The sequence below is a fragment of the Amphiura filiformis genome, chromosome 9 (assembly GCF_039555335.1).
Source record: "Amphiura filiformis chromosome 9, Afil_fr2py, whole genome shotgun sequence".
In the NCBI taxonomy this organism is placed as follows: domain Eukaryota; kingdom Metazoa; phylum Echinodermata; class Ophiuroidea; order Amphilepidida; family Amphiuridae; genus Amphiura; species Amphiura filiformis.
In genome coordinates this window covers 30,973,350-31,096,780 of record NC_092636.1, presented here as the reverse complement: position 1 = coordinate 31,096,780, position 123,431 = coordinate 30,973,350, and the positions used below count along the sequence as shown (strand labels likewise).

Sequence of the window (123,431 nt, the reverse complement as noted above, 5' to 3'; positions counted from 1 at the left end):
TATGGTTCAGTTTTGAAATTGTGATTATTTTTCCAAGTGTAAGGATACTTTTAGGCGCAGTATACTAGTATATGATTTGTTTAGTTTAGTTTAGTTTATTACCTTCATTGCACATAAAAATATCAAAATGCGTGGCGGTGTGTGGGCAATCCCGAACGGGCGCGCAGGCCCACTAGATGGGGTCCCTTATACACACACCAAATAAAAGAACTAAAATGACACAGTACATAATTATAAACACATTAAAAAACACCGTAAAATACATTAGAAATACAATATAATACTAAAATTGAGTTGCCAAATTTTGAAATTAGAGTCAAGACATCGCAGAATTCATATAAGCACTAGTGAAATTGCAATCAGGGTACACAGATTGTCTCATTGGGGGTGAAAAATGAAGTGTCTGGTGTGATGTGCCCTGAATAATTTAATTTGATTATTTATCTTTGTTTACAAATACCTGAGCGATGACATTTTGGGGGGACTAATATGGAATATTTGTAAACCCCCCTGAAATTGTAAAGTGAAGATGACATCATATGGGATTCCATTCAGGAAGTGATGTCATGGGATTCCCCTCAGGAGGTGATGTCATGTGAAAGGATAATGTTATAATTTCCCAGATTGCATCATATTGTGAAGGTAGTAATTGGCTATTAATAGAATGGTTTTTTTCCAACTTATTTGTTTTTGTGTTGTAGATGGGTCAAATAGGAAATCTGTAAAAAAATTTAGGCGTTAAGTGTTCAGATTTTCAAGTTATGCCAGAAATGTGTCTATGATGTACATGTTTCTGTATGTCCAATTTCTTGGAGAGGACACATTTTGACGGAACATTGACTTTCAACTTCAAGTCAAACATGTGATACATGGAAACTAAGCGTGAGTGGACTAGGTGTTTATTATGAGTTTGTATGATATATATTAGTGTTTTTTAAGAAAATATAATTTTAGTCTTGGGTCAATTTTAACTATGGATTACGAGCCTGAATTCAGAGAGGACATTTTTGACGGAATTTTCAACATAAATTTGAAGAAATGGTACAAAATTAATGAGACAATCGCCATTTTACATGATTCTCAATTTTGAACAACCATGTTTCAAACATTACTTATGAACTGTCAAAATATGTGTTTATGTGATTGCTGGCAGTGTTATATATTATTTGCAAAGTTCACAAAGGTCAAATGAGACAGCTATTTTGTCCCAAAATCATACAGAAATGTATATTTTCATCATTTGATTTGTAGAATAAACCTTTGCAAAACATTAAAGTGTTATTTTTCAATACTATATTGATTTACGCAAAAATCGATTTTATGGCTTCTTTGACCAACAATACCGCACTGCCATCCCTCTTAATTTGGCTAAGTTATGGCATCATGCAATAGCTGATGGTTATCGTTGGTGTGTGGAATCGAGCCACCTACCTACCCATAAACCAACTGTAATCAGAATATTGCATTCTGCTTGCAAAGCCTCACGCACTAGACTCGCACTCTACTAGACCCTCCCTCGGGTCTGTGGATAACGACTGGTAATGTAGACTATATAATAAACATCTCAAAAAAAAAGTAACTAACCCCCTTAAATAATGGCCATTATTCAAAAACGGGCTATTGTATTACAAATCTGTAAAATGCGTTGGAAGCGGAATTTATATCTGCGCATTTTGACATCTCATTTGATACGACAGTCCAGAAAACAATAAAACACCGGTAAATTGAATGTAGTGAGGTCCAGATTTGAAAGTTGCACTTACAACAATACAATAACACTCAGATATCATTACACAGATTTCCTTCCATTATACTGAATACAAATCAATATAATTTACTGCAACTTTCAAACTTTCAAATCTTGGGTTACAGTGATTTAAATGTACGCTGTGACGTCAATATTTAGTCAATTGCTACAAATGAGATGTCAAAATCTGCAGAAATAAATTCTGCTTCCAACGCATTTTACAGATTTGTAATAATCGGCCATTATTTAAGAGGGGTTAGTTACTTTTTTGAGATATTTATTACCAATACACGGACCATAGCAAGGCTTCCACTTCCCCAGCAGGGATTCACGCTATTCCATCGAGTGAGAATACGAAAATGACCTCTGTGGCCATAACTCACTCCCCAAAAGAGTCATTCACGTATAAAACCACTGAAAAAAAAGTGAAATGTGTTTTTTTTTTTTTTAAACCACATTTTTAGAGTTGTCCTTCATTTAACTCCTTGAAAGAGTTAAAATTCACTCTTTTAGAGCAGCTTTCACTCTTTTTAGAGTGGGTTTAAAGTTAAAAAAACCCACATTTCACTCTTTTGAGTGGTCTGATAAGTGAATCACTCACTCTTTTTCACTCTTTTACATTTAGAGAGTACATCATATTCAATATTCGCGGAAACTAGCCAGATGACCTGCATGAATAGTGAAAATCCTTACTACAAGCATAGGCCAGGCCCGTACGCAGGATTTATTTTGGGGGGGGGGTGCTGATTTTGAAAAAGTGAACTTTTTTTCCAGGAGGGGGGCGATTTTGTGAACAGTGGACTTTCTTCCCCAAATATGGACCTTTTTTGACAAAAAACATAAAAAACCTGATTTTTTTTGCTTGATTCTGACATTTTGGGACTTTTTGTATAATTTTGCAAATTTGGGGAGGTGCGGTCGCACCCCTCCTGCGTACGGGCCTGCCATAGGCACAGCGTGTATTTCAAAGAATGGACTAGTCTTAGGTAAAAATATACCTCTAGTAGGAACAAGATTTCTGAGGGAGAGCGAGTTGTCGCAACGGTTGTTCCCGCGCCTTGCACCACTGAGGTCCCGGGTTCAAGCCCCGATCGTGCCCAAGGACTGTATGTGCATTTCAGCTGGCATTTGGTTTATCCCGATCTATGCTCGCTCTCGCAGGTTTTCTCCGGTTTCCTCCTCCATTCAAAATCGGTGATTAGTTGTTTGGATATCAAAAAATTCCTTAACTCAATGGAATTTGGGGAGCTGTAGAGATAATTGGTAGATGCGCCGGGTTCGGCAGCAAATGGCCTAGTTGATGCGATCTAATTGTGATGATTCACCGCAGCAGCGAAATTACAGCGCTTTGAATCCTCTGGAAAAATGCGCAATATAAATCCAAAATTTAGTTGGATTGATAGTTTTTTAAATTTTATTTCATTAAGAACATAACTAGTTTTCGCAGGAAGTTTCGATGAAAGTCCCCCTTTAAAGACCTAGTGCATAAATACACCAATGACCATAAATGACCTTTGAAAGAAACAAAAAATCACATTTTGTGTTATTTTTTTGATCAAATAATCCATAAAATAAGATACATGGGTATGGAATCAGATAATTTGCTACCCCTTTGGAGCCTGATCTGAGGTGAATTTGATATCCTAGTGGGACCGAGGAACTAGAAGAGGCTAAAGCTATCAATAATTGATACCTCTTGTGAGAGTCCCGAGACTACTCTGCTAGTCTCCCCCATTTCGGATTGAGCACTGGCCAGAATTCAAGTACCCCAGGCTCGTATATTAATAGAATGGAAGAAAGTAAAATAATTAATTATGGCTTTTATTCCATTAAAGATATCCAAAGATATGGTGATTCAATTAAGTAGAGAAATATTTTGGTCCACTTTTCAGTCCGCAATTCCCGGTTCTTTTAGTGCGTGGTGTTATCAGCTGTTATCAATACCGCTTGAATTGCAAATGTATTGACCATAGGAAAATTGCTAGTAATTTTCAAACAAAAGCTCTAAATTACTCACAAAAAATCATGACTTTTGAGTGCCCGACATAACGCGACATGCACATGCATGGTACCAACTAAACAACATTTTCTATATCCCTTTTCTTCTAACCAAAAAAACCTTTTTTTACACATTGTTTTTTAGATACACCCTGTAAGCTATATTCTAGACTACATTATACTAATAACCTGCCTTGTATTGCACATCCCTGCTAACCGCTCATACGCTACATGAGACTACTTTAGTATTTAGTCGCAGCAGGGATACACGTGTATTCTGAAAAATAATGTTAGCTATACCTGGAAACATTGAAGCAAATCGAATGCTAAATGCAGTTTTTAATCTCCCAACTCATTCTTCATCAAAATGAAAACGAACTACTAGTGAAAACCTGCGAGATTTGGTGGTAAAATCAATTGAATCGTCTGCGTGAAAAATCCACAATCACCTATGGCTGCGCCCATGGATGGTCATGAAAAAAGGCGGAGCAACCTATCAATTTGATGGATTGTGGGAAATTCCAGGGCTTGCGCATGCGTACGTACGTGGAGCAATACATGTACATCTCATCAACCCACACACAAATAAACAGCGTGTGTGATGTTATATTCGCTACCGGCGTTTTCGTGGTGTTATTCAACAAAAGTGTTTGAATATTTATCAGATAACGTCACTATTAATAGTTAAATCTCAAATCTCAAAAAATTGTTCATCCTAAGAGAACTTACAGAACTATAATAATTTTCATTTTTATAATAGTTATAACTGTAAATTATCGAATCGTAAAGGATATTTCACACAAATTATTCGTTTGTTTGAAATCGACAAAAACCCAAATTAAAGGCTTTGATCAAAAGGTGATCAGTAGGCGATTAAATAATACAAGTATATTAAAATATTGATATTTACCGTAAAGGATTCTGGTTTTTTTGTTAGCAGTTACATTTAAACTACATTTTTACACAGAAATGAATAATAAATACATCGCAGTTATCATTTATTGTTTAGATTAATTACATATAAGTATGTGTCTTTCTTTAAATATACAAATTAAAATATTATTAAGGTTGTTTTAAAGCCCGTTTTAAAGTAATACTTAACGGAGGATTGTCCGATTATCAAGAGTTTCAAGCAATGTGGGTTAACCCGCAATATATCACACACACAGTATCTATAACATGGGATCTTTGAAAGCCCATTATTGGCTCAGCTCAGGGGGTTGAAATACTTATATGAATCTCCATATCATTATGTATGGGCCTGCAATGACCGGGATTATTTTCCACTTTGGTTGAGTGACATTTACCATTGACAAGCACTCTCACGCTCACGACTCGTGCAGATTGATGACGTCAGGTACTTTTTAACCGAAACGTGCTGCAAGTGCCTGGAATACTATCTCTTCGTGTGAGCAGGTAGACGAGCATGGTATCAGCTGTGTAGTTATCAGCTGGCTTGTCATTCCTCACGCTCAGGAATATATTACGTAACCCTTCATAACGCAAACGCGCTTGGATCAAACATATTCAAATAAGCGCTGGAATGTATTTTACAAAGTAAACATTTATAGAAAGTATAATATTTGTGAAATGACGGAATATAATCCTATTACCGCTTCGGCGGATCCGGAGATGTCACCTGCTGAAGATGATGTTGAGACTCGTGGTGCCGAGAAGCCATCATGGCGGCATGTGTTCTGGTTAAACCGCCGATTTCTTATTATTCTGCTGACACCTGTATTATGTTCACCGATAGCAATTATAGTTGCCAACCCTGTAAGTACCTTTTTCCAATAAAGGCTGCATTATATAGCAAGTGTGATTTATCTTAATTATCTTGGCGCATAAATATGATAAATATATTACACAAAAAAAATCAAATAAAAAAATCAAAATCAAAAAAGAGAATTTTTTAAAATTTTGTGTGTGTTTATTGTACAACATAATATTATTATTATGTTTTTAAGAATTGTTGCATTTTTAGTTATGATTATTAAAACGATTTTAAAACAATTAGTTCATACACCTTGGTTATCTTAAAAATATTAAATACATTAAAAGACCTCTATTATTCTTAGAGGGACCGCCTAATTAGATAAAACTGGGATAAAACACATTCGTTTTGAAACTTCAATATTGTATATTGAATCGGTGATTGTGTAATTATGTGGAGAGTACGGGAACATGATGTATTAAAACAGAGTTAACTCATCATGCTCATGCACGGTGAATATTTTGTCTTCCATAGTCGATATAAATTTATATTAGCTATATAGCATTAAATATTGTTTGCGCTTATAATTTAGAAGCATTCTTGTAAATTCGTCTTGAAAGGGGTGTGTGGTGTGTGTGTGTGTGTGTGTGGGGGGGGGGGGGGTGGGGGTGTGTGTGTGTGTGTGTGGGGGTGTCATTCTGTCTGAATTGTCAAAAATTGACTAAAAAACAAAACGTGGGTATTTACGTCCCCTTGCCCCCCCCCCCTACCCCCACCCCCAATTGACGCCCGGGATTGACGCTCATAAAGAAAACGAAATTTTTGATATTTGCTGCAGCTCTACCTATGATGGATATCGTTATAACCATTTGGATATCTGTAGTTGAACGTTAATGTATCTGCTTCTCAGCTTGCAAATATCGGACGTATTGTATACTTCTACATACCTATGATGTATACAATATCCGGTCACTGAAATGCTATAGCACTCACGTGTCTCACGTACCGAGAGTGTGTGTTGCTTTTGTTGCCATAGTTTTGAATGATATAAAACTTCCCTTTAAAAGGGAATATATCGATTTCGACAGCAAGTATAAACCCCATTCTTTTGTCTACGTGTAACACGGGTGATAGAATGCAGTTTAAAATACTCTTCAAGGCCACATCATTTCACATTTGAGGTGAGATAGCTAGGTCCCCGTCGCGGCTATGGCTGCAATTGAGGAGTAGGAATGCGTGAAATTGGATTCGTCTATAAACCCCGCTGGTTGGACCGTAATAATGTTTAAAACTAAAGGTAAATGATACAAGATCTTGCACAATTACCAAATGGACACTGCGTTACTACGTTTTTCAAATGTCTGCTTAAAACATTTGTCTAAGATATATAAATGTCATGGTGTTAAAAAACGTTGACAACTCTGTGCAATTTGCATTATTCATTAGTCATTTAAATGACAATGGTCACAGGGGTGAATATACACTCCATTGAGATTAACTATACACAAGTTAATTAACTACCAAACCACTTGAAATACAGATTTCAAAACACGGGACATATGGGAAGAATATTACTCGAAGTGTTTTTATTTTTGGAAAACCCCTCAGCTTTTAGCAGAAATACATCAGCTTTTTCATTTTGTCTTTTGGAAAATGAATAAACCATTACAACAAATTCATTTATTTCGGCTCGCTGTGAATGTAAGATAAACGAGCGACTAACATGCGCTACCATATCTCAACAAGACATCGATTATTTCTGATAATGGTCTGTTTCTACTTTCTCACCCTTTATATACTACATACTTAGCATCATCATCCAATGGGTTAACAAAAACGGCTTATCCATAACCCCGGGCCTCATGGGGCTAGTATAGCGTCGAAAGCTGTTGCTATTAAGGGATCTAAAATGAGCGTTTATTGCGTTTCGACAGTATTTTTTGAGGACATGAGAGCACCTCAGACCTATCGAATTGCATTCTGAATACGAAGCATGTCTTTCTGATATCAAATAATTTTCATTTTTGAAAATCACAATATAATACAAATTTTATGACAAATTATAAAAATTTGATATTTTTCAAATTTTGATATATAACAGTCCTCGAAGTAAATTATATAAATCTAATGATATATTTTAAAGTGTATGTAGCAGGAGGAAAAGCCGACGGTCAATTGAAAAATTTGACCTTTCATATTGAAGATATAGATTTTTTTCCCAAAAAGACCTAATTTTTGTTGGGTGTTTTAGGAAAAAATCCATATCTTCAATACGAAAGGTCAAAATTTTCAATTGATCGTCGGCATTTCATCCCACCTACATACACGTTAAGTATAAATCGTCAGATTTATAAAGTTTACTTCGAGTACTGTTAAATATCAAAAATATCAATTTTAATGATTTGCCATAAAATGTGTATTAAATTGCGAATTTCAAAAAACAAAATTATTTGATATCAGAATGACATTCTTCGTATTCAGAATGCAATTCGATATGTCTGATGTGCTCTAATGTCCCAAAATAAATACTGTCCAAACGTTCATACCCCAGCCCTTAATTTACCTGCAAAATGTCAATTGGAAAAAATTATAGATATGTTTAATGGGAAGACGTGACTTATTTAGCAAATAAATGACTCACTGTCAAAATATGGCCCCAACAAGCCCGAATTTCAGGTTGTAGCGTATCAAGCAAAATTGTGTGCTGTTTTTAGCATTGGCCTAATATTCAAGAATTGGAAATGTCAAATGGAGACGTAATATTTTCATAATAAATGGCTCCTTTAAGTAATCTACTGCCTATACTGTAACGGTACAAGACGACACACTTTAAAGACATTTTAATGAAAAAAGGAAGCCTTATACCAGTAAATTGCTCAACATCAATAAAGTATATTGATTATTGATAGGCGTATGAATGAAATAATAATATTTAGTCAACCCATGGAAGAAAGAGATAAGAAGGAACCACAACGAACGCATTCACTTTGTCCACTCCCTTTACCGACATTTAATTGACTTTGTTATTCATGAGGATTTACTTTGATCAATACCCCGCGTTAAATAGGTGATTGGTATTGTACTCCATGTATTTGCATGTCTTCTGGAGCGTGTCTGAAGGATGATTTGAACTAATGACCTTCCGTGCAAGCACTCTATAGGATTTTCTCTGGTGACGTGATCATCGGTCATTGATGGCCTACATCTTTTTCTTCCATTTCGCTCAATTTTCCCGAACTTTGATGACTTTTTTTCTCAGAGTTGGCAGTCTTTGGCACTGAAACGAGTTAGCTAGTTACGATTATACACATATAAACTATTAAATTAAACAGGTTTCATGTACCGGACTCAACCGGAACATTGTACATTATTTAAGAACATTTTGCATCTATTTTTCATCGAAAAGTCACCAAAATCTTACCTTATTTGCTAAAGATGAAACTCAGAAAAAAAACGGCCGATTTTGATGACCTTTTCGATGTTTTAAAGGACATTTTCTACACAACACGATCAAGAAAACAGTTTGACTGTAGATCCCAAAACAAAGCTACTATTCATGTTCAGAGCATCAGTGAAATTCCATAATCTTACTTCTGGGTAGCGTTTGTTTGTTCTTGGATGGGTTTGTTATAGTTTTTTTCCAGTAATGATTTCGCCAAGCATCGATCGCGGTAAATGGATTATACATGAAAGTAAGTACCATTGATAGCTTTTCTTTTCATGCGTCAATAGATAAGCGGATTAAAACTTGGCCGATCGAAGTCGTTGTGGTTCCTTCTCATCTCTTTCTTCCATGGTCAACCCGAAGATATTTGTCAACTACATAGAGCGTGTTTATAGTGAATATACCGCATTTTGAGCATACCGTATACGATAATCCTTGTATATATACCGATACCCTTGCTGTTTATAGTGAGACACAGTTACCGCACAAATTATATACCAACTAACATTATCGTACATTTGCAATGACCCCGAGGTCACACGGGGAGTGTGTAAATATTGTGGCGCGAGTTATAAACAGCCCATTCAACAATATGATCATGGCGGTGAACATGTAGCTTCTGTTTTGATAACTCTTAGGGGTGAGAATCGTTCCGAATGTCCTGCGCGCATCCTACGCATCATGAAGAAGCTCCTACTTCCGGTAATACCGCACACAATTTATACTGGTGTGTTTATAGTGGGAATATCTCGCCACAATATCCTTCGGTTTAGAAGGATATCGATGTACCGTACATACATATACTGCTAGTGTTTATAGTGGGCAAGTATCCGGATAATCTCTAACCGGGTAGAAATTGTACCGCAATGTACCGCACATCTGCTCCCACTATAAACACGCTCTATAGAGGCATAGAGCATTAATAATACTAACACAATAAAGACATTTAACATAGACGACCGGATTCGTTTGTCATGTTTGTCACACCAAATAACACGCTTGAAGCTTATTGTCACGTGCACATCCAGGTTCTCATTAAGATTACATCTTAAACATGATCAGATGTTAAAGAAATTTTACGATGAAATTGGAAGGGTATTTATAAGCTTTTATACATGTTATGCTATATGCTTTATTCATTCTCGTGTAGATGTCCCACCAAGAAATATATTATTATTCAACCTTTTACCAAAGTTATAATATTCCAATTATAAACCCGCTGTATATGAGCTCTGATAAGATAAGAAAACGTTGTCTCCTGCAAATTAATTTCAAAAAGCGGTAAATAATAGTTCTTTAGTTCGATAAAATGCTCATTATAGCATTTCGCCCGAAATGAAAAAAAAAAAAAGAAACCAAAAAAAAAAAAAAAAAAAAAGAAGATCGGTCAGATAATAGACAAGTGTTTGCGATGTGGTATAAAGTGACAATAATTAAGAATAATAAAAAGCAAAATAAATGGTTTCACGCGTGTAGTAAACAACAACTATTGTTTGCAATTTCAACACGACAGTGATTTTTAGCGCACTTTTTTAAATGCGTTTTAAGTTTAACTACCAAACCACTTGAAATACAGATTTCAAAATACAGGACATATGGTAAGAATACTATTCGAGGTGTTTATTTTGAAAACCCCTCAACTTTTAGCAGAAATACATCCACTTTTTCATTTTGTCTTTTGGAAAATGAATAAACCATTACAACAAATTCATTTATTTCGGCTCGCTGTGAATGTAAGATAAACGAGCGACTAACATGCGCTACCATATCTCAACAAGACATCGATTATTTCTGATAATGGTCTGTTACTACTTTCTCACCCTTTTCTAATATTTAGCATCATCCACATGCATGCATTTCAGCAATGGGTAAGCAAAAATGGCTTATCCATATCCCCGGGCCTCATGAGGCTAGTGTACCGTCGAAAGCTGTTGCTATTAATTTACCTGCAAAATGTCAATTGGAAAAAAATATAGATATGTTTAATGGGAAGACGTGACTTGTAGCAAATAAATGACTCACTGTCAAAATATTGCCCCAACAAGCCCGAATTTCAGGTTGTAGCGTATCAAGCAAAATTGTGTGCTGTTTTTAGCACTGGCCTAATATTCAAGAATTGGAAATGTCAAATGGAGACGTAATATTTTCATAATAAATGGCTCCTGTAAGTAATTTTCTATAAATCCCATTACCTAAATCAGATTCGCTGCGGCTTGAACAAGCACCCTTACTGTAATGGTACAAGACAACACAGTTTAAAGCCATTTTAATAAAAAAAGGAAGCCTTATACCAGTAAATTTCTCAACATCAATAAAGTATATTGATTATTGAAATAATAATATTTTGTCAACCCGAAGATATCGGTCAACTACGTTAGAGGCATAGAGCATGCATTAATAATACTAACACAATAAAGACATCTTAATAACATAGACGACCGGATTCGTGTCATGTTTGTCACAACAAATAACACGCTTGAAGCTTATTGTTATGTGCACATCCAGGTTCTCATTAAGATTACATCTTAAACATGATCAGATGTTAAGGAAATTTTACGATGAAATTGGAAGTGTATTTATAAGCTTTTATACATGTTATGCTATATGCTTTATTCATTCACGTGTAGATGTCCCGCCAAGAAATATATTATTATTCAACCTTTTACCAAAGTTATAATATTCCAATTATAAACCCGCTGTATATGAGCTCTGATAAGATAAGAAAACGTTGTCTCCTGCAAATTAATTTCAAAAAGCGGTAAATAATAGTTCTTTAGTTCGATAAAATGCTCATTATAGCATTTCGCCCGAAATGGAAAAAAAAAAGAAAAGAAAAAAAAAAAAAAAGAAAAAAAGAAGATCGGTCAGATAATAGACAAGTGTTTGCGATGTGGTATAAAGTGACAATAATTAAGAATAATAAAAAGCAAAATAAATGGTTTCACGCGTGTAGTAAACAACAACTATTGTTTGCAATTTCAACACGACAGTGATTTTAGCGCACTTTTTAAATGCGTTTTAAGTTTAACTACCAAACCACTTGAAATACAGATTTCAAAATACAGGACATATGGTAAGAATACTATTCGAGGTGTTTATTTTGGAAAACCCCTCAACTTTTAGCAGAAATACATCCACTTTTTCATTTTGTCTTTTGGAAAATGAATAAACAATTGCAACAAATTCATTTATTTCGGCTCGCTGTGAATGTAAGATAAACGAGTGACTAACATGCGCTACCATATCTCAACAAGACATCGATTATTTCTGATAATGGTCAGTTACTACTTTCTCACCCTTTTTTAATATTTAGCATCATCATCCACATGCATGCATTTCAGCAATGGGTAAGCAAAATGGCTTATCCATATCCCCGGACCTCATGAGGCTAGTGTACCGTCGAAAGCTGTTGCTATTAATTTACCTGCAAAATGTCAATTGGAAAAAAATATAGATATGTTTAATGGGAAGACGTGACTTATGTAGCAAATAAATGACTCACTGTCAAAATATGGCCCCAACAAGCCCGAATTTCAGGTTGTAGCGTATCAAGCAAAATTGTGTGCTGTTTTTAGCATTGGCCTAATATTCAAGAATTGGAAATGTCAAATGGAGACGTAATATTTTCATAATAAATGGCTCCTTTAAGTAATCTACTGCCTATACTGTAATGGTACAAGACGACACACTTTAAAGACATTTTAATGAAAAAAGGAAGCCTTATACCAGTAAATTGCTCAACATCAATAAAGTATATTGATTATTGATAGGCGTATGAATGAAATAATAATATTTAGTCAACCCATGGAAGAAAGAGATAAGAAGGAACCACAACGAACGCATTCACTTTGTCCACTCCCTTTACCGACATTTAATTGACATTGTTATTCATGAGGATTTACTTTGATCAATACCCCGCGTTAAATAGGTGATTGGTATTGTACTCCATGTATTTGCATGTCTTCTGGAGCGTGTCTGAAGGATGATTTGAACTAATGACCTTCCGTGCAAGCACTCATAGGATTTTCTCTGGTGACGTGATCATCGGTCATTGATGGCCTACATCTTTTTCTTCCATTTCGCTCAATTTTCCCGAACTTTGATGACTTTTTTCTCAGAGTTGGCAGTCTTTGGCACTGAAACGAGTTAGCTAGTTACGATTATACACATATAAACTATTAAATTAAACAGGTTTCATGTACCGGACTCAACCGGAACATTGTACATTATTTAAGAACATTTTGCATCTATTTTTCATCGAAAAAGTTACCAAAATCTTACCTTATTTGCTAAAGATGAAACTCAGCAAAAAAACGGCCGATTTTGATGACCTTTTCGATGTTTTAAAGGACATTTTCTACACAACACGATCAAGAAAACAGTTTGACTGTAGATCCCAAAACAAAGCTACTATTCATGTTCAGAGCATCAGTGAAATTCCATAATCTTACTTCTGGGTAGCGTTTGTTTGTTCTTGGATGGGTTTGTTATAGTTTTTTTCCAGTAATGATTTCGCCAAGCATCGATCGCGGTAAATGGATTATACATGAAAGTAAGTACCATTGATAGCTTTTCTTTTCATGCGTCAATAGATAAGCGGATTAAAACTTGGCCGATCGAAGTCGTTGTGGTTCCTTCTCATCTCTTTCTTCCATGGTCAACCCGAAGATATTTGTCAACTACATAGAGCGTGTTTATAGTGAATATACCGCATTTTGAGCATACCGTATACGATAATCCTTGTATATATACCGATACCCTTGCTGTTTATAGTGAGACACAGTTACCGCACAAATTATATACCAACTAACATTATCGTACATTTGCAATGACCCCGAGGTCACACGGGGAGTGTGTAAATATTGTGGCGCGAGTTATAAACAGCCCATTCAACAATATGATCATGGCGGTGAACATGTAGCTTCTGTTTTGATAACTCTTAGGGGTGAGAATCGTTCCGAATGTCCTGCGCGCATCCTACGCATCATGAAGAAGCTCCTACTTCCGGTAATACCGCACACAATTTATACTGGTGTGTTTATAGTGGGAATATCTCGCCACAATATCCTTCGGTTTAGAAGGATATCGATGTACCGTACATACATATACTGCTAGTGTTTATAGTGGGCAAGTATCCGGATAATCTCTAACCGGGTAGAAATTGTACCGCAATGTACCGCACATCTGCTCCCACTATAAACACGCTCTATAGAGGCATAGAGCATTAATAATACTAACACAATAAAGACATTTAACATAGACGACCGGATTCGTTTGTCATGTTTGTCACACCAAATAACACGCTTGAAGCTTATTGTCACGTGCACATCCAGGTTCTCATTAAGATTACATCTTAAACATGATCAGATGTTAAAGAAATTTTACGATGAAATTGGAAGGGTATTTATAAGATTTTATACATGTTATGCTATATGCTTTATTCATTCTCGTGTAGATGTCCCACCAAGAAATATATTATTATTCAACCTTTTACCAAAGTTATAATATTCCAATTATAAACCCGCTGTATATGAGCTCTGATAAGATAAGAAAACGTTGTCTCCTGCAAATTAATTTCAAAAAGCGGTAAATAATAGTTCTTTAGTTCGATAAAATGCTCATTATAGCATTTCGCCCGAAATGAAAAAAAAAAAAAAAAGAAACCAAAAAAAAAAAAAAAAAAAAGAAGATCGGTCAGATAATAGACAAGTGTTTGCGATGTGGTATAAAGTGACAATAATTAAGAATAATAAAAAGCAAAATAAATGGTTTCACGCGTGTAGTAAACAACAACTATTGTTTGCAATTTCAACACGACAGTGATTTTTAGCGCACTTTTTTAAATGCGTTTTAAGTTTAACTACCAAACCACTTGAAATACAGATTTCAAAATACAGGACATATGGTAAGAATACTATTCGAGGTGTTTATTTTTGGAAAACCCCTCAACTTTTAGCAGAAATACATCCACTTTTTCATTTTGTCTTTTGGAAAATGAATAAACCATTACAACAAATTCATTTATTTCGGCTCGCTGTGAATGTAAGATAAACGAGCGACTAACATGCGCTACCATATCTCAACAAGACATCGATTATTTCTGATAATGGTCTGTTACTACTTTCTCACCCTTTTCTAATATTTAGCATCATCCACATGCATGCATTTCAGCAATGGGTAAGCAAAAATGGCTTATCCATATCCCCGGGCCTCATGAGGCTAGTGTACCGTCGAAAGCTGTTGCTATTAATTTACCTGCAAAATGTCAATTGGAAAAAAATATAGATATGTTTAATGGGAAGACGTGACTTGTAGCAAATAAATGACTCACTGTCAAAATATTGCCCCAACAAGCCCGAATTTCAGGTTGTAGCGTATCAAGCAAAATTGTGTGCTGTTTTTAGCACTGGCCTAATATTCAAGAATTGGAAATGTCAAATGGAGACGTAATATTTTCATAATAAATGGCTCCTGTAAGTAATTTTCTATAAATCCCATTACCTAAATCAGATTCGCTGCGGCTTGAACAAGCACCCTTACTGTAATGGTACAAGACAACACAGTTTAAAGCCATTTTAATAAAAAAAGGAAGCCTTATACCAGTAAATTTCTCAACATCAATAAAGTATATTGATTATTGAAATAATAATATTTTGTCAACCCGAAGATATCGGTCAACTACGTTAGAGGCATAGAGCATGCATTAATAATACTAACACAATAAAGACATCTTAATAACATAGACGACCGGATTCGTGTCATGTTTGTCACAACAAATAACACGCTTGAAGCTTATTGTTATGTGCACATCCAGGTTCTCATTAAGATTACATCTTAAACATGATCAGATGTTAAGGAAATTTTACGATGAAATTGGAAGTGTATTTATAAGCTTTTATACATGTTATGCTATATGCTTTATTCATTCACGTGTAGATGTCCCGCCAAGAAATATATTATTATTCAACCTTTTACCAAAGTTATAATATTCCAATTATAAACCCGCTGTATATGAGCTCTGATAAGATAAGAAAACGTTGTCTCCTGCAAATTAATTTCAAAAAGCGGTAAATAATAGTTCTTTAGTTCGATAAAATGCTCATTATAGCATTTCGCCCGAAATGGAAAAAAAAAAGAAACCAAAAAAAAAAAAAAAAAAAAAAAGAAGATCGGTCAGATAATAGACAAGTGTTTGCGATGTGGTATAAAGTGACAATAATTAAGAATAATAAAAAGCAAAATAAATGGTTTCACGCGTGTAGTAAACAAAACTATTGTTTGCAATTTCAACACGACAGTGATTTTTAGCGCACTTTTTTAAATGCGTTTTAAGTTTAACTACCAAACCACTTGAAATACAGATTTCAAAATACAGGACATATGGTAAGAATACTATTCGAGGTGTTTATTTTTGGAAAACCCCTCAACTTTTAGCAGAAATACATCCACTTTTTCATTTTGTCTTTTGGAAAATGAATAAACAATTGCAACAAATTCATTTATTTCGGCTCGCTGTGAATGTAAGATAAACGAGTGACTAACATGCGCTACCATATCTCAACAAGACATCGATTATTTCTGATAATGGTCAGTTACTACTTTCTCACCCTTTTTTAATATTTAGCATCATCATCCACATGCATGCATTTCAGCAATGGGTAAGCAAAAATGGCTTATCCATATCCCCGGACCTCATGAGGCTAGTGTACCGTCGAAAGCTGTTGCTATTAATTTACCTGCAAAATGTCAATTGGAAAAAAATATAGATATGTTTAATGGGAAGACGTGACTTATGTAGCAAATAAATGACTCACTGTCAAAATATGGCCCCAACAAGCCCGAATTTCAGGTTGTAGCGTATCAAGCAAAATTGTGTGCTGTTTTTAGCATTGGCCTAATATTCAAGAATTGGAAATGTCAAATGGAGACGTAATATTTTCATAATAAATGGCTCCTTTAAGTAATCTACTGCCTATACTGTAATGGTACAAGACGACACACTTTAAAGACATTTTAATGAAAAAAGGAAGCCTTATACCAGTAAATTGCTCAACATCAATAAAGTATATTGATTATTGATAGGCGTATGAATGAAATAATAATATTTAGTCAACCCATGGAAGAAAGAGATAAGAAGGAACCACAACGAACGCATTCACTTTGTCCACTCCCTTTACCGACATTTAATTGACATTGTTATTCATGAGGATTTACTTTGATCAATACCCCGCGTTAAATAGGTGATTGGTATTGTACTCCATGTATTTGCATGTCTTCTGGAGCGTGTCTGAAGGATGATTTGAACTAATGACCTTCCGTGCAAGCACTCTATAGGATTTTCTCTGGTGACGTGATCATCGGTCATTGATGGCCTACATCTTTTTCTTCCATTTCGCTCAATTTTCCCGAACTTTGATGACTTTTTTCTCAGAGTTGGCAGTCTTTGGCACTGAAACGAGTTAGCTAGTTACGATTATACACATATAAACTATTAAATTAAACAGGTTTCATGTACCGGACTCAACCGGAACATTGTACATTATTTAAGAACATTTTGCATCTATTTTTCATCGAAAAAGTTACCAAAATCTTACCTTATTTGCTAAAGATGAAAAAAAAAAAAAAAAACGGCCGATTTTGATGACCTTTTCGATGTTTTAAAGGACATTTTCTACACAACACGATCAAGAAAACAGTTTGACTGTAGATCCCAAAACAAAGCTACTATTCATGTTCAGAGCATCAGTGAAATTCCATAATCTTACTTCTGGGTAGCGTTTGTTTGTTCTTGGATGGGTTTGTTATAGTTTTTTTCCAGTAATGATTTCGCCAAGCATCGATCGCGGTAAATGGATTATACATGAAAGTAAGTACCATTGATAGCTTTTCTTTTCATGCGTCAATAGATAAGCGGATTAAAACTTGGCCGATCGAAGTCGTTGTGGTTCCTTCTCATCTCTTTCTTCCATGGTCAACCCGAAGATATTTGTCAACTACATAGAGCGTGTTTATAGTGAATATACCGCATTTTGAGCATACCGTATACGATAATCCTTGTATATATACCGATACCCTTGCTGTTTATAGTGAGACACAGTTACCGCACAAATTATATACCAACTAACATTATCGTACATTTGCAATGACCCCGAGGTCACACGGGGAGTGTGTAAATATTGTGGCGCGAGTTATAAACAGCCCATTCAACAATATGATCATGGCGGTGAACATGTAGCTTCTGTTTTGATAACTCTTAGGGGTGAGAATCGTTCCGAATGTCCTGCGCGCATCCTACGCATCATGAAGAAGCTCCTACTTCCGGTAATACCGCACACAATTTATACTGGTGTGTTTATAGTGGGAATATCTCGCCACAATATCCTTCGGTTTAGAAGGATATCGATGTACCGTACATACATATACTGCTAGTGTTTATAGTGGGCAAGTATCCGGATAATCTCTAACCGGGTAGAAATTGTACCGCAATGTACCGCACATCTGCTCCACTATAAACACGCTCTATAGAGGCATAGAGCATTAATAATACTAACACAATAAAGACATTTAACATAGACGACCGGATTCGTTTGTCATGTTTGTCACACCAAATAACACGCTTGAAGCTTATTGTCACGTGCACATCCAGGTTCTCATTAAGATTACATCTTAAACATGATCAGATGTTAAAGAAATTTTACGATGAAATTGGAAGGGTATTTATAAGCTTTTATACATGTTATGCTATATGCTTTATTCATTCTCGTGTAGATGTCCCACCAAGAAATATATTATTATTCAACCTTTTACCAAAGTTATAATATTCCAATTATAAACCCGCTGTATATGAGCTCTGATAAGATAAGAAAACGTTGTCTCCTGCAAATTAATTTCAAAAAGCGGTAAATAATAGTTCTTTAGTTCGATAAAATGCTCATTATAGCATTTCGCCCGAAATGAAAAAAAAAAAAAAAAGAAACCAAAAAAAAAAAAAAAGAAGATCGGTCAGATAATAGACAAGTGTTTGCGATGTGGTATAAAGTGAATAATTAAGAATAATAAAAAGCAAAATAAATGGTTTCACGCGTGTAGTAAACAACAACTATTGTTTGCAATTTCAACACGACAGTGATTTTAGCGCACTTTTTAAATGCGTTTTAAGTTTAACTACCAAACCACTTGAAATACAGATTTCAAAATACAGGACATATGGTAAGAATACTATTCGAGGTGTTTATTTTGGAAAACCCCTCAACTTTTAGCAGAAATACATCCACTTTTTCATTTTGTCTTTTGGAAAATGAATAAACCATTACAACAAATTCATTTATTTCGGCTCGCTGTGAATGTAAGATAAACGAGCGACTAACATGCGCTACCATATCTCAACAAGACATCGATTATTTCTGATAATGGTCTGTTACTACTTTCTCACCCTTTTCTAATATTTAGCATCATCCACATGCATGCATTTCAGCAATGGGTAAGCAAAAATGGCTTATCCATATCCCCGGGCCTCATGAGGCTAGTGTACCGTCGAAAGCTGTTGCTATTAATTTACCTGCAAAATGTCAATTGGAAAAAATATAGATATGTTTAATGGGAAGACGTGACTTGTAGCAAATAAATGACTCACTGTCAAAATATTGCCCCAACAAGCCCGAATTTCAGGTTGTAGCGTATCAAGCAAAATTGTGTGCTGTTTTTAGCACTGGCCTAATATTCAAGAATTGGAAATGTCAAATGGAGACGTAATATTTTCATAATAAATGGCTCCTGTAAGTAATTTTCTATAAATCCCATTACCTAAATCAGATTCGCTGCGGCTTGAACAAGCACCCTTACTGTAATGGTACAAGACAACACAGTTTAAAGCCATTTTAATAAAAAAAGGAAGCCTTATACCAGTAAATTTCTCAACATCAATAAAGTATATTGATTATTGAAATAATAATATTTTGTCAACCCGAAGATATCGGTCAACTACGTTAGAGGCATAGAGCATGCATTAATAATACTAACACAATAAAGACATCTTAATAACATAGACGACCGGATTCGTGTCATGTTTGTCACAACAAATAACACGCTTGAAGCTTATTGTTATGTGCACATCCAGGTTCTCATTAAGATTACATCTTAAACATGATCAGATGTTAAGGAAATTTTACGATGAAATTGGAAGTGTATTTATAAGCTTTTATACATGTTATGCTATATGCTTTATTCATTCACGTGTAGATGTCCCGCCAAGAAATATATTATTATTCAACCTTTTACCAAAGTTATAATATTCCAATTATAAACCCGCTGTATATGAGCTCTGATAAGATAAGAAAACGTTGTCTCCTGCAAATTAATTTCAAAAAGCGGTAAATAATAGTTCTTTAGTTCGATAAAATGCTCATTATAGCATTTCGCCCGAAATGGAAAAAAAAAGAAACCAAAAAAAAAAAAAAAAAAAGAAAAAAGAAGATCGGTCAGATAATAGACAAGTGTTTGCGATGTGGTATAAAGTGACAATAATTAAGAATAATAAAAAGCAAAATAAATGGTTTCACGCGTGTAGTAAACAACAACTATTGTTTGCAATTTCAACACGACAGTGATTTTTAGCGCACTTTTTTAAATGCGTTTTAAGTTTAACTACCAAACCACTTGAAATACAGATTTCAAAATACAGGACATATGGTAAGAATACTATTCGAGGTGTTTATTTTTGGAAAACCCCTCAACTTTTAGCAGAAATACATCCACTTTTTCATTTTGTCTTTTGGAAAATGAATAAACAATTGCAACAAATTCATTTATTTCGGCTCGCTGTGAATGTAAGATAAACGAGTGACTAACATGCGCTACCATATCTCAACAAGACATCGATTATTTCTGATAATGGTCAGTTACTACTTTCTCACCCTTTTTTAATATTTAGCATCATCATCCACATGCATGCATTTCAGCAATGGGTAAGCAAAATGGCTTATCCATATCCCCGGACCTCATGAGGCTAGTGTACCGTCGAAAGCTGTTGCTATTAATTTACCTGCAAAATGTCAATTGGAAAAAATATAGATATGTTTAATGGGAAGACGTGACTTATGTAGCAAATAAATGACTCACTGTCAAAATATGGCCCCAACAAGCCCGAATTTCAGGTTGTAGCGTATCAAGCAAAATTGTGTGCTGTTTTTAGCATTGGCCTAATATTCAAGAATTGGAAATGTCAAATGGAGACGTAATATTTTCATAATAAATGGCTCCTTTAAGTAATCTACTGCCTATACTGTAATGGTACAAGACGACACACTTTAAAGACATTTTAATGAAAAAAGGAAGCCTTATACCAGTAAATTGCTCAACATCAATAAAGTATATTGATTATTGATAGGCGTATGAATGAAATAATAATATTTAGTCAACCCATGGAAGAAAGAGATAAGAAGGAACCACAACGAACGCATTCACTTTGTCCACTCCTTTACCGACATTTAATTGACATTGTTATTCATGAGGATTTACTTTGATCAATACCCCGCGTTAAATAGGTGATTGGTATTGTACTCCATGTATTTGCATGTCTTCTGGAGCGTGTCTGAAGGATGATTTGAACTAATGACCTTCCGTGCAAGCACTCTATAGGATTTTCTCTGGTGACGTGATCATCGGTCATTGATGGCCTACATCTTTTTCTTCCATTTCGCTCAATTTTCCCGAACTTTGATGACTTTTTTCTCAGAGTTGGCAGTCTTTGGCACTGAAACGAGTTAGCTAGTTACGATTATACACATATAAACTATTAAATTAAACAGGTTTCATGTACCGGACTCAACCGGAACATTGTACATTATTTAAGAACATTTTGCATCTATTTTTCATCGAAAAAGTTACCAAAATCTTACCTTATTTGCTAAAGATGAAACTCAGCAAAAAAACGGCCGATTTTGATGACCTTTTCGATGTTTTAAAGTCCATTTTCTACACAACACGATCAAGAAAACAGTTTGACTGTAGATCCCAAAACAAAGCTACTATTCATGTTCAGAGCATCAGTGAAATTCCATAATCTTACTTCTGGGTAGCGTTTGTTTGTTCTTGGATGGGTTTGTTATAGTTTTTTTTTCAGTAATGATTTCGCCAAGCATCGATCGCGGTAAATGGATTATACATGAAAGTAAGTACCATTGATAGCTTTTCTTTTCATGCGTCAATAGATAAGCGGATTAAAACTTGGCCGATCGAAGTCGTTGTGGTTCCTTCTCATCTCTTTCTTCCATGGTCAACCCGAAGATATTTGTCAACTACATAGAGCGTGTTTATAGTGAATATACCGCATTTTGAGCATACCGTATACGATAATCCTTGTATATATACCGATACCCTTGCTGTTTATAGTGAGACACAGTTACCGCACAAATTATATACCAACTAACATTATCGTACATTTGCAATGACCCCGAGGTCACACGGGGAGTGTGTAAATATTGTGGCGCGAGTTATAAACAGCCCATTCAACAATATGATCATGGCGGTGAACATGTAGCTTCTGTTTTGATAACTCTTAGGGGTGAGACACACCACTCTTCGCCATACATACATTCTCCCAGCCACATTTCCCTAACATATTAAATATGAAATTTAAAAAAAAGAAGGAAATTTAATTAGGCAGAGGCGGGGCTCGAACCCACGCTGCATTGCGCCGCTATCACGTATACCATGCATATGACCAGCGCCTTAGACCGCTCGACCACGAAGGACTTGATAGTGTCATTGTGAAAATTTAAACATATAATATTAATAAATCGCAACTTCATTACTACATCATATTTTGGAATTTCATCTGCATAAAACATTAATGTGTATTATAATAAAGCTACCATTATTTATATTGTTGAATTCTCAAGCGCATAGAGACAATTAATACGAGGGAGGGTCCTATGAATAGGCCTATATACACAATACATAAAATCGATTTTGATATCGGCCACGTGCTCTGCTGTGCATGTGGTTTCCCGCAGTGGCGGAAGTTGTATTACGAAGTGCTCCGAACTCCATTTTGAGGCAAATGCTTTTGACAAGGCATTGGATTGTTCCAGTTTGCATCCTAAATCCACATTAGACCCCTAATTTTATTTACGAAATCAAAAGATTAGATTATCATAACAACAAAACGGTAATCTTTTGTCGGGTCTAATGTGAAAATTACATAAAAAATTACAGTTTTACAGAATTAATTTTCACCTAATTCCAAAAAAAATGGCGTATATAAGCTTGAAATAAAGTACCTACCTTCTATACTAGATCAATTGTGACGCAAGTTGTTATCAAAATTGTTGTGATAGATGTACAGTTAATATTCATATATTCCATTACCTATCTGATGGTGCAGTTTTTACACAGAAAATATTTATTTGAAAAACCTACCACTCGGCTTTTTCCGGAAAGGTCACAGGGTCGCCGTGACCTGTGCAATAATTACAATTAAAATTTTTCTTATTCTAACAGCCAGCGTTTCTAAAATGCAGTATGGCGAATTGTGGTGTAGGGGTGAGAATAGTTCCGAATGTCCTGCGCGCATCCTACGCATCATGAAGAAGCTCCTACTTCCGGTAATTCCGCACACAATTTATACTGGTGTGTTTATAGTGGGAATATCTCGCCACAATATCCTTCGGTTTAGAAGGATATCGATGTACCGTACATACATATACTGCTAGTGTTTATAGTGGGCAAGTATCCGGATAATCTCTAACCGGGTAGAAATTGTACCGCAATGTACCGCACATCTGCTCCCACTATAAACACGCTCTATAGAGGCATAGAGCATTAATAATACTAACACAATAAAGACATTTAACATAGACGACCGGATTCGTTTGTCATGTTTGTCACACCAAATAACACGCTTGAAGCTTATTGTCACGTGCACATCCAGGTTCTCATTAAGATTACATCTTAAACATGATCAGATGTTAAAGAAATTTTACGATGAAATTGGAAGGGTATTTATAAGCTTTTATACATGTTATGCTATATGCTTTATTCATTCTCGTGTAGATGTCCCACCAAGAAATATATTATTATTCAACCTTTTACCAAAGTTATAATATTCCAATTATAAACCCGCTGTATATGAGCTCTGATAAGATAAGAAAACGTTGTCTCCTGCAAATTAATTTCAAAAAGCGGTAAATAATAGTTCTTTAGTTCGATAAAATGCTCATTATAGCATTTCGCCCGAAAAAAAAAAAAAAAAAAAGAAACCAAAAAAAAAAAAAAAAAAAGAAGATCGGTCAGATAATAGACAAGTGTTTGCGATGTGGTATAAAGTGACAATAATTAAGAATAATAAAAAGCAAAATAAATGGTTTCACGCGTGTAGTAAACAACAACTATTGTTTGCAATTTCAACACGACAGTGATTTTTAGCGCACTTTTTTAAATCCGTTTTAAGTTTAACTACCAAACCACTTGAAATACAGATTTCAAAATACAGGACATATGGTAAGAATACTATTCGAGGTGTTTATTTTGGAAAACCCCTCAACTTTTAGCAGAAATACATCCACTTTTTCATTTTGTCTTTTGGAAAATGAATAAACCATTACAACAAATTCATTTATTTCGGCTCGCTGTGAATGTAAGATAAACGAGCGACTAACATGCGCTACCATATCTCAACAAGACATCGATTATTTCTGATAATGGTCTGTTACTACTTTCTCACCCTTTTCTAATATTTAGCATCATCCACATGCATGCATTTCAGCAATGGGTAAGAAAAAATGGCTTATCCATATCCCCGGGCCTCATGAGGCTAGTGTACCGTCGAAAGCTGTTGCTATTAATTTACCTGCAAAATGTCAATTGGAAAAAAATATAGATATGTTTAATGGGAAGACGTGACTTGTAGCAAATAAATGACTCACTGTCAAAATATTGCCCCAACAAGCCCGAATTTCAGGTTGTAGCGTATCAAGCAAAATTGTGTGCTGTTTTTAGCACTGGCCTAATATTCAAGAATTGGAAATGTCAAATGGAGACGTAATATTTTCATAATAAATGGCTCCTTTAAGTAATTTTCTATAAATCCCATTACCTGAATCAGATTCGCTGCTTGAACCCTTACTGTAATGGTACAAGACAACACAGTTTAAGCATCTCAATGAAAAAAGGAAGCCTTATACCAGTAAATTTCTCAACATTAATAAAGTATATTGATTATTGATGAATGAAATAATAATATTTTGTCAACCCGAAGATATCGGTCAACTACGTTAGAGGCATAGAGCATTAATAATACTAACACAATAAAGACATCTTAATAACATAGACGACCGGATTCGTGTCATGTTTGTCACAACAAATAACACGCTTGAAGCTTATTGTTATGTGCACAACCAGGTTCTCATTTGATTACATCAATACTAAGTTACTAACATGATCAGATGTTGATGAAATTTTACGACTATGGGAAGGGTATTTATACATGTTTATGCTTTATATTCATGCTCGTGTAGATGCCCCGCCAAGAAATATATTATTATTATTCAACCTTTTACCGAAATTATAATATTCCAGTTAAACCCCGTTATTGTATATGAGCTCTGATAAGAATATGTTGTCCTGCAAATGAATTTCAAAAAGCGGCAATTAACAATTATTTAGTTCGATAAAATGTTTATTATAGCATTTCGCCCGAAATGAAAAATAAATAAATAAATAAATAAATGAATAAATAATAAATAAATAAATAAACAAATAAACAAATAAATAAATAAATAAATAAATAAATAAATAAATAAATAAATAAATAAATAAATATATAAAAAAAATTTAAAAAAATATCGGTCAGATAATAGACAAGTGTTTGCGATGTGGTATAAAGTGGCAATAATTAAGAATAATAAAAATAAAAATAAATTGTTTAACTTGTGTAGTAAATTTCAACAGTGATTATAGTGCACTTTTTAAATGCGTAAATAGCGTACGTTCTATCAGTTTTCTCCTTTAGCGTGCCTCCTTTTTCTTCTGTGTCATTAATATTATGAACGTAATGTTTTAAAAGGGTTCTTTAAAAAATAATTTGATATTATCTGTACTTCTCGCAAAATCTTTAAAAATGGCATAATGAGGGCAAAAAATCTCTGTACAATTCCTCACGGATGGACGGATAGCAAATTAAGGTTAAGTGTGGTATTAGTGGTTTTACAGATCTCGGTACACTTGTGTAAGTAATTTTGAAGAGCCATATGAGTAACCGTTTCAAATCCTTTTAGAGTGGAACATCCCAGCAAACACAAAACGTTTTCGACATCATTCGCAAAAGGTTCTAAAAGGTTGTCAGAAAACGTTTAAATGTCGGGTTATATAAAGGGTACATTAATGGTATAAAACGTTCTCATAGCATTAAAAAACATTTGTTGGTAATTTACTGCACAGCAAACACAAATGTTTTACAGAACACATTTTAATGTCAGGTTATATAAAGGGTATAAAAACGTTTTAATTACATGCCAAAAACTTTTTGAAAACTTGGTACAAATCATTCTAAACAGAATGTTATTTTGGGGTTGAAAAAATATTTTGCAAAAAATGTTTGCCCAAAATATTTACAATAACGTTTTTAAAATGTTTTCACGACCTTTATATAACCCGACATTTAAATGTTATTAAAACGTTTTGTAAGAAACATTTTAAGAACATTTCTGTGTTTGCTGGGTGCAAATATTTTAACATAATGTTATTTAAGGGTTGACAAAATATTTGGCCAAAAATAGTTTACAATGACATTTCGAAAACATTAAAAAAATATTGTTGTAGAGTGTTTTCATACAAAACATTTTACAACGATTTCATGACATTTATATAACCCGACATTTTAATGTTATTAAAACGTCTTTACCTAAACCAAAACCCCAAATATAACTTATTTAAAACGTTTCAAAAACGTTTTTGTGTTTGCTGGGATTACTCTAAATGGATAAAAATGCTCTCTTTTAATATTGGCGTGGAAATACACGCACTCATATCGAAACAAATTACACTCGTTTCACAGTGATTTTTACTCTTTAACCATGTTAACATTGAAAGAGTACGCTACAGCTGGCAATGGCATGATGATGATGGATGATGATGATAATGTTGATGCTGATGGTGGTGAATATTTTAAGCTGTTTCTTACTAGTTCAATTTACACGTCCTAGGGATTAGAGTATAGACAGGTCATGACGTGTATTTACATAACAGACTATTTTTTGAAGTGTTTTTACACTATGTCCATTTCTTAAGGACTTTTGCTAAAAGCTATCCCTGCCCATTACTGTTTCTTTCACCTAAATGTAGCCTACTTGAAAAAAGCCCAGAAGGGTCCAAAGCGATATATCGGCAGTACGTAATTCGAAATGAAAAATCGGCAAATATAAAGTATATCCCCAAACCACTCCTTATTAGTCACAAATCAAAGGCAGTCTTTCTAACATTCGGCACAATATAAAGATGGACTCGTCTGCACTTTTATTAATGCCCTTTGTTTTTCTATAATACGTACACTTTAGTACATGTTTAGTAACGTACTAAAATACGTTACTAAACATGTACAAATGGATCAACAACACGAATGAAAAAAGTGCCTTAAAGATATAGGTTATAACGACGAGGTCGTTGGAACAAGTTTTAGATCAGCTAAACTTGGCTCACAGATACGAAAGGACCTTAGGAAATACCAGAATATTATAAAAACGCATTTCGATTGATTTCGGAGAGGGGTCACTTATTAAAATGGGGGACGGAAATATTGACCCCCATAATCTCTCACCGAATTCCCCGGGACCGAATTACGTTGTTTTTTCTCTAAAATGTACAAATGTTCATTACTTTTCTTCAAATGTTCAAAAAAGTTCACATTTTGATGACTTTATGAAACTTCTGTACCAACATTTGGCAACTCTTATATTTTGAACCAGTCTTTTTGACAACCTCTGTAGGGCTTAACGACTGCTACAACTGTATATATTATAAAGAAGGTCAAAGGGTACAATAATCTGGTAATATGGTGAAATATATTGTAAGCAGAAATGAGCGGGCAACAAATATACTAGCGGGTATATACTTCTTTTTTTTAATTCTTGCTCAAATAAAAATCAAAACACCGTTACACCGTAAATCTTCTGGCAAAGAGGAGGAACATTGAACAAATTCTAATCTTTTAAATTGTTGCTTAAAGTTTTACTTATTTGTTTTTATTACTAAACAAACAAATGTAATTAATGTGGTTTAATTTATACTTGGCAATTCAGTGACATGTACGATCTAGTCGTCATCCCTGCAGATGTACTATAATCTACATTTCACGCTCGATGATGCAGCATTTAAGGTCAAGTTACCATTGACACAAATAGATTCAGAGAAGTATGCACGCAAATACTCGGATGCTGAGCAGTCATCTATTCAATAAAGTGTGAAGAACTTTCAATTAATGACACCGTCAAATCGCTTACTTAACGAAGAAGTCACACAAAATGTATTATCAACTTTTCCACAAAATCACTCGTTTTCTCATCTTATATTAGTATTCAAATCACTCAAATAAAAAGTCCAGGCAAGTGGAAGTTCAAAAAGCAGTTTTCCTGTCGTAACTTAACAACTAAAACTATGGCAAAATACATTTACAGTTTTAAATTGACACGGAATTTCTACAGAAGGTCGGTAAAACATCACTCTAACATATCACGTATTCATATTTGGGTGAGAAATTGACTTTTCCAGGAAAATAGAAATATTTAGTCTCTTTTTAGACCACCATGACGATAATTCAATTCTACCCAAAGTATGTTATCGAAAAGGTCACAGCTCCCGGGCACATCTACTTCATTATTCATAAGCCTCATTTAAATGCATGGTGATAGCAAAATGACTGATCAGTATCGTACTGCGTGTACATAACTCTCAAGGATGCTCACCCAGCACCTTAGCCTCATTTCATCGGGTTTACTGTAAACTCTCGGAATAACGGCGTCATATTCTAGCGTGCGGATTCGAATCAGGATGAGATACCTGAACACCTGGTGATTATGTATTATGCTCAATGGAAGGTTGAGGATTCTCATGATATGCGATCGACTCGTTTAGATTACGTGGCAGAGTTCTTGACCAAGGCTTCGAAATAAGATCCGCAATATACAGCCCCTGGAGTCACGTTAAGACCATTTTCATTGCATGCGTAACGTGATGCACCATGATCATGACCATATGGCCAATTGCCTTACGTGTACACCATATCTCGGACAATTTGCAATGGACTTCGTTATAGCCGTGGTGTGTGTATAACTAGAATTGGTTAATTACGACACGATGACAATTAAGGTGCTGACCGTGTGGACGCTAAATCGGGTAATTACGACACGATGACGAAAATACTAGTGTGAACTGGGTCCAAGCTAGGTGACAGTCCATGGGCCTTACTAACCATCACTAATTGATGTATGGGATGGGAGTGACACTAGTCAAGGGATGTAAATACAGGGTGTCCCCCAAGAAAAAACAGAACCCTCATTGCACCCAATTTTTCTCCTATTTTAGAAAAGTTGATCAAATATATTTTGGTATGTAAAGTAACTTATAATCATTAGCTTTAACTGTTTAATAAACCGAACAAATATTTAAATCGGCTCACAACTTTTGAAGAAAATGTACCCGGTTTTTACTCTGTCCACGGAGGAGGATTGGCTACTTTTAAAAAGATGAAAAGGAGTACACGTACCATGCATGAATATCAAACATTCGTCAATGATAGCGTTATAAAATAACAACTTTATTTAGGGAATGGGCTTTTCCGGTGGGCTTATTGGCTAAGGATTTTTTTTAGTGTCATTAATTTGTGGGCAACATGTATGTGGATTGTGGAATAGGACTTCTTTTCCTATACTTGCAATTACTTATTTTTTCTTGGTTATTTGTGCCTTTTTATTTTATTATGCTTCTTACTTTGTTGTTTCTTGCTTTCGTTTATTTACAACATAGGTCATTCCTCTTTTTTGGATAAAAGTTAGCCCTGAGAATTGCTGTTTGGTTTGTCTTTGGTTCTTCTGAAGAGAGTTTACTGTGCTGCTCTGCCCTCTACCGGGTTACCTCTAACCTCCTGGTCCTCATTGCATCAATTGCGTTCCTTGTGCGCCGGATACTTGCAAATGCAGCAGTGTTGCGAATATCTTGGAGGCTAGTTGGTTGGTTTGTACAATATTGAATGCCTTCCGAAGCCTTCTGTTATTATCTTTCCATGTCTTTAACCGTGTACAATGGCGTATCGTGGACGCTCCTACACGGGGGTTTAGAAAATGCAAATTTTGCCGCCCATTGCAGCAACAGCCCGAAAATGTTGACCCCGTTTTTTTCCAGCTAGGATGGCGCTCCAGATTCTAAAAAGTATGTAGGAGTGTGGGGTTGTAGGGGTGGGGTGTGTGGGGTAGGGGTGGGTGTGTGGGGGGTGTGTGGGGGGGGGGGGGGGGGTCAAAACAAGTTTTTCACCAATTTTTTTAAATATTAAAGAATTAGAGGTGTTGCCTTCCCCCCATTACACCACGCCTCCTCGAGGCCCTGTTGGTGACCACAAAAGGAAAGTTATATTTAGTTTTCAATAATTTTCCGCCCTTTTTTCATTCATAATTCTTCTTGCCGCCCCTTCTGCACCGCCCTTTCTTCTTTAATAATTCTTCTTGCCGCCCCATCACGCCCCTTCTTTTTTGCCGCCCCTGCTTTTACTCGCGCCCCCAAAGCCACCACCAAAATACTCGCATGGCTCAGCCTCTGTTTCATGTTAGTCTTTGCTGTAGCCAAACTCCATCCGTGGACAGAGTAAAAAATGGGCACATTTCTTAAAAAAAACATATCTTCAAAAGTTGTGAGCCGATTGAAATAATTGTTTTGGTTTATTGAAGCTAACAATCAAATGTTTCTTTACATGCCAATTATATAGAAATAGGAGAAAAAGAGGGCACAATGAGTGTTCTGGTTTTATTTCGGACATTCTGTGCTAGTAATTGTGATACATGAATGGCTTTGGTTTTATTCCTTTATCAGTGGACTTCGGGTATATATATAAATGCGCATTTATAAATGCGCACGTGACATCTACAAGTCGCCATACCGTGTTCAACGATGTAAGGTACCCGGATGTGCACAAATTCCACACGCAAAAGTATAGGCGAAAATGACAGGTTACAAGGAAAATTGGTTTTGCAAAATAGTGGCATTGATTGCAAAGGGCAAAATAATTTGACCCGAAACATAAACTCTTTATTTGGATTTTCCATCACGGAAAAAAATTATGACGGAAAAGCTAGATATAGCTGATTTAAAAGTTATATTTCATTATTTCCGTGCTAAATGGGCGTGGCAATTGGCCATATTGATGACGAAATGTGATTCTTACTGGCATTAAGGTCAGAACTGGGTAGCTGCCGATGATGTTATTTGATAATGTTTGCACGTAGGGAACTTAGGGGCTGTCATTTTCTTCGGAAGGAAGGGGTCATGGATTTATTTATTTGGGAGTCAAGATAAGTATCCCCCCGTAGCGCCGCCAATGAACATAACTCTGACCCTAATTTTAACTCTAATTATAACGTAAATTGAGGAAACTATAACTTTAGCCCTTTTCGGTATAATGACCCTCTCAAACTAATAGGCTAGATGGCCCCGCCCGACCTCCTCAATTCTAATTTACTCATTCGCTCGCAAATGGACAAAAAACAAATTCAAAATGTGTTTTAAGCACCTTTTGTGTCCCCCATGCTAAATCGGTAATCTGTACACCCTTTGTCACCCTTTGACGTACAGTTTAGAGTATAAACACGTAGATGACTGTACATGATCTAATCATCCCGGCTGGAAGATGTTGAGGAAGACTTGTATAGTATACATCACGCTCATACGTTATATGACAATATGACGTACAATCACGTATGTGATGCATGGTTCGAGGTTTATTCAGCTAGTAAGTTAGATCTCGTCATACACATTATTGTCATGGTATATTGTAATTGTATACGTCAATTTTGTTCAGTTTGATTCAACCGGCTTATAAAGTTTTACTTTACACGGATGGGGAAAGTTAGCAAAAAACAATTAATTTATGAGTGTAAAAGGGGGCAGGGGGACAAATAATATTTATAAAATTATAAGTAAGGCGAGAAAGAGTGAAACCCTGTTCTATGGGCGAACGGACCTTTCAAGTAGGGTCGGTCGGTCGGTTGGTATTTTTGTAAAATTTTTTTAAATTACCCCAAAAATCACAAAAATCTGTAAATAAATTTCAATTTGAGAAAATACAAACAAAAATTGTCCTGAAATTTCCGAAATTTGGGGTCGGCATTCATTTGTAGAGTAAAAATTTGTTTCCCAATTTGTTCAAAATAGAACAGGGTTTTCGTTTTTCGTCGATAAATAAATAAATAAATAAATAAAATAATAAATAAATAAATAAATAAATAAATAAATAAATAAATAAATAAATAAATAAATAAATAAATAAAAAAATAAATAAATAAAAATAAATAAACATTAGTTATGTTTGTACATGGGGGTGCTGTGCAATAATCATGATCCTTTGATATCCATGATTTATCCTTGCAAATTTATAGCATCGAACCTCCAGCCAATGTTCCTTGCCAGTGCTAGCCACGAAACAAGGTCACAACTGTAGCCACTCCTTCAATGGTCGCCATTTCAGTGACTGACAGTGATGTAATGCAAATATGGCGCTGGCCATCTGGTCACGTGCGCATTTATAAAAGCGCATTTATATATACAACCGAAGTCTACTGTTTATGGTAGAGTAACTGGACAGTTAGTAGTCCTAGCAATAATATCAATAAATTCTGAAAATAAAGATTGGTTTGAGTAACCAGTCTTTTTGTTTATAATGTGCTTGTAACTATCAGTAAACTATACATTGCGAATATGTTTTAAATACAATGCCAGGCTTTTAAGGGATTGCAGGAGCCATATTATTTAAGTTTTAGCCAAATTAAAAAACTGTAGTGTACTCAATATTGGTAAATGGTAAAAGACAGAAAAGGCAAAAGGTTATGAATGAGAGTTGACAGGAAATTGAAGGAGGTAGATTGTTATGGACATGATGGGTGTGAGCGCGAAAATGTTGAAGGTCAGGTCAAGGTCATTAGAGGTGAAATGGGTATAGACTATCAGATTGTGGATCATAATTCTGTCATTAAAGGTCATTTGAGGTCGACTAAGTATATATATATTATTGGATTGTCAGAATGTTTAAAGTTGTGTCAAACGCATTTGATATCAACTAAGCATTGATAGTCGGATTGTCATAAAACCTGGTGCATGCAATCAAGGTCATATCAAGGTTAACAGTTACTAATAATAGATAGTTGGATTGTCATGAAACTTGGTTGATATGATCACCCTTAAGCAGCAAACATTCTTAAGGTTATCTGAATAATTATAGATTATAAGTTGTGATTTCCATTGAACCCTTTGTTTCAAATTTGGAATAAATGTAGACCTATCTGTTTCGCAATGGTCCTCCATTTCTCTCTGTTTTTGGATTGGTGCCCAGCCTCCACCACAGACTTCAGGTTTAATTTGGTGCAGTCAGCCTTAATGCAATCTAGCCATCGTTTTGGTGGTCTACATCTGGGTCTGTCCCCTTGGATGTGAGCATCAATCAGTAGTTTGGAGGTAACGTGATGGTGTCATTCTTTGGATATGACCAAAGTAGCAGAGTCTTTTTTGAGTTACGTTGACACCAGGTTCCTCGATACCTAAGCGCTTTCTGATTGCTGTGTTACGCACAGTCTGGTGACATCCAATATCTTTCTTAAACACATCATCTCAAAGACGAGGAGTCTGTCCTCGTCGACTTTCTTCAGTGTCTAGGTCTCGGCTCTGTAGAGCAGTATTGAAAGGACAAGGACTTTGTATCCGTCTTGGTATGTGTTTGGATGTCCTTGGAATTCCATAAGTTTCTGAACGTCCCCTATTGCTTTCCCTATTCGGAGTTTTATGTCATCTGTGCGGGATCCCTAGCTGATTGTTCCTCCCAGGTAGGTGAACTTTTCAACCTGGACAAGTTGTTTCTCATCTATATCGATGTTGCTTTGGTACTCTGCTGTTGATCTGGACTTCAGTTTTGACGATGTTGATTTTTAATCCGAATATTGAACTACTGTCGTGAACAAGATTGACAAATGTTTGAAGGTCTTCTTCCTTCTCTGCAATAAGTGCAATATCATCAGCAAAGCGTAGGTTGGTGATGATCTGACCTGGACAGTAACCCGTTTGTCGCTTTCGTGAAGGGCCAAGTTATTGCATTACTACTTCCAGCAGATGTTAAATAGTTGTGGAGATATTACGCAGCCTTGACACACTCCTACCAGTGTTTTGAACCAATCTGTTATATCGCCATTTACTCTTACCGCACTTGTTGATTTCTGGTTACGCATTTTTGATAGGGCTTTCAAGAGTCTTATGATTTTGCTGGAGAAGCAGAAGAAGCCGAGGGCTTTCCAAAGCCCGTCTTGCCACACGGAGTCGAATGCTTTTTCAAAATCGATGTAGCAGCAGTAAAGGTCTATCTTCTTAATTAAGTTTAGTTCAGAATTTAGGTTTTCGGAGTTAAAAAGTGATATCGACATGATCGAGGGAATGAGAAACTAATTACTATAAAGAAACCTTTAATGCCGTTTAAAAGTGTAAAGATATGTTGCCTGCAGATTGTATAACACATACGTTTTTATAAGCCGCTGTTGCTCGTAAGTCGTTCAATAAAACATAAAACAAAATCCAAAATATGCATTTTATGCGGAAGATGTCTTATGTAATTTGACATCTCATTTGTGAGCTAGAAATGACGGAGATATCGGACCAGAAAATCTGTTATAGTCCAAATCAAAAGTTGAGCATCGTACAACGCAGAATGTGCGCGTTCATTCATGCAAGCAATCATTTTACGATTGAAAATCTCATGAAGTGCAATTTTTGATTTGGACAATTACGAAGTTTTTCTCCAGATATCTCCGCCGTTGTTTGATAAATTCCTCATGTGATATGTCAAATTATCTTCCGTAACAAAATGCATGTTTTGGATTTAAATTTTTTAATTAAACGACGAATTTGTTGTGCTGCAGGTGTACATGTAGTGGGACCTGTGAGCACGAGAGATGAGGGGATGGGGTGACGACTAAATGAAAAAACGATCATAGGCGCTAACAACCTAAAAACAAAAGTTTTTATATTTGTTCCACAATTTTTACATAATTATTTTGGACAACTTTTCCTCCATTTTTCTTTAATTAATTCTTTTTGCCGCCCCTTTTCTTCGGCCGCCCTTCCTTTTTGCCACCTCCTGCTTTTATCCGGGGGCCAAGGCTCCCCACCCAATATACTCGCACGTTCCCCAAAGCACAGTTCATAACATCCATTGCAAGGACATAGGACAAGCATTCTGGGGCTTAGGAACTGTGTCCTGAAAGCGTGTTTGAAATCGTAGTAAAGGGTTGGTCAGCAAAGTACCTATCTTGAGGCATGTTAGATGACCACAAGCTCGAAAGGCATACCTGCACGTATACCCGGGACGTAGACACAATATGCAAATGATAATCACTGATGATGATATTTAGAATAGGGTGACCACCACGAGAAATTTTAAGACGTTTTTAAATTATAACCGATCCAAGTACTGGCATAATATTTTTTATGAGGTCAAACAAGATAATAGTTCTGTCTTATGTTCCCCGCGCGCATTTTCACGAGTAAAATTACAGAGTTAAATTTTATTTTGTATTTTTTTTACATTTTAACGAAATTTGGCCGAAAATCGGCCGTAAAATCAATGTTCAATTTCAATTTTGTTTCTGTTCGCACCGCAACTCCGAAATTGTAACGCTAGATTTAGCCTGTATTTCAACTAAACATACAGGCATTATATAAAATTGTATTTACATATATTTTGATATTATAAAATACCCAAAATTGGCCTTGTTCAATTATGAAAAATAAAATAAAAAAAACCGCATATCGCATTAAATATCAAACTCCCATGGGACATGAGACAAAAACTATTCTTTTGTTTGGCCTGATGTGAAAATCTTAAAACTGGTCAAGAACTCGAATAAAAAAAGTTCCTTAAGATATAGTTCATAATGATGTCTTTATGATCAGCTAGAATTGTATTAAATAATTATTAGTATCTTAGGCTCACTGATGCCAAATGCATACCTGCACGTAGGCACATGCAGATGGGAATGGGAGTGACCACTACGAGAAATATGAGAAGTTCATACATGATGACCGATCCAAACATCGACATAATTATAAAAAAGTCATTTTATGACAGCATTTTGTCAAAATGTGTTAAGAAGATATAGTTTATAATGAGGTCGTTGACTTAAGCTTTTTTTGACCAATTTATTGTATCAAAACTGACCTATTACAATTAAACGAAGTTAGGGTTGGGTCATGTAGAATCCAGGTCAGCTCTGTGGGAATAGTACGTGAGGATCCTCTGACTTGCTGGAAGAAAAACGTGCTATGTATGCTGTATTCTCTGAATCATAATGAGGTCTTTGACACAAGTTTCTTATTTTTAACTGTTCAGGCAAATCTTTAGTCACCAGCTTCTTTTGTTATGCATAGTCACGCTAAAAGTCGATCGATACATGTTGAAATCAGCACAATTCAGAGATACACCTTTTTGCTACGAAATTAATTTTCTCGGTCAAATATAAAGCAATATTTTTCCCTTCAGAAATGTCAGTTAAAAACATAGTGCTTGGATATACATTTAAAAAAAATTCCTGTGTTAAAATTAGGCATGAAATTGTGTCTTTTAGTGTAAGATTTTTGATTGTTATAGGCCTTAACTTCGCCTACGAGCGTTTTTCGGAATTCATGTTTTAGCGTTTCAAACTGACATAGTTTGCAAAAGAAAAATATAAGGCACATCGTGTAAGTTTATATACTATAGCTTTGTCAGAATATACGATTTGAATTCACCCTTTTTTCACTTGCGACTGCCAAAATGTCCAACTCAGTACTTCATTTTCAATATAGCAGAAATATATATTTCTATTGTGGCTGGGAAAATCATCCATCCATGGGTATATTCGCGAGTTGATTTTGAAAAAATTGGTAGTCGCAATTGAAAAATGGTGCAATCAAACCGAAATCCTGACAAAACTATGATATAGAGCCCACGGCGATGTGTGTTAGTCGAAAAAAATCCTTCATTAGCGAACTATATTACTTTGAAAAGTTAAAAGGTTGAAAAAAAAAAAGAAGCTCGCGTGCCAAGTTGAAGCCTATCAAAATCGAAAATCTTACACTAAATGACTGAATTTCACGCCTAAGTTAAAACTAGGATTTGGAAACAAAATAGTATCACGCATTATAGTTTTTAATGACATTTACTGAAAAATGAAAATTATTGCTTTTTATTTGGCCGAGAAAATTAATTTTACATTGAAATGGTGCAACTCAACATTTTGCTCATTTCAACACCAAATTCGATCGTTTGTATTGCCTCATTAAATGACTGAGTTAGCCTTGTACAACAATAGAAATCGGTTGACTAGAGTTCTGCCTGTGTTGTAGTGTACTCTCTTAATTCCCAAGATTTACAAATAAGTCTAAGAGACTTATTAAAATGACAAAACTTTTGAAAGACTTAAAATTCAAATCTTTATTAGAGTATAATTTAAATCCATTAAATCTGAATTTTAAGATTTTTCAAAGTTTTTTTCAAGTGCCTGGAATTTAGAGAGTATCAAAACTGATTCACGAAATTAAATGAAGTTAAAGTTTGGGTCTTTATAGAATCCAGTTCAGCTCCAGGTAGATATTCCGTATGGATCGTCTGACATCGCTGGATGAAATATTTAAAAAAAAAAGAAGAAAAAAAGAGGCTGTTGGTACGTACGTACGTTAATGTTGAAGCAGATTGACAAAATATTTTGTACAAAAAATCTCTGAAAGTCCCTTTAAAGGAGTGTGATCCGATTTGATCACCCGCTGTTTTCACCTTGTATACATCATTTCCCAAGAATGTTGTTTCATGTTGATTATTTATGTTATAATGATGTCAGAGGCCTAATAAGGTGTGTATACCTACTGAGTATTAATATCTGGGTCAACTGACGTTGGAAATATTGCGGCTTATTAAATCCAGACAAAAACATATCGGATTCATTTCAGAACTTGAATGAGAAGAAGTGGGTTACTGTTGACTAATTTTTATTAAAATATGAAGAGGCAGCAATGCGGAAAGATATCAAAGTATTAAAGAAATGATGTCGAAATACTGCTCTGTTGACCTACATACAAGCACAATGACCCCAAGGTGATTCCATTTATAGGTGTAAGTTATAATGTGTAAACATGATAGCGAAAATACAGGTTTGAAAAAAAGGTCAATATTATAAGATCGTACATTAATGGCTGTAGGTAGTTGTGAGTTAAGCACATATCTGAAATATATAAAATATCGGGCACCTAAATGCTAAAGAGGTACTGTTTCATAATATAGGCCTACATTAATTTGGCAGATGAGCGGATCGCTGGTAAGAGGATCGATGTATACTTTCTGTAAAACACCATAGCTTAATTCTGATATGATTGTACACAACCTGGGGTGTAATGGGCGTGGTTCTTAGTTCGTAATGGAAATGATGATACAGGGATGTGTGGCAGATTAGGGTGCATTTTCAGCCATTAGTTTAGACTAGTGGTGCATTTTTAGCCATGTTTGTTTATTGATGGGCCTCGATTTCAAGGAAATATGATTTAAGTGTGTTTTTTCAAAATGTTGTCGTGAAGGTGTCATCGTTTTTTAGTAAAATTTACGAAAAATGTTTTTCGTCAGATTTGGTTCAATTCAAAGCCTGGTAGTTTTCGGAGTCCCAACCGCACATCCCCACCCAAAACTTGAGAACTCCCGGGCGTGCAATGTAAAATAGATGTTACTCTTTCATATAAAGTAAACTCAACTCTGCTACTATTTTATAAAAGCACACATTTAATATCGCAACTATTTGATTACGACAAAGGTATTATAGGACATAAACGAGGTGATATTGTTGTACGGTATTTTTTAAAAAATATTTGCACCTCTGTAACGTAAAAGTTACTAAACTAACACATCACCATCGTTATATCTATAAAGAGTCTGTAATATAGGCTGACCCCATACAGGTTTATCCACACTTCGCGCGCATACAGGCTATTAAGGTCGAGTTACCATTGACACAAATTAAATAGATGATCAGAACAGGTACATCATCACTTGTAAGGATGTTGTTGGGATTCATATCTCATCCCGCACTTCATCCCCGCAGCTATTTCATGGTATTGACCTAATTATTAACCGCCCCATATCTGAACTTGCGGATTCAAATTCATAAAGGACGAGTGACCGGCTTCTGGTGATTACTAATATTCTGTATAAGAAGCTATAAAAGAAGGTGAGGGATTCTCCCGCGCTATATCGACTCGTTTGGATTATACTTGACCAAGGTTTAGAAACAGGATCCGCACTGAGACCCGGGGGTCATGCACGTTTATGGGGGGGGGGACTTTTTTGAAAAAATTATCGCACCATCTCTACCTCAAACCAAAAAACCAAAAAACAAAAATGCTCAATTTTTCATCAAGAATATTTTATTTTAGTTTCTGTGAGCAAAAACCCTTGATTCACTCTACTTCACAGATTTTTGGCGAGCCGTTCGGAAATTTTACCCCCGGGGGATGCTCATAATTATTGCACAGCCCCTAATCTGACATAGTTTCTGCTTTAAAGTTCTTATTTCCCGCTATTTTCATACCTGTCATTTAAGCCACTAGATCAGATGAAACATGTCAGCATTGACGGCGACGGTATTCTACTTGAAGCAATATTGTCATATTTGCTCAACATGAGGTACTCAATGTTTCTCAAAATTGCATTTTTACATGATATTATAATATAACATAACAAGCAGTATTTGCATGAATTAGCAAGCAATGACCAAAGCAATTTACCATGGCAACCACGGAAACATAAACGTGGATAATGTGTATAAATAGATACGATCAATACAATAGCTTGACTCGAGTGTTCCATATAGATTTCGTTAGGTTATTTCAATATTTTTGTTTTTTCCAGCTGTCGTTAGACCCGATCAACCCGATTGCGTCTCCTATTCAGTGTTACAAAACATTCGGACGAGAATTTTGTAACTCATACCCTTCTTATTGACTAATTTAGTCAAAGATTTGCAAGAGACCTACTCCAAACAATAAGAGTTTTATAATTTATGATTTTAAACTTTTGATCTCAACACAAGATTAGACATACCTCAAATTTTCGGTCGTAACTTCGACCTTCATCGGGAGACTGGCAGCCATAGTTTGGGATCAATGACCTTTTGGACACTTGACCCCAACACTTGGTCGTAGACTCTTGGTAGCTGGTATCGGCCCCCGTCACGGTAAAGTGAAGGTTGGTTGACTCTAATGTAGATGGCCTCCTTGACACCCCTTTCGAAGTACTTAGGTTCCCGTTCGAGGATCTTAACTTGCTCCAAGTCGACTTGGTGCCCCGGGGATTCGATGTGGATGTGTTTGGCGACTTCTGACGAGCTGGAACTTGGACGACGGTGCTCAAGGAATCTGGCTTTCAAAGATCGTTCTGTTTCGCCGATATAAGATTCCGAGCACTGGCCTTTAAGTGTTTTTCCCTGACAAAAGGGATAAAATACACGTCCCGCTATGTCCTCTTGCCAGTCTTGTCTTTTGGTGACACAAGTAACTGTCTAAGGATTTGAGTTGGTTTGAAACAAACCCTGACACCGTAGTTGCATACATAATACAACTAATAGGCCTAACTTGGTTTTGATTTTATTACTCATCTTTACTAATAATGCACTGGATGCAAACAAAGTAGTTCTATATAGTTTGAAATACGAAATCAATGAAAATACCTTTTAGACCTACCATATGGTAGAAACACGTTGAATTTAGTCTCTTTAACAGCTATATAGTTTGGGCCGCTCCAAAAAACATAATGTTTGTGTGGAGAGAGCGGCTACTGAGGAGACTGCGTTAAATACGGCTCCGAGATGGCCTAATATTTAGCTCTAAAATTTTCGATGCAATCACAATTGATTAAGTGGCGCAATTGGTTAGAGAACTGTGATATAGTATGCGCTCGGTACCGGGTTCAATTCCCGGTAGTGGCAGGTTTTTTTTTCTTTCCTTTTTTAACCCAAAATCTTTACTTTCATTTGAAAATGCACATACTGCACTGGGAAATATATATTTTGTTATATTTTGTTCTGAATCGTTACTGCACGGATGCGAAAAAAAAGCCAAAAGCACAAACATGCCACCCCTTCATATCTGGTGGTGGGGAGTGGTACATTAGAGAAAGTAGGAGGACATCTCTCATTCCCCATTGTGTGGTGAATAATCACACACTCAAGGGTATATGCCAACTCCACGTATCCACTCCTTTCGAAAGCCGTATCTTGCTAAACAAATGTATTCAGGCCAAAATATCACAATTAATATTGATTTGAATATATTATCTTCATATTTCATACAAAAAAAAATTGAAAAACCGACTCAGGTAACGATGTAATTTCATACTGCAGTTATAAAAATATCAAACTCACTCGATAGTATCGGCCATATTAAGGTATATTCAAACCAAATTTGAACACCATCCGGGTATTTTCATAGATATTGGTCGGACAACACCCAGTAATGAATATAATGCCCAAACAGGCCAACATATCAATTTGTAAGCGCTCTTTTAGCAAAGTCACAGTTCATTGAATTTAACAACCGTATGAAAAAACAGGCGAAAATAGTAAGTTTATGCACAAGATTTGCAATTTAAAAAGAATTGGCCATCGCTCATTCTAGTGACGCTAGTATATGGACAATATAAGTGTGCTTTTTCATTTAATGACATAAAATTTGAAAAATTTGTAAGGAACACTTGAGGTTTTGACTTTTAAAACCTACATTTTGGTCAAAAAATGTGCTTGGATAGGTAGTTTTCAACAGATTGACCACATTCGCCTTGCTATAACATTGGAATTGCGTTATCTGTTGACCTAGTGACGAAAAGTGTTTTAGGGGGAATTGTTAGCTTTCGTTTGATATAAAACAAATTCTGATTGGATGAAGGGAACACTTGAGGTTTCGACAAAAAACAATGAAAGTGGCCCATTTTTCAGCTAGAAGCTCCACAGCTCTTCGATGCTATGCACTCAACCGTGTCGTGTAATCAAAGACTGTAGTGGAGACAATCACTGCTTGCTTGAGAGCTCTTGGACGAAAATGTGTGCTCAGGTGTATCGAGGTGGAAACTGTGCGCATGATAAGAGAATCATTTTTGTATAGAAACCGTTCCATATGTGGTGCTCCAATTGTGTTGGCTGTATCACAGCTCATTAGAGTTTGTCACTCGGTCTATGGCAACTTGTTGTAATGTAACTAATGTCAATTAGTATGAACGTGTAAGCCTATTGGGGCAAATTGGTTGTCATTGCAAACTTGTCAGTTGAAAAACCCCACTCGGCTATTTCAAAAAGGTAATCAGGCTTCCTTAGCATGTGTAATAAATTAGCATTGTATCTTATTCTAACAGCATTATAAAAAGAACTCATTCGACCTGGCTTATTTCCGCATTTGCTTGCAGTGTCAGTAGCTGATTGGTTTTGTGCTAATGCTGTGAGGTAATCAAGTATGTAATATCATTGAAAAACGAAGGTAGAGTCTTTATTGTGACCATAAACAAATTTCCTCAAAATAATCCATGTATGGATTGCAGAAAGGTCAACTTTCAAAATACAGACCTCCAACGTACATTCCTACTCAAGAAAAATGTTTTCTAAAATACGCTGTTTACTGTTTGATTTTTAGCCAGTAGAGTTCATTCGGGAGTTCATATTATAGCAACGGTATCTGCGGTTGGATCTGAAAAATATTGCAGCTCTACAGGGTGTCCCAGAAAAAAATTACCGAGTAAATACAATTGAACGTAAGTCGAGAAATAGATATCAGAATTAGAAAATTTAAAATGTAGCACATATCGTATTTTATTGTGCGTCATTTATTTTATTCAGTTGACTGGTTGCGAAGAAATTGACGATTACATAATATGCGCCCATCAATGCAGTTCATTCCAAGTTTGATCAACAGTCGCTTTTTTCATACTCGCTCAGCGCTTCCTAAAGTTTGTGTATCTCGATACTCATGAAATTTATTTCGTCCATATTTTAGAAACCGACGATGGAATTCGTTATGCAATAATTCTTTATGCAGCATTTATATCAACATTAACGAAAAAAGATATTTACAAGTACCGATCATCATCTTACATGCAAGCTTTCATGTTCAATATCGTGCAGGTTTTCAATTTGAATAAAACCTAATTAAATGTTTTGTAAGAAACAGATTATTTAAAAAGAACGAAAAGGATTTCACAGAACAAAATATGAACCCCATTGACAGTTAACCACTAATGCGCATTGTGTTGAATGCTCTTTCTTTCAAACTTGGAATGAAGTGAATTGACGCATGCGTTATGTAATCGCTCATTCCTTCGCAATCAGTCAAGCGATTCCAGTAACATTGACATATTAGATGCAGAATAAGATGGGCTACACGCTAAATGTTTGGATTATGATGTCTATTTCTCGACTTATGTCCAAATTCATTCGCCCGGTAATTTTTTCTGGGACAACATGTATAGTTAAAGGCCCATTCAGTGATCCCAGCGAAAGTGTAAAATATTGAAGTTGAATATAAATTACCTAAAAGTGAAGGAGACATTACAATTGTCATTTCTGATTTTATTAAATGAAAAATTTGAACCCCCCAAACCCCTCAAAAACAAAAACAAATAAAACAAAAACAAAAACAAACAAAACAAACAACAACAACAACAACAAACAAACAAACAAACAGGGAAACAGCATTATTGACAAATTCATGTTGTGATGTGCCCTGAGTAATTTAATTTTATGATTTATCTTACAATCTTACTTATTACAATTAAAATCTATTTCATGAGACATTTTAGGGATTTCACTTTCTTGCATCAACTTGATCAAAAACAAATTGAATCATTTCTAATTTTGGATCACATGGGTATTCCCCTGAGATTGTAAAGTGAAGATGACATCGTATGCGATTCCCCTCAGGAAGTGATGTCATGGGATTCCCCTCAGGAAGTGATGTCATGGGATTTCCCTCAGGAAGTAATGTCATGTGAAAGGTTGATGGTCTAATTAAGACTTGGGAATTTCCCAGGTAGCAGCATAGTGTGAAGGAAGTAATTGGCTCTTAATAGAATGGGTTTTTTCAGTGCTTGGTATATAAGAAAATGTAAACATTATTCTTCACAGTTTATAGTGATATAGTAGGCTAGCCAAATTAGCTAATATGCTTCCAGTCCAATTCCTTCAAAGAAAGGAAATTGCTAACCAGAAATATTTTATGTAGTCAATGTACTACTGCCTGCCAGTGTTTTCGGAGAAGATCTAGAATACGTCAAATAATGTACTTCTTCCAAGAAAGGAATATATATACTTCTACCAATTTGCTGAAGTCTGGTTAAGGAAACAACACATCTGTCAATATAAGTGGGGACAACTGCATCGCAGTCCTGCTTCCTGAAGATAGTGTGGGAAAGGTGGAAATAGCACCATTTTTGGAGAAAGCAGCGCAAGGGATAAGCGTTTGGAGAAAGCAGCACAAGGAGATAAGTGTTTGGAGAACGCAACGCCATTTTTGTGTGAGGATCTTATTCGCAAGGATATTTATCAATGCAAGTGTACAATGGACTTCGCTGATTTTCGCAGGACAAGTGAATAAGGATATATAAATCGGCCGTCCAGAACATTGCAAGAACTCTATGTTACCATCAAGAAGAAGAATGCTGGCTAAGTACTAATTAGTTAAAGAATAATTATATTTGATTATTTTTATATGTGCATTTGTTGTCATATATTGTACCAATCATATCTTACTTTCAATTAAAGACTTAGATACTCGTAACAATGTAGTTTAATTTTTCTACTTTATAAGTAGAGAAATTATACAGGTTCATGTAAAATGTCATTTTTTAAAAACTTTTGCATGCACAAGCCTCGGCACACTTTACAGGTTGTCGCTGACCACTACGGCTCCACATCATTCCATAAACCATTAAACAACAATTCAGGGACTTTGCTGCTTCAAGAGCGCATACCCTAGACATTCCACAAATAACCTTCGCAACCAGGATAAGCCAGGGGTTACAACGAGACAAATTAGCAGTGAGTTCCTTGGCCAGGGGAATTTCAAGCTAACTCAATTTTTCCACGAGAGCGTACTAGGCACCGCCAGGGTTCGAACCCGCAACCTCTCGCACTATAGTCGAACATGTTATCGATTGGGCTAACTTGACTGTTGAGCTAAATTACCTCCTTAATTCAGCTTAAAATGAAAAGGGAACATCTTGTCATCCTGCTACGATAATTTCATTAGTCATATTTTGTAATTTTGAGAACAAGTACAAATGGTTCAAGCAAGCATTTAAATATATTTATTCACCAATCTTTGCAAAAGAATAAATGATAATACGACAAATTAAAAAACAATAATAATCAGAAATGAATAGCATGCTTGAACCATATTTTGTACTTGTTCTCAAAATTGACGATGTCTGATAGTAAAAACTTAAAAATTTTACCACTTTGTAGGAAAAATCAAAAAAAAAAATCAGAAATTTTACATTATTACTAAAGACAATGTTATCATGCAAGTTCAAATCTATTTAGATTATACATGTATATAAAATACTTGATTGCAAAGATCTTTGTTTTGTCATCTAATACTGAAATATAATTTGCCTTCACGTCATACACCCACCACACATAAATCCGGAATAACCTCAACATTAACAAAATCCAATAATCTAGCACATGTAATTTGAAAACAGTCTATATGTGGAATATGTTATGTTAATATGCTGGATTGAAGGTCGTATTATAGGAAATAGAGAAACAATTGACATTTAGTAGAACTAATCAGCTGATTGGCAGTATTCTGTTCCATATTTACCACGTTCACCAAATATAATATAATTTAAGGGAAGTTATTCAAAACATTACAGACAACTCAGTCAAATATGAAAACAATTCATACAGATGAAAGAAAATTAATATTTACACTCAAATGAAACTCTACTCTCAGCAAAAAAAAGTTCTAAAGTCTGTCTTCTATATGGAACCCTCAACGGTTCTGCAGCGAACCAAAAAAGTCATATGAAGACCAAAAATTATTCTACGATTTAACCAAAAAGGGTTCTTTCTGTTTAAAAAGTTTTTTCTTGAAGATTCCATACAGAAGATAAAAATGTGTTCTTTAAGGCTTTTTAGAACCTTTATTTCTGAGATTGGTATGTTGTTTGATACATCGTTGTTTGTAGAATAGAATAATTATGTGTACATTCCTTCATCGCTTTAACTCAACATGAGTCTCATGTGTTACCGCTGTCAGTTCAATTTTTTGTATTTCGACTAATTGGGTTTATCGCTCGGGTAGGCTTACATACAGGCAGGCGCGTTACATGACGTAAAATAATATATCAGCAGTGGTCATGATAACTACCAAATAAAACGATGTAAGCAATAATTAACGCGGATAAATAGTTAAGCAGATAATGCTTAGTTCAACAATCAATTGTGCTCTAGGCAAGTGAAGAATAAAAATTAATGAGAATCGAAATTGAACCCAGTTTATGTTATGCTCCAATACGCATTTATTGACAACATGGCTGCATTAATCCGTGACGATATTGTAAGAGATACCCTTAACTTAAGGGAAAAAATGAAATTGAGACGGTTTATACAGACTGACAGCATCCAGGGACACTCTTCATTTGGTAGTCTGATGTACATCCCTGTATGCGATAATATGTTAAATTATGACTCGTTATTAAATGCGCTCCGGTATTGTGTGCAGTGTTTAGGAAAATTAAGAATAGATTTATGGTTCTACATTCTTCAAATAGGTTTTGATATAGTAATTAATAACACTTCTTGAGCAACATTTTTAACATCACCCTAAGGCTTTTCATCCGGCATACGCCCAAACGACTTCAGCTAATCGTACACCCATCCTTTGCGCTCTTTTGAGTGACAGCCCAGCAAACACAAAACGTTTTATTTCCTTTTGTTTTGGTAACGCTTCAGTTGCTCATATCATATCTTTGGATTGGTTGTTCTATTTCAATGGAGTTCCGACTGATTTTGCTTGATCGCATCACATATGTACACATACCGTATGTATACCAATTGGTCACCTATAACCACTGATACCCCCCCGGGAGGCACTTCCATGACAGATATGCATCATGTGCCTCGGGATAGACCCCCTTTTTCAAACCGGCTTGTACCCAATGGCCCCCTTTTTTGTGTTATGGTCCTACCTATTACCCAATGACCCCCTTTAAAAAAATTCATGTACTCAATGACCCCCTTTTTCTATTTCCTGCTATACCCAATGACCTCCATTTTAATTCCCAAATTTAGGTGGTATTTGTGTTCTCCTCCAAAAATAATGAGATTTTTCACATTTCCAAGGTGGCCAAGTTGTTTTACGCAGTTTGGCACTTATTTATGTGTACTTACTCTTTTGGCAATCCTGTACTCAATGACTCCCATTTTACTTTTTGTTACCCCAATGACCATCCTTTTTTCAAAGTTTCATACCGAATGACCCCATTTTTATTCAGGTTGTGTACTGAATGACCCCATATTTTTGTAATTGTACATGTGACCTGAATGCCCCCTACTTTTAACATGGCCGAGGCACATCCCTGACATTTCAGATAGGGAGTGCCTCCACCGGGCTGATACCAAAATAAATAAGTGCACAAATTCCCCATATTTTATTTGATGTCATAATGTGAGTGCACCCTCGCAAAATTGGGAGCTTCTGACCACATACAAAAGTGTATGCAAAATCGATTTGTTGCTAACAAGTCCACGAACATGTATTATACGAGATTCCCCCTTCGTGGTTTATGTTACAAAAAGTGGCTGAGTAAGACGAGAAGTATTGAAAGTGTTAATTTAAAAGTTTCAAAGTGTTTTAACACGTTTTAAAAAACGTACGTTTTAAAAAAAACGTACAAATAAAAAGTGTTTTAGTTAATAACTGTTGGAAAAGCAACTGAATAATTAGTTTGACAGAAAAGTTGGGATGTATAAGAGTTTTTCTTACCCAAACACATTGAAAGGTCATTCATAATTATGAGTGTACATCAGATTAGTGTTGTTAGCATGGTGAAATATCTCAAGATAATAATCTCCTGTTCATCTTGATTGGTACAAAGTAGGTTAGATATTCGATGATAGGTCTCACATACCCTACTAAAATCTGTTTGAAGCTACACGAATCATATCACATGATGCTCCTTGTCTTAAGATTTGCGAAACAAAAAGCAAAACTATAATATATTTATTTTTAGTAGAGTAGCATGTACTCTATTTAATTTCACATGTTAATTATCAATTAATCTTTGAAATAAAAACAACTAATTACAAATGATAGTATGTAAGTTGTCAACGTGGCATATATATATTGCCTACTGTTGTTGGTAGGGAAGATACGTCTCCTGAAATAGAATCTTCTTTACTTATAGACGTGTTACTTACAGAGGTTGAAGTGTCACATTGGTAATGTGATAATGTAAACATCTTTCTTGAAATGTGCGTCAAGAAAATGAAAATAAAATGCACTTCATTGTGGCGTGCTTAGCCTTTTACAGTTGCAACTGATACGTGCTTTGTATACCTTGTGCTTAGGAAAATTTAAATGTAACTACTGTAAAAATTCAGTAAGCAATGTGTGGAATTTTCAAATGGGTTTTTTTTCCAACAGTTGCTGTTCCAATATTGTACACTTTAAAAACAGTGTTTAGAGATTTTACTTTTCAAATATGCTTGGAAAGGTGGTGTATTTTAGTAAGGTTCAAAAGTAAAACAAGATTGAGAATGCTATTTAACCTAAATTTACACACACACAGTAGCGCAGATAGAAATTGTGCTCCAATTTAAGTTTGCAGTCTAGTATAACATGTATAATCTACCAAATAAAACAATGATGTAATAATTAGCGTTGATAAATAATCTATTGCTTTAGTTCAGAATCACTAAGCCCCAGGCAAATATGTGATCAGAATAAAAACAAGAATGGAAATTTAACTGAAATGCTCCAATTGTTTAATAGATGTTATGTGGCTGTTTTAATTCGTAACGATATTGGAAGAGATACCCTTAATAAGGGTTGAACTCGAGGTGGTACTGACAGCATTCAGGGACATTCTTGATGTAAACTAACAATTATGGCTCCTATGTAAAGTGGGTATTATATGAAATCTGCAGGAGAATTGAGTAACAAAAATGTTTATGATTTCTCTTGAGATAAGTTTTATTATTTATTAACACTTTTTGTGCAACAGTTTTTAACACTTTTAATCTGTGTAAATACATCTTCGATAACACGTTGAAGTGTTACAATCCAAAGGGATGTGTTAAAATCATTGGCGCGCGAACACGTCATACAATGGTTAGAATGTAATTTAAAAATCTTACCACGTACGTGTTGAAATTGTACGTGTTGAAACTCTAGTAGTAGTACTCCTAAAAAGGGATTTTTATCCGAATTAACAATAATAATAATAATTAAAAAAACAACCAAAAAACAAACAAACAAAAAACAACAACAACCAAAAAACACGTGTGATAACGCCCAAACGACTTGTAACTAATCGTACATCCATCCTTTGCGCTGATTTTAGTGGCAAAATGTTTACCCCATCAGCTTACCCGCAGGATAAATGTAAAATGTAGATATTTATATAGCGCTTTATGCCGTAAACAGCCTCAAAGCGCTTTACATTTATTCCGCCGTTATCAGAATATGTCGGAACCACGTTTGCTGCCTACAAATGGAGCAGGGTTCATCAGTACAACGACTGTGACTACCCCTAACAGCTTCCCATTGCACCTGGGTGGGGTGAGGCAAGCGTGACAAAGCGCCTTGCCCAAGGGCGCAACACGGTGGCGGGACGGGGACTCGAACCCACGCACGTCAAGCAAGCTCTCAGATTATGAGTCCAAGGCCGTAACCACTGAGCCACCGTGCAGGAATCATGCGAAATTGCGAATGGTCGAGTCCATGCGAGTCCACCCTAGCTTCTAGAGTAAAATCGGTGATTTAAATTTTACTCTTGCAATTAGGTTGTAATAGTCATTTCCTTTATTTAGGAGAAATCCGTTAAAAATCACGTGTTCGTAAAATTTTTAGCCGAAACCAATTTTACACTTTTGTACCAGCATCTCCTAATTTTGCAAGGGCGCGCTCACATCATGATGTCATAGCGACATTTTATGTGGAATGTTTGGTATCACTGGATAGAGGCCCAGGATAGAGGCGACTCATAGCTATACATTGGTACCAAATATAACATAGATACATACATATATATATATGTATACATACATATACATATTTATAAAGCGCCTTTAAAATTTATCAAAGCGCTGAACAAGGAGAGAAAGGGTGGAAGAAAAAAAGAAACACAGAAGGAACAAGAAACAAGCTAACTGAAAAGGTGAATTTTCAGTTTCTTTCTGAAAACTGGAATTGATGGAGACTCCCTGATGGCTTTAGGGAGTTTGTTCCATTAACCAGATGCTCTATGTGCCCTAGGCTGACTAAGCAGAGTCTTATCGGAAGAAGATCTCAATCCTTCTCTTCCGGGAGCATAGGATGAAAGAAGCTCACAAAAATAATTAGGATAACGGTATATGATATTTAATATATGCAATTAGTGGAGGCTCCCCCTTCGTTTTTTGTGTTTACAGTGTTAATAAAATTGTTAAAGCGTTAAAACGTAAATAACAATGTTAATGTGTTAACTGTTGGTCAAAAGGCGTTACTATATTAACACCTTTTTTTATATTATAGTCTAGATAAGAGTTGGAATGTGGTATCAAGTCTAAATGCAGCTGAGTAAAAAAGTGACAAAAAAACTGCAGACAAACACATTGAAAGGTCATTCATGAGTATGCAAGAACATGTAGGTCATAGACTTATTAGTGTTAGTGTGGTGAAATATCTCAAGATAATTATCTCCTGATCATCTTGCTTGGTAACAAGTAGGCTAGATATTCGATGAAAATCAAATACACTTCATATTGTGGCGTGCTTAGCGTTTTGCATTTGCAACTGATACATGCTTTGTGTGACATGTGCTTCAGAAAATTTAAAGGTAATAGCAGTAACAAATCAATAAGCAACGTGTGCAATTTCTTAAAATCTAATCCAAAGGGTTTTTTTTTCTCCAAAATTGCGACTTCCAATATCATGCACTTTGAAAACAGTGTTTAATGTTGAGACTTTTCTAAACACTAAATTGTACCACATTTTAAACATATTTCAGTGGCGTAGCATCATAGGGGCACGGGGGGGGCACGTGCCCCAATCGATTAACAAAACCGGCTAGTGCCCCCAATCAGACCCGGTGCCCCCAATCATTGTCGGTGGCCCCCCAATATGATGACCCACGCTATACGCCACTGACATAATTGTTTAATGTGTAAGAATGAAAACGTTCCAAGTTACGGTTTAAAAATAAGAATCGCTAGACCAACTGTGTGTTTTTGTGTGTGTCATCTTATTTTAAAATATTATTATTATAAGTTGAAAACATGAATACTGTTTGTCACCTTTAGCTTAGTTTCAATGTAGGGATGTCGGCGTTTCAATATTCAGGCGGAGGTCATATACACGTGTTATCTAATGACGAAACACTCATCTCGGGTACATCATCTGTGAAAGTGATATCTTAACATACATCTACACCAGATAGGACTGGTTATATGACATGATTATAACACTGGTTTTAGTTCAGTTATTTTAATTAGAGCTAGGTGTTTAGGTTAAGAGTCAGATTTACGGCTAGAGATAAAGGGATGTCATAGTGCACTTACGTCCACGGTGAATTCACCGTGACCTTTCCAGCCATAAACCCGCTTATTGAAGATTAAACCGATATATGCAGTATTAAACCATTATATAGTAATCTATTGTCCAATGCAAATTTATTACCACCTGATAATATTGATCCAATGAGCGACCGAATTGTCCGCTACGGACGACTAATCCAATCGATAATGACTCTATTGACATGTACGAACGGAGCCCCACTGACCGAGTTTTGGGATATTTTTCACCGATTTGCAGCTGTTTGCTGTCATTTACTCATCAAGGCGGAGTACCGTTATTATAAGGACTATGCCAATTATTTAAAGATTGACATGTAGAGAATAAGCCATAATTGATTGACAGAAAGTACTAAATGTGTACCTATGACGGTTTTTTGACGCCAATCTTCAAAATACGATCAAAAAATGGCTGCCCGGTGAAGTAAAATGTGCATTGGAATAACACGGCGAGTTTGGATAGATGGTAGGATTTCTTTTAATAAAATGTATGTTCCCCGTTATTAAAGCTTGTACCGGGTTGAAGATTCAGATATTTGGAAAAGAATAAGTAATTGAAACAGAGAAAAAATACTAAAATCATAGCTTTTATACTTTTTGATATATGATACTAACTAGTTCATCCCCAATAGCTACGATACAGCGCTACCAGCAGGGGTCAATTGCCTATAGATTGTGAGTGCCCCTGTGCTGTGTGCATACATGTAGTTAACAATAACTGCATGATGTGACCAGATTGAAATCCTCATCCATCACATTATCTTATCAAAATGGAGATTTTGGCACCATAAGAAAACTCATAACCTCAGTGAAATATGCTCCGATCGGATGTTATGAAATACGTTTTTGCTATAGAACTATACTAAGCAAATACTGCTTACGAATTCAGTTAGAGTAAATACTTACTTCCTGAAAATATATATTGAATCGGGGCAATTATGTGTCATACGCTTGTAATGCTGGATTTTGTTTCCGCCGACCATACAATGAACTGTTTCTTGATTGGATAACCAGAATAGTACACAGATGAAGATGAAACTAAATACCAAAGAAAAGAGGTCCCGTGACGTAACAAAGCCCATATAATCGTAACAAATTATATATTATGACCTGTTTCCACAAAGACCGGAACATTTCGGCAGATTAAGTTCATTTGAGATAGAGGTAAATTGAAAAGATACATGACACATGAAATGTCACATTTATGCTATTCAGGTTTCAATGTTTTTAACATGCAGTAGCCATATTCCGCCCTAATATATATTTGGGGTGACTTTAACCTTTAAATAAACCACATCTAATAAGTGACAAAACTAGTCTTACGCCTCCATTTATGCCCTCATGATGTATCCTTCCAATCGGGTGAGCAGTTTACACACACAATATTGAGATTATTTCACATTCTAGTAATAGACCATGACCAGCATTGTATGACATATATAAAAACAAATAATACCAATCGATCCTCTTTTAAGTCTTGAAAGGGCAAACAAACCTTTTTGAAGCAAGTGCATATCTTAGAAAAGGTGGTTAAAATCTGTTGAATTTTGTTAATCCCAGTTCTGTACTGCGTAATTAGGAAAAATTGTATTAAAAAAAATTAAAATTACGTTGAAACTAATATAATATATAAAGTATATGAAAGCTAAATGCCACTGAGAAGTTAAAATCCCAGGATCTTGCAATCTCATAGACTATCCGTATGCAGAGTAAGCCGATTGACGAGTTAGAGGGTGTCCCAGAATGATTTATACCGGGAAAGATTTTTTAGGTATGAATGGCATTTCTACTGGTCATATTGTTTTACATTTTAAGTTCTACATATATTTTGCTTTCTCAGATTTTTTAGATTTAAAAAAATTGCACATAAAAATGGTGACAAAGCATTAAAGCAACCTATTTTGAAAATCTGTAAAATTACTAGCCGTTCAGCACAAAGTTATTTGGAAAATGTTATGCAGTATATTTGCTGTGTCCTGTTCTTACTTCTACTAAATAGTCGATATCTATCGTTTATTTATGATGTTATGGAATAAAGGATTTGCTACGTTTGAGTGACCTTAAACTATTCTTTCTTTGGCGGCAGTTTTGAAAACAATTATTGCGTTGTGTGAGTTTCATCATTTGAAATGCTGGCAGAGATGGAATTTTCATAAAAGTATAGAGAAGGTTCGGCCTTAGTGTCACAGCATGTATTTATGACCACAGTATGGGCAAGCCCAAAGCTACGTGGGATTAAAAGATTAAAATTTACTGCGGAGAATCCTTGAGGAAGTTATATCCTCTGTAATTATGACATTTTTGGGTATAAATTGTGGTAACAATCACATATAAAGTATGTTTTTCAACCTAAATATCTGATGACATATTGAAATATTTCACTTAATCCCATATAAAGGATTATTTAGCATTGTAAGGTCTACATCTGTGCCAAATTTGGTGTATTTCCTATAAAATAATGTATGATTTTTTGCACAGTGCGGCTGGACGATGGTGATAAAGGATCCATGTGTTATGATGCCTTTGCACTGTAAATTACAAACATGCAGTTTCCGTCCATTTTCAGTAATAGCAATGTCACGCCAAAACGAATCAAGCTATTTCCATGAAAGTCACAGAATAAGTAGGAGACATGTGTGGCATTGTATTGCATTTATTAAGATTAGATACACTGTTGACTATATATTTTTGATATTTTGTTCAAACACGGTATAAATCATAAACAAAATAATTGTATTATCATTTCGTCAAGTGTCAAGTATTCGATTTAACAAGATAATTATCTCGTCATCTCGTCAAGTTGGATGGTACAGTAAGGCTTCCATAGATGAACCGTTGACAATAATCTAGAAAGAATACAGATAATTAAAAAAATCCTCATACCTGCACAGTGTTCAAAATCTGACAATCTGGAAAGTATCAAGTTACTGGTTTTGTTAGATTATATATATCAAATGACCAGATTTCTAAAACATTATTGTAATAAGACAAGGTAAACACTCTTTAGTTTCCTAGGCTGAAATAGACCTGAAATAGGAAATTGGCGTCAGACACGATTCGGTAAGAAAGGCCTAACAATTGCAGATGTTTCATGTTACATCCAATGTCTAGTTTGAAAAGTGACAACTCAATAAGTAGGCATATATGGTTAATTTTGACACACAGTTGACGACGCTTCTCGCTGCTCTATGCACAATTATATAGTTTGACACCAATCAAACATTGTATAACATGAATAGAATTACAGCGGTTTCATTAGTTAACCTCTTATTGAAAAGCTGTCTAATTGGACGTAGAATAGTCCGCTTGGAACGGTGTCAAAATGATAAATCTGATATTAAATTAACGGGTGGTACGTACATAGATCAGTGGATCATTGTACTATGTAATTTCTTTTGTTCTTATTCATGTCAGATGTCAAATCGTTTTGTATTGATTCGATTTGTTTGGCGAACTTTGGCACCATCTACTTAGTTTAGTTAGCTTTTACAGCTACCACACATCTTTTTTTATACCAGGTGTGGCACATCGCAGATGTGAGGGTAACCGTTAGGTTAAGTGAGGTGCTACTATAATTATGTTTGGAGTCATTGTATGAAAACCTTCTATATGCTACTACTATTCTAAAAATTTATTGTAGTAGGTTTAAAATGTTTAATGAAAACGAGTCTAACTGACTATTTTATACTTTATATATACGGTGTAGATGGATCATTGTAATATAAGATACCCGATATCAAATCATTATGGCATACAGCATACTGTACTGAAGGGGCGTTTGGCAAATTTGGTTTGTGTTTGTCGCCTAATGCTCTTGTCTCGAGCATATCAAATGTGCAATTGATATCTGTATATTCGTACAACAGAGGTAGAATTACCTCATTCATTTTAATGAATCTCTAGAAAATTAATTCAGAAAGATATATCAAATAAATAATTATTTGAACTCTATTTCAATTCATTGTGTTTCTACGTGAATCTATATACTTTTATTTACTTTGCTGTACAATTTTGGTTAGATCATGTCAAAATCATTCCATTTGGGACAAGATAAACACTTATTTATTCGTTTCCATTTTTGTAATAATGGATTTGTGTCAAACTCGATTCCCACTGAAATGTTTGAGTAATGATATCATTAGGATTTTATGCTAAACGTAATGGTTAGAGAACGGAGTAGATCCATTTGGGTAAACAATATCATTTACATGGATGAATTAATGTGGCTTTCGCCGGTCAATGTAGCAGTCATGATACAAGTTTGGATCACTGTTTATAATTTTATAACATTTGATGAGAGCATCATATCCAAAGCCATACATATTCAATAAAAAGTGTATGGTTTTGATTTAAGAGATGTGACCAGATCGACGGCCTTTAACACCGACTATAATTGGGTATGGGGTGGTCTCACTGGGCCTGAAAAAAAAAGGTGGTGGTGGTGGTGGTGGTGGTGGTGGGGGGGGTCCCAAGCTGTTTTCGGCAACTTTCCTGTGGGATTTTCTAATGAGCCTTTTTCTCACGAAACACGCTATAAATTATGAGCAAGGCGAGTGAGTGTTGCACTGTCAGGCTATAATGAGCCCGTTACAAAAGCCGGTGGTATGTATGATATATCATTATTGCTTATTATATAACGATCTTTGTGGGTAAAATTTATTATTTTCCGCTGTGAAATAACACTTTAAAGAAATAATTGTCAAACTCGATTCGTTCGGAAGAGGTTTGTGGAGTGAAAGACGTGTCGTGTTACATACAATATGTGGGTGGATGTAGATACAATTAAAATGTTAATATATTTGGATAATTATCATCGATAGTTAAATTGATTCTGGTCGATAAACATCCGTTTTCAATATTATACGATTTGGTGATGATTTAAACGTGTAAAATGATTAACTGCCCAGCAAACACAAAAACGTTTTAAAAACGTTTTAAATAAGTTATATTTTGGCTTTTGGTTTAGGTAAAAATGTTTTAATAACATTAAAATGTCGGGTTATATAAAGGTCATGATAACGTTTTAAAACGTTTTGTATGAAAACACACTACAACAATATCTTTAAATGTTTTCAGAAAATGTTATTGTAAATTATTTTTACATTTTAAACATTTTTACCAAATATTGTGTCAATACTTAAATAACATTATGTTAGAATGTTTGAACCCAGCAAACACAGAAATGTTCTTAAAATGTTTTTTTGAAAACCTTTTAATAACATTTAAATGTCGGGTTATATAAAGGTCATGAAAACGTTTTTAAAACGTTATTGAAAATATTTTGGGCAAACGTTTTTCGCAAAATATTTTTTCAACCCCAAAATAACATTCTGTTTAGAATGTTTTGTGTCAAGTTTTCAAGAATGTTTTTGGAATGTTATTAAAACGTTTTATACCCTTTATATAACCCGACATTTAAACGTTTTCTGTAAAGCGTTTTTGTTTGCTGAGTAGATTATCAAAAAATGGTTATGAAAACTTGCGTTTTATACTCTTAATATACCCTTTATATAACCCGACATTTAAACGTTTTCTGACAACCTTTTATAACTTTTTGCGAATGATGTTGAAAACGTTTTGTGTTTGCTGGGTGTGTATCTCTGTGTCATTGCAATAACATTTTGCTATAGGTCTATACTAACGTTGGTAAAGGCCCTATACAAAAATAAGACTCATTTTACAACTAACCACAGAGAACAGGTGATCGGTAAAAGTGCTATTGATTTTAGAAGATGCATGTACTTTTATAACACGACGCCTTATTAACAAAATGATTTATGACACAACGAACAAAACTGGAAGTTGCAACAAATTATGAATATGTGACTTATTTATTTGTTTACTGCTATTGTATGATGACGTTTTATCTTAAAGCACAATATACAGTAAGCCAAACAATTAAGGTACCAGTTGTGTTTACCCCTGTATATCCTAAATAAAGACAACTGTGTCAAAATTAAAACAAACAGCCAATACCTGTACTCATTAGCTCTGGTTTAAGACCTTATTTGCTGGAATTGGTTGAGAATTAGCGAACGTGTTGTGTACAAATCAATATGGCATGCAATGGAGCAAACTGCAACTTATAAATTGGAATCTTCCTTGGGTTTTTGGATCGTTGTGTCTTTATTTCATGAACAATATCAACAAATGAGGTCTTAAATTCGAGCTAAAAGATTCAGCTGTTGGCTTCTGGTCCAAATTATGACATATTTGTCTTTGTTTAGGATATACAGGGGTGAATATAACTGGTACCTTAATTCTTTGGCTTACTGTAATTATGTCAGAATCAGTTCATTACCACACGGCCGCAACTATCAGCGCAGGTTATGTCTTGGTGTCTACCTTACTTTTCCAAATCTGGCTGCGAGCTAAAATGACTCCCTGCATACAGCCTGCCGGTTGCTAAGGAATTTTCCTTTTGTAAAGCTGATTTCTATTTTGAATGGAATAACCGTTCCAAGATGTAAACATTATCAAAGTCGTGTTTGTTTTTTTGTCGTCTCTGGCATAAATTTCAACGAATTTCTCCACTTTTTCCCATTAGATTTGTTGTAATATAGGTAAAATATCCTGTAAAATTGATCCCAAATGGTGGCCGAATTTTAAAGAAAATCAAGAACATTAAAATCTGACAGGCTGCACAACACTCCCGTCACACAAAATCCTGTATAACTATTCAAAAGGGTTCAGACCAAATTTGGTATACAATAGGGCAGTATTCCCCATGTTTATCAAGAAGCAGTAATAAATCTTGATATTGGCCAACTTTGTCATCTCAATAGCCAGAGAAATTATATTACCTTTCCCAGATTCCTTTGCAACATAATACATCCCTTCATTTTAACAATGACGCTCCCATTACTTTGTACATGTTTCCTTTGTTTCCATTTTAAGAATAGCCTGGCTGAACATGGGTCGCTATAAATAAATGATATTTTGCAAGATAGACCAGAGGAAATTTGTGCTTGTAAAAAATTGTTAAAGCATTTTTGAGTAAAAGTTAATCACCTACAACCATGGCCAAAATGTGTTGGGACACTTATGGAAAACGTACACTATAGTATGACCTTATTTCCGTTATTATTAACGTGATAAAGTGGAGGTTTCTTTGGTGTCAAGCCTAAACACTTTCCTAACACCCCAACCCTCCCCCTTCCCCACCAATCAATGTTGGGTGCCACAAAGCTCGTGTGACCAAAAAAGTCGAATTCAACATTGATCGGGGGAGTGGGGGGCTTATTACATTACCCTATCAAACCGTCCCAACACTTATGGCCAGCATTGTCTCTAAGGTACAAAAAATCAAATTTTAAAATGTGTGTTTTGGCCCATATCTCCTCAACCATAGCTTGGATTTTCATCAAATTTTACATGAAAACGGAGAAACTATTTATCTTTTCACTTACATAAAATTATTGCATTTTCCTCATGTGATTTAGGGATACGGTCACGTTTTATACGCAATATCATGTATTTTACAGTGCGTTCTGAACATTATTAGCCTATGCCAACTACGTATTTTGCGTAAAATGACGTTTTATTTTGAAAGAGTAGTGATTTAATCGCCAGAAATACATGATATTTGTTGACAGGAATTGATTGAAGTCTTTTAAAAGAGTGATTTTGGGAAAAAAATACTTAAAATTTAAAAAAAAGCTAATTTTTAGACAAAAAACAAAAACTTTAATCATTTTCATCGTTTGCATCAAAACGTATGTGGTATTTGCAACGAGTATATCGTGTAAATATAATCATAGTCGGCAGGAGTAGGCTTAAATTACATTTTATGACTGAAATTTATTAAAGCGCTTTCAAAGAAACTTATAGTAAGTATAGAAAGTAAAATATAGGTAGACATACAGAAAAAAAAGGACGGACATTGGCAAAATTAATAGAACGACGAATATAATATGATGAAGGATATTGTAAAATAATAACAAAAAGAAAAGAAAAGAAATCTAAATAAATTCAGGGGCTCGAACCCTTGTCCACTGCGCCTGTGGCAGATGCCGTATCCATTGCGCCACAGAGCTGTGTAACTTCAACAGGCTTAAACTATAATATAATACTATTCAAGATGCATGTATAAATATACGCTCTACACACGATATACAGTCCAAAAAATATATTTTACGGCACTTGTTTCATTAACTGAATATTTATCATATAGCAGGTGTTGGCTGACATTGTGCTCCACATTTAGTTCAGTTTTGTCCGGGATAAATGACTACGGGACAAAATCGGACGGTACACACGTCTTTAAAGAGTAAAGAATTTTAATATAATATTACTTTCTTTTTCTTTTTACAAACGTGTATATCGTTCGTTTTTGTTCTAAATTCATTTTACCCCGGCCCAAAACTGAAATATATGTGGAGCACAAATGTCAGCCAACACCTGCTATATGATAAATATTCAGTTAATGAAACAAATGCCGTAAAAGTGTGATTTGTTTGACTGTTTATCGTCCGTAGAGCGTATATTTATATACATGCATCTTGAATAGCATTATATTACAGTTTAAGCCTGTTAAAGTAATACAGCTCTGTGGTGCAATGGATACGGCATCTGCCACAGGCACAGTGGACACGGGTTGAGCCCCTGAATTTATTTATATATCTTTTTCTTTTCTTTTTTTGTTATTATTTTACAATATCCTTCATCATATTATATTCGTCGTTCTATTAATATAAAAAATAACATAGCACATAAAAAAGTAATTATCATAATATTATACATAATTTCTAAATTAGAATTTCATCATCTTCAGAAGATAGCAAACATCATTGACTATTCACCTTCATATCCTATTAGACTAGTCGACTTTCTGCTGAGTAATAGAAGTCTTAGGTGCGTTGTTTTAAAGTTAAAAACAGTCTCTATGTTTTTTTAAAGTCAATTGGCATGATTGGGGTAGGCTGAATCCAACAAACGTGGATACCATCAACAATTGTAATGTTTTGACATTATAATTTGCATAAAAACAAAATAACCGCCAAAATCATCAAATTAATATTTAAAACTCTGATAACTTTGGTAGTCATTTTGTTTGATGCAAATTAGCAGGTCAAAGCATATAAATTATTTTTGGTATCCGTGATTCATGAACTCAGCATACCCAAACTGACTTTTCATAGATACCACTTTAAACAAAAATGCACCTTGATGGCTTATGCCCCTTTCCTAGAAATTCGACTAGTCTATTACAGGCATAGGCACACCTTTTGGATCCAATGATGATGATTATGATGATGATGATAATGATGATGATGATGATGATGATGATTATCACCACCATCATCATCATCATCAGCAGCAGCAGCAGCATCATCAAGACCTAATAATTGTATTTATTTCCTTATTAAACATATTTATAACTCGCGTATACCATTATGCGCAAAGCTGAAACCCTAATGCACGGCATAGGTCATTTAGATAATACAATGCCTCAGTGAACCGTTCAATAATTCGATTCTTCATTGACATTTGTACACGGAAGGTGATTTCGGGTCACGGTATGCCGGCTATAATAAAAGAGAATCACTACTATCTCTTTATTTAGATTACGAGTGCATACCGTGGGTTTTAGACTTTCTTACACTTTTAGAATATATTTTCTTCAAAAAGGCCTGGAATACCGTTCTTCTATAGCCAATAAGACAATGTTCATGTCCTAAAAGCAGCGGGTTAGTTTAAACACTTTTATTAACTTCGCAATAGCTTTTATGCCCCAAAATACTTCGTAATGTTACTTGAACCTATTAGCTCACTTGATAAGGCGTCTGTCTTATGCTCAAAAAGTCTGAGTTCGATTCCTAACGATTTAAAAAAAAAAAAAAATTTTTGGGGGGGGGGGGGTTGCTTTCTTATTAAAATTACCAATTTCTCACTTTTCTGTTGAAATGAAAATATGTAGGATTCTTATTTTCATAAATAACATCACACATAAAAGCAGAGTGTCAACTGAGCTAACACACAGTACTTTTTCATCCATTATTGTATGTAATCGAAATTAATGCTAACAAGTTGATTTACTCCGTTGCTTCATTTGTTGCTTCATTTGTGGTAGACTGCGGTAAATTGGGAAAACAAGTGTGCATGGGTTCGATTCCTTTATTTCTTTTTTGATCACGAGATGTTGTGATAACTTTTATTTTCTTCTATAGCTGTAATGTAACATTTTAATTGGTGGAAACAATAATTTTCCATTTTAAAACCCAAGTTTTTGACAGTTAAAGTGACGAATAGTGAACTTAGACAGGGCCAAAATATCGTTTTAAGACATTTTAAGTGACCAGTCCCTAAATTTCAAATGTAGCCATCCAAATTTTTTTTGGTAAAGCCACATGATAAGATCTCTAACTGCTCCAAATTTGGTGTCAATATCATATTTACTTTTTGAGTTAAAAAAAAAAACTGAAATTAGATGATTTTTTTTTCAACTTTTCAAATACATGTCTCTAAGGTACAAAAATCAAATTTTAAAATGTGTGTTTTGGCCCATATCTCCTCAACCATAGCTTGGATTTTCATCAAATTTTACATGAAAACGGAGAAACTATTTATCTTTTCACTTACATAAAAATTATTGCATTTTCCTCATGTGATTTAGGGATACGGTCACGTTTTATACGCAATATCATGTATTTTACAGTGCGTTCTGAACATTATTAGCCTATGCCAACTACGTATTTTGCGTAAAATGACGTTTTATTTTGAAAGAGTAGTGATTTAATCGCCAGAAATACATGATATTTGTTGACAGGAATTGATTGAAGTCTTTTAAAAGAGTGATTTTGGGAAAAAAATACTTAAAATTTAAAAAAAAGCTAATTTTTAGACAAAAAAACAAAAAACTTTAATAAAAGAGAATCACTACTATCTCTTTATTTAGATTACGAGTGCATACCGTGGGTTTTAGACTTTCTTACACTTTTAGAATATATTTTCTTCAAAAAGGCCTGGAATACCGTTCTTCTATAGCCAATAAGACAATGTTCATGTCCTAAAAGCAGCGGGTTAGTTTAAACACTTTTATTAACTTCGCAATAGCTTTTATGCCCCAAAATACTTCGTAATGTTACTTGAACCTATTAGCTCACTTGATAAGGCGTCTGTCTTATGCTCAAAAAGTCTGAGTTCGATTCCTAACGATTTAAAAAAAAATTTTTTTTTTGGGGGGGGGGGAGGGGTTGCTTTCTTATTAAAATTACCAATTTCTCACTTTTCTGTTGAAATGAAAATATGTAGGATTCTTATTTTCATAAATAACATCACAAATAAAAGCAGAGTGTCAACTGAGCTAACACACAGTACTTTTTCATCCATTATTGTATGTAATCGAAATTAATGCTAACAAGTTGATTTACTCCGTTGCTTCATTTGTTGCTTCATTTGTGGTAGACTGCGGTAAATTGGGAAAACAAGTGTGCATGGGTTCGATTCCTTTATTTCTTTTTGATCACGAGATGTTGTGATAACTTTTATTTTCTTCTATAGCTGTAATGTAACATTTTAATTGGTGGAAACAATAATTTTCCATTTTAAAACCCAAGTTTTGACAGTTAAAGTGACGAATAGTGAACTTAGACAGGGCCAAAATATCGTTTTAAGACATTTTAAGTGACCAGTCCCTAAATGTAGCCATCCAAATTTTTTTTGGTAAAGCCACATGATAAGATCTCTAACTGCTCCAAATTTGGTGTCAATATCATATTTACTTTTTTGAGTTATAAGCAAAAAACTGAAATTAGATGATTTTTTTTCAACTTTTCAAATACATGTCTCTAAGGTACAAAAATCAAATTTTAAAATGTGTGTTTTGGCCCATATCTCCTCAACCATAGCTTGGATTTTCATCAAATTTTACATGAAAACGGAGAAACTATTTATCTTTTCACTTACATAAAATTATTGCATTTTCCTCATGTGATTTAGGGATACGGTCACGTTTTATACGCAATATCATGTATTTTACAGTGCGTTCTGAACATTATTAGCCTATGCCAACTACGTATTTTGCGTAAAATGACGTTTTATTTTGAAAGAGTAGTGATTTAATCGCCAGAAATACATGATATTTGTTGACAGGAATTGATTGAAGTCTTTTAAAAGAGTGATTTTGGGAAAAAAATACTTAAAATTTAAAAAAAAAGCTAATTTTTAGACAAAAAAACAAAAAACTTTAATCATTTTCATCGTTTGCATCAAAAACGTATGTGGTATTTGCAACGAGTATATCGTGTAAATATAATCATAGTCGGCAGGAGTAGGCTTAAATTACATTTTATGACTGAAATTTATTAAAGCGCTTTCAAAGAAACTTATAGTAAGTATAGAAAGTAAAATATAGGTAGACATACAGAAAAAAAAGGACGGACATTGGCAAAATTAATAGAACGACGAATATAATATGATGAAGGATATTGTAAAATAATAACAAAAAAGAAAAGAAAAAGAAATCTAAATAAATTCAGGGGCTCGAACCCTTGTCCACTGCGCCTGTGGCAGATGCCGTATCCATTGCGCCACAGAGCTGTGTAACTAACAGGCTTAAACTATAATATAATGCTATTCAACATGCATGTATATAAATATACGCTCTACACACGATATACAGTCCAAAAAAATATATTTTTACGGCACTTGTTTCATTAACTGAATATTTATCATATAGCAGGTGTTGGCTGACATTGTGCTCCACATTTAGTTCAGTTTTTGTCCGGGATAAATGACTACGGGACAAAATCGGACGGTACACACGTCTTTAAAGAGTAAAGAATTTTAATATAATATTACTTTCTTTTTTCTTTTTACAAACGTGTATATCGTTCGTTTTTGTTTCCAAAATCATTTTACCCCGGCCCAAAACTGAAATATATGTGGAGCACAAATGTCAGCCAACACCTGCTATATGATAAATATTCAGTTAATGAAACAAATGCCGTAAAAGTGTGATTTGTTTGACTGTTTATCGTCCGTAGAGCGTATATTTATATACATGCATCTTGAATAGCATTATATTACAGTTTAAGCCTGTTAAAGTAATACAGCTCTGTGGTGCAATGGATACGGCATCTGCCACAGGCACAGTGGACACGGGTTCGAGCCCCTGAATTTATTTATATATCTTTTCGTTTCTTTTTTGTTGTTATTTTACAATATCCTTCATCATATTATATTCGTCGTTCTATTAATATAAAAAATAACATAGCACATAAAAAAGTAATTATCATAATATTATACATAATTTCTAAATTAGAATTTCATCATCTTCAGAAGATAGCAAACATCATTGACTATTCACCTTCATATCCTATTAGACTAGTCGACTTTCTGCTGAGTAATAGAAGTCTTAGGTGCGTTGTTTTAAAGTTAAAAACAGTCTCTATGTTTTTTTAAAGTCAATTGGCATGATTGGGGTAGGCTGAATCCAACAAACGTGGATACCATCAACAATTGTAATGTTTTGACATTATAATTTGCATAAAAACAAAATAACCGCCAAAATCATCAAATTAATATTTAAACCTCTGATAACTTTGGTAGTCATTTTGTTTGATGCAAATTAGCAGGTCAAAGCATATAAATTATTTTTGGTATCCGTGATTCATGAACTCAGCATACCCAAACTGACTTTTCATAGATACCACTTTAAACAAAAAATGCACCTTGATGGCTTATGCCCCTTTCCTAGAAATTCGACTAGTCTATTACAGGCATAGGCACACCTTTTGGATCCAATGATGATGATTATGATGATGATGATAATGATGATGATGATGATGATGATGATGATGATGATGATTATCACCACCATCATCATCATCAGCAGCAGCAGCAGCATCATCAAGACCTAATAATTGTATTCATTTCCTTATTAAACATATTTATAACTCGCGTATACCATTATGCGCAAAGCTGAAACCCTAATGCACGGCATAGGTCATTTAGATAATACAATGCCTCAGTGAACCGTTCAATAATTCGATTCTTCATTGACATTTGTACACGGAAGGTGATTTCGGGTCACGGTATGCCGGCTATAATAAAAGAGAATCACTACTATCTCTTTATTTAGATTACGAGTGCATACCGTGGGTTTTAGACTTTCTTACACTTTTAGAATATATTTTCTTCAAAAAGGCCTGGAATACCGTTCTTCTATAGCCAATAAGACAATTTTCATGTCCTAAAAGCAGCGGGTTAGTTTAAACACTTTTATTAACTTCGCAATAGCTTTTATGCCCCAAAATACTTCGTAATGTTACTTGAACCTATTAGCTCACTTGATAAGGCGTCTGTCTTATGCTCAAAAAGTCTGAGTTCGATTCCTAACGATTTAAAAAAAATAATTTTTTGGGGGGGGGGTTTGCTTTCTTATTAAAATTACCAATTTCTCACTTTTCTGTTGAAATGAAAATATGTAGGATTCTTATTTTCATAAATAACATCACAAATAAAAGCAGAGTGTCAACTGAGCTAACACACAGTACTTTTTCATCCATTATTGTATGTAATCGAAATTAATGCTAACAAGTTGATTTACTCCGTTGCTTCATTTGTTGCTTCATTTGTGGTAGACTGCGGTAAATTGGGAAAACAAGTGTGCATGGGTTCGATTCCTTTATTTCTTTTTTGATCACGAGATGTTGTGATAACTTTTATTTTCTTCTATAGCTGTAATGTAACATTTTAATTGGTGGAAACAATAATTTTCCATTTTAAAACCCACGTTTTTGACAGTTAAAGTGACGAATAGTGAACTTAGACAGGGCCAAAATATCGTTTTAAGACATTTTAAGTGACCAGTCCCTAAATTTCAAATGTAGCCATCCAAATTTTTTTTTTTTTTTTAAAGCCACATGATAAGATCTCTAACTGCTCCAAATTTGGTGTCAATATCATATTTACTTTTTGAGTTATAAGCAAAAAACTGAAATTAGATGATTTTTTTTCAACTTTTCAAATACAACCATGGCCAAAATGTGTTGGGACACTTATGGAAAACGTACACTATAGTATGACCTTATTTCCGTTATTATTAACGTGATAAAGTGGAGGTTTCTTTGGTGTCAAGCCTAAACACTTTCCTAACACACCTCAACCCTCCCCTTCCCCACCAATCAATGTTGGGTGCCACAAAGCTCGTGTGGCCAAAAAAGTCGAATTCAACATTGATCGGGGAGGGGGGGGCTATTTACATTACCCTATCAAACCGTCCCAACACTTATGGCCAGCATTGTCTCTAAGGTACAAAAATCAAATTTTAAAATGTGTGTTTTGGCCCATATCTCCTCAACCATAGCTTGGATTTTCATCAAATTTTACATGAAAACGGAGAAACTATTTATCTTTTCACTTACATAAAAATTATTGCATTTTCCTCATGTGATTTAGGGATACGGTCACGTTTTATACGCAATATCATGTATTTTACAGTGCGTTCTGAACATTATTAGCCTATGCCAACTACGTATTTTGCGTAAAATGACGTTTTATTTTGAAAGAGTAGTGATTTAATCGCCAGAAATACATGATATTTGTTGACAGGAATTGATTGAAGTCTTTTAAAAGAGTGATTTTGGGAAAAAAATACTTAAAATTAAAAAAAAGCTAATTTTTAGACAAAAAAAACAAAAACTTTAATCATTTTCATCGTTTGCATCAAAAACGTATGTGGTATTTGCAACGAGTATATCGTGTAAATATAATCATAGTCGGCAGGAGTAGGCTTAAATTACATTTTATGACTGAAATTTATTAAAGCGCTTTCAAAGAAACTTATAGTAAGTATAGAAAGTAAAATATAGGTAGACATACAGAAAAAAAAGGACGGACATTGGCAAAATTAATAGAACGAATATAATATGATGAAGGATATTGTAAAATAATAACAAAAAAAAAGAAAAAGAAATCTAAATAAATTCAGGGGCTCGAACCCTTGTCCACTGCGCCTGTGGCAGATGCCGTATCCATTGCGCCACAGAGCTGTGTAACTTCAACAGGCTTAAACTATAATATAATGCTATTCAACATGCATGTATATAAATATACGCTCTACACACGATATACAGTCCAAAAAAATATATTTTTACGGCACTTGTTTCATTAACTGAATATTTATCATATAGCAGGTGTTGGCTGACATTGTGCTCCACATTTAGTTCAGTTTTTGTCCGGGATAAATGACTACGGGACAAAATCGGACGGTACACACGTCTTTAAAGAGTAAAGAATTTTAATATAATATTACTTTCTTTTTTCTTTTTACAAACGTGTATATCGTTCGTTTTTGTCCCAAAATCATTTTACCCCGGCCCAAAACTGAAATATATGTGGAGCACAAATGTCAGCCAACACCTGCTATATGATAAATATTCAGTTAATGAAACAAATGCCGTAAAAGTGTGATTTGTTTGACTGTTTATCGTCCGTAGAGCGTATATTTATATACATGCATCTTGAATAGCATTATATTACAGTTTAAGCCTGTTAAAGTAATACAGCTCTGTGGTGCAATGGATACGGCATCTGCCACAGGCACAGTGGACACGGGTTCGAGCCCCTGAATTTATTTATATATCTTTTTCTTTTCTTTTTTGTTATTATTTTACAATATCCTTCATCATATTATATTCGTCGTTCTATTAATATAAAAAATAACATAGCACATAAAAAAGTAATTATCATAATATTATACATAATTTCTAAATTAGAATTTCATCATCTTCAGAAGATAGCAAACATCATTGACTATTCACCTTCATATCCTATTAGACTAGTCGACTTTCTGCTGAGTAATAGAAGTCTTAGGTGCGTTGTTTTAAAGTTAAAAACAGTCTCTATGTTTTTTAAAGTCAATTGGCATGATTGGGGTAGGCTGAATCCAACAAACGTGGATACCATCAACAATTGTAATGTTTTGACATTATAATTTGCATAAAAACAAAATAACCGCCAAAATCATCAAATTAATATTTAAAACTCTGATAACTTTGGTAGTCATTTTGTTTGATGCAAATTAGCAGGTCAAAGCATATAAATTATTTTTGGTATCCGTGATTCATGAACTCAGCATACCCAAACTGACTTTTCATAGATACCACTTTAAACAAAAATGCACCTTGATGGCTTATGCCCTTTCCTAGAAATTCGACTAGTCTATTACAGGCATAGGCACACCTTTTGGATCCAATGATGATGATTATGATGATGATGATAATGATGATGATGATGATGATGATGATTATCACCACCATCATCATCATCATCAGCAGCAGCAGCAGCATCATCAAGACCTAATAATTGTATTTATTTCCTTATTAAACATATTTATAACTCGCGTATACCATTATGCGCAAAGCTGAAACCCTAATGCACGGCATAGGTCATTTAGATAATACAATGCCTCAGTGAACCGTTCAATAATTCGATTCTTCATTGACATTTGTACACGGAAGGTGATTTCGGGTCACGGTATGCCGGCTATAATAAAAGAGAATCACTACTATCTCTTTATTTAGATTACGAGTGCATACCGTGGGTTTTAGACTTTCTTACACTTTTAGAATATATTTTCTTCAAAAAGGCCTGGAATACCGTTCTTCTATAGCCAATAAGACAATGTTCATGTCCTAAAAGCAGCGGGTTAGTTTAAACACTTTTATTAACTTCGCAATAGCTTTTATGCCCCAAAATACTTCGTAATGTTACTTGAACCTATTAGCTCACTTGATAAGGCGTCTGTCTTATGCTCAAAAGTCTGAGTTCGATTCCTAACGATTTAAAAAAAAAAATTTTTTTTTGGGGGGGGGGGGTTGCTTTCTTATTAAAATTACCAATTTCTCACTTTTCTGTTGAAATGAAAATATGTAGGATTCTTATTTTCATAAATAACATCACAAATAAAAGCAGAGTGTCAACTGAGCTAACACACAGTACTTTTTTTCATCCATTATTGTATGTAATCGAAATTAATGCTAACAAGTTGATTTACTCCGTTGCTTCATTTGTTGCTTCATTTGTGGTAGACTGCGGTAAATTGGGAAAACAAGTGTGCATGGGTTCGATTCCTTTATTTCTTTTTTGATCACGAGATGTTGTGATAACTTTTATTTTCTTCTATAGCTGTAATGTAACATTTTAATTGGTGGAAACAATAATTTTCCATTTTAAAACCCAAGTTTTTGACAGTTAAAGTGACGAATAGTGAACTTAGACAGGGCCAAAATATCGTTTTAAGACATTTTAAGTGACCAGTCCCTAAATTTCAAATGTAGCCATCCAAATTTTTTTGGTAAAGCCACATGATAAGATCTCTAACTGCTCCAAATTTGGTGTCAATATCATATTTACTTTTTGAGTTATAAGCAAAAAACTGAAATTAGATGATTTTTTTTTCAACTTTTCAAATACATGTCTCTAAGGTACAAAAAATCAAATTTTAAAATGTGTGTTTTGGCCCATATCTCCTCAACCATAGCTTGGATTTTCATCAAATTTTACATGAAAACGGAGAAACTATTTATCTTTTCACTTACATAAAAATTATTGCATTTTCCTCATGTGATTTAGGGATACGGTCACGTTTTATACGCAATATCATGTATTTTACAGTGCGTTCTGAACATTATTAGCCTATGCCAACTACGTATTTTGCGTAAAATGACGTTTTATTTTGAAAGAGTAGTGATTTAATCGCCAGAAATACATGATATTTGTTGACAGGAATTGATTGAAGTCTTTTAAAAGAGTGATTTTGGGAAAAAAATACTTAAAATTTAAAAAAAAGCTAATTTTTAGACAAAAAAAACAAAAAACTTTAATAAAAGAGAATCACTACTATCTCTTTATTTAGATTACGAGTGCATACCGTGGGTTTTAGACTTTCTTACACTTTTAGAATATATTTTCTTCAAAAAGGCCTGGAATACCGTTCTTCTATAGCCAATAAGACAATGTTCATGTCCTAAAAGCAGCGGGTTAGTTTAAACACTTTTATTAACTTCGCAATAGCTTTTATGCCCCAAAATACTTCGTAATGTTACTTGAACCTATTAGCTCACTTGATAAGGCGTCTGTCTTATGCTCAAAAAGTCTGAGTTCGATTCCTAACGATTTAAAAAAAAAATTTTTTTTGGGGGGGGTTGCTTTCTTATTAAAATTACCAATTTCTCACTTTTCTGTTGAAATGAAAATATGTAGGATTCTTATTTTCATAAATAACATCACAAATAAAAGCAGAGTGTCAACTGAGCTAACACACAGTACTTTTTCATCCATTATTGTATGTAATCGAAATTAATGCTAACAAGTTGATTTACTCCGTTGCTTCATTTGTTGCTTCATTTGTGGTAGACTGCGGTAAATTGGGAAAACAAGTGTGCATGGGTTCGATTCCTTTATTTCTTTTTTGATCACGAGATGTTGTGATAACTTTTATTTTCTTCTATAGCTGTAATGTAACATTTTAATTGGTGGAAACAATAATTTTCCATTTTAAAACCCAAGTTTTTGACAGTTAAAGTGACGAATAGTGAACTTAGACAGGGCCAAAATATCGTTTTAAGACATTTTAAGTGACCAGTCCCTAAATGTAGCCATCCAAATTTTTTTTGGTAAAGCCACATGATAAGATCTCTAACTGCTCCAAATTTGGTGTCAATATCATATTTACTTTTTGAGTTATAAGCAAAAAACTGAAATTAGATGATTTTTTTTTCAACTTTTCAAATACATGTCTCTAAAAAAAAAAAATCAAATTTTAAAATGTGTGTTTTGGCCCATATCTCCTCAACCATAGCTTGGATTTTCATCAAATTTTACATGAAAACGGAGAAACTATTTATCTTTTCACTTACATAAAAATTATTGCATTTTCCTCATGTGATTTAGGGATACGGTCACGTTTTATACGCAATATCATGTATTTTACAGTGCGTTCTGAACATTATTAGCCTATGCCAACTACGTATTTTGCGTAAAATGACGTTTTATTTTGAAAGAGTAGTGATTTAATCGCCAGAAATACATGATATTTGTTGACAGGAATTGATTGAAGTCTTTTAAAAGAGTGATTTTGGGAAAAAAATACTTAAAATTTAAAAAAAAAGCTAATTTTTAGACAAAAAAACAAAAAACTTTAATCATTTTCATCGTTTGCATCAAAAACGTATGTGGTATTTGCAACGAGTATATCGTGTAAATATAATCATAGTCGGCAGGAGTAGGCTTAAATTACATTTTATGACTGAAATTTATTAAAGCGCTTTCAAAGAAACTTATAGTAAGTATAGAAAGTAAAATATAGGTAGACATACAGAAAAAAAAGGACGGACATTGGCAAAAATTAATAGAACGACGAATATAATATGATGAAGGATGTAAAATAATAAAGAAAAAGAAAAGAAAAAGAAATCTAAATAAATTCAGGGGCTCGAACCCTTGTCCACTGCGCCTGTGGCAGATGCCGTATCCATTGCGCCACAGAGCTGTGTAACTTCAACAGGCTTAAACTATAATATAATGCTATTCAACATGCATGTATATAAATATACGCTCTACACACGATATACAGTCCAAAAAAATATATTTTTACGGCACTTGTTTCATTAACTGAATATTTATCATATAGCAGGTGTTGGCTGACATTGTGCTCCACATTTAGTTCAGTTTTTGTCCGGGCTAAATGACTACGGGACAAAATCGAACGGTACACACGTCTTTAAAGAGTAAAGAATTTTAATATAATATTACTTTTCTTTTTCTTTTTACAAACGTGTATATCGTTCGTTTTTGTCCCAAAATCATTTTACCCCGGCCCAAACTGAAACTGAAATATATGTGGAGCACAAATGTCAGCCAACACCTGCTATATGATAAATATTCAGTTAATGAAACAAATGCCGTAAAAGTGTGATTTGTTTGACTGTTTATCGTCCGTAGAGCGTATATTTATATACATGCATCTTGAATAGCATTATATTACAGTTTAAGCCTGTTAAAGTAATACAGCTCTGTGGTGCAATGGATACGGCATCTGCCACAGGCACAGTGGACACGGGTTCGAGCCCTGAATTTATTTATATATCTTTTTCTTTTTTTTTGTTATTATTTTACAATATCCTTCATCATATTATATTCGTCGTTCTATTAATATAAAAAATAACATAGCACATAAAAAAGTAATTATCATAATATTATACATAATTTCTAAATTAGAATTTCATCATCTTCAGAAGATAGCAAACATCATTGACTATTCACCTTCATATCCTATTAGACTAGTCGACTTTCTGCTGAGTAATAGAAGTCTTAGGTGCGTTGTTTAAAGTTAAAAACAGTCTCTATGTTTTTTAAAGTCAATTGGCATGATTGGGGTAGGCTGAATCCAACAAACGTGGATACCATCAACAATTGTAATGTTTTGACATTATAATTTGCATAAAAACAAAATAACCGCCAAAATCATCAAATTAATATTTAAACCTCTGATAACTTTGGTAGTCATTTTGTTTGATGCAAATTAGCAGGTCAAAGCATATAAATTATTTTTGGTATCCGTGATTCATGAACTCAGCATACCCAAACTGACTTTTCATAGATACCACTTTAAACAAAAAATGCACCTTGATGGCTTATGCCCTTTCCTAGAAATTCGACTAGTCTATTACAGGCATAGGCACACCTTTTGGATCCAATGATGATGATTATGATGATGATGATAATGATGATGATGATGATGATGATGATTATCACCACCATCATCATCATCAGCAGCAGCAGCAGCAGCATCATCAAGACCTAATAATTGTATTCATTTCCTTATTAAACATATTTATAACTCGCGTATACCATTATGCGCAAAGCTGAAACCCTAATGCACGGCATAGGTCATTTAGATAATACAATGCCTCAGTGAACCGTTCAATAATTCGATTCTTCATTGACATTTGTACACGGAAGGTGATTTCGGGTCACGGTATGCCGGCTATAATAAAAGAGAATCACTACTATCTCTTTATTTAGATTACGAGTGCATACCGTGGGTTTTAGACTTTCTTACACTTTTAGAATATATTTTCTTCAAAAGGCCTGGAATACCGTTCTTCTATAGCCAATAAGACAATTTTCATGTCCTAAAAGCAGCGGGTTAGTTTAAACACTTTTATTAACTTCGCAATAGCTTTTATGCCCCAAAATACTTCGTAATGTTACTTGAACCTATTAGCTCACTTGATAAGGCGTCTGTCTTATGCTCAAAAAGTCTGAGTTCGATTCTAACGATTTAAAAAAAATAATTTTTTGGGGGGGTTTGCTTTCTTATTAAAATTACCAATTTCTCACTTTTCTGTTGAAATGAAAATATGTAGGATTCTTATTTTCATAAATAACATCACAAATAAAAGCAGAGTGTCAACTGAGCTAACACACAGTACTTTTTCATCCATTATTGTATGTAATCGAAATTAATGCTAACAAGTTGATTTACTCCGTTGCTTCATTTGTTGCTTCATTTGTGGTAGACTGCGGTAAATTGGGAAAACAAGTGTGCATGGGTTCGATTCCTTTATTTCTTTTTTGATCACGAGATGTTGTGATAACTTTTATTTTCTTCTATAGCTGTAATGTAACATTTTAATTGGTGGAAACAATAATTTTCCATTTTAAAACCCACGTTTTTGACAGTTAAAGTGACGAATAGTGAACTTAGACAGGGCCAAAATATCGTTTTAAGACATTTTAAGTGACCAGTCCCTAAATTTCAAATGTAGCCATCCAAATTTTTTTTTTGTAAAGCCACATGATAAGATCTCTAACTGCTCCAAATTTGGTGTCAATATCATATTTACTTTTTGAGTTATAAGCAAAAAACTGAAATTAGATGATTTTTTTCAACTTTTCAAATACAACCATGGCCAAAATGTGTTGGGACACTTATGGAAAACGTACACTATAGTATGACCTTATTTCCGTTATTATTAACGTGATAAAGTGGAGGTTTCTTTGGTGTCAAGCCTAAACACTTTCCTAACACCTCAACCCTCCCCTTCCCCACCAATCAATGTTGGGTGCCACAAAGCTCGTGTGACCAAAAAAGTCGAATTCAACATTGATCGGGGGAGGGGGGGGGGGGGGGGCTTATTTACATTACCCTATCAAACCGTCCCAACACTTATGGCCAGCATTGTCTCTAAGGTACAAAAAATCAAATTTTAAAATGTGTGTTTTGGCCCATATCTCCTCAACCATAGCTTGGATTTTCATCAAATTTTACATGAAAACGGAGAAACTATTTATCTTTTCACTTACATAAAAATTATTGCATTTTCCTCATGTGATTTAGGGATACGGTCACGTTTTATACGCAATATCATGTATTTTACAGTGCGTTCTGAACATTATTAGCCTATGCCAACTACGTATTTTGCGTAAAATGACGTTTTATTTTGAAAGAGTAGTGATTTAATCGCCAGAAATACATGATATTTGTTGACAGGAATTGATTGAAGTCTTTTAAAAGAGTGATTTTGGGAAAAAAATACTTAAAATTAAAAAAAAAGCTAATTTTTAGACAAAAAACAAAAACTTTAATCATTTTCATCGTTTGCATCAAAAACGTATGTGGTATTTGCAACGAGTATATCGTGTAAATATAATCATAGTCGGCAGGAGTAGGCTTAAATTACATTTTATGACTGAAATTTATTAAAGCGCTTTCAAAGAAACTTATAGTAAGTATAGAAAGTAAAATATAGGTAGACATACAGAAAAAAAGAAGGACGGACATTGGCAAAAATTAATAGAACGACGAATATAATATGATGAAGGATATTGTAAAATAATAAAAAAAAAGAAAAGAAAAAGAAATCTAAATAAATTCAGGGGCTCGAACCCTTGTCCACTGCGCCTGTGGCAGATGCCGTATCCATTGCGCCACAGAGCTGTGTAACTTCAACAGGCTTAAACTATAATATAATGCTATTCAACATGCATGTATATAAATATACGCTCTACACACGATATACAGTCCAAAAAAATATATTTTTACGGCACTTGTTTCATTAACTGAATATTTATCATATAGCAGGTGTTGGTTGACATTGTGCTCACATTTAGTTCAGTTTTTGTCCGGGATAAATGACTACGGGACAAAATCGGACGGTACACACGTCTTTAAAGAGTAAAGAATTTTAATATAATATTACTTTCTTTTTTCTTTTTACAAACATGTATATCGTTCGTTTTTGTCCCAAAATCATTTTACCCCGGCCCAAAACTGAAATATATGTGGAGCACAAATGATAAATATTCAGTTAATGAAACAAATGCCGTAAAAGTGTGATTTGTTTGACTGTTTATCGTCCGTAGAGCGTATATTTATATACATGCATCTTGAATAGCATTATATTACAGTTTAAGCCTGTTAAAGTAATACAGCTCTGTGGTGCAATGGATACGGCATCTGCCACAGGCACAGTGGACACGGGTTCGAGCCCTGAATTTATTTATATATCTTTTTTCTTTTCTTTTTGTTATTATTTTACAATATCCTTCATCATATTATATTCGTCGTTCTATTAATATAAAAAATAACATAGCACATAAAAAAGTAATTATCATAATATTATACATAATTTCTAAATTAGAATTTCATCATCTTCAGAAGATAGCAAACATCATTGACTATTCACCTTCATATCCTATTAGACTAGTCGACTTTCTGCTGAGTAATAGAAGTCTTAGGTGCGTTGTTTTAAAGTTAAAAACAGTCTCTATGTTTTTTAAAGTCAATTGGCATGATTGGGGTAGGCTGAATCCAACAAACGTGGATACCATCAACAATTGTAATGTTTTGACATTATAATTTGCATAAAAAACAAAATAACCGCCAAAATCATCAAATTAATATTTAAACCTCTGATAACTTTGGTAGTCATTTTGTTTGATGCAAATTAGCAGGTCAAAGCATATAAATTATTTTTGGTATCCGTGATTCATGAACTCAGCATACCCAAACTGACTTTTCATAGATACCACTTTAAACAAAAATGCACCTTGATGGCTTATGCCCCTTTCCTAGAAATTCGACTAGTCTATTACAGGCATAGGCACACCTTTTGGATCCAATGATGATGATTATGATGATGATGATAATGATGATGATGATGATGATGATGATTATCACCACCATCATCATCATCATCAGCAGCAGCAGCAGCAGCATCATCAAGACCTAATAATTGTATTTATTTCCTTATTAAACATATTTATAACTCGCGTATACCATTATGCGCAAAGCTGAAACCCTAATGCACGGCATAGGTCATTTAGATAATACAATGCCTCAGTGAACCGTTCAATAATTCGATTCTTCATTGACATTTGTACACGGAAGGTGATTTCGGGTCACGGTATGCCGGCTATAATAAAAGAGAATCACTACTATCTCTTTATTTAGATTACGAGTGCATACCGTGGGTTTTAGACTTTCTTACACTTTTAGAATATATTTTCTTCAAAAAGGCCTGGAATACCGTTCTTCTATAGCCAATAAGACAATTTTCATGTCCTAAAAGCAGCGGGTTAGTTTAAACACTTTTATTAACTTCGCAATAGCTTTTATGCCCCAAAATACTTCGTAATGTTACTTGAACCTATTAGCTCACTTGATAAGGCGTCTGTCTTATGCTCAAAAAGTCTGAGTTCGATTCCTAACGATTTAAAAAAAAAAAATAATTTGGGGGGGGGGGGTTGCTTTCTTATTAAAATTACCAATTTCTCACTTTTCTGTTGAAATGAAAATATGTAGGATTCTTATTTTCATAAATAACATCACAAATAAAAGCAGAGTGTCAACTGAGCTAACACACAGTACTTTTTCATCCATTATTGTATGTAATCGAAATTAATGCTAACAAGTTGATTTACTCCGTTGCTTCATTTGTTGCTTCATTTGTGGTAGACTGCGGTAAATTGGGAAAACAAGTGTGCATGGGTTCGATTCCTTTATTTCTTTTTTGATCACGAGATGTTGTGATAACTTTTATTTTCTTCTATAGCTGTAATGTAACATTTTAATTGGTGGAAACAATAATTTTTCATTTTAAAACCCACGTTTTTGACAGTTAAAGTGACGAATAGTGAACTTAGACAGGGCCAAAATATCGTTTTAAGACATTTTAAGTGACCAGTCCCTAAATTTCAAATGTAGCCATCCAATTTTTTTTTGTAAAGCCACATGATAAGATCTCTAACTGCTCCAAATTTGGTGTCAATATCATATTTACTTTTTGAGTTATAAGCAAAAAACTGAAATTAGATGATTTTTTTTCAACTTTTCAAATACAACCATGGCCAAAATGTGTTGGGACACTTATGGAAAACGTACACTATAGTATGACCTTATTTCCGTTATTATTAACGTGATAAAGTGGAGGTTTCTTTGGTGTCAAGCCTAAACACTTTCCTAACACCCCAACCCTCCCCCTTCCCCACCAATCAATGTTGGGTGCCACAAAGCTCGTGTGACCAAAAAGTCGAATTCAACATTGATCGGGGGAGTGGGGGGGCTTATTTACATTACCCTATCAAACCGTCCCAACACTTATGGCCAGCATTGTAGGTATCTTTGCCAATTTGGACCTGCTGAATCAAAAAATGCGGCGAGCAAGCATTATTTTGAGTCTATGACCCTTAAAATGACCCCAGAAATGACCCCATAGGGTTATACAGGGGTAAAAACTTAAACATGCTCCGATTTCATTCATCAGCATATCAAAATATCCGTCTGGTCGTAAGAATCACAAAAATATAAATTCTGTTCATGTATAACCGGTGGTTGCGGAGTTATGTGCCAAAAAGGGTCGAAGGTCCATTTTCAATTTGTACAGGGTTCAAAAATTAAAGTTGTTCCACCTTTTTTGGACTCAACAGGTCCAAATTAGTAAAGATACCTAGGTGATCAACTTTTACTAACTTATTCATTAAAAAAATTATAATTTTTTTATTTGTTTCAGGTTGGGTATACTGCCTATTCGATCGTGCTAATGGCAGTATACTGGTGCACAGAATGTATCCCACTCGCCGCCACAGCCATGTTTCCAATTATACTATTCCCGTTGTTTGGCATCGTAGATTCAACGACTGTTTGTTCTCAATATATGAAAGACATCAACGTGTTATTCTTTGCCGGATTAATGGTAGCGATTGCAGTAGAACACTGGAATCTTCACAAGAGAATTGCCTTGGTTGTTTTGTTGATGGTCGGCGCCAAACCCAGATGGTAAGATATCGGGTGATGAGGTTGTGTGAGAAATGTGTGATCAAATAAAATTCCCTTTAAAAGTTTCAAAGATAAGTTGTACATTGAGAGAGAGAGAGAAAAGGCCTGACTTTTCAGTATTGACTTGTTACACATGGATGATTTCTGAAAATCATAGTTGTGACGTGTCATGTCAAAAACAGACACTTTTGGGCAGGTTATCAATTTCGAGGTTTTTACATTATCTTAAATATAAAGATATTTTGCTCCACAACGCCGTTTTCCACAATGAAATCGGACATTCCTAAGCGAAGATATTGAGTTCGTAAGTTATGGTATTATTAAATTGGAAATTGAGATATCGGCCTTTAAAAACATTATTGACAATATTGAGTAGCTTTGAAAAATCACCCCTGGCAGGTTTTTGGCTATTTTTTCATTTACGATCCTGCCCAAAAGTGTCTGCTTTCGATATACCACGTCACATTTGGTTCTAGGCAGATTGCATGATAACTAGCCAGTTAACTGAAATAATCATCTCCCAATTTTGCAAAAATGAAAACACATAGACGTTCACTGTCAACATGCAAAAAGAGTTTTTTCATACATTTGACCAATCAATCAAATCTCTCTAAACTTACGACGGAGAACCCGTCGTTATTTTATAACAAAGAAACCAAGAACCGAAATATAAATCATTATATACCTCATATATAGATTCCTGTCATCTGATTGGTTGAAAGTGCAGTCATTGAATTAACTATGCCCGCAAAATGAACTATGGACCGGTCCATGGAAATGAACTATGGACCGGTCACGTGCGTCACGATCAAACTGCGTGTTTTCCCAGCGTAAAATGATATTACGCACGCGTTAATGTTTTCACGCGCTATAAATACGCAGAAATCGCAGATTGTAATCTGTGTGCCGTTCGCATTGAAACTATTCATTTCTCTTCCCAAAATCGATGCTTTTAACCAAACAGATGACAAGAATCTTAAGATTTGGTATATAAAACAAATATTGACTGCTTTTTATTCGGGGCATGGTTAAAATTATAGGCCCAAGGTGATCTCAAAACCATGACTATGCCCCGAGGCGTAGCCGAGGGGCATAGTCATGGTTTTGAGATCACCTTGGGCCTATATTTGTATACTATTATCCAATACGGACAAAGTGAAACGATTCGGTTTACACAAGCTCAGTGAATGTATTTGCAGTGTCTGCTGTACATTTTAATGTGATGTATTGTCTTGACTTCCTATTACCAGGTTAATGCTGGGATTCATGATTACCACAGCATTTCTATCAATGTGGATGAGTAATACGGCAACGACAGCAATGATGATACCTATAGCTCAGGCTGTGCTTAATGAACTTAAAGAGACAGACGTGGATGAAGAGGTAGGCTTAAATAGAAATAATAGTGACTATCTGCACAGCAAATGTTTAGTAGTTCACACAGATTGGGATATTGGAAAGGTCTCACCCAATAAGGAATTGTAAGGAGCAATTTCCTTTCATTCTTTTTCGCTCTCCTTTTTGTTTTCATTCTCCTCTTCTCCCTCCTTTGTCTTGTTATCTGTGCCTGTGTAACAGGGCATAGATATTCTGCTTCTTCTAATTCTCATGACTTCTGTTGCTACAACTGAGCCATCTTTTAGTTCTTTTTCTACGTCGTCGTCGTCGTCTTCTTCTTCGATGCCAACCTCTTCTTTTTCTTTAACTTCTGATGATGGAAAACAAATATAAATTTAACACGTTTGTAACTTTTGAAATATAATAAAACCATAAATTCCACATTAGCACGTTATTAGAAGGACATTCCGTAATTAAGGAGTTTACCCACACGCTGCTATACTTAGAGGCTTAATTTTGAACCGTACTCGTTAAGGTAAATGATATTAATCTTGAGTCTGTGTTTTAATCTAGAATGGAGAGAATGTAGACGATGACGTCGTCACTTCAGATAGTACCGAAAATAATGGCAATAACAAAGAAAGTTTGCCAACTTACCAAGAAACTATCGAGATGGAAGATGTCAACAGAGAAAACAAGTAAGCCTGAGCTTCTTTTCTGATTAAATCAAATCCAGCGCCCCGCATTGTAAATGCAGCATGATTTCATTTTTGGCTTAGAACGTGTTAATAACATTTTAAAGTCGGGTTATAATACAAAGAGCATGAAAACATTTTGTATGAAAAAGCACCATCAAATGATTTTAGAATCGTGTCAAGATGTTATTGCAAAACGATTCTCATTTTGGTTCTGCAATAACTTTGATACCTCATTTGTCTGGATAGCTCAAATTTTGTAGCAATTATGACTTCTTGCATGAAAAATGATGCAGATCCAAAAGTTGCACTAATACTCAAGTCAATGGACCATTTCATTACTGATCAAGGTTGACCCGCTGTGATCAGTGATGGGTTTAGGTGCAACTTTTGAGTCCACATCTTATTCATTCAAACTGTCGCCTTGGCAACACATTTTGGGCTATTTAGACAAATGAGACATCACAAACAAAACAACAACAACTTGCTGTCGTTTTGATGTTTTCAGTTTTCCCCAGTTTAATGCTTTTTAAGTGGTGTATTAATAAATGTAGGTCCACGTTCAGTACAAGTATATAGCAAGTGTACCCACGAACATAATCCATAAAACACACATAAACATCATTTATAGGGATGATATACTTCGAGAACAGAATAAGCAGCTTGAATGTTTCTTATTAATGTATATTAAACAGCTATCATACTTAGGATATTTTTCTGATTGATATGTTCTTATTATATAGTTTTGTGACACCAAAGATATATGCACCTAACCCATCGACGTCGACACCAAATAGCACAACCAACCCCTCAATGCTCACCTCGATGTTGACACCCAATTTTAAAAGCAGCCGCCACGATCACGAAGCCGATGCCGTGTCTATCAAGTCTATAAATCACATTAAATCAGAAGCTAGTATTGCGGGTTCTAATGCTGCCTGTTCAAATCATGGAGATGAAGAGGAAGAAGATCATTCCTACGTTTACATATGTAAAGGAATAATTCTATCTGTGCCGTACGCAGCAAACATCGGAGGTACTGGAACATTAATTGGAACCGGGCCTAATCTGGTGCTGATAGGACAAGCAGAAAGGTAAGGGATCAAATCAAAACTCGACCGCCGGTTGACTGCCGGTTCCGGCTGGTTCCGTCCGGTTGGAGCCGGTTTCTATTGTTCTAAACAATGAAACGCGGTTCAACCGCCGGCCAACCGCCGGTCGAGTTTGGATTTGATCCCTAAATGGGTGTCCGTCCGAAGGTTCGTTATGTCAAATATGAAATAAGATAAGCTAAGGTTAGGGCTAGGTTTAGGCTTAAGGTGGAGTCGACATGGCTAACCTTATTTAATATTCAACACAACAAACCTTATTTTCGACATACCGAACCTTGGATATAGAGGGCTGCAACTACAGTAATCCAAAAAACGAAGGTACCAGTTATGTGCATCCCCTGTATATCCTAAACAAAGACAGATATGTCATAATTGGAATCAGCAGCCATTAGCTGCATCTTTGAGCTCGAATTTGTTGAAATTGTTCTAGAAATAAAAACACGACGATCTAAAAAAACAAACCCAAGGAATTAAGATGCCAATTTAAAAGTGATCTTTGACCTCCGTATGTGACTTTGGATAAACCAATACATGAAGGTATTTATAAAGCACCTTTAAAATTTAGCAAAGCGCTGAACAAGGAGAGAAAGGATGGAAAAAAAGAAACACAGCGGAACAAGAAAGAAGCTAACTGAAAAGGTGAGTTTTCAGTTTCTTCCTGAAAACTGGAATTGATGGAGACTCCCTGATGGCTTTAGGGAGTTTGTTCCATTCCCTTGGGCCAGAGACAGAAAAGGTATTTAAACCAGATCCTCTATGTGCACTAGGCTGACTAAAGCAGGGTCTTATCGGAAGAAGATCTCAATTCTCTTCCGGGACCATAGGCTGAAAGAAGGCTTCCGGGAGCATAGGCTGAAAGAAGCTCACAACGATAATTCGGGGCACGGCCCTGAGAGCACTTGAAATACAGCTACGAATCAAGTTTGGTTGTGAATTATGGTGACGCTGGTCGGTAAAAACCATTCGAAAAGTTGTTAGCTTTTGGACAATTAGCAGAATATTTGGATAATAAACCCGGAATCATTAATTTCAAATAGCTTTTTCAATACGAGAAAAGTGCTTTCAAAGCTCTTGAAATCACAATCATATAGCTGCTTTAGGATCAAAATTGTTTTCGTGACACTTAATTTTGTCATGACGAGCATCTCATTGTATATTTACTCGATTGATTTGGTTACTGTAGTCGATGACATTACATCAAAAGAAGGAATTGCTTTCAGGTAACCTTAACCAAAACGCTTTCTTAACCCGATCTCTAGTGAAATAACATCTCATTATGTTTTTCGAGATAAATTTGACCTAATTATGTCTATATTCAGGTTACAGTTTCTAGTGAGATTTTATTATTTCCCTAAAAATCTGGTAAAATGGCCTAGGAGTTTTAAGAGTGTAGGCGTATCTCCACAAAAGAGGCTTAGCCCCGCTTCATGCATATTCTCGACCTAGTTAGGGGACTAGTCAACAAAACGTGGCAAGTAACAATATAGGAGATACGGAAATTAAAACGGGAAGTATCGTTATAAGTAATACGAAAAATACCCATTGTAAGATGCATCTGCCGGTTAATTTGTCACGTAGCCCATTTATCCTATGTCTATTAAATAAGTCGACGAAAAAAATCCATATTCTACGGGCGTACGGACTTTTTTGGAAGAGGCTATAATGTAAGAAATCACCATAAACTTGAAATATCTAAAAAACAAACCGCTAATATATTTTTCAAACAATTTCATCACCCCACTTCGGCCAAAAAAGGGGTGGTTTTTACTTGCATACAGCTAAGCTAAAAAAATAAAAACGCAAAATCCGGGTTGGACGGCCCCGACGAACAGGGTTATCTTTTTCGTCGCCTAAAGCTTCTGTGCATATCCATGCATAATATTGATCTGTTTTTGCTACTGCCATATCATAACTACACGTGATAAGATGTTGCTCTATATTGGTTTATAGTATATAAATAGACAAAGCAGAGAAGTACGCCGTACAATAATGCATTGTTTTAATTAAACCTTACATTTTCCCGCGGAACTTGTACATTCCTTGAAAACTAATAAATTGTTCGGTTTCAGTAAACAGATTATTTACAGTGACGGTTCGCGTTACCGACAGCTGAAATCAACCCAAGTCATCCCGATCCCATGATAAGTCTTTATATAGGATCCACAATTTATGTATCCCATACACTTTTTAAAATAAATTGAAAAATATTTTACGAAATGTAAAAAGGTATGTATACTATAAAACAAATAAGGCTATACATTGTATAGCCTTATTTGTTTTACCAACCTGGTCTCCTAACTAAACTGCCGAACACAGTCAGTAAATAATGATTTTAAACTGATCATAATGATATTAAACTGATCATATACGGCAGTTTAAGATACATAAAGAGTGATAGCGACCTCTATTGTTAATAATTTATTGTTGATTAACTTTATTACGTAAATGAAACGTTTGGAATAACAATATTGTTCAAGATCGCCCTGCAGGGCTACAAAGGAACAATTACCGCCGAAAACAATAGTGATCAAGCTTAAACTATAAACTAACCCCCGATAGAGGGCAGGGTCTGAAGAATGGGGCAATTTAAGAGGAAAACATAAAGTGGTATATTGGAACTCCATTAGTTGCAAGTCCTCACTATGGGAGTTTTCAGCCTCAACTCTTCCAGGCTTGCGGCCTTGATGTCTTTTATTGATACTGGGCCCCCAGCCCGTGAGGGCTTATAAATCAAGGCCGCAAACCTGGTATGACTGAGGCCGGAAACTCCCATAGTGAGTAATTAACGGAGTTCCAATATATAATAGCCCCGCAGGGCAAGAAAGCAAGAGTAACCTTAATGTCAAGTTGACCAACAGAGGACGTTAATATAGTCATCATAAACTGCTCTATACTGTAGTCAGTTTAGGGCCATGTAAACTGACTATATACGACCAGGTTGTGGTTTTACACATGTGGACCAATTTACAGCGTCACATATTGTAACTTCAGTCACAATTTCATTATCTAAAAAAGAGGCCGTTTTAAAAGTTGTATCTGATTCCGTAGGACCCAAGTCACCCAACTCGTAAAATAATACAGTAGGCCAGGACTATTCATGTCTTTGTTGAGGAAAACCTGACTGCTATGGACTCATGTATGCAACTTTTAAATCGGCCCCCTTTTACATAATGAAATTGTTACTGAACGCAATGATGTATGACACTATAAATTGGTCCTCACGTGTAAAACAAATAAGGCTACACACACGTTTATAACTGGAACTTGTAAGTTGTGGATCCTATATTTAGCACATACCGAATGAAGACAATTTTAATGAGGTTGTTAGTGACTGCGATGATGTTCTGTGAACACTGAACACCCTATAAAGCAAAGCATAACGAGATTCTAAGCATGTATTTTCTATAGCCAAAATACTCCATGTCCTTGGAACCACACTATTTCCAGGGAAAGTAAAAACAAACCTGTGATCAGATACAGGAAAATTGAGAGAACAGAGGAACGAACCCCCTCGGGCACCCCAGAACAAGTCATCAACAGAATTTGGTTTTGTCAGCCCCATGTTGAATGATCTTCATAAGCCACTGGACTTGCAATGCATCATAGGAAGACTTGATTTTGTGATACGATAGGTTATTATAGTAGACAGGCCACATCGCTTCGTATCTGTTTTAGTTAAGATTTTCGTGTAATAATACTAAACAGCTACGATACTTTTTCTTGAATTTGGCCTAGATGTATTATGTAGTGTGCAAATATAATTCATATCATTATTAATTAATTAATTAATTGTAAGCATTTTTTTCAAACAAAAATGCCATTTGGATATTTGGGGCATCTAATCTTGACGGCACGTGTCTGTGGAAATAATTGATCGTGTTTCTTGTGTTTCACTTTTTTTTTTTGTACGAGACATGCGAGATTTAATTTTTAGACATGCTTAAGGGAGGTCTAATGAGCGTGAACCTGGTTTGGATGCAGAGGGAGTGTGCCTGTAAGCCAGACACAGCCACCAGAAAAGGACCAGCTCAGATCGCGCGCCAAATAAGTTTGCAGTCCAGAAATTTCATTTTTTCTCAGCCTTGCAAAAAATAGGCAGAGGTGGGAATCGAACCCGGGACCTCGGTGTTGTAAAACCTACTGCGTTACCACTGAGCCAACTGACAATCAGCTATGAGAAGTTTGATAGTAATCCTTGATATTGCTGAATAGAATAAATCAATACTGATAGGTCTATTTATCTAATGTACGATGTTATTCAAATTGGCCTATAAACTAGGAATATAATGTGAAATGACTATCAATCGATCAATCAATCAAGTTGTCAAGTTATCAACAATCAATAATAAACCGACGTAGGCCTATCATGGAATATTACTAACTAGGCCTACTAACTAATATACCAAATAAATAAAATAAATAAATAAGTCAGTAAATAAATAAATAGGCATAGGCCTAAATAAATAAATAAATACATAATGCAGAATGCAGTTAGTATTTTAGTTGCAAAATTCCAAACATTCTATTCACACATTCTATTATAATTTTCTGCTATACACGCAAAGGACCTGTGCCTTTAATATGTCCGCGCCTAATCAATAATGAGTCTTTCACCATGCTCACACACCATGTTAAACTATTGTATCCCTGCAAGTATTATACTGACCAAGTCCTAACACCTCAATGAAATGGATGCTATAACGTACCCAATCAAGCGAACATATCAAGGTCATATCAGGGCGTTATACAAAGAATGGTCAAAGGTCAACGTTTCCAAAGAAGTATAGTAATAGATGTAGACACAAGCTTTCGTGCGGGAAACATAAACACATAGTCGTCAGTGTGGTTTTTATGAGATGTGATACGGCGCTGAAGTCTATTGGCTGTCCCAAAATCAGTACCAGACCCGGTTTCCAGACGGCAATGTGTGTGTTGTTACAAGGAATGCAAACTCATTTTATCAATGAGTGAACCACATAGAGGAATACGACATCTATCGTGAGCCAATCTGCATTCTGTTGCCTGCAAAAGCCGACGATCAGGTAAAAATTCTAAAAGCAGCGTGACTAGATATTTGCGTTAATTTCATGATACGTGTAAAACGCATTGAAAACGCCAAATTGCAGTCATAAAATATATAATATTAGTAAATCACCCAATCGAATGTTAACGTAGGTATGTGGAAAAGAACTGCAATAACAATAACAAACTATGTGCCCAAAGAGTTGTCTTTGGCATGTCGCTTTTTTGAAATATGACCAAAAATATCAAATTTTGGAAAAACGCCCCAAAATTTAAAACAAACACGAACCTTCCAAAATAAATATATATTAGCACTCGGCGGCCCAGTCACTACCTGCCGCTGTGATTTGAGGTAACTCATTGCTTCCCCTCTCCAGATACCGGAACTTCAAGGTCGCTCATACCCCAGCCCTTAACCTCGTATTGAATTGAGTGTGAAAGAGATAAAGCACAGTCAATTACTTAATTGGTTTTGAAACTGCTTTGAAAATATGTTGAAATTGATATGAAGATAAAAATGAATACTTGTTTATCATTCAAGAACTGCTTTATAGTTATAATGTAACTAAAGAAAGAAAGCGTTAATTTTTTTTTTCCATAGGCAGTATGTAAATGTACGTGTAGGTTTTTGTATGTGTATTTGTGTCGCTAAGGGGGTGTCTGTGCGTAGGGGGTTCGTTTTCAATGGTGGCGCAGTACGTGTGTCTACCTGTATAAAGATCAGAGAAAAATGTGTATATCGAGTACTTTGATAATGTCACACACATACCATTTTCGCCTCGAAAACATTGTATAACAAAAACGTTGTCACATGCATTCTGTTGTCTTATCGGTTCTGGAACACAATGTGTCACAAAATGATGACACATGCTTACTTTGGCTTTATTCCTAGAACGCTGTATATAACAAAACGTAGTCAAAGACATTTTCTTTACCTGTTCCTGGAACAACTTATGACAACGCACTTTGTATCACCAAACATTTGCAGATACATATAGAGTTGGCGAAATGCGGTAAAAGCACAAATACAACGTCTAGAGGTTTATAGAGGATTATCTATTCAAATCATTCTGCCATAAAGCCTCTAGATGTCGGAAAAGTCTATAGTGAGCAATAAATTATAAACGAAAATACGTGTATTTAAGAACAATAGTTTTCACATTTTCTCACAGACTACAACATTACCTCCTATGTATTATCTAATTAAAAGACCAATAATTGGAAATCCAATTTGGTTTGGGCAAAAAACACGCGATATGTTGTTGAAAATTAATGATTGGATTAGATCAAAATAATGTTATGTTTCAAACGTCAAGCTTATATACTTTTGTGTGTGCTCATGACGTAAAAAAATCAATTTGGGAAATGGCGTTCTATAAAAAGTTTTCGTATAAATAGTCTGTTTTTACTGGAGAGAGAAGTGTAGCATACTTCTGGAACAATATATCATGTGCACATATATTTTTAGTAGAACATGTCGTAAATTGCGTCTGGTAAGAAAGGGGGTAGGGAAGAGTGGAGGGAGGGCCTTGGAAGTGGATAGGGAGGTGCAGTGGCTGTAGCCAAGGGAGAAAGACAGCTCCTCATGGAACATCTTGCCCTCCTGCTTGACCCTCCCACTGTTGGATGCTGGCCGCCATGATACTTTACGTTTATAGACCTTTTTGCCCATTTTTGTCAATGTGAAAATCGACTCTCCCCATGCCCTCTTAAAAGAAAAAACTCAGACAACGCCACTAGGGAGGGGGAAATTGGAGTTTGAGAGAGCGAGGATAGATGGAGGGAGGGGAGAATATGGTATATTCTTGTATGGGCCTATTTGTTATCATACGGAAGGAAGGAGAGAAGGAAGTAAGGAACGAAAAGAAAGAAAGAAAGAAAGAAAGAAAGGAAGACAGGAAGGAAGGAAGGAAGAAAAGAAAAGAAAAGAAAGGCGACAATTTTAAAAGTTACTGAAAAATGTATCTGATCTAACACTATTTATTTTTCATTTTCTACCCAGTCTCTTTGGAACAGCCACGGGAGTCAACTTTGGCACCTATATGCTGTATGCGTTCCCTTGTATGATCGTATGCTTGGCACTCACATGGATTTGGTTACAAATTTATTACCTTGATAGATGGTAAGAAACTAGAAAAAAGAACATGTAAAAAGCTGTAAAAGCGTGTGTCTCTAACTGATAAACCTTGGTAAACAAACAAACAAACAAGCAAACAAACATACATACCAATGTGTAAGGACACCACGAATGCGTTAAGACACATACATTATGCCTCAATCTAACAAGAGGTGAAAGACTAAAACCAGCCATAATGTGCATTAGTTGTGAAATGCAGTCATTTCCATGTGAAGTACTCTAGTAGGGGCTGATGCAGACAAGATGTCATTGTGGCATGACCAAAGAATCAATCATAAAACATGTTGATCAGAAACGCACGTTGGCAGCAGACATGTGTTCGCAGCAAACCATATTAAAAATATTAGTTCAAGTTGGTGAATTCAAACTCCAGTGGTTGAACAGTGTACGCACATTGATGTTTTATTGCAACTGTTTGCAAAATTGTTAAAACGCTGTTGAAATACTCTTTTTATATTGATATGTTATCATGGCTGACATTCCACCCCTGTCTTGGTAAGATAAAATATTTCAGTAATAAGTTGTGCTCATTGCAGGTGCTGTCCAGGGTCTCGTGGCAAACCCAGAACACCAGAACAGAATGCTCGAGCCACTGCGTATATCAAAAAGGCGCACAAACAACTAGGGCCGATGAGGTAAGGGCTGGTGGCTTATGTCTCAAATAATTGTGTTATTTATGGTAAAAATGTACTATATAAATATTATGTAAGTTAACATAAGACTATATGGTAAGATTTTATCTCTATCAGTGTATTCATACAAGCGAATTTGGTATTACAGGCCAATTAAAAAATATTAAATTCAAGTCTTTATTACTTAAGTAAAATGTTTAACAAGTGTATATAGTCAGCATGAATCACTTGAATGTATTTTTGTGTAACTCCAGGGATCTAACCCCTCAGAATCTTAAATAAAAAAGGGCCTCGTCGTTTTCCTGGCATATGCTGAAAACTGCTAGCAATGTCAATTTTACGTGCTTTGACAATTTAGCAGCAACAACAAAAAAAGCACCTCCCTCCCTCCTCACTTTTTCAAAAAGGTGGTGACGTGAAACGGCTTTTTAAACTTTATTTTTGAGAGTACAAAACGTGATAATGTACCTGGATATGGCATATACCTGTTCCGGAAAATTTTCTATTTTGCCTAACTATGTGCGATATCAAATCATGTTGGAATAATGAGTTTTGAGTTTGCTATGTAATATTAATGTCTATAGGAATACACTGAAAGCCAAACTGGAGTCCAGGTGACTCTAAAAGTAGAGTCCAGCCACTCTGCGACTCTATGTCTAAAATGACTCCATATTTGGAGTCATTTGACTCCCTTGAAGAGTCATACATTTCTTGACTCCCCTGAAGAGTCACTGTTGATGACTCTACACAGGAGTCATCTGCCTCCCAATATAGATTCATTTTAGACATAGAGTCGCGTAGTGGCTGGACTCTGCTCCTAGAGTAACCCAGACTCCATTAATAGAGTCACCCTGACTCCATTACAGGGTCACTCCGACTGTCCGAAAAAAGACAAAATAAAGATACACATAGATGTACATCAAGATAAAATTTTAAAGTATAGACCTACCGGAATAGGAGACTTTACCACTTTACTATGAGTTTCACGCCATTGGCGATTGTCAGACGACACGATGGAGAAAAATCGGCTTGACCGCCATCCCCTTGGAATGGGAGAATATACATTCCATGTCAAGAGCCAAGTAATTACAGAGTCTGACTCCCTTGAAGAGTCATAAATTTCTTGACTCCGTCGACGACTCTGAATGTAGAGTCAATTGACTCTCCTGTAATAATCAGGTGACTCCTTTGGAGAGTCAGTGCTAGTTTACTCCACTTATAGAGTCACTTGACTCCATTCTGGCTATCAGTGTACATGTGGTTATGTAATATTAATGGTATTTTTTATACATATTGTTGTAAAATTATTTTTAAGCATTGTATCTAAATTTAAATTCAATTTTAATAGTGTGTATTTGAATGTATGTAGTATTTGAAAAACTTTTTTGAGTAATGTAAATGTTGTATTGATCCCTGGGCCTCAAGGAAGAACAGATGATTAATTGTGTTTTCAACTGATTGAGTGTCCCAGGTTAAAGAAGAAATAAAACAAACAAACACACAAACAAACATGGATATCACAAACGAATGCAACATATTTCATACATGTTATAATGCCGCCACTGGTGTTGCAACTCCATTAATGATGATTCCTATTCACTCGCATATAAATACATCTGAATTTCTGTTGCCAACTTCATATTGGTTTTTACATTTGCTTTTACATTAACGTGATTGAGGCGTCGTGACTTTTCAGACTCGTGATTTGTTATTCGTGGCGCCTTCCATCAGTTTCTGTATATCATTACTTTCGTAACTCATTCATTGAGTTAAACATGAAATTCAATACGTCTTGTTTTTTTGCATTTACAAATGGCAGCTACGCAGAGATAGTGGTATTCATACATCTGTGTGCCATTGCTCTCCTGTGGTTAACTAGAGATCCTCAGTTCGTACCGGGATGGGCCATATTTTTTAGGAAGGGGTAAGTAGTAGGTTTATTAGTTCGTCGTGTTTTTTAAACGTACATTTCATAGGCTAGTAGATAATACCAAAACTATCCTTGACCGGAAAGTTGCGTATTATTGTTTTAATTGCATTTGAGCATTATGCATGTAGAAAACAAAGGATAGACTATGGTGACAAATTGGCACACTTGGGCAATTTGAGAATTCATAAATGTAAACATTCTTCACAATCATTTGACTTCACATTGTACGCCAAACGTACGACTGCTTTATCATGTTTATAAAGCCCGAGAATGAGATAAAACATTTAAAAAACAATAAATGAATAAATCTAATAATGTTCTTACTTGATTGTCATTACACAGTTACGTAACTGATTCTACAGCGGGGATGATTGTGGCACTCTCGCTTTTCCTGTTCCCGTCTAAGCCTCCGAAATTCATCTGTGGTTATGGAAATGAAGGTAACACACAATTAAATAGGTTTTGTCAAGTTTACGATACTAGCAATACATTACCTGTTTAGGTATTCTAATCGAACTTCCAGATTTGAATATTATGTTCAAATCTGCAAAAGGTGTAAAAACGCGTTCCTGAGAAACCAAAACGCCCAGGAGTTTTTTTGTTTTCGAACCCATCCAGAGACAAACAGCAATACGAATTACAATAATTGTAGCTGGACAATAGATTACATTTAGGCTGGAATGACAAAAACGTGAAAAGTCAGTTGAATACTGCATGGTGGTGATAAATACAAAAACAACGTGAACAAAAACAACAAACACACACAACTGTCTAACTTTCTCCTGGAGTCAAACCTGGTGTTCCGTAACTCAGCTTATCTGAAATCTGCAGCATATGTATTTTTCTGCAATTCACATCATTAGGAAACGAATTTGGAGAAAACCTGTTAATAAAATACTATCCTGATCCACCAGCCTGGGTGGTTCACGCTCCATTAATTTCAGATGATTGAGCTCAGTAATACATCAAAGAATGTCTTCCAATTCATGAAAACAAATAGATAATCAGTTTATCGGATTAAAAACTTAGAGGAAGGTCTTGCTGCTCAGCGAGTGTTTGTAATTATCAGAAGGTTTTCTCCAAATTCATTCTCTAATGTGTTCATGTAAGAAACACAGGAGAGTTAACAGAATTATATAATTGAGATAATCTCGTAATCCTGTCGCATCTATTCATAGATCGCTTTGCACTGTAGAATTGGAAATATTTCCAATGTTTCTATAGAGAATTTGTTGAACACATGAAATGCGTGTGTTAAAGACCTGCTACTTGGTTGGGATACTACATGTGAATATTACAAGAAAGTAATTGATAACTTGTAAAATTCCCCCAAATCCGCTCTTTTTTGTAAATAATTTCTAAAGGAGAGATTTTTTTATGATGATTGTTGATTATCATTTATTTGAATTTTGTATGCATTTTCCTGTCATTTCATGTAAACACAATAAAGATATTCTGATAATTATAAATATTCTCTATCATAGATAATAGAAGCTGAAAGTGACGATAATTTGCCATTGAACTTGAGTCATATTAATCTATGACGCATGGCATCATGGGCATGGTGATATAAAAGTACACTAACCTTTCCCTAAAAAGAGCCACCTGCAACTTGGCTATCCCACCCATCCCGGGTTCAAAACACATTGTGGTTAAGTCTAAATAGGGTGATTGAACGGTGTCGCACATAATTATTTTGTTTGAGCATAGCTGGATCGAACACTTCTTCCTTGTATCGTCACTGCATGTAGTACATCCCGGGGTAGTGCACGAAATAAGCAAAATCATCAAGAACTATTCGGACCTTAGTCAACTTAACGGCCCAGAACTCAAATTGTTTTAATGTGACACCGGTCCACATCTGCAACACGCGTATAACATAGCAGTTTTGAATAACTTTTACACAGAAAATGAAGACAAAAAGGTCAAGTCCCTCTTGGAATGGCACGTCGTCTCTCACAAGATGGCATGGGATGTCGTTTTCTTGCTTGGAGGTGGCTTCGCCCTAGCTGAAGGTTGCAAAGTAAGTCCATTCAGCTTTTTTAGTATTACATGCAATTTCGTATTACCTTGCTCAGCCATGTTAGTTCTATGTATGAAATTTAATAGACGCTTCTAAATATAAACACAGCCAAATTAAAAAGTCGCCACTAATTCCATCCCCATTTAATAAGAGTCTGATGAGTTTATGGCAAAATAATTTATATAATAATTTTCTATACACTTTACTTCGAAGGTTGATACCAAATTTGATATCAAAAGTTTAATCATCGTGAGCATAGGAACAGTTGTTTGGAAACTCGTGCAATTTTGAAAATGACAAATTACGAATTGACCACGCAAAAGCCAATGCATGGTATCAGCTTATTATGTGGCCCGAAGCAACCCGTACAGGAATCATTATACACTTGCCTGCGCAATTGTGTCACATATCAATTACTTATTAATTAGACCACGTTAGATAGATACTACAGTTCTTGTTTACATATAACTGCTTTTCATTTAGGCTCGGTTTGCAAGCGGCTAGTTTCTTTTATATTACTCATACAAAGTTTCTTGTCATTTGATTGGCCAATTACTATTGATTATTTCTGCTATTTTTAGTGGCCAGCTGCAAAAGGACTATTGCATTCCGCGGAAAGATATCATTTAGATATCTTTTAATTTATTTTGTTGGTGATTTATAAAATTAAGTGGAAGCAAGAGAACTTATTTATGTGTTATATAAAACAAATATTGAATGTTTTTATTCGTTCAATGGAAAGAATATTTGATATTTCCATTCGGTGCAATATGAACTGTTCCGTTCAACTCGGCAAAGCCTCGTTGAATGGAACAGTCCATATTTCACCTTATGAAAATATTCTTACCATTGAACTCATAAACATTCATTATTTGGATACTATTTATACTAACCATAGAATTTGTCACGAGGCAGCAATTGCAGTTAGTAGAGATGAATCATTTCATTACATTGCTCTTCAGTCCGTTGTGATAATGTTGTCAATAAATACGTCAGAATAAACTCTTAATAACTAACCTTACCATTTTAATGCATCAAATGGGATATTCCAGTTGAAGTCTATACACCCCCTATATGGAAGACATGATCTTAATCTTCCACACAGGGAATGTAAATTTCAAATGGGGTTATCTAAAAGGGTTACTCCATTTGAAATCAATACCCAACTGGAACAGCCCAATGTAGTGAAATATGGCATGGGACAAAACTCACAAGCCTTTCTAATAGCTTTCATTTTAGACTGCACAATGTAGGTTTGTACCATATTTACAAAAAGAGATTCCGTTTTACCACCCAAATATCTTCATATCTTATTTTTCTTTCCATAGCAATCTGGTTTATCGGATTGGCTCGGAGCACAGTTGACAATTCTGGGTGTTTTCTCCCCAGAGGTCATGGCACTATTGATATCTATAATTGTTGCTTTCTTCAGCAATGTTACCAGTAACACATCGACTGCTGCTATATTTCTGCCTATTCTTGCCGCACTTGTAAGTACATTCAAACAAACAATATTAACAAAGCTAACAAAGGATTGGAAAGAAATGCCTATAATGTGTTTTTTCAAACAATACACAGACAGTGTTCCGTATTATGTATATCCGTACACCACAAACCCCCAAATACCAACATATTCTTACCTACCCTTTTGCCCTCACCAAGTCATCATTCCATGCCCTCACCCCACACACACCCTCTCACTCTATTCCATGAAGAATCTTAATTTTAATTGCAATTTTAAAACTGTTGCGATTTGTTAGTTCACAGCATCTTGAGAATTCAAATATCACAGATACACTTTTGTAGGTCCTGGTTCTTGAGTTATGTTGTAAAGACGGCTGAAACATCAACACTTGTAAAACGTACATAACTCATTAACAACAATAGATCAAGCAAGTTTTCAAAATATATGATTTGTAGAATGAACTTTTGCAAAACATTAAAGTGTTATTTTTCAATAATATATGGATTTAGATAATGAAAGTCGATTTTTTGGTTACTTCGACCAACAATACATCGTCTACCCTAAATGTACCTCTTATTATGACTTCCTTACCACAGAGTACCAGTCTTGGAGTGAATCCTCTATTCCTGATGATTTCAGCTGCCATTGCCTGCTCGTTTGCATTCTTGCTTCCAGTGGCAACACCGCCAAACGCCATCGCATTTACTTGTGGTTTTGTGACAGTTTTTGATATGGTAAGGAAAAGTTTATAGAAGTCAATAGAAACATAATCTTAAAACTGTGGTGATGGTCAAACTAGTTAAGGGTAAGGGCTAAGACAAGGAGTAGGGTTGAGTTTTCAGACGAATGACACTTCAGACTATCGACTTGTAACAGGAGATCTTATTCTATTTTACTTTACAAATTACATGCATCAAAAACGTTGAAATATTAAATATTTAAGCAAAGTGCTGTTGTAATTATTATTTTTCAAATAGGTTAAAGTTGATATCTAATCCAATTGCCTTTTGTTACTCTCAAACAGGTTAAAGCTGGTATTGTATTGAATGTATTGTGCATCTTAGTTTCGAACGCAAGTATCAATACACTTGGAGTGTGGATCTTTGACGTCAAAACGTTCCCTGATTGGGCAAAAGAACTTGCAACGACAGCCACGCCAGAGGTTCTACTAAACGTCACTGCCGCTATTTAATTGTACCAAATAGTATTACAGTACTACACGTTGAATCTTAATCATTGTGTCAAGCTTATAAAAACTACCTTTTGCTTCCTTGAGTTACGAAGGTTGGCAATATCGACAAACATCAAGCAGGTCATCAATTTTCTGGCCCAATTTGTCAATGATGGTTTATCAGTTGCAGAAAAAGATATTTCTTAAAATTTGACAAATAGTGGTTTTGACGTATATGTCACAATTGTTTTTCTTCATATCTTTTGTATATTATGCATTAATCACTTTTAGTGTGTTTTGAGTACTAGACTTCGACAGGCGTGTGTTAATTTCCGTAGTGCATGAAATTTGTATATAAATAAAATTTAATATGTACAAGTTTCATGAAAGCAGAACTATTATCAATATAGTTGTGCAAAGCCTTGAGGTCATACTGTTTGATGGGAATTCTATTCAATTATTTTTTGGTGATATACGACCTTGTCACAGGTTATCACTCAACTGAAAACCTTGCTTCTTCTTTCACGAAGTTGCTACCGTTGGTGGCCCTAGATGCTGATCGACCAACGTAGTCCTTGTTGGGCTGACTACTAATGGTTTGATAATATGAATAGTCTCCTCATATCAGATAATTCTTAACGTCATTAAGTTGTCGATCTCGAATGTAAATAATAGATTTTCTGTTTTTATAGTTTGTTTATATCTAAACCTTATTTATTATTTATATCAATATTGTATATGTGTATTTAATCGACCACACAATCTAAACAGATTGTTTGTGTGTTTTTACCAAAGATTCAGAAACGATATTGTAAATAGCCTTGTCCGAGTCTCTTTAAGCGTTCCTCCCGTATGATCAGCACAACCCGACAAGAGTGCGTAGATATTGAGCCACTCAATGTGCGTTGAGTGTTAAGAGCTCAGTCGTCGGATGATATAGAGGAGGGATGAAAACTTCTTAGGAAGCCTTGAACAAAGCTATATTGTTGAAAGAAGTTTCTTATACACTTCATGTTTGATGTTTTATTCTTTTATATAAATGTACATATGTTAAGTAATCCGCACCTGAAGGACCTGAATCAGTGTAGTAAACATTGCGTCTTGGTATGTAGAATTCAAATGTTTGTTCTATTTGTACGTCACAGATGAACGGAGTACTTTTCCTGGGTACTTTTGTCGAAATGCGAAAAAATGACGTGAAATTTGCTGTTCTAATGATCAGCAACGGTCTAAACCTTATGCTTGGTGTGTGACCATGTGTTTATGTGCTGATGTATGTCTTGACCTTTCCGTTTTCCTATAATCAAAATATTTATTTTCATACTTTATTTCCTTCTGGAACTCAATACTGCAAGTGCTGCACTCAGTACGTTTGTTATTGCAAATTGGGGGCGCATTGTACAGAAATTTACCATAGATATTTATTTTTGAGTTATAGAGTATTATGCCCTGTTTATATCCAAATAGATCGCGTGTTGACCAAACCAATTTCAGGGTTCGTCTTATTTAAAATTGTGCGAACAATATTTTGAAGTGCAACTTTGTACAGCATGCTAAGAGTTATTGTATATTTTTCATTTCAGAAATCTCAATAAAAAGAGATTTTCAGGCAAATGGTGTGTTTCCCGAACAAGTGTTATTCCTGAATGAAAAACATACGTTATTCTGAAGGGGCGTTATTCCGGTTATGCTTAACTCGGAATAAAACCCCTTTTGCTCAATTCTGAATAACGCTCCTTCGGAATAACGGTAGGCACCGTTTTGATCTAACTGGTTCCTTTTCTTAGAGAAGCCATAACACCTTGTTGACAATTGTGGCGTTTCATTCAGTTGGACTAACACCACTAAATTACATACATTTAGTCTTTACATGTGATACAAATAAGGACGTACAGTCCTTTAAGCAGAAACCCTGTCCAGTACTGCACCATTTCCCTCCTGCGTCCTAAAACACTTTTGTATAACTAATTTATGTACGTTACATGGCATCTTCGTCATGAAATATTGCACTATATATAATGTGTTTACATCACTTGATGTTCGAATGGATTTAAATAGCTCGCAGATATCAACTTATTATTTGGATTTCTGTCGATGCTATGTGGAAATGGTATCGCAGTCTGCTGCATATATAAACAAAAACAAAAAAAAATCTGTTTTAAATGATTGTCATTCTGTCGTTAATGAAGTTGGTCTAATAACTATGTGATTTACCACAGTGCGCAAAAGAATTAACGTACCATTATGTATATCCTAAATAAAGGCAGATATGTCAAAATTTAAACAAACAGCCAATAACTGAATTCTTTAGCTCTGATTTAAGACCTCATTTGTTGAAATTGGTTGAGAATTAACGAAATGGTGATCTAAAATCGGAAGAAGGAACGAAATCAAAAGTTGCACTTTCATGATCTAATCAATGTCAGCACGACGCTAGTTTTAATTAGTTGTTGTTGAATGTGCTAATCTCTTGTTCGACAACGCTTTGTGTACAAATCAATAGGGCATGCAAAGTAATGGAGCAAACTGCAACTTTTGAATTTTCATCTTCCCTGGTTTTTGGATCATCGTGTCTTTATTTCTTGAACGATTTCAACGAATGAGAATTGTACTGTCTTTCTGTAGGATATACAGGGCCCCGGTACAGGGGGGAATACAACTGGTAGCTTAATTGTTTTTGCGCAATGTATAACTTATATACTGCGCCAAAAAGTATCCTTACACTTGGAAATAAAAAAAAATAATCACAATTCCAAAACTGAAGCATGTTGGAATAATTGTTTTTTAATAGATATTATGACACCACATTGAATCCAATATGACCACAAGAAGTGAAGTTTATACAAGCAGTTGAACAGACAAAGGTCCAGTTTTAAAAGTGACAAACTGGCCTATACAAGGCGCAAAAAGATTCCAACAAGCGTAACAAATAGACAAAACGGTTTCTTTAATGAAGCGTTATTTAAAGCAGTTTTTATTTCAGTTTTTACTTCTCTGTACTTTTTTCATAACTTTCATTTTATTTGTCAGTTCTTTTGGATTAGGATTAGGATTTTTCTCCCAAGTGTAAGGATACTTTTTTGGCGCAGTATAGTATACATTATCCCGAGAGTAAAAAACTAGAATAAACAATTTAACGTATATATATATACTATGCATAATATAATAGAAACACCATTGAAAATGGTTATGCGAGCTTCCAGCAATATTAATTTACAAAATGGTAAGTTGTTTATAAAACGATCCATCATGCCATATAAAATTTAAATTTCACCATTTGTTACTTGATCAAAATATGATCCGTATAACTTGTTCTTCTGTTGATACATTCTTGAATCTAATACATTATTTACAAATTTCAAAATTAATCAAAATAATTGAACTTACGCCTAGGTTTTGTTGACACGTACGTCATTGCCCTTGATACCATCGGGTATCACTGAGGCGACTGATTTAGGTCGATTGGTCAAGCTGCAATTAATTCCGTTTCCTGCCTGGTCCCACGCGTGCGAGAGTAGCAAACGCAATCCTCCTTTCCTGTTCAGAGATGACTCTCACCAGATGGCTTTGAGCACACCTTTTTCAAACCAGTGTTCCTCCTTGTCAAGAATGATGACGGTCGAGTCTTAAGTTTGGTTTCAGCTATAGGCCAGAGACTTTTCCTAATCGTAGCTCAAAGAGATTGCTTGGTTTCACCTATATAAAAATCTTCACATTCTTTTTCCGAACATGAGATACCATTGACTATGTTACGCCGTAACATAGTTAATGTTACGATGCAACCCCGTAACCCCTGACCATTTGCATATCGTGATAGTTTGTCTATATGAGACATCTACCCTTCAGAGTCCCTATCTGACAGGTCAGCAACGTAAGGTATTGTCATGTTACGTTTTTTATTTGCTGTGTATTCTGTACGAAGTGGTCTGATCTTTCTATCTGGAACGTCAAGTTCGGATAACCGCTGATATTAAGCGAGTTTTGGATGTGATTGAGTTTCTCAGCTACGTACTTCTCGATCTCGTTGCTAATGAGGGTGTCTGTGCCACGTTAATCTCTCACGACCAATTGATCTGAATCAGTCGCCTATAATGATATCCGAGGGTATCGGAGGCAACGTCGTGTCAACAAAATGTAATTTTGTTTTACCAACTAAATTAACAATCTTCAACAAGCTTATACATTATTGATATGTATGCTATATATCGATTGTTATATTTATTGGGTAGTTTTAAGTTTATAATACGATTGGATATACATGTACGTCGTTATGTATCAACATGGATAAAGAACGCTGTTATGAACGGAAACTAAGTACGTATGAATGAAAACTTGTTTTATTTTAAATCAGTCGCATTGTGTAGGTGCCGCTCACGTAAGCTGTTTTGGAAAAGTAGGACCATTGCAATTCTGTAAGAGGTGTCCAAATATTAAGTTGATCTGTGTTTCAATAATTTGTCGATAAAAGTTTTGTCGTTTTCCTTCAAAATGCTTTCAAGGCACGATGCATTGGCATTACTTGTGTTCAAACAACTCAATTCCAAAGGAGATTTATTATGATATTTCAAAAAAAGTAACTAACCCCCTTTATATAATGACCATTATTCAAAAACGGGTGATTGTATTACAAATCTGTGAAATGCGTTGGAAGGAGAATTTATTTCTGCACAGTTTGACACCTCATTTGCAGCAATTGACTAAATATTGACGTCACAGCGTACATTTAAATCAATGTAACCCAAAATTGGAAAGTTGCAGTAAATTGTATTGATTTTGTATGGAAGAAAATCTGTGTAATGATATCTGAGTGTTTTTGTATTGTAAAAATTTGTATGTAAGTGCAACTTTCAAATCTGGATCTCACTACATTAAATTGACCGGTGTTTTATTGTTTTCTGGGCTATCGTATCGAATGAGGTGTCAAAATGCGCAGAAATAAATTCGGCTTCCAACGCATTTTACATTTATTCATTGCTAGTTTATTAAAGGTATTGCTAAGTGGCAAGATACACCTGTTAGTTCAAGAATATTTACACCTTGATTGTTACAATATTGTTAGAATATTAAGTCTATGCTATATCTTTGAAGAGATATAGTAATATGTTTGATGTATGATTAGATTAGTGAATGGACGAATGAATGAATGAATGAATGAATGAATACATAAAAACATGTGCTTATACTCTCAAAATATAGATACCCTGTAATACCCACAATGTAAATACAATGTAAGAGTAGCATAATATATATTTGTAAGGAAGATATATATAAAATATGATGATTTGATAGAGATCGATATATTGTGTGAGTTGGTGTTTAAAGCAATTCAGGTTTAAAAAATCTGAAATTGTTGTGATACAGAAAGTAATGCTATTTTTATACATTTGCAGGAAGGTGGAAGTTGTTATTGCATGAAATGTTTGAAAATTGGCGGCTAGTTTGGATTCGTTAATTTGCATTAGTGACGAGGCGTGTGTGCATTAAACGGTTTATAATGGTTGGCCTAGATATAGGTTTCTAACAAATTTGGTGCTAATTTCGGAGGGAATTAACGAAAACACATATATTTTTGAAATATACGTTTTTAAAAAACCCAAAACCTATTTTGGTTGATAGGCACCTTTTTGAAAGAAAAGAAAAAATATTTTCAAAAGGGATGTCAAATATCAACCCAAATGTGTTTTTGTTAAAAAGTAAATTTTAAAAGTATATATTAATAATTTAATGTAAAACTGCAGTTTTAATATTCTTAATAAATTTCCCCCAATATAATCCACGTGGTCTTTAAGTATTGTTAATCACAAGAGGACCGAAAAAGGTGTATTTTTTGAAAATGAAGTACTAAATTAGCTTTTAATAATGAAAGGTAAGGGGTACTCTTTAGGTTATTGTAAAATCGTATTCGATTATGCACTCGAGTCAGTATTACATTAGAAGACAAGGAGTAACATTATTTCTCAGCAGCAATAATGACCTGTTCCACATTTTGGATCGAACTATTTGGTCAAATTCATAACTTGTGTGCTGTGAATAATTATTTGACTAATCACATTTTCAACTTTGATAGAGAAATATAATTATATACATCTACTGTAAGTTGTGTAACTATATCACTGAATGAAAATTACTAATAACTGTTTTTTTTATACTAACTCACTGATCTATAGTACATTATCCGCTGAAGTGGACACTGGTTTTCCAAAAGAAAGTGTGTGTTGTACATAAAATATAAAAAGACCCAGAGTACTAAATATACAACGTTTATGTCAAGGGATAAACATCACTGATATGCTTAAGCAGAACAACCTGAAATTCATCAACAATCAGATTGTGGAAATTCTTGAAATATGTCAAAAATTTGTGCCAATATGCCATGTTAATGTGAAAACAATGTAGGTAATACAAAATATGTCACTTCACAAATATGATAAAAGAACGTACCTATTTAATTCACGCGTGAGACTTTGACCCTGTCTTTAGGTCACGTACTCACATTTTTGTCCATTTTAGCATTTTAAATGGCAAATTGTCGCACATGTGTCGCATTTTAGTATAACCAGTCTGCAGGACGATTCGGACGGGTTCGCCTGAGGTTTTTTTTTTAAAACTTGAAGCTGAATGGATCTTTCTGGATGAAAGTTTCTGTTTCTACACGTGTTTTTTCACACGCCAAGCCATAAGTCTTTTGCCGAGGGAGGATTCATAGTGGCATGGTGCGCACCGATGGAAGATTTGAAACATTTCAGGCTTTTGGTACAAATTTAGGCCAACATTTTTGAAAACTGGTTTAGAGATGAGTGGTTTTTCAAAAAAAGTGTTGATTCTTCATTGTTTTAGGAAATATTGTGCACAATTGTTCCAGAAATGGGTACAATTTTGGAACAGAAATAATGCAGGACAAAATAATAGTATATTTTGGTCTCTTTTTCATTTACTTTAAAATATTATTTCAGAGGTACTTTTTGTGGAATCCCAGACAAATATCCCTACACAAAAGTAAAGTTCATGGGTCTTGTGGTCAGCTATTGGCAACCTTGATAGTTGACTTATATAACCTGAATAAGGTATACATGGTATTGAAGTGTGTGTTGTACAAACAATTAGATGGTTAGTACTTTTTGTTACTGCTTAGTCCAGGCAATATATGGTTTCACCTGCATGAGAATACAAATATTGAATGTATATGAGTTCAATGTAAGAATGTTTTCATGAGATGAAATATGGACTGTTCCATTCAACGAGGCTTTTCCGAGTTAAATGGAACAGTTCATTATTTCACCGAATGGAAATATTCTTTCCATTGAACGAATAAAAATATTCAATATTTGTTTTATATAACTCACAAATGAGTTCCCTTGCTTTCACTTTATTTTATAAATCACTAGGAAAACAAAATAAATTAAAAGATATCTAAATGCATATTTATATTAGAAGCAACACCTGCACCTATAATTGGCGAGTTGAGGTGGAAACCATACGCTCGCGCCATACTCTCGCGCGTCTGTCAGCGTTGCTATGGTAGCTCCGCGTCCGTTTAATGGAAAAATGACTACCGTATTGCACGGACGCGGAGTGCAATAGTCCTTTTGCAGATGGCCGCTAAAAATGGCAGAAATAATCAATAGTAGTTGGCCAATCAAATTACAAGAAACTTTGTATGAGTTATATAAACATAAATGTGACATAACAACTTTAAACGTAAAATAAAAACGAAACCAAGGTCATTTTTTTGTAAGTATGTGGTTCATGAACCTCTCTGAAATTGTTTTGAAGTTGTGAAAATTCAAGGTCATTTACTGCTTTCAAACAATACAAACACCTACTTTGAGCGCAAAGTGGCCTGCTCTGTTGTTGCCTGGAAATATGTTGTAATATAGTTAATGTGAAGGTGAAAGTCTATAAGATCCCCAAGATACGATCTTGCAAATATTCTCATTTATGGTATATTGTAGTAAATATAGCTATGCTCTGTGTAAAAGACAAAAGCATATTGTCACAATTGTTCACAATTTAGTGTGATTTTGATACACCTTTATAATGCTATGAGTCATATGAAATAAATACAACCCGAATGCACCGATGAAATGTTTTATGTGAATTATTTTAAGCATTAAATAGCGCCCGCATTGTTTTCCCAGTGTTAGTCATTTAACAAAAAAAAGAAGAAAAAAAGAAAAGGAAATGAGTCAATGAAACCAATAATCATGTCAATGCAGTCCTGATGAATAAAACAATGAATCAGTTTTAGAGAATAATCATTGATTTATTATTCCCCTTTATTAAATCCCTTTTTGATTTGATAAGTGGCTTATCTTAAAACTAGGCTTTCCGCGGAGAAAAAACAAAGGCGTTGTATTCCTGGCCGAGTAACCCATTATAGGTTAATACATGCGTATCACTTGTTGGGAGTGAAATTGTACAAAATAATGCACGCGTACTGAGATGTTGATCGTTTAAGGGGTTGTTTGGAATGACAGGTGAGTCAGGGGTCAAAAACAAACTTTTTACCTTTTTGACCTCAGCACATGTGTATGTATGATCTGCCATACAAAAATTAAAAAACAATACCTCAAAGTATCATTTTTAATGTTTTTGTCATAATCACGCTTTTCTACAAATTTCATCTGTTTGTACCGGGGCGTGTCTGTTGCCAGGTAGGCCTACATGACAGCATAGACACACGTTACAACCTTGAATAATAATACAGAATTGTGACGTTATATTCTTCTTAACCTATCTTAGAACTGCCTATTATTTCAATTGTTATACTGTTCTGGTTGGTTTATTGCATATACTCTATAGAAATTATGCAATATGACGTCGAGCATGACAGAGTCATCTTCATTCAAATAAAATTCAGGTACCCGTAAGGTACCACGGAGCAATTCGCACGATAATACAATAAAACAGATGAAAGGTATGAATGGTTGTGGAATCGAATTGCAGACCTGTCCCTCTGTCACCTTAGAACTGCATCTCGTAGGCAATGGTAGGTAATAAACCAACCGGAACGGTATAACAATTGAAATAACAGCATGTCTTGGTCTCAATTCAAGATGTGCAATTTGGACACACCTACTCGTTGGCTGATTTATACTTCAACAGTTCCTCAAAGCGATATCAGAAAAGCCACTATCTCATTGTTCATTGGCCCGCAGTATGCGCTCGCCCCGGGGCACTCAACTTTAGAATTGATAGGTAGGGTAGGTAATTGATGTGCCTACAAGCTTCGCGAAGTAGGCGCATATCAGTACAAAACGTTGGGTTTTTTATTTAAAAAAAGGGTCATTATGTACAATCAAAATGAAAAAGGGGTCATTGGGTATAATATTTTGAAAACTGAAGGTGCCTGGTCATCGGGTATAGTCGCCTTCAAAAGAGGGGCATATATTGACAGGCACATACCGTCACCTCTAAAGTTGATGCCCCCCCCGGGTGCTCGCATTATATTTTGTTCAAGGCTCGGCTTTTAAAACTCCCACACATCACAATAAGGCTATTGAAAAGTGTATAGAATAGCTAATGATAGACCGATTAGTCGCGGACCCGAGCGACAATATAGTAAACACATCGAGTTTATAAAACAAGTGACAGTAGTCGTGAATTATGGAGGGTTTCATTGAACTTCTACCAGCAAAATATGGAATAATACTAACACAAGACACCAATCGAGATGATGATACCAGCCATAATGGAAGGCTTGTATTTGACCTTCTTATGAATCCAATTTCGTGGCGAGAAGTTAAAAAGGTAATGTATATTTCAAGAAATTTGGGTTCAAAAATTCTGTATCAGCTCGTATCATCAATTCCGTAAATATGGCGTATAGAGGCACAACTTGACAATACACTGAACTATTTAAACGTAAAGGACGCACTGGATACACATAAATTTGTGTTTCCTTGCTGGCGGAATAGTCGCAAAACTCTTTTTTGTCAAAAAAGTTGGACAATTTATGAATTATGATTGGCAAAATAGCGAAAGGAAATAGACTTTTCCAACCATGTAAAACTACACTGGGTTGTTGACATGGTCGACATACATTAAGGCATACGCATGTTCCTAAAGTAGGAGGTAAGTACTATAATTAATTGTTTAAAGTGCTCAACATACCAGCAAAAAGTCATTGGGTCATCAGAGTACAGGGACTTTGTGAAATACTGGGTACAAAAAAAAAGTGCGTGAGCCGATATGCAACATCAAATATAAAAGCCGATTTACATAATTTCCCATGACCTTACAGAAGTGATCGTGCTCAAATATAAAACTATAGAGTTTGGTCCTTGATATGCACCATCAATTGTGTACTTGTGATCAATATTGCTAGGCAAACAATCACAGCAAACATGCCAAAATCCTCCCATTTCTCCTCCATTTACACACATATAAACCCATCCCTTAATGCACGAGCCCCGAGCAATAAGTGATATCTGATATGAATTTATTAACCTATTTCATACACGAGAAAAAATTCCGTGATTTTTGCTATTTTATAACAATATTGTCACTAAAATGTCGGAAAATGCAAACAAAATATAAATGCATCCAACCGTAAGAAAAATGAACGCGTCCGAAAGCACTGCGCGTACTTGAGAAGGTACTACGGTGTGGTGCGGGGCGTCATTGGGGTGTGTTTGGGATCTTTGTGCCAAAGTGTTTTTGGATTTGTACAGAGGAACATTTGCAAATCATGAATTTGTCAGTATACCGACTTTGTGCAATTTCAATGCTTAGTGCTTATATGAATTCTGCGATGTCTTGACCCTATATTTGGCAACTCAATTTTAGTATTATATTGTATTTTAATGTATTTTATAGTGTTTTTTAAATGTGTTTATAATTATGTAATGTGTAATTTTAGTTCTTTTATTTTGGTGTGTGTAAGGGACCCCATCTAGTGGGCCTGCGTGCCTGTTCGGGGTTGCCCTTATGCACCACACACCGCATTTTGATATTTTTATGTGCAATGAAGGTAATAAACTAAACTAAATTTAACTAAACTAAACTAAACTACTACCAGAAGTGAACACAGGGCCAGCATGGAACTTGTTCCCAACGAAGTGAAAACTCAAATGAAATTTATATATTCACAGTTGCTATGAATGGTATTGAAGGTCCTTGGTATTCAACAGCAGAAAAATGGTCCTGTGAGCATGTGAGTTCAAGGATGGAATGAGCGTCCTTGAAGATCATCCAATGTCCAAAAGGTTTGTTGACGTCACCACTAATGACATGTGTGCTGAAAGGCATTGATAATGAACCAAATAAGAAACATAATGAAAAAAATATGAAAACGCCAAACTCGTGTTTGATGAAAGTGCTTTCAACATAAATCCGTATTCCAGTGTATTTTCTAGATTGGGGCTCCCAGAATCTTCATTCACAAAAATGATACCAGTTGACAGAATCAGGTCCACACCTCCTATACAAATAGAATGAGGACCGAGACAAGTTTCATCTGTATTAATGGCTAAATGTGATAAGACATACATTATTTACTGGAAATATGAGTCCATTCAGTGGAAGCACCTGGATCTGCCATCAATAAGACTCGATCACCACAGTACAAGGTCTTCATAGATGTTTTCTGAGATTCAAAGAGATTATTGATGACAGATCATTTGACAAATGAAAGTACAATCATAGGCATCTAAAAGCACCTAAATATTTACGGCTTTTTTTGGGAAAAATGTATATTGAATATGAGAGGTCAAAATTTTCAAATGATAGTCGGCTTTTCCTCCCAGCTACATACACTTTATTAAGTGAATATCATTAGATTGATAAAGGACTGTTAAATATCTACAATTAAAAATAAATATAAATTTTTATTAATTTGCCATAAAATTTGAATTATATCCCGAATTTCACAAAATCTAAAATTCTTTGATATCAGAAGGACATCCTAGTATGCGGAATGCAATTCGAAATGTCTAATGTGCTCTCATGTCCCATAAAAATATTACGTAAACGTTGCTATCCGTTCCCTTAAGGTTAAAGACCACTAATAGGCCTGGGCGATACATTGAAATACGACGAGGAACTATTTGTTTTCATGGCATTCGAAAAGACTGTATTAAAATCGCTGAAATTGATCAAGTTACATAGCCAAAAAAGTACTTTTTAGAGTTTGATGCTTCAAAATGGTACATTTTCTCTCATTATATGACATTTTTGATGTAATAGTACCAAAATTCATACGCACGGCTTCGGGTTTGAGTAAATAGTCGCCCTATCATATTGTAACTTTCAGCTTCGAGGGCGCACTGTCATTTTAAGGTGTTTACGGTTCAGTGCGTTAAAACAAGAAAAGTCTCAGGTCAACCTATGTTGAATTTTTGATCATTTGGCATCTAAATCATATAGTTTCACCTGATATTGGTGACATTGAACTGTGAGAGTTCTGAATATGAGAAAATTCCACCCGAAATTAGGCATTTTCCCATTGAAACACGTGTAATACATAATTAGTGGTATTTAACCTATAGAAACACTGAATTCTATGGATCTGATATTCGTCATGGAGACTTTTCTAGCTATTTTTTGCTTACATTTCTCAATATTTAACTGTATTTGCCCTGGCAAGAAAACGTGCATCTTCTTCGACTACTAAGGTATGTTTTTAGAACCCGTTGAGGTAGTAACGGGTTAAGGGGGGACTTGTGGCATTAGTATTGGGTTTACGGCTGGTTTCTGTGATTTCAGGGCTTCTAAATTCAACAACCTTCGCTTGCCTGCGTATACATATAGAAAGCTTAATGATGATGAAAAATCAATGTTGATGATCATATAGATATGCCACTTTGTTAATTAGAACCACATGCACATTTTGTTGGTGATTTCCTTGCCCTAAATATCGTACATAGGCCTATACGTGTAAATACAATATAGGCCTAGGCTAGGCATTTTGCTTAAGCTTTAAGGCGCATGCAAGGCCTATAGTCGCGTGTAAAATAAAACCTAGTCTTTGTGTACACGTTGTCTATGGGCCTCTACAGCATCATGTATGGCCTCACTCTATCCTAACTCAAGCCATAACCCTACTATAACTCTATTTTAAATCCATATCTAATCCTCGGACCTAGCCGTATCTCTATCCCTATCCACGAGCCTAGCCCTATCAAACACCCTATTCCTAATGCGAACCTGACCCTAATCAACAATTCTAACACTAATCAGCAAGCCTAAATCGGAACACTAACCCTAAATCAATCTTAATCTGATCTGATCGTGCTAGGACATGCTGCAGATACGAATCTCCAGATATAGTCCTAGGTTGAAGCAAAAACAGCGAAACAGTCATCATACAGGGTGTCCGAAAACCATTGATATTTTACTCGTCATGCTGTTTTCCAGAAATTTTCTTGTTAAAACATGTATTGCAAATGTCAATGTTTACATTCATGGCATTTTACCCGAGATTGGAGCACTTTCGTGCTTATATATAGGTTAAAGACCACTAATAGGCCTGGGCGATACATTGAAATACGACGAGGAACTATTTGTTTTCATGGCATTCGAAAAGACTGCATTAAAATCGCTGAAATTGATCAAGTTACATAGCCAAAAAAGTACTTTTTAGAGTTTGATGCTTCAAAATGGTACATTTTCTCTCATTATATGACATTTTTGATGTAATAGTACCAAAATTCATACGCACGGCTTCGGTTTTGAGTAAATAGTCGCCCTATCATATTGTAACTTTCAGCTTCGAGGGCGCACTGTCATTTTAAGGTGTTTACGGTTCAGTGCGTTAAAACAAGAAAAGTCTCAGGTCAACCTATGTTGAATTTTTGATCATTTGGCATCTAAATCATATAGTTTCACCTGATATTGGTGACATTGAACTGTGAGAGTTCTGAATATGAGAAAATTCCACCCGAAATTAGGCATTTTCCCATTGAAACACGTGTAATACATAATTAGTGGTATTTAACCTATAGAAACACTGAATTCTATGGATCTGATATTCGTCATGGAGACTTTTCTAGCTATTTTTTGCTTACATTTCTCAATATTTAACTGTATTTGCCCTGGCAAGAAAACGTGCATCTTCTTCGACTACTAAGGTATGTTTTTAGAACCCGTTGAGGTAGTAACGGGTTAAGGGGGGGGGGGACTTGTGGCATTAGTATTGGGTTTACGGCTGGTTTCTGTGATTTCAGGGCTTCTAAATTCAACAACCTTCGCTTGCCTGCGTATACATATAGAAAGCTTAATGATGATGAAAAATCAATGTTGATGATCATATAGATATGCCACTTTGTTAATTAGAACCACATGCACATTTTGTTGGTGATTTCCTTGCCCTAAATATCGTACATAGGCCTATACGTGTAAATACAATATAGGCCTAGGCTAGGCATTTTGCTTAAGCTTTAAGGCGCATGCAAGGCCTATAGTCGCGTGTAAAATAAAACCTAGTCTTTGTGTACACGTTGTCTATGGGCCTCTACAGCATCATGTATGGCCTCACTCTATCCTAACTCAAGCCATAACCCTACTATAACTCTATTTTAAATCCATATCTAATCCTCGGACCTAGCCGTATCTCTATCCCTATCCACGAGCCTAGCCCTATCAAACACCCTATTCCTAATGCGAACCTGACCCTAATCAACAATTCTAACACTAATCAGCAAGCCTAAATCGGAACACTAACCCTAAATCAATCTTAATCTGATCTGATCGTGCTAGGACATGCTGCAGATACGAATCTCCAGATATAGTCCTAGGTTGAAGCAAAAACAGCGAAACAGTCATCATACAGGGTGTCCGAAAACCATTGATATTTTACTCGTCATGCTGTTTTCCAGAAATTTTCTTGTTAAAACATGTATTGCAAATGTCAATGTTTACATTCATGGCATTTTACCCGAGATTGGAGCACTTTCGTGCTTATATATAGGTTAAAGACCACTAATAGGCCTGGGCGATACATTGAAATACGACGAGGAACTATTTGTTTTCATGGCATTCGAAAAGACTGCATTAAAATCGCTGAAATTGATCAAGTTACATAGCCAAAAAAGTACTTTTTAGAGTTTGATGCTTCAAAATGGTACATTTTCTCTCATTATATGACATTTTTGATGTAATAGTACCAAAATTCATACGCACGGCTTCGGTTTTGAGTAAATAGTCGCCCTATCATATTGTAACTTTCAGCTTCGAGGGCGCACTGTCATTTTAAGGTGTTTACGGTTCAGTGCGTTAAAACAAGAAAAGTCTCAGGTCAACCTATGTTGAATTTTTGATCATTTGGCATCTAAATCATATAGTTTCACCTGATATTGGTGACATTGAACTGTGAGAGTTCTGAATATGAGAAAATTCCACCCGAAATTAGGCATTTTCCCATTGAAACACGTGTAATACATAATTAGTGGTATTTAACCTATAGAAACACTGAATTCTATGGATCTGATATTCGTCATGGAGACTTTTCTAGCTATTTTTGCTTACATTTCTCAATATTTAACTGTATTTGCCCTGGCAAGAAAACGTGCATCTTCTTCGACTACTAAGGTATGTTTTTAGAACCCGTTGAGGTAGTAACGGGTTAAGGGGGGGGGGACTTGTGGCATTAGTATTGGGTTTACGGCTGGTTTCTGTGATTTCAGGGCTTCTAAATTCAACAACCTTCGCTTGCCTGCGTATACATATAGAAAGCTTAATGATGATGAAAAATCAATGTTGATGATCATATAGATATGCCACTTTGTTAATTAGATAGATAGATAGATAGATAAATGGTTTATTAATATGCACTCTCAGTAAAAACTGAATTGCCACATATTTACAAAATATAATAAACATATTTTACACATTATTCATTAAAATTGACATAAAAGATAGCATTTTATCAACACTCATGTACTCACGCTTCGAACAGTAAACTCACCACACTACTACGACTCAGACTCCTAACACATTCACAGCGCCCGTCTTCACACACACCCAACACACCCCCTTTACAAACACTCACACACCATCACCAACACCCCGATCCACACCCGCAACACTAAACGCACAACCACCAAACTCACCCAATCACACACCCACCCACACACCCACACTTAAAACCATTTACTCCATAAATTCAAGGTGAAAAACATCAAAATACATATTTCAAACGAGTACCACAAATTGATGAGAATTAACACATTTGCATCAAAATTGTTCATAATATTGCACATGATAATAATGATAAAAGATCACATTAGCTGGTCATTGTACAGTTTAGTGAGATAGGGTATTGGGCTTTCTTGGTAGCGTTTAGTTCTGCAGCGGACAGTGGTCAGATGATCTGAATTACGAAGTAGCCGACTTGTGCTGCTGCCGCGCAGGGGAGGTAGCCATTCGCGGAATTGATGAGAACTCATCATTGCATTAACGAATGTTACACAGATATGTTTCCTTCTCTCAGTCAACACAGTAAGGTTGCATGTGGTCAAAGCTTCATCATAGGTGAAGTATTTGTTGCCCAGGATGATCTTGCAAGCCCGCTTTTGCACACGTTCAATGGCGGATTGTTGTTTGGCGGTGATGCTTGAATGCCAAACCGGAGCAACGTATTCTGTAAGTGGTCTGACGTAGCCAACATATATTGTCACAAGATCTTCAATCGGCAAGTCAAACCTTTTCAGCAGTTTAAGCATATGAAGCCTACCGTTGGCTTTCTTCAGCATTTGATCAATGTGAGTTGACCATGTCAAGTCAGCTGAGATTTGGACGCCAAGGATTTTGGTGACATTCACCTGATTAAGATCAGTGTTACAGAGTTTCAGCACGTGATTTAGCGGTCGCCTTAAGAACGAGATTGACATATATGCGCACTTCTCAGGATTGAGCTTCATGTTGTTCTCATTTGACCAGTCTGCGAAAGTGTTCAACTGATCTTGCATGGTCGTAGGCTGCGATGCTTTGGCTGATTCTATGATGGTCATGTCGTCAACATATTTGAGAACACAGATAGGCGATGGTGTGTCAACAAGTGCAGAATTAATCATGACAAGTAATCCATTGGGACCGAATAAGGTGCCTTGGGGTAAGCTTCCTTCAGCGTTATCCACGATGAAATGGCGCCTTTGTACCGAACACATTGTTCTCTTTGCGTAAGGAAGCTGCAAAGCCACGCAACCACAGGGGGGCGGACTCCAAGATTGATTAATTTGCGAATGAGTACATTGTGGTTTATGCGGTCAAACGCTTTGCTGAAGTCAGTGACCACCAGCGTACTGTGGCTTCCTGGTTTGTCAGCATTTTTGTGTAGCGTATGCAACAGTTTGACAAGGTAGTGCGTAGTCGCCACTCCTTTCCGGTTTCCAAACTGGTTGGGATCAATATGTTCTTGAATATCGTCCATGAGCCACTGATTCATGAATGATTCGGCTACCTTAGCAAAATGGTCCGTTAACGATATTGGGCGGAGACTGTTATATGTTGCAGGCTTACTCTTGGGGATAGGGACCACCGTGGCCTTTCTCCACTGGGGTGGCACAACACCCTCTGCGTAAGATCTGTTAAGGATGTTGGAGAGTGGTAAGCTCAGTTCATACGAGAATTCGCGGATAATCCTACTTGGTATTCCATCAGGACCTCCAGCTTTACCGCTCTTTATTTTGTTCAGTTTTCTGTACACCTCATGCTGCTGCACCACAAATGCTGAATTGTCAGACGATTCAAAAGATGGAAGATCATCCACATTAAGAGGTGGCTGGTCATTAGCAACTGATGCGAAATGTTCATTGATACTATTTGCCACAGCGACAAAGTCACTTGGGTTGACACACTGGGGTGGAGCAATGTTTGATTCAGTTTTTGTCATATTAGCCATAACACGAATCTGCTGATACCACTTTGCCGGATTCGCTGATTTTAGTCGCTGTACCCGGTCACGGTAGAAGTCACGTTTTGCTTTGGATATTTCGCGCTGGACTTTGTTGCGCATGATTCTCCAATTGTGAGTGTTACCTTCATGAAAGGATTTCTGTCTCTTACAAATAAGCGATTTAATAGCTGGAGTGATCCAAGGTTTGTCATGTACATGAAGTTTCACTTTGCGACAAGGGAAGTGAAGTTGTATTGCCGTGTTCAGAGTTTTGTAGAAGGCACTGGTCTTATCACCTGTATTTGCCGCTTCAGTGACCTCAGTCCATGTATGACTAGTAATCCATCTGCCAAACTCGCGAAGATTAGAGTCTTTCAGGGGTCGTACTTTGCGGGTGTGAACGCTGTTGGATCTGATTTCATGATCCTTAGGAGTCCATAATACAGTACGATGATCACTAGTCCCGATTGGGGCGCTGACAAATGGTGTATTGTAAAACGTGGATAAGTTGGTCACTATCTTATCCAAAATGCTGTCACCTCTAGTTGGCTTGTCCACCACTTGGGCAAACTTGTGACTAGCAGCAAGGATCTGGGTGATATCAAGTTGGTTAACGTCACCTATCAGGGAAATACCAGCATCTGGGTGTTTGGTGCTAATTTTGTCAATACCATCAAGCAAATGTTCAATGAGCTCTTGTTCGTGGGGATCGCCCGGGGTATGTATATTACAGCATAGTACAGTGCAGAGATGGCCCGAGGAAGGCGTTGGGGGCGTGCTTTGAACCACAGTACCTCTAGATTGTCTGGGACTGTGATGTCAGTATTTTGTGGATTCAATTCATGGCGGACGTAGCAGGCTACTCCTCCCCCTGCGCGGGTAGACCTTGATTTTGTGAGCAATTCATACCCTTCAAGTTGATAATGTTCAATTGGTTTGTTAGAAGTAAACCAAGATTCAGAAATGGCACAGACATCAGCCTGATTCCCAATAACCGTCGATCTGAACTCATCAAATTTTTTATTCAAAGATCTTGGATTGCACATGAAAATAGAGGGTAGGCTATGTCCAGACATATGAGAATCTTTAGGTTTACATTCAGGTTGACATTCAATTCTACATAAATTACTACTATTACTATTGCACACAGATTTTGTTGGCATACTGACATTATTAATTGATCTATTAGTTACACGAACTGTAATTGGTCTTTGTTTGTTACGACCAGCTCTACACCCTCTCTTAGTACTTTTTGCGATACCAATGTCTTTAAGTTTAAGCCACAACGAGTTATCAATACTACCGCAAGTATGTTGGGCTACGTCTAATAAAGCATGTCTATCGTAGCGTAGCATTGTGCGAGGCTGTATAATACACATTGCGAGAGGTCACTGATGCGAAGCGTTCGTGAGGATGATCTATACACAGAATATACGATGCAAGTATATGGCGATAATGCAGTGTTATTTTGTAGACCAGATGTTCAACAAATATCATGAGTTTGCAGCGAAATTCGCGAGAAATGTCATTCAAATGAGAGTTCAATGTGTGGTACAAGTACTTACAAACTATAACGACGGCGAAATATAGTTGATAAAACACGTAAAAACAGTCAAAATTGTGTAAAACGAGACATCAAAATGAGGTGCGTGGTGCAGCCAGCATGGGCGCAATGTTTTACGCCTAATTACGTTCTAATTAGAACCACATGCACATTTTGTTGGTGATTTCCTTGCCCTAAATATCGTACATAGGCCTATACGTGTAAATACAGTATAGGCCTAGGCTAGGCATTTTGCTTAAGCTTTAAGGCGCATGCAAGGCCTATAGTCGCGTGTAAAATAAAACCTAGTCTTTGTGTACACGTTGTCTATGGGCCTCTACAGCATCATGTATGGCCTCACTCTATCCTAACTCAAGCCATAACCCTACTATAACTCTATTTGAAATCCATATCTAATCCTCGGACCTAGCCGTATCTGTATCCCTATCCACGAGCCTAGCCCTATAAAACACCCTATTCCTAATGCGAACCTGACCCTAATCAACAATTCTAACACTAATCAGCAAGCCTAAATCGGAACACTAACCCTAAATCAATCTTAATCTGATCTGATCGTGCTAGGACATGCTGCAGATACGAATCTCCAGATATAGTCCTAGGTTGAAGCAAAAACAGCGAAACAGTCATCATACAGGGTGTCCGAAAACCATTGATATTTTACTCGTCATGCTGTTTTCCAGAAATTTTCTTGTTAAAACATGTATTGCAAATGTCAATGTTTACATTCATGGCATTTTACCCGAGATTGGAGCACTTTCGTGCTTATATAGGTTAAAGACCACTAATAGGCCTGGGCGATACATTGAAATACGACGAGGAACTATTTGTTTTCATGGCATTCGAAAAGACTGCATTAAAATCGCTGAAATTGATCAAGTTACATAGCCAAAAAGTACTTTTTAGAGTTTGATGCTTCAAAATGGTACATTTTCTCTCATTATATGACATTTTTGATGTAATAGTACCAAAATTCATACGCACGGCTTCGGTTTTGAGTAAATAGTCGCCCTATCATATTGTAACTTTCAGCTTCGAGGGCGCACTGTCATTTTAAGGTGTTTACGGTTCAGTGCGTTAAAACAAGAAAAGTCTCAGGTCAACCTATGTTGAATTTTTGATCATTTGGCATCTAAATCATATAGTTTCACCTGATATTGGTGACATTGAACTGTGAGAGTTCTGAATATGAGAAAATTCCACCCGAAATTAGGCGTTTTCCCATTGAAACACGTGTAATACATAATTAGTGGTATTTAACCTTAAAAAGGTAAGTAAAGGTAAAGGAGACGATCCGGTATAAACAGTGATCGGAGTGCCCATCTCTCTTTCATTGGCGATTGGGCCAGACTCCTCCATGTAATGTTGCTATAGGGGGATCGCTATACCTCCTCTACAGCGAGTCTGTTACCTTCCCGCATTTAAGAATGCCGGTACCCATTTAAACACCTGGGTGGAGAGGAGTAATCGAGAAAAAGTGCCTTACTCAAGGGCACAACACGATGGCGTCGCCGGGGCTCGAACCCGCAACCTTCCGATTATGAGTCAGAGCCCGTTCCGCTAGGCCACTGTGCTTCCCTTAAAACAACGATAAATAGCTAGAGATTTATCATTTGCACATCCTATGTTTGCTTGCTTACCACTTACAAATGATAAATTGAGAGGTAGTTGAAGAAGACTGCCACTCAAAGCAATTGAAATCAACCATTTTCTCTCAGGCTATTGAGAGGGTGATTTCCGTTGAAATCCCCAAAGTTTTATTTATTTTACATTTCAATATAAATACTTTTCAGTTTACACTGGGTTCACGCTATGTTTATTATCACCATTTTACATACTCTACATTAACTATGCCCCTGTGTGCTAACTCATGAACCCAAAAAAAGAATCCAATCAAAATAATTGAATGTTCAAACAATTTCAAACACCCATCAGCAATAATTGAAGTGTGTAAATTGACTCACATCAATCAAATTAAATTCATGAATTCAGGCACAAAGCTTACACTAGGAATGGTTAACTGGGAGGCATTAGCTTAAAAAGGTGACTTATTTATTAAGGCGGGTGGGGTATGACATAGTATGATTGACTGCATTTAAATATTTAGACAAAGAAAGCAGAAATACAAAAGGAATGGTATTAGTTCTATAAAGGAGATCCCAAAGGATTGGTTATCTGGGTTGTCATTATCACATGATTTTTCTCGGAGGGTAAAAACGCCCAAAACTTTCGTTTTGATATATTATTAACCTTAACATTAAGTAGAGCGCTGGGTTATTTAGTTAAATGAACAAATATCGCCCCTGGCATCCCACTCGCCTTAAATGACTCGCCGTGTCAATATTTGTAACTTATCTAACAGATTAACCCAGAAAACGGGGAAATTGAAAGCTTTTGAAATTTAAAATATAGAATAAGGAAAAAGATGAAACACAAAGAATGGTAGCAAATTTATAGCGCAAATGTGGAAAACGAAAGAGCGCCTTCTTTGTTTCAAGTTACCATGGTAATTTAACTTGCGCATAAATTAATAATCAGCATCTAAACATTGGGCCTTTTTAAATTGTTCGTAGTTTGTAACAACGATATCGGTCTTGGTTTCCTTCCCACTATTGAATCTACACCAGGCACAAACTCGTCAGTTATAGTCATCCTTGCTGTTCAACAACCTGATAATTTTTGATTATTCGGAACATTTTGTAATTGGACTTTACTTTCTCATTAAAATAAATGCTGCAGCTTATTAATGTCTTTCAATAATGAATTCATGTAAACCTTCCTTCATGTAAGATGGCTTCCAAGCATCGTTCTTCTCTGCTGTTGGTCAAGCTGGGTCCCCGCATGCTGCTGGATTTGCCGCAAAGTCCCTTCAGGTAGTGTTATCCCTCACTTGTCCGCTTGTAACAAGTAGAGTCTTGATAACGGCCATCCATAGAAATGTTTTTGAACAATTCAAGGAATGACCAATAAAACAAGTGTATTGGGATCCAGCATAAAATATTTAACTAAGAATATGTTGGTCCATTGGTTAAATTAATCAATGAACACAAGATTTATCATTCATGAATATCTTAACTTATGTTATTTTGATAAAAAACAAAAAAATATAGAAACATTCCTTTTTGATTAATTTGCTTTAAAAGAGGTCTGAAACCAAAAGTGATTCATAAAAAGCCTTTGTAGCAAAGTCCAACTTTGTTTTGGACGAAAATTTTATAAATAACTGTATTTCTCAGTGAAGATGATTAAAGATAAAAACAAAACCCCGTTCACTTGATGCGTAACTAATCAGTATGTTCCAAACTTTAAAACAAGAGAATTGGTCAAGCCGTTTTTGATTATACCAAAATGTCTTTTGGGGGACTTACTTTTTTGGAACGGTTTATATCCCGATTAGATATGACACCATCCTTAATATTCAGTTCATTTAAATTCATCTCAGATCTGAGTCCTTTTCTTGTGCGATTATAAGAGTTCTTTAAAAAGTTCTTTCATTGGGTTAATTTGACTTCAGAATAATGTAATGAGTGGAAAGTAACTCTTCGTCGGCCTATGCAGCATGGTCATATGAAGAAAATACGACACCATGAATATCCCACACTTGGTTATTAAGCATATAAAATACAGTTATCGGCATTACCTAGATTTTCTGTCTGGGGGATAAGCTCGCACAGAGTGGTATTTTTTGTCTAACCATAATGCATTGTTATAAAAGGAACCAATCCAAGCAAATTTAACAATGAAATTCTTCTGGGATAGCTGAAGATTTCAACTGCACGTAAATCTATTAACTGTGTATTATTTATTTCAGAAAGCATTTACCAATTATAGCCATGTACGTTGAAAATATCATGTGTACATTTTGAGAGAAAATACGGGTCTAGGAATAAGTAAGGTCAAAGGTCACAATGTAGCATAATGTCGTAATTATGCGGCCCATACACGTTCAATTTGATTAATTCAAATTGGGAACCCTAGATGCAGGATTGGATACAAAATAATATATCAATAATATTGAAGAGAGCTAACCTAGTTTTATTTTACTGACGGTTGGACAATAAAATCACTATTGATGCTCGTGTGTAGGGCACAATGAGATTTGCGATCTACTCTTGTATTTAGGGTCTTTGATATTGATCAATCAAATTGATCGTGTATCACCACGAATACAAATTAATTTGTTTATGTATTGTATGTAAACCGCATTGTCAAAAACCAGGAAAGTATAAGATCTAGCACAATGCTAATTAAAGTACATAATATCATATTTGATTTAACGAAGTGAACTACCCTTTGTCCCGTTGTTTTTGTATAGATAGTCAATACAAACACTTCCATCTGCAACCGGAGGTCCTGGGTTCAATCACCTCTTAATGTCACTCACTGCTTGCTCTTTATTATCACGCTCAAGTTGAATTAACCTATGAAGACAAACAAGTCCACTTCTATTGAGTAATTTGACTTTCGGCACCTTTTGTATCTCCCTTTATTTTAGATCAAAGTTTAATAACGAATTTTAGCATATTTTCTCACATTACATTACATTACATTACATTACATTACATTACATTACATTACATTACATTACATTACATTACATTACATTACATTACATTACATTACATTACATTACATTACATTAACCAACACTTATAATAAAGCGCCTTTACCGCTGGATTCAAAGCGCAATCAAAAATTTTTTAAAAACCAAAGAAGCAAAAACAAGAAAAACTAAACATAGGAAATCTGAAACAGATGAGGTTTGAGAGCAGATTTGAAGGTTTCAACTGTTGGAGAATTACGAATGTGATTTGGGATATTATTCCAAGCTCTGGGGCCACCCACTGAGCCACTTGGCGCGCATTTGCCCCGTTAAAGTCATTCTGGGTGTCCGGATGACTGTGAATTTTGTCCGATATGGCACATGGTGCATGGCGTCTATTTGAATCATGCATGTCCCACGAAGTGCAAGTTAGTTTATTCGTCCAAAATTTTCACCTGTACTGGTACTTTTATATGTATGAGTTGGAACTATGAGTAATTAAATGTTACAAGTATGTATTATTGATCGAATTATAGCACAATGTTAAAGATTACACAGAGGATGATTTAAGGAAGCCCCATCATGCACTGCAAACGTGTTATCACCAGAGTTTCAACTGCCACTTTACTTTTCAAATCCCATTGAATTCTGTGCAAAAGATGTTGTTTAAGAATTATGCGTGTGTCATTATTACTTGGTCGATTTCAGATCTAAAGTGATGTATGCATGAAGGATAATTCACACCTTCTGTAGGTAACATAAAATGTGAAATCGACTAGCATTGTGAATGCGTTTTTATTGTAAATATATCAGTCCAAATTCAAATTTAACCATGTCCGTCAATGCAATGTGCGCGCAGTGGTGTCATGTTCACTCACACAGCTGTGCTAACCGCAAGTCAACCGCAAGTCAACACAGTGGCGTGGTGGGAAATGCTTAAATCATCCTCTGAAGATTACAGTAATAGAGGAAGTAAACATCTCATGAATACTTTAACAGTACTGTGTCAAAACATAAAAGTGAAATACAAGAAGTGGAATCTCAAAGAACTAGAAGAATAACGTCAAATTTTAAAATTTGTTTTCAGTAACATGGGTTGCATGATGCAAACTTTTTCAATAATATAAACTTCCGTTGAAATATCTACTGTGGCATTTTGGGATATGTTTAATTTTGTCCACTGAGTTCATACTGTCTGATAGGAACCACAATTCATAGGATGTAAAATGAGATGTTCAGGAATCTGTCATATCGAGTTACTATCAGGTTGCCCTGAACACAGCATATACCGTAATTCCAATTTGAGCCGATGCGCCTTCCTGCAAAATACAAGTTCCATCTATGTGCCTTCATAGATCAATGAATAGTTAAAGGAGCTCAATGCTGAGTGAAACTATATATAATAAAAAAAAAAGCTGCCAATGATTCGCTTGTAAATCATGTATGAAGTTAATGATTTGTGTCCAAAGAGGTAAAGAGACAGATATTAGTTTAACCAAACGAGTTCGGGCAGTATTATAATTCTATCATCGTGGAACAAATTGAGCCTGAAATTCCTCTGGACTAGGAACTTATTGCTAATTGTCCGGGTATGTCCATACCAAACTTGAGGAGCTGGCTTCGAAGAATAAGGCTGAATGAGCTTCTGTCCCAGTATTGATTTGCGTCACTGAAAGGTGCTTAATGGTTTACAAATATTATAGTCTTGGGCCACAGTGGTCAATAAATTCATGTCAAAAGTGATGCATTAGTAAACCACTGTGACATGTGATACAAACATACAGCTCAGTAATTAGTCTTATAATTCTTGATAATAAAAGAAGTTGAATGGAAGAATAAAAGGGAACCAAAACGATACGGAAGACAGAAAGAAAAAGAAAACATGGCTACACGAGGTGGAAGCAAACAGCAGATTTAAAGGCTGTTGGGGAAGTGGGTAAAAAGACCTCTGGCAGTGAGTGAGCCTTTGGAAAAGGTGGATCAAGAAAAAGGATATTGAGATTTGAGATTGCGGAGATTGGTCTTGAGGAGAAAATTGAACAAATTGGAAGAACTTGGGGAACAGCAAAGGTGGTTGAGGATCTTGAATGTTTATACAGACTAAAGGATGAAATCAAAACTCGACCGGCGGTTGACCGGCGGTTCCGTCCGGTTGCCATTGTTTAGAACAATAGCAACCGGACGGAACCAATCAAGTTTTGATTTCATCCCTAAACCTCTATCGCATTTCAGCGACTTGCATAAATATAGCTTCTGACATGGTGTCTTGTTTATGTTTATAAACAGACAGCTCAACCATACGGAATCGATTTCCCTCGCAGGAAGGATTCTAGCTTATTATATTCGCGCGCTGCACAGTATTTTGATGCCGGAAGCATCCAAGTTGCATATTATATAACAAGCTCTCTTAGGCAATACTGTGTTGAATAATTATTTAAAGGTAAAATAAACTGAAACTGAAACTGTTTTGAGAGGGAACAATTCGAAAATTCGGGTTACTTCTCCGTCTAGAAGATTATCTATTCACAATCACTTTACCTCAAACCCCCTTCAATAAATGAACATTGAATGGGGTTAATTGGGAACGGCATTTCGCAAAATCTCCATTTAAATGACTGTATTCAGCGGGATATCAATCTATCAATGTTACCTTTTGCTCAAGGTTAATAATTAGTGTATTATTAGTCCTTTGGCTGGGTGCAAAAT

General features: G+C 35.4%; 2 protein-coding genes across 2 annotated transcripts; one reads left to right on the top strand and one right to left on the bottom strand.

The window, feature by feature from the left end:
• The first annotated feature begins 5,163 nt into the window (after positions 1 to 5,163).
• LOC140160858 (Na(+)/citrate cotransporter-like) lies at positions 5,164 to 98,920 on the top strand. The gene is made up of 13 exons (XM_072184181.1): positions 5,164 to 5,521; positions 78,998 to 79,263; positions 80,514 to 80,646; positions 81,175 to 81,299; positions 82,040 to 82,390; positions 89,433 to 89,552; positions 90,104 to 90,202; positions 92,019 to 92,123; positions 92,472 to 92,569; positions 94,037 to 94,152; positions 95,481 to 95,642; positions 96,214 to 96,351; positions 96,642 to 98,920. Exons 1-13 carry the CDS (start codon positions 5,336 to 5,338, stop codon positions 96,807 to 96,809), a joined length of 2,067 nt encoding a protein of 688 aa, XP_072040282.1. The 5' UTR covers positions 5,164 to 5,335; the 3' UTR covers positions 96,810 to 98,920.
• A 14,876-nt stretch (positions 98,921 to 113,796) lies between these two features.
• On the bottom strand, positions 113,797 to 115,976 carry LOC140160040 (uncharacterized). Its single transcript, XM_072183310.1, has 2 exons — positions 115,531 to 115,976; positions 113,797 to 115,276 (listed from the first exon to the last, which is right to left on the bottom strand). Exons 1-2 carry the CDS (start codon positions 115,974 to 115,976, stop codon positions 113,797 to 113,799), a joined length of 1,926 nt encoding a protein of 641 aa, XP_072039411.1.
• Between the last annotated feature and the right edge of the window lie 7,455 nt (positions 115,977 to 123,431).

What these genes read in the sequence shown, in the direction of transcription:
- LOC140160040 (XM_072183310.1), bottom strand. Translation starts at nt 115,976, where the DNA reads ATGCTACGCTACGATAGACATGCTTTATTAGACGTAGCCCAACATACT. An exon ending in GAACATTATCAACTTGAAGG is followed by an intron (nt 115,277 to 115,530) that starts GTATGAATTGCT and finishes TGACAAAATTAG; the next exon opens with CACCAAACACCCAGATGCTG.
- LOC140160858 (XM_072184181.1), top strand. Translation starts at nt 5,336, where the DNA reads ATGACGGAATATAATCCTATTACCGCTTCGGCGGATCCGGAGATGTCA. An exon ending in CAATTATAGTTGCCAACCCT is followed by an intron (nt 5,522 to 78,997) that starts GTAAGTACCTTT and finishes TATTTGTTTCAG; the next exon opens with GTTGGGTATACTGCCTATTC. An exon ending in TGCCTATTCTTGCCGCACTT is followed by an intron (nt 95,643 to 96,213) that starts GTAAGTACATTC and finishes TCCTTACCACAG; the next exon opens with AGTACCAGTCTTGGAGTGAA.